Source organism: Schistocerca nitens, chromosome 7, assembly GCF_023898315.1.
Source record: "Schistocerca nitens isolate TAMUIC-IGC-003100 chromosome 7, iqSchNite1.1, whole genome shotgun sequence".
NCBI classification, from domain to species: domain Eukaryota; kingdom Metazoa; phylum Arthropoda; class Insecta; order Orthoptera; family Acrididae; genus Schistocerca; species Schistocerca nitens.
In genome coordinates, this window is record NC_064620.1 from 202951691 (window position 1) to 203095869 (window position 144179).

At 41.5% G+C, this 144179-nt stretch overlaps 1 non-coding gene across 1 annotated transcript; it reads right to left on the bottom strand.

Moving 5' to 3' along the window:
- Positions 1–25517: 25517 nt before the first annotated feature.
- Trnat-ugu (transfer RNA threonine (anticodon UGU)) lies at positions 25518–25592 on the bottom strand. Its single transcript has one exon. It is a non-coding gene; the product is annotated as a tRNA-Thr (tRNA).
- Positions 25593–144179: the final 118587 nt, after the last annotated feature.

Sequence of the window (144179 nt, forward strand, 5' to 3'; positions counted from 1 at the left end):
TCATGAACCAAGGGTTAGCTATGATTAAATTATGCTCTGCGCAAAATTATACCAGGCTGCTTCCTCTTTCATGCCTTACCCCCATTCCATATTCACCTATTACGTTTCCTTCTCTTCCTTTTCCTACTATTGAATTCCAGTCACCCATGACGATAAAATTTTCGTCTCCCTTCACTATCTTTTCTTTTATCTCATCATACATTTCATCAATCTCTTCGTCATCTGCGGAGCTAGTTGGCATACAAACTTGTGCCGGCCGGAGTGGCCGAGCGGTTCTAGGCGCTTCAGTCTGGAACCGCGCGACCGCTACGGTCGCAGGTTCGAATCCTGCCTCGGGCATGGATGTGTGTGATGTCCTTTGGTTAGTTAGATTTAAGTAGTTCTAAGTTCCAGGGGACTGATGACCTCAGATGTTAAGTCCCATAGTGCTCAGAGCCATTTGAACCATACAAACTTGTACTACTGTGGTAGGCATGGGCTTCATATCTATCTTGGCCACAATAATGGGTTTACTATGCTGTTTGTAGTAGTTTACCAACATTCCTATTTTTTTATTCATTATTAAATCTACTCCTGCATTACCCCTATTTGATTTTGTATTTATAACCCTGTATTCACCTGACCAGAAGTCTTGTTCCTCCTGCCACCGAACTTCACTAATTCCCACTACATCTAACTTTAACCTATCCATTTCCCTTTTTAAATTTTCTAACTTACCTGCCCGATTAAGGGATCTGATATTCCACGCTCCGACCCGTAGAATGCCAGTTTTCTTTCTCCTGATAACAACGTCCTCCAAAGTAGTCCCCGTCCGGAGATCCGAATGGGGGTCTATTTTACCTCCGGAATATTTTACCCAAGAGGACGCCATCATCATTTACCCATACAGTAAAGCTGCATGCCCTCGGGAAAAATTACGGCTGTAGTTTCCCCTTGCTTTCAGCCGTTTGCAGAACCAGCACAGCAAGGCCGTTTTGGTTGGTGTTACAAGGCCGGATCAGTCAATCGTCCAGACTGTTGGCCGTGCAAATACTGAAAAGTATGCTGCCGCTCTTTTGGAACCACACGTTTGTCTGGCCTCTCAACAGATACCCCTCTGTTGTGGTTGCACCTACGGTACGGCTATCTGTATCGCTGAGGCACGCAAGCCTCCCCACCAACGTCAAGGTCCATGGTTCAAGATGTATGAGACAGGTGAAATACCCACAGACTTCAAGAAGAATATAGTCATTCAAAATCCAAAGAAAGCAGGTGCTCACAGGTGTGAAAATTACCGAACCATCAGTTTAATAAGTCATGGTTGCAAAATACTAACACGAATCCTTTACAGAAGGGAAAAACTGGTAGAAGTCCACTCAGGGGATATCGGTTTGTATTCAGGAGGAATGTAGGAACACGTGTGGCAGTACTGACTCTACAACTTCTCATAGAAGAGAGGTTAAGGAAAGATAAACTTACGTTTATAGCATTTGTAGACTTAGAGAAAGCTTTTAACGAGGTTGATTAGAATACTCTCTTTCAAATTCTACAGGTGGCAGGGGGGTAAAATACAGGGAGCGAAAGACTACTTATAATTTGTACAGATGGCAGTTATAAGAGCCGAGGGACAAGAAAGGGAAGCAGTGGTTGAAAGGGAGTGAGACAGGATTGTAGCCTATCCCCGATGTTATTCAATCTGTATACTTAGCAAGCAGTAAAGGACACAAAAGAAAAATTTGGAGTAGCAATTAAAGTCCAGGGAGAAGAAATAAAAACTTTGAGGTTTGACGATGACATTGTAATTCTGTCGGAGGACTTGGAAGAGAGCTGAACGGAATGGACATTATCTTGAAAGGGGGATGTAAAATGAATATCAACAAAAGCAAAACGAGGATAATGGAATGTAGTCGAATTAAATCAGGTGATGCTGAGTGAATTATATTAGCAAATGAGGCGCTTAAAGTAGTAGATGAGTTTTGCTGTTTGGGAAGCAAAATAATTGAAGATGATCATAGTAGGGGGGCGATGGCAGTGACAAGAAAACCGTCTCTGAAGAAGAGAAATTTACTAACATCGAGTATAGATTTAAGTGTAAGGAAGTCGTTTCTGAAAGTATTTCTATGGAGTGTAGCCATGTATGCAAGTGTAACATGGACGATAAATAGTTTAGACAAGAAGAAAATAGAAGCATTTGAGACGTGATGCTACATAAGAACGCTGAAGATTAGATGGCAGAAGCAGAATTTGAGGCACAACTTGAGTAGAAGAAGTGATCGGTTGCTAGGACACGTTCTGAGGCGTCAAGGGATCACCAATTTAGTACAGCGTGGAGGGTAAAAATCGTAGAGGGAGACCAGGAGAAGAATACAGTAGGCAGATTCAGAAGGCTATAGGGTGCAGAGATGAGGAGGCTTGAACAGGATAGAGAAGCATGGAGAGCTGCATCAAACAAGTCTTTGGACTGATGACCACAACAACAACAAGCTGCTAAACGTCGTGTACATGCATAATTTTCGGGCGTGTTGTTTTTAAGTATTAAGAGACATTAAGTTGATTCACAGTTATTCATGTTTTATAGGCTCTCTTTGAGACTCTTTGTTTAAACTGTAAATAAATAAACACAACGTAGCCAGTCACTAAACTGCAATTCCTCAATTACGATGCATTTCTGAGTCTTTCCTCCATCAAGGGCCACAGAAGATGGGTGAAAACCTCAAGAACGTGTTGTATTTGAGGAATTAAAGTTTAGTGCCTGGACCGTGTGAAGTTATTTATCTAACGCGGCATTTATGAAGCAGCACTTGGTAATGGAGCCGAGACATAAGAAAAATCAAGGGACTTTCATATGATTCGTCGATCAAGAAAAGGAGTACGACAGCGCAAAATGATGCAAGATGTTCGAAATTCTCAGAAAAATAGGTACAAGTTTTACGGAAAGATGGATATATAGTACACTCCTGGAAATTGAAATAAGAACACCGTGAACTCATTGTCCCAGGAAGGGAAAACTTTATTGACACATTCCTGGGGTCAGATACATCACATGATCACACTGATAGAACCACAGGCACATAGACACAGGCAACAGAGCATGCACAATGTCGGCACTAGTACAGTGTATATCCACCTTTCGCAGCAATGCAGGCTGCTATTCTCCCATGGAGACGATCGTAGAGATGCTGGATGTAGTCCTGTGGAACGGCTTGCCATGCCATTTCCACCTGGCGCCTCAGTTGGACCAGCGTTCGTGCTGGACGTGCAGACCGCGTGAGACGACGCTTCATCCAGTCCCAAACATGCTCAATGGGGGACAGATCCGGAGATCTTGCTGGCCAGGGTAGTTGACTTACACCTTCTAGAGCACGTTGGGTGGCACGGGATACATGCGGACGTGCATTGTCCTGTTGGAACAGCAAGTTCCCTTGCCGGTCTAGGAATGGTAGAACGATGGGTTCGATGACGGTTTGGATGTACCGTGCACTATTCAGTGTCCCCTCGACGATCACCAGTGGTGTACGGCCAGTGTAGGAGATCGCTCCCCACACCATGATGCCGGGTGTTGGCCCTGTGTGCCTCGGACGTATGCAGTCCTAATTGTGGCGCTCACCTGCACGGCGCCAAACACGCATACGACCATCATTGGCACCAAGGCAGAAGCGACTCTCATCGCTGAAGACGACACGTCTCCATTCGTCCCTCCATTCACGCCTGTCGCGACACCACTGGAGGCGGGCTGCACGATGTTGGGGCGTGAGCGGAAGACGGCCTAACGGTGTGCGGGACCGTAGCCCAGCTTCATGGAGACGGTTGCGAATGGTCCTCGCCGATACCCCAGGAGCAACAGTGTCCCTAATTTGCTGGGAAGTGGCGGTGCGGTCCCCTACGGCACTGCGTAGGATCCTACGGTCTTGGCGTGCATCCGTGCGTCGCTGCGGTCCGGTCCCAGGTCGACGGGCACGTGCACCTTCCGCCGACCACTGGCGACAACATCGATGTACTGTGGAGACCTCACGCCCCACGTGTTGAGCAATTCGGCGGTACGTCCACCCGGCCTCCCGCATGCCCACTATACGCCCTCGCTCAAAGTCCGTCAACTGCACATACGGTTCACGTCCACGCTGTCGCGGCATGCTACCAGTGTTAAAGACTGCGATGGAGCTCCGTATGCCACGGCAAACTGGCTGACACTGACGGCGGCGGTGCACAAATGCTGCGCAGCTAGCGCCATTCGACGGCCAACACCGCGGTTCCTGGTGTGTCCGCTGTGCCGTGCGTGTGATCATTGCTTGTACAGCCCTCTCGCAGTGTCCGGAGCAAGTATGGTGGGTCTGACACACCGGTGTCGATGTGTTCTTTTTTCCATTTCCAGGAGTGTATATACAAGAACCAAGAGGGAACCAAACGAATGGAAGACCAGAAGAGAAATGCTTAGTTTAGAAATGACATAAGTTGGGCATGTTGTACTTCTTCCCTATTGCTAAATTTGCATATCGAAAAAGCACCGACAGAAATATAAAAAATATGTGACTTTCAGGCAGATGAAAAAAAAAATAAGTATTCTGTTTATTATTTCAAAAATAATGGCCATAACCGTTAATTCATTCATCCCAGGGTGCGACAAGACGGGTAACGCCTTCATGAAAAAATGTCTGTGGTTTCCTGAGGAACCATGACCGTGCCCAGGCGAACACCTCTCCGTCCGAAGCAAATCGACGGTCTCGAATGTTCTTCAGAGATCGAAAAACATGGAAATGGCGTGGGGAGAGATCGGGACTGTACGGATGATGTGGGAGGGCTTGATAGTGAAACTCCTACTGCGGTGGTGGTGGTTAGTGTTTAACGTCCCGTCAACAACGAGGTCATTAGAGACGGAGCTCATGCTCGGGTTAGGGAAGGATTGGGAAGGATATCGGCCGTGCCCTTTCAAAGGAACCATCCCGGCATTTGCCTGAAGCGATTTAGGGAAATCACGGAAAACCTAAATCAGGATGGCTGGAGACGGGATTGAACCGTCGTCCTCCCGAATGCGAGTCCAGTGTGCTAACCACTGCGCCACCTCGCTCGGTACTCCTACTGCCATTACCCCATTGGAGCGTTACCAGTGACGTCGTGTTACCATGTCGCTACTATAAAACCTCGAAAAGGATTATCTCGCAAAGCTAGACGAGATTTTAAAAATCCCTGCTCCATTTCTTCAACCGTATCATTGGTAGTCCTATACAATTAACTTTTTTCACTTGTCCCCAGTGGTCTGAGGTCAGGTGATCTTGGACCCAAAGTATAGACGTCTTGAACCATATTAGCGCGATAGATCTTACTCAACAGCAGCAAAATGCAGCGGAGCCCCAGCAGTGCATGTACCAAATTCTCCAATCATAGGTCATGGGCGAAATTTGAACCCAGTTAGTTGGTTACTTAATCGAAAAGTTTGTTTTTCAATTACATTTGTGCTAAGTATTTCATACTAAAGTCCTGGACCTGGAAAATTTTGATAATATGGCATGGGATTAACTTGCAAATATAACGAGAGAAAAGAGAGTGGACTTATAAACTTATTATAATTAAAAACCATCAGTGAAAGTAAGAGGAGAAATCAGTGAATAGAACTAAAAAAATGGAGTAACACAACGCTGCTGTCTGTCCCCTAGCCTTTTCGACCTATACTTAGGAAGTGTGAATAACTACTGCCCACTGGAAAATAATAGGGCTAGAAATTGGAGGAAGAACAATATGGTGTTTGGGGTTCGCAGACGATATGGTTCTTCTACCGACAGCCGAAAAGAATTACAGTACCTAAAGCGTACCATTTGTAGTGTTTCATTTGGAGAGAGCTTTTTTTGGGCAACTCTCGCATCTGCTGGTCAGTTACCTGCTGACGACAGATAGTAATTCCAGTAGTAATTCCTTGCTACACGCTATTATTGTTAGAGGAGAATTTGTAATAGAAGACGCTTAAAAAGCCTTTATAACAAACTTCTCATCTGACTTCTGATGAGACTTTATAGCTGACTTTGGACGAATCTGTATATTTCAACAATCAGGGTACTGAACTTGATATTTGTCACTAATGATCACTACGAAAGCACTGATATTGCAAAATATATGCTCAGTGGCGAATAAATGTAGATCAAAAGTAATTCCTTGATTTTGCGTACCTGATGGCATGAAATTCTGGTACTTAATTTAATGATAGCTCACGTTTAATGAAATATTGATCTGTATAGGCTTAAATGGTTCAGTAATAGATTTTAAAATGAACTACGCACTTCCAGAAAAATTAGTAGTCTCTCTTGTACCTTCAAACCTGCGCTTTGGAGAGAAAGTCTCATTTATTCGCTACGTCATTTTAAAGCAATATTTATTTAAAACATTTCCACCAGAATCGTATGAGATATCTCGCTTGATAAAAGCGTAGTCCATTGTATTATACATTGAAGCTAAAGGAAAGATTTATGGAATGAAAATGAAACGAAAGTAATGGCACCAGAACGAAATAAAAAGTTTTAAATACCTCGGATGGAGCAGCACAGAAATTAAAACCAGAACAGCAATGGCGAAAGAGGCATTTTATAGAAAAAGGAGACTTTTCTGCAGCATTATGGACAAAGATTTGAGGAAAAGACTAATAAAATATTTTGCATGGTGGACACGGAGGGAGAAAGGCAGAGCAAGACTGGAGGCTTCTGAAATGTGGACATTGCGGGGGTGGAAAAAAAATTTCTAAACGTAGAGTGAAAAATTGAGAACTACTGAGAAGAGAGTGAAGGATACAGTACCGCCTGACATTGAAAATAGGCACAACATACTTCATTATTTTTGTCAAAACAACACATTTTTTTGTAAAATAACTCAATTTCAGTTAATACAGCAAAGCCGGATACCAGTGTGGGAAAGAATGATAATTTATTTATTTAATTGATCACATGTGCACTCCCACAAAATAAATCCCTACATCCAGTTTGGTGAGATCTGTGAAATGAATGAATGTATGGTCGTCCGCTAACCGCAGATAGTGAATGTGAATATATGATCATCTTTGAGAAGATCCTTTGGCCACCTTTGGTGGGACCAAAGAGACGAAATTTACCTGAGCTTTGAGCGCCTGAAATGTGGCTGACCAATACGGTAGCAAGGTGCTGCCCCACTTCGGCAGAGGTGCGAGAGGACCTGAAGAACGGCCACGTTTCAGCACTCTGCCGCTGGATCTTGTGCTGTTAAGACCTGTCTTAGGTGTGCTCCGTAAAGACAAAAGAGTGGAGACATGGTATGCATGTGGAATGTTTAAGAGTAGTTTGAAATAATAATTTCTCTATTTCAGGAACTTTTATGGGGAGAATTAAATGTCAGGCAGGTAATATTAATGGGATCGTAGTAATCTTTGGAAGTGACCAACGGTCACAATGAAACTACATGTAGCAATAAGTTGAAATACTTCCGTGTGCTTAAGTTAAGCTGAATTACTAGTGTGTGTACTATAAGAAGAAATATTTACGAAATAGCGTGTGCAGGACTTGAAATTAGAGGCGAGTACTTCCACGTGGTGAGTACTGTGTGAGTCTCAATCTGTGTATGAGACAAAGGATAAAGAGAAGTACTCATCCATGGTATCAGTTGGGGACTCGTGTGTGTGATGAATATGTTCTTAATATTACTTTGCGAGATATGTTTCCGTGTGACGCTTTATTCAAACTATAACACTCTGAGAGAGAAACAAGATGAGTCAGCCGTCTATCCAGCAACGCCACTTGGCTTGCATTGCACAGGAAGACGTGCATATATCTCCAGAGTTCATAGTAGGAAAGCAGAATTACGAAGTGGGGCTCTGTCATGTGAAACTGGGATAAATATTAATTGAAGTGGGAAAGCTGAAAGAGATAATGTTGTGACTATTCCCTGTGTTGTATTTCATGTTGTAGTGTGGTGTATGTCATGTAATTTAAGTATGGGTGGTTTGCATGGGAGAGTAGCAAGGTAGTTTCAGAGGTAGTGGGTTATGCGTGTTCCTTTTGTACTGCTCGGTCTGGAGGAAAGTTTCGTGATGATGATTGTGAGAGTCGAAGTGTGAGAAATAATAAAAGATCCACCATCCTATCCAGAAAGTGCACTGTAGCGTTAAATAATTACGAGACCATAAGATAGAGATTCACCAATGTAAAGCCATGCCCACTGGGCGGAATTTCTCATGTGTTATTGTTGTAGGTTATAGAATTTGTGTGTTTAGGTTATACAATTTTTCGGAATAAATAAGATAGTGAAAAGAAAAAGATTGGTGGCCTTTTCCTTCGAATTGTACGTTGTCATGATATCCAGAATTTATAATGTGTGCGCCACTCATATTCAGTGCGATGGTCACGTGTTGATAAAAGCCGTTAAATAAAAAAAAAAAAAAAGAAAATGTGGTATTGCCAGTGCGTAGTGAACAGTCAGAGCTCTGTAAATTACTGGTAGTCAGATGTGCGTTTCCGTTGCGTATTATTCATACAGGAGGATAATTTGTAACTTAATTGTGAGTACGAGAGTTCATGTTACTCGATAAATAAGAATGAATCCACTCGCTTGGCAGACCACTCATCTTGCAGGCCTGACTGCTTGATGCCACAGTATGAGCAAGGCATGTGGGTGCCTCTCAAGAGGTACAATGAGACAGCAAAGGCAATTCCTGGAAGTAACAAAAAGCAGGAGATGAAAATGGATTAGTCTATATTAAGAAAGAAGGAGACGCTTATAAAAATAGTCTTACAGGTTTATGTGGAAGGAAAGAGCAGGCGAGGGAGGAAGTGATTTTAGATCCTCTCAGATGGGATGGACGGCAGCGCATACAGCAACACTAAGAAGGAAGCAATGGCTCTCAGGAAATGGAGACGCAAAGGATCTGCTAATATTACAGGAAACGCTCGATGTTGATGATGATGATGGCTGTAGTCAATGGCGGCCTGCAATCATAAATTCGCAATTGTTAGGCAAGCGGCTCGATTGTGTACTCATATTTATTAGAAAGATTTTACTTGTATTACGAAGTTTTTTCACCCATATCCGTTTTCCCTATTAATTATGATATACTGTCTACAAGTATCGAAAAAGAAATGATAAGTAAGTCAAGACTGGATCGTGCTGTTATTTGTACACGTTAGTACTGCTTTAATGGTATGCTAAACAAACTTACTGATAGTGGAAGTAACTTTGGTTGTAGTAGAACTGTGTGAGAGCTACGACTTTGTAAAGAAAAGTCTGTCACACAGAGTTACCAAACGTTCGCATTTATGTAGACATGTCCATATTTCCCACGTTTAATGTAACCTCCACATTCACTTTTACGATTTCTGCTACCGTAGTTTTCACATTTTTCACCTTGAGGAATTAAGGTATTTTATTTTGTATCCATCTCGTATCGCCAGCAAATTAAACACTTTTTATTTTGGTTATTGAATTACATAATTTATGTGGTTACAATCGATCTGTTATGTCAGTGAATGTTTCGATATTTTTAGCTAAGAGACAGCTCTGATACTTACGTTCCTTGATTGTGGTAGTTGACCTTCCCTCCGGTTATTGTTTGACAGTTAATTTCTGTGCGATACAAGTATTGTTAGCGAACTAGCGTACTCACTAAGCTGCGTCTTCGTTAAACGACATATTGATCGACCAAAAAATAATCTTATTAGTATGTTGAATCTACAGTTTCATTATTTTCAAGATATAGCCTACGGGACAGTAACATTGCTTGGTTTTATAAGTTAAGATTCCTCTATAGCTGAACAATGCGTTTTGGTTATTGTTTGTTTCGCATTTGTTTAAGATGATATAATTTCTCCTCATGCCGAAGAAGAAATGCACATTAACGGACAAACTCTGCGAAAACTATTCAAACTCTCGTCCCGGAAAAGTACAATGGGAATACGAATGTGTGGTTTGTTGCCCACGGAACTATGTTTCAATATCTAATCATGGTGCCAGCCAGCACAATGAGTTACGCTGTTCTTCTTCGTGTTAACCAATAACTCTTGTGTTGAAAGGTTGTTCTCCTCTTGTCCAGTGGACAAAAGAGAAACAGACTGGCAGTTGAATCTGTAAAAGGGATTGCAATGGCAAAATTCAGTTAGACATTTGAACTGCAACAACTTTTGAAAATATTTGTTTTAACAAATGGAACCTTTAAACAAGATTGTCTTGTGAAAGATATTAATGGGATATGAGTTTTAAAGTAATGTAGGTCTGTGTGAGCATGCAATATTTTTGTTTTGTTTTGTTCTGTTTGTTTCTTATGTAATATGACCATTTGACAACATAAAACTAAACTGCGGTAGTACTGAAAGGATTGGTCCAGATCTCGACAGGAACATAACAGTCACTCTTTTACAGCAGTCGTTCTTTCTTATTTAAAACCAAAAAACATCCCGGCCCAGTACCGATTACCTGGGTTACGCTCCACATAAGAGGTACGGCAATCATAGTTTTATATTTAGAACAAAAAGACGTTGTAACCCCGCCTTATATTATATTAAGTCAGCAATGATTACCTTATTTAACTCTCTTATCGAGATCCGAAAGCGTGCTAATAACATGTTGATCAATCCCTTTGATAGTGTCCCTAGTTTGGTGTTTCATGAGGTTCGTTTGAGCAGTTACCAGACAGCGCCAGACAACAGCCTGTACTGCACATGCGCAGCTACGATGACGTAGGCAGCCCGTGGTTGATGCTTGCTCTGCTCATACGCTTTTCGTCGCAATTCTGGTGCAATTTCGTGCGTGGTGGGGCGTCACGTGACCATGTGCAGCCCTGCGGCATGTTGTTGAGAGGACATGCAGAGTTGTACTTAGAGCAATTGTTTTATCATATCCCACCCAGATAAAGGATGCAAATAAGGAAGCAGTTCTTGGCAAAATATCTTTTCAAAATTAGACTCCACAGCCCGAAATACCATAACGTTTTGCTATGGCGTGAATTTGACAGATTTTTTTTTCTAAATCCGTACTCTGCAATGTTGTTATGTAGCATTTCCAACAGGTTTATATCTACGCAGCACTGCAAAAAGCTAGTAGGATGTATAATTTTAATATTGTGTTTATACTGGTTGCTGGTGAGGAGGAAAGTTAGTTATTAGTATTTTATTAATGATCTCATTCATAAGCAGCCATGTCACAGTCATCACAGTCGCTCAAGAAAGTTATAATTAAGCTTTACTTGTTTAATCAGAATCGGACGATGACTCTCCTTGTCCACAGTCTCGATGATTCGAAGCGATCTGCAATCCTGTGTAAATAAAATGTCTTGGTTTTCTTGCGTTGCGTAGTCAGACGGGGAACCTCAGATCAAGCGGAAAGTTTGCTTTGATAGAGTTTAATTATCCGATGAAATAATGGAGCTCTTGGATCTAATAATTGCAGGTTCGTTTCCAATTCATCGGAAGTTCCCTTCTGATTACCAACGAAACGACACCTCTGTGCAAATTTCCAATTAGAGAATACATATATAATGAACTTCCTTACACGCCTTTGATGTAAATGCTCAGTATATATTTTCTTGAGTAGCATACAATATATTTTCAATCTGTTTCTTCCAGTAATCTCGATAGCAAAACTACAATTCTCCAATGCGGCTATTCGGCACGTAGAAGATCCTAGAAGTCCCCTCAACACACCAGAGAGAATATTTCAAAGAGTAATTATGCGCTCATGGAATAGTAATAGTACTGTACTATTTTGCGCATAGATTCTGCGAATATGTAGATGGTCAAGTAGGAAACGTAATTCACTCATAGAATTGTACAGGGATAATTAGTAGAATATGAAGAGATATTACAGATGGAATACAAATTTCTTGCAAAAAAAGAAACAGTTTCTTGTGTAGCTTACACCGGAATAAAATACAATAAATTTCATGACTATTTAAAAATGTGTAAAAAATTAACAAGGTTGTCTGTGAGGCAAAGAAACTGTACAACTGACAGTTTATATTCTACTCTAGGATTAAATATGAAGCCATGTGCGGAGTTAAAACGATAAAACACGGTATGCTGCCAGTCTACAATTTACCATAGAATGGTATTCTATAAATTTAAGACGTAAACTCAAATTAAGAAATAACTTCAGGCCTAGAGGAAGTACTACACAAGTGCCTTGTGATCGGAAAACACTTTCACAGAAGGCAGATTTGTAAAACTCTGTTACAGCTGTCATTATATTTGAAACAAAATATTTAGTTCAAAACTACTAACCGAATTTGCCTACTTAGTCAGCTTCAAGTAAATGTTTACGTATGTTCGTACGTATATAGCATTAAGAGATCTTACAGTGTCATAAAAGGAACATGACATCGGAGACTACTCCAGCCAGCATCGGAATTTCATAAACCATACTAAAATGCTTCATTCCGCTCTAACTGCACATTTCTATGTCCAGATGCACTCTGAAGTACCTGACATTCAGCTTTTCATGTGGTTTTCGTGATATCAATTTTCTCGGAGGTCCAGTACTGTATTCTTATGTTTGGTTCTTTATTATCGTATAATGTCATTCGTCCCAGAAATTGAAAATTTGCACTTGAAATCGAACGAAGTTGAAAGTAGCCAATAGTGCGAATGAAACACTTCGTTTCAAATAGACTAACTGCCTCAGCGGAAAAAAATTAATAGAAGCAAATTTCTCTACAAAATAGACAGAAATAGCATCATTAAGACATTAATGGTTGATTGCTAATAACGTGGAAATAATATAAAATCAGAAAATTGAAACTAATAACTTATTTTGGTCTTTCATGGTTATGAGAATGTATGTTAATTCACTTGATGGCTCCCGGCCACAGAAATCTGTTTTGATTTCTTTTGACGTGCGATCTGTAAACGAAGAGACCAGCAATATTACGAAGTAGAGTTGTGGCGATTCGTGAATGAGTCGTTCATTTGAACGACTCTAAATAAAGAATCGTAAGAATCGAATCTTGATACGGACGAATCGTCGTTCAAAAGAATCGTAAGAACGATTGCGTGTTTCCGAGTCGTGACGGAAAGTTGCAACGATTCATCGATTCTTAGTACGCTATGCTTCGAAGGAACCTTCCGAATCATGCCGAGTCGTGCCGAATGATTACGACCGCCAGATGGCAGTCAAGTGGAGGATGCGTGTGAACAAAGGAGCTCGGAAGGAGCAAACGAAGTTTGTGGGCCGTACTATTACTCGTGAAAACCAAGCTATGTAGTCCACGTGCGCGGATTCGTATCGTCCTACGTTTTTCTGTGCTCTTTCCAATTCCACAGCATCTTATATTTCACAATAAAGCAACTGTCAGCCCTCACTCACACACTGCAAATGTAGCTTAACTTTTGTTTCGTCGAAATACAAAGCATAGGTATTTTGCTTTTAATTTGTCTGAGAACTTGCTTCTGCCACTACTATTTATGTGAGAAGACGACATACATCTAAAGTGTAGGATACAATCGCATACAGCGACATTACTTCACTGCTAATTCTGCTAGTTCCACCAGTGCCGCCACTAAATTGTCGAACTAGACCAATATTACAGAGCCTATATAGAGAGAATGTAGGCTCTCTAACCATTACCTTTCTTAGCGGATCGCCGTGTAATACCGTCTTGAAACAAAAGCTTGTTAATTAATAATTTCAAGTCCGAGTTTTCGAAAGTTATCGTGTTCAGATTCATATTAAATTTTAGTGAAGTAATGTCGCTGTATACGATTGAATCCTATTGTTTAGAAGTATGTCGCCTTCTCACACAAATAGTAGTGACACCGGCAAGTTCTCAGACAAATTAAAAGCATAATACCTATGCTTTGTTTTTAGAAGAAATGAAAGTTAAGCTAAATTTGCTGTGTGGGTTGGCTGTCAGCTGCGTTATGAATTACAAGGGTGATGTGGACTTCGAAAAACATCTTAGCACAGAAAAACTTAGGATGATATGAGCCAAACCACGTCTGCCTCACTGCTAGATTATGTTACTATAAAACAGACGTCTGTAGTTAGATACGTTCGAGCCACACAACCAAACTGGCATACCACGTAATTTTGCACCACCTTCCACACAAATCGACTCCTCTTTCCTGGCACACTGAAATAAAACAATAGATGCAATCAAATCAAACGTGACCTTTCAACAATTAAGGCATTACACGTATAAATCGAGAATCACACTTGTGACGTCATATACATGTTTACTCACAAATAAACTATTTCTGACATATCTTATCATGACAGTTCGATTCTAACCCCATTGACAATTTTAGACATGTCCTGCCATCTGTGAGTAAGATGTAGAACGTTTCGCATTCCGTAAGAATCGTGCCATCGCAGACTAGAATGAATCGTGAAAGAATCGTGAACGAATCGTAGGAATCGATTCGCAATGTGAGATTGAATCGTAGGAATCGAATCGAGAACAAGAATCGTGTTGCCCAACTCTATTACGAAGACACGAAACATATACACGGGTCACGTGGGGAAGGATCCCCCTCCATTATAACTCAGCTTGCTCTGCGCATGCGCGAATCTGGCGTGCCGGAAAAATTTTTCCGGGTAGCATCTGGCTACTTGCTGCTACTGCTCATACAGCAAACAGCCACGCTTCAAGTAGCCGGAAGCGGGAGGAAGGCACTGCTCATACGCGAATTCAGCTCTGCGCATGCGCACGAGCCCGCTGGGCTGCTCATACGAACCTATAATATAGTATACTGTCACAGAAATTCCTCGACTTCTGTGTACTTCTATAGTTTTAGAAACGGTTGGGTTTCCCAACGCTGCGCGCCCACGAAAATGTCTGGCGCCGAAGGGTCCATCGGGAAGTACCTGAGGGCAGTTAGCCTAAGTGGAACGGGAGGAAGGAGGCGGGGCAGAAAGCATTCCACACAACAGCGCCCGCCCCCAAACCCCGGCAGTTTCCCGATCCTCAAACACAATAGGATCTGCGGGGAAACCCGTGGCTCTCTCCCGCTGTCCCCCGTACATGTGTCTGCCTATGTCCTTGCCCTTTGTGCCAGAGACGACTGTGTAACGGACATCTGGTCAAGGACAGAGTCCTCCGAGCGCCCAAATTCTGCTGTGCAAAATGTCTCACTAGCTTCTTACTCGCGGTTTCGCCCGCGTACCCGTATGCCGCGTCGCATATGTCGCAAACATGTAAGACTGAGTGTTATTTTACATCATACGATTCCAGAGAGGATGTTAAATTTACATTCGGTATTCAGTCGTGTGACTTGGGCTTAGGTACCGAAACAAGTTGACAAAATTATTGGCTCTCTGCAGTGCTCATGCTCCTCATCTTGTTCACACAATGAACAGCACGTATGAGAGACCAAATGCACCTCATACTTTTAAAGTATACCAAGCCAACAAAATACAGGAAATAATTACTAATAGGTCGTTTTAGAACATTTTTACGTATCACCCATTCTCGTCTCCATCCCCATGCTTAGCGGTAGTAGCGGTATCTTACTCTCACAATGCTTTCATACAAACCAAACAGGATGAGTCACATAGCAAACTTGAAGTAGTTACGTCCTGAAATCAGTTTTCGACCAATTATCTATAATTAGTGACAGAAAACTGATAGTGCATCACAACAACAAGGGCAAACAAAATGAAAAGTGGGAATAAAAAAGTTCTAAACATAAAAACATGCTTATGTTTCGTAATTATTTACGTGCGACCTCCAGCCTGTGACCAAATGAGAGGAAATGCAGATGCCAAATAAAAACGCGAAGAACTAACCCACTTATAATGCCTTAAAGTGACAAAAAGCGAAACGCGTTTGGGAGAAATAAAATACAGTGCAACGAGAAAAGGTTGTTTTTATTTGCAGAACAATCATTTTTTCATTACTAGAAATCAAATTATTGCTAGTTTCTTGAGCTACATATCGTTTGCCTCCGTATATAGAAGTGGCAAATATGTATCGTTTATTCCTTGCAAAAAGTAAGAGCTGGTGTGTGAACAGTTCTCGGTCATATTATGCTTTTGATTTGCCTGATGTATTGAATCTCCGATGGTTGCTGCGGAAGTCGAATATCTGTCCTCGTTTCTTAGCTCTTTCCTACACTGTTTGAAGTCACATTTCACTTTGCAGTATCTTATTAACGTGAGGTTTATACGTATCACATTGTACTCACGTATAATATGTCAACGTATATGAGAGCCTCATAGAAGGTTAATATCTGAGAGTCGCAGGAATCATCACAACATAAACACAAGGTGGCCGCCATATGAACACTAATGGTAACCGATCAGCAGATGTTTTGGCACTCAAAAGTGTTTTATATCGGTAGAAGTTCTTCATTTAGTAATGCAATAATACGTAAAGTATAGTGCAGTTTGCCTACTGTTTTGACTTATGTGCTAATATACACATTGCTTAAGATAAAGGACATTAAGGACAACTTAGTATCATTTCTAACGAACTAGTCAACATATAACTACATACGGAGATGGGTAGGTGTTCTGTTGATGTTTTGGGAAGAATAAAGAGATTCCAAACACCTACCAACGTTTCCTAGGTGTACTAAATTAACGGTTTACAATATGTTTTCTAGTTAATAATCTTAGTAATGTAAGTAATATTTAATTATTTTCTATGTCTGGCTGTGTGCAGATGAGTAGCAACGGCTCGAAACGCGTCGCAGATAAATTAATATCATAACATTAAATCCGTAGGTATAGTGAGTTGTTGGGGGTTTTCCATTTAACCATTACCCCCAATATGACAAATGGCTAATTTCTTTTGTAGACCAACTGCCATTTCCCACTATCTCACTAATAAATGTGAACCTTGTATCTGCTGTTTCAACAGAGAGTATGTAGTGGACTGACAAGGCAGCCAGTCCACAGAGACGGGTAGCCGAAAGGGCACACGTACACACACGCCGACTGGCGCGAAGTCTGGAACAGGATACGTGATGAATGTGATAAAGAAAAGAACGTAGCTACTAGAACACTTAACTTTTATATCGTCCTTTGGTATACAGCATTCTTGATGATACAAGTGAGACTATCTTGAGATACATGCAATGGTACAAATGGCGCCTTGCTAGGTCGTAGCCATTAACTTAGCTGAAGGCTATTCTAACTGTCTCTCGGCAAATGAGAGAAAGGCTTCGTCAGTGTAGTCGCTAGCAACAAGTGATGGGGAGCTCGTGAATGAGTCGTTTAAATGAACGCTTCACTCCAGTGAAATGTGAACTAACCACTCAATTTTAATGAACTGGCACTTCAAACTCTCCACAGATAGTACACTCCACACTTTTTTTCTAGTTCGTTCACTCACTCTCTTCCCCTCTCCCTCTCCCACTACATTGGCGCTACGTCACTCATTCTCCCTTCACTTCAATCCTCCCTGTACTGCCTGTCGACGTATCACACGGTGAAATACACTTAGAACAACAGTTGCACTTTGCTTTCACATAACCTAAATCGGCGAAGAAACCCCAAATTTCACTACTTTTACGCGATCGCGTGTTGCTAGCCATTGTATAAGCGTGAACAGACACAAAAACTGCTTTCGAATAAAATAAAGAGGGATTTTACCTGAAATCGTACCAATGACTACAGGTGACAGTTTACGTTTTGAATTTAGAGGGTTATTATTCTCAATAAAAATAAAATCCCGGAAAACTTCTGAATAATTACTTAACGTAGGTATATAGACTTTGTGACAGTGGTAAACATACTCATTCTATTTTGGATTAAATTTTAAAAGGAACATAAACTTGGACTGCATTTCGTTTGTAGCCCAAGTTTTCAGTCCATAAATACAACAAATAAGGTTTCACTTGGCAGATGAAGACTTTTTGGCGCTTCATGAGAAAATGTCGAGCAAAATTAAACGTAATACCTTCTTTATATGTGACAGGCTTCTCTGTTTATCTTTCCTTTGTCCCCTTCGACCATCCTGTATTTAACTCAGACGCTGTAAGACGCAAAACGTTGCGTGCACGTTACCGCGTAGTTCGGCCATCTATTGGTAAAAATATGAAGTATTGCGAAGCTTTATTGTACGAGCGAGGCGAAGCGAGCAACTTCGCCAGGCTTCCGTACTTCATGAATGAACTACTTCATTTGAACGCTTCACGGCAAAGAGTGAAATGAATGAAGTACTTCACGGGAATGAACGAGTTCGACCCATCTCTACTAGCAACCAAGGAACATACTAGCAACGTCGTCATACAACTGGGGCGAGTGCTAATACGTCTCTCGAGACCTGCCTTGTGGTGGCGCTCGGTCTGCGATCCTGACAGTGGCGACACGCGGGTCCGACATGTACTAATGGACCGCGGCCGATTTAAGCTACCACCTAGCAAGTGTGGTGTCTGGCGGTGACACCACAGAGTACGTGATCCTTCTGCTTCATACTGTCTCATATTGCTACTCCCAGACACCAGTGTGACATGACTGACTAAAGTTGGGATGCATCAGTCCTGTATTACAGGTTTATAGATATTTAAGTTTCGCAAAGTGCACAGGTTTACCATTCTCTATCCTAAGAGGTAGTTGACAGCTGTTGCTAGAGGTTAATATAATTTTGAGGTTTGACTGAAGATAGCTGCAGTTTAGTCGTATAAACTTCCTCACAGATAACAGCGATTTTGGTTCAAAATGACTCTGAGCACTATGGGACTTAGGTTATGAGTCCCCTAGAACTACTTAAACCTAACTAACCTAAGGACATCACACACATCCATGCCCGAGGCAGGATTCGAGCCTGCGACCGTAGCGGTCGCGCGATTCCAGACTGAAGCGCCTAGAACCACTCGGCCACAACAGCCGGCAGCGATTTTGTAAATTTTAGGAATTTGAGGTAAGATCGTATGAGACCAAACTGCTGAGGTCGTCGGTCCCTAAGCTTACACACTATTTAGTCTAACTTAAACTATCTTACGCCAAGGACAACACACATACCAGTGTGCGATTTGTGCTTTTACCAGTGGGGGGGGGGGGGGGGGGATGTCTTACGGGGTTAGTATAATTATATATGTTACTAGTTTGGACCGTGGCGGGACCCATGGTTAAACAGTTATGCCGAAACTCACTATTCACGCGTATGCACTGTCAGACAAGCCATCTCTTCTTATATCTTTAAAAGTACATTATAGGTAAAGCTTATTTACAAAATCATCTACATACAGGTATACGAGGGGTATTCGAAAAGTAAAGGCACATTTGTGAAAAGCTGTACTTATTCTGATGATAGAAAACTGAAACATGCGTTATTTTTCTACGTAACCTCCCTGGACTTCAATGCAGTTTTCCCGACGTTTTACGAGTTTTTTTATTTCATCAGAAAATACGTTTATCGGTTGCATCTGTAACCAATTTTGCACCACAGCAATGACGTCTTCATCACTTTCAAATCTTCTTCCCTGTAGTGCTTCCGTCAACGGTCCAAATATGTGAAAATCGCTTGGAGCCAGTTCTGGACTGTATGATGGATGTTCCAGCACCTCGAATCTCAACTCCTTTATTGCGTCGGCTGTTCGTTGGGCAGAATGTGGGCGAGCGTTATCTTGCTGCAGGATGACACCTCTTCATAGTTTTCCACGTCGTTTGGATCTGATTGCAGGTTTTAGTTTCGTACGCAACACATCACATCCACCATACAATACAGACCTAGCTCTAAAGCCTCGTTTACGCTGAGGCGACGTCTTGTCATTTAGTTCTAAATGTTTTGAAATGCTTAACTACTACATAACACTTTTTCAAAATTAATAAGAAAACATATTAATAGTATTAATAGTAAACTTTCAGTGTTCGGTTCCATAAATTTAAATTATATGTAAAGTTTTAGTCCAGTCCGTGGGAAATAAACATCCCAGGTTGGGATGCATAAACTAAAACCAGAGGAGGGGATGGTCTGATGCAGAGGGGGGGGGGGGGGGGGAAATCGCCCCCATCCCCCCCTGCAAATCGCACGCTGACACATACACACACCCATGGCCGAGGGACGACTCGAACCTCTGACGGAGGAAGCCGCGCGGACCGTGCAAGGCGTCCAAGACGGCTCGGCTACCCCTCGCGGCAACAGCGATTTAACAGAGGCTGTAAGCGATACTCTCCACTAGGACACTAATGTCTGATATGAGCAGTAATGAAGCTACTTTGTCAATACATGACATGTTAACCCTCCGTCGCTCAAGCGGATGCCACTCGTCATCCACATGACTTTCCCGCTCAATTTTGTCTGACAGGGCAGGATTGAGATCACGCGATTTTCAGAACCTTTCCGTTAACTCTCCAGCAGTTAGCTCCAATCATTTTGGGCTTTCAGTTACGAAAGCTACATTGTTTATGAAACATTATTATAGTCTGGAGGAAACCAGTCATCCGCGCGAGCTCTGCTGCCACAATCTGAAACAAAGTAAGTCAGTACTACTTTACTTTCCTAGATTCAAACGATGTTTCATGTGCGTAAATTTGGACTTATTGGAACTGACTGCAGTTACCTTCCGAGTTACCTAATATTCTCTTTATTTTTAGATTGTGGAAGAAATGTCAAAAGCAAAAAAAACCTCGGACAGTGTTTAGTAGAGATCCTAATGTATGGTTGGAATGGTTCAATGAGCTGAGTGATGAAGATGCTCGCAGTGATAGTGCTGACTCAGAGACAGAGGATTCTGTTCATGAAAGAGGTCACGATTCAGGAACAGAACAAGAAGTGTCAGAGAATGATGAATATGTGTCACAGGAAGAACTAACTCAAGAGGATGCATTTTTTTTTAGGGAAAGATGGAATAACTAAACGGAGGAAAAATAAGTATCCTACCCTTGTTAGAAGTAGATCTTGTAATAATATTGGCCAGGCGGTTCTAGATGTTTCATTCTGAATCCGCGCGACCGCTACGGTCGCAGGTTCTAATCCTGCCTCGGGCATGGATGTGTGTGATGTCCTTAGGTTAGTTTGGTTTAAGTAGTTCTAAGTTCTAGGGGACTGATGACCTCAGCTGTTAAGTCCCATAGTGCTCAGAGACAAATGAACCATTTTTTGAAATATTATTACGCATTTGCCTGGACCAAAAAATCAAGCTCATATAAAAAAGACAGAAATAGAAATTCTGAATTTGTTCTAGGATGAAAACATAATAAGCATAACGCAACATGCACTAATATATCCATCAGTGAAGTTCATGGTAACTTCTCTAGGTAAAGGGATGCTAAAGAAACAGATGCGATAGATATTACAGCTTTCATTCGTCTGTTATATCTCTGTGGATCTTTGAGATGCTCTAGGAAGACTATATCGGAATTGTGGGATAACTCTGAGGGAAACGGACTTGAATCATGTTATTTATGCATAAGTGAAAACCGATTCAGGTTTCTGTTAAGATGTCTTAGGTTTGATAACATCCGTGATAGAGGTGTTCGCAGAGAGACTGACAAGTTGGCTCCTATCAGAGAGGTACTTGAACTATTCACGAACAATTGCCAAAAATATTTTTCACCTAGTGAATATCTTACTGTTGACGAACAGCTTTTGACATTTAGAGGAAACGGCCCATTCCATTCAGGCAATATATCCCTAGCAAACCAGCAAAGTATGGGTTAAAAGTGTTTGCATTGGTTGATGCAACCAATGAATTCATAACCGTACGTCGGTAAGCAACCAGAGGGATCATGCAATGTCAGTAATTCAGCTGAAGATCTTGTTATTCGAATGGTCGAGCTGTTTCGAACGTTAGAATATATTATACTGTGTACGAATGGTAAATGTATTATTTTAGATTTAATAAAAAATCGTAAAATCAGTCATAAAGACCGTTCAAAGGATACAAATAGACCGCTTGCTTTGTGGATGACACGTGTCATCCGCGCGAGTGACCATGTCCCGAATTTTCGCGCAAGTAACGGAGGGTTAAGGAAGCTCTGGTTGTATGGGAATAGCCGAGCGGTTCTAGGCGCTTCAGTCTGGAACCGCGCGACCGCTACGGTCGCAGGTTCGAATCCTACCTCGGGCATGGATGTGTGTGATGTCCTTAGGTTAGTTAGGTTTAACTAGTTCTAAGTTCTAGGGGACTGATAACCTCAGAAGTTAAGTCCCATAGTGCTCAGAGCCATTTGAACCATTTTTCATGGCCATGTCGTATTTCGTGCTAAATGGAAACTTCTAGAAGCAGACGCTTGCTAAGGGACCTTTCTGTTCGATAACGGTAATGGGAAGGAACGATAAACTTTCTGTATGTGTCAGTAATGATTTGCAGCTGTTTCAGGCTGTAACGCCTGTGCCTCTTTTCCCTGGTTACCTCTGAAATTGTGTCTATTACTCTGAATTGGCTTCCAGTTCAGGACAATGGGCTCTCTTCCACCTGTCACGAAATTTTCAATCCACTCACAAACTTAGCAAGACCCACAGGGGATAGACAAAAGTAAGCAAATACTGCGCGAAATGCATGCTTGAACAAAAGCACAGATGCTAGTCAAGCCCATGAGCTGCGCTGTTGTATTTGACTATGCATGGCACCTGTACATTGTCCCCAAATACGTTGCAACTGTCAGTTGTGGTCAAAATAGTGCTCCGTGTAGCTGTGAGCACATTTTGTAGGAGCTAACTGAATTCGAACCTGGGCAAATTGTTGGCGCTCATTAGGTTGATGCTCCCGTGATAGAGGTAACCGCAGTGTTTGGTGTTTCAAGAAGTTCCACATCGATTATTTGTACCGTACTCAGAGAAAGCGGAAAAACATCATCCGCCAAGTCACAATACAGACGAAGCTTTGTGTTGAGTGATCGTGACGGACGGTCATTGAAGAGGCTTGTGGCGTAAAACAAGAGGGACGACAGCTGGAAAAGTCACTGCAGAACTGAATGATGCACTCGTAAACCCTGTCAGCACCAAAACAATATGAAGGGAGATCCATAAGCAGGGAATTGCGTGTCGAACTATTCATCAGTGATGCGAATGCCCGTTATAGAAAAACGTGGTGCCGAAGTCATAAAAACCGGACTATGGAACAATGGATGAAAGCCATTTGGTCGAATGAGTCTTGCTTCACACTGTTTCCGCCTTTTGGCCTAGTTGATGTTCCAGGGGTGGAACATGGCCGGGGTTCGGTGATATTTTGGGCAGCCATCGGCCCCATTATGTGACTATTTTGACTAATCTGGTCCATCTCATGGAACAATGTTTGTTCACCAATGTCTGTGTCCCAAGACGAAAGGCCCCTAGTCACATAATGTTCAAATGTGTGTGAAATCTTATGGGACTTAACTGCTAAGTTCATCAGTCCCTAAGCATACACACTACTTAACCTAAATTATCCTAAGGTCAAACACACACACCCATGCCCTAGCGAGGACTCGAACCTCCGCCGGGACCAGCTGCACAGTCCAGACTGCAGCGTCTAAGACCGCTCGGCTAATCCCGCGCGACTAGTCACATAGATCACATCGTCCAGGACTGATTTTTTGAGCACAAGGATGAAGTATCGCATCTTTCCTGGCCACCACACCCGCCAAGTTTCAATATTATTGAGTCTTTTGGTCTGCTTGGAAGAGAAGGGTGTGTGATCGATATCCGTTACCTGGCCTTAGCACTAATTTGCAGGAAGGATGGTATAACACTGCCTTGAAAACCATACAGGGCGCGTATATATCCATTTCGAGATGAGTGGAGGCTGTTTTGAATGCCAACGGTTTTCTTAGACCGTATTAGGCATGGTAATGTGTTGTGTTTTTGATATTTACAAATGTCTGCCCAACCTCTGTATAAGTATATTGTCTTAGCAGAAATCATTGTAAAACGTAACCCAAAATTCTACTGAAGTCACGAAACAACGAAGGGGCTTCATTATCTCTAGTCGTAGCTCGCAGTTAATTTTGTGTGAAGAACACAAGGTGGATTTTGCAGAATCGGAATTTTCAAAATTCTTGCTGGATTCTACAGATAATGTCATTTTATTTCAGGTGTTTGTACTCAAAATACGTTCCGCTACAAAGGGACGGCATCAGAATTGCCAAGAGCTGAGATATTGTTTCCAAAGACAGTCAAACTCATACACTGCCATAAACCTAGGTTATCTGTCAGTAAATTTCGACGAGTAAACGTCTGATTACTTACCAAATGTGTTAATATTGTGCCCCAGTAAGAAGTGACACAACTCAAAAATGTAATAGCTGAGAAAACTCGACTTAAAGAATTTATTCTATGAAACGTATTCTAAAATATTGCAAGCTTCCTTTAACCTTCAAATAAGTAAGTACTGTTGGCAGCAAATTCCATTACATTCTTCATGCTCGTTGGGGCACTTCTCAATAATTTTCAGTGACATAAACTAAAGATCTCGTTTTTTGACTTGTGTGACTTTTCTTGTCAAGGTGCGATATGTGAAATATGCAGGGACCCCATTACCCTTCGAACTTCGCACTTGACCGGATCGTTTACTGCAACACACATTTTACAATCGCACAAATAAACATTCGTTACTAATCGCTGTTAGCATCATTTTGACGCCAGCGTTATGAAGGTACCAGAGAACCACCCGCCCCCGATTCCGTAACTTCAAAGAATCAAACAACCATGTATAAATCAGCATCAAACGTTTGATTATTTTACAAATTTGTTAACGTGTCAAATATTTGACGTCAAGCACGAAGTGAGAGGAGATTTAGGAAAGGTTTCGTACTGTGTTTAAAAATTTGTCGGAATTCGCTAAGAACTCCCATTGTCAAACGCTGAATGAATACCGTCTGGGTAATCTGCGCTCCGTTTTAAGCAAAACTAAGTTTTTCACGTATCTGAATGTTCATGACGTCATATTTCCTGATATACGTGTCGTACAGTTATATAATTCTACAGGTACGTTCAGTAGTATATTCAGTAGCCTAATTTAGGAAACAAACAAATCAATCTCCTGATATACTTTGCATGTTTCCAGTCACTAATGTGCTATGGAATAATTTTCTGGGATAATTCATCTGCCATCACTTAGGAAGTATTAACTGCACAAAAGCGAGCAGTAAGAATAATACGTGGTGTTCGCCGACTGACGTCATGTAGGTACTTCTTTAAGAAGCTACGCATTTTAACGTCGCCGTTATAATACATATTGAAATGATAATTAAATGGACACCCTAGCTGCAAACAGGCGTTGATGTACTTCATTGGGGACATGTTGAAAATGTGTGCCCCGACCGTGACCTCCTGCTTACATGGCAGACGCTCTTTCCATCTGAGCTACCGCGGGCACAGAGGTTAGTGCGTCTGCAGGGACTTACCCCTAGCACGCTCCCCGTGAGATCCACATTCCCTACATGTCCACACCACTACATTCGTAGCGCGCCTAATAGATGTTTGCCCACCATACTCATTACTCGTGGCAGATTAATCTACCAAGTCCCGTACGAGTTCGGGCATAGCGTGTGCGTTCGCACAAGAAGGTCAATGGCCGGGAAGCCGTATTTTTAACTAAATATGACGGTAGTATCTGTTCCCAAAGAACAGTTACCGTGGATGACCATGCAGCTTTTCTAGAAATGAAATGATAATTAAATGGACATCCTAGCTGCAAACAGGCGTTGATGTACTTCATTGGAGACATGTTGAAAATGTGTGCCCCGACCGGGACTCGAACCCGGGATCTCCTGCTTACATGGCAGACGCTCTTTCCATCTGAGCCACCGCGGGCACAGAGGATAGTGCGTCTGCAGGGACTTATCCCTTGCACGCTCCCCGTGAGATCCACATTCCCTACATGGGATATGTTTCCAGTCACTAATGTGCTATGGAATAATTTTCTGGGATAATTCATCTGCCATCACTTAGGAAGTATTAACTGCACAAAAGCGAGCAGTAAGAATAATACATTCCCTACATGGGATCTCACGGGGAGCGTGCAAGGGATAAGTCCCTGCAGACGCACTATCCTCTGTGCCCGCAGTGGCTCAGATGGAAAGAGCGTCTGCCATGTAAGCAGGAGATCCCAGGTTCGAGTCCCGGTCTGGGCACACATTTTCAACATGTCCCCAATGAAGTACATCAACGCCTGTTTGCAGCTAGGGTGTCCATTTAATTATCATTTCATTTCTAGCAAAGCTGCATGGTCATCCACGGTAACTGTTCTTTCGGGAACAGATACTACCGTCATATATAGTTAATAATACATATTTCCGCTAGGGAAATTCGTCATAAATAATTCATCTCAATTTTAGAAAACGCTGATGTCCAAGCTACAACTCTAGAGGGAAAAATGATCTTTATTATCCATTATTAAAGCTGTCAGTGGTTCAGAAAGTAGTTCAATATCTAGGGGCAAAAATATTTGATCATTTGCCCAATAACATAAAATGTCTGACAGGTAGCAAAGCAAGTTTTAAATCGCTTGGACTAGTCCTTCTGTTCCATTGACGAATTTCTACTTAAAATGTGGTAGCCCGTAAAAATAAGAAGTAAAAAATACAAATAAACTTGTTTTTAAGGATAGTTGCAAGAATAGGACGAAAATAATACCGTGTTCATTAATGTTAACCCTTATAATCAATACATATCCTGCAAACTTACTCCTTCTTCATCATTTGGGTAAAAGAATGGTTCAAATGATCTATGGAACATGTAACTATGTGACTATAGCAAAGGACTGACGATATCACGTGGGTGGTAAAACAGGACTGATTGATGAAAATTAAAACTGAGTGCTCTGTAGGGTGGGCCAAGTTATGAAAAACCGTTTTACGTTTGAAATGTACAAAATTTTTCATAAAACTTCTAGAAGATAAATGCTTCTAGCAACTTGCAGGAGTTTATATGGATGTTCGCTGGAGCCAGTGAATGTTTCGTTAATGCCCTAAAACGACATAAACAGAGGCCATGCAACGCACCTCCCAGTGAGCAGACAGAGCAGAGAGATGCTATCGAACCGACCATCGCTGCAGTTAATTTCCGTAATAGATTCAGTGTTCCCGGCGGTCTGGTGGCATGTTAACAGAATGAGGACAGTAAGCGATGCAGCTGCACCACGGGAGAGGAATCCACAGGCACCGCCGCCTTTAAGATAAACTGCGCTGCTAACTCTTGCTACAATTACAAACTTTGATCAGGGACAATTTGTAGGTGTTAACTGCCTCATGAATATGAAATTGAGATAACTGTGTCGAGCTTACTGTTGTATTCAGTGATGCTACTTGTTGGCACTCAGGAAATTACTCCACTCAAGACAACCAGCCTGCAACTACAGACTCAGTCGAGCTCTATTGCAATGTTCACCACAACCCTTCAGTAAGGCTGCCCAGTGAAAAATTTCAAATACACTTCTCTGACATAGTTAGCGACAGAAGTGCAGTGAAGTAGATAGATTCCCTACCCTGAACGACGCATGTGGGGTGGCAGCTAATTAAAGCGAAGTGAACATAAAACTGTATTTTAATCTCCACTTTGTTTCGTTACACAGAATAAGCTGTTGTTTCGGAAATGAAAATGCGAATGGGTATGATCGAAATATCTTTAATGTCGATGGCTCGTTAATCCCCAGTTGCTAAAACTCACACAAATAAAACTATTGATCGTAGGCATCACACAAACGCATTCCACAGTTCGCAACGTTACAGAAAATAATGGTGAAAACGTGATGAAGAAGTGTGTGTCACAGTTTTTGTGCTTGCTAACAAGTGTTTTTAGCATTGGAGCACGAAAACAGCTCTTTAGAAAAATAAGCACACATGTGATTCAACAACAACATATGCTGCCAGTAATCAAACGTGAAATAAGTACTGAACATATGGGTGCCAGGGCTAGAACTGTTTATATGAGTGAGTACAATGGCAGAATAAGTAAATAAGAAATAATGCATATAACTGAAAATTTGTCTGTAATTCCGATCACTGAAGATACTTCAATAAACTGAAGCTACACGCTTGTGGCAAAACATAAATTGTATTTATTCATTAGTACACAGTCATAATTTCGAAACTATTAATGTAATGTAATGATAGACATTACAAATGTACGGGTTTGTGTCAGAATTGAAGACGTGTTGTGGTGGTACGTAGTGATCTTTTCTTTTTGGTCAGTCAGTCAGGGCGACAGGGTCTAGCAGAACTAGATAGAATGTACAGATAAGGTAGCAGCTCCTGTGAACAACAACTGGAGGGACTCTGCTATGTACAATACGGGCCCGAATAGTGAAACTGAAAGCTCTCGTAGCGGAGGTGTGAAGTAGTATTGACCGCGTAGCAGGCTCTCCCGCAGCATCAAACATTCCTAACCGTCGTAGCTGAAACCTACATCACAGATTAATAAAACAAGTAGTCGATAGAATTTGATTTATGTCTCACCAGCGATCCTTTATTTGACTCATTCCTCTTCCATTCACTTAACATGTATTTGAACTGAATTTTTATATCTCATTAACAACGTTCTCCATGATTCTTCTGTACTGGACAGATATAAAGCCAAAAACTCAGATTACATGTGTAGATGTGTCACAACACACTCTACCAAAGAATAAGTCACTGAGCGCATATTACATTTACGATATAATTCACGTCATATAGTCGTTGGTCGATCAGTAGCATACTACCAATATACGTAACTATTACCACAGTCGCGACACTCACTCTCATTTTTGTTACCCACAGCGACCGCAGTACCACAACCTGCCAGCAAGCGACACTTATGAAAATGACACCGGATGAGTGCAAATACTATTGTTTGTGTTGATTTGTAACTTAATTTTTACGGCAGGGAGTGTGTAGTGCCACAAAAATCGACAATAACTAAAAAATGACACCACATTTATCATTATTTAGTTTCCTAAACACCCTGAGAGGCACGGAGCGGTACATTATTGGGCAGTTCTTTTTTGCAATACTCTTGTAATGTACAGACATTTACTGAACAATGTCGTTTTCCTTCAATAACAAAAAAAATGTTAGTAAATACCAGAAGACGCGACCTTTGTGGAAACACGTCGTAGATCTACCCAACAAGACAGAGTTTTGTTCGCTACACTTTCAGCCAGATCAGCGAATATCGAACGTAGTAAAACGGTGTGGAATGTAGTACCTACATTATTTAACGCATGAAATAGGCCACTACAACTCTAGCTTAAGGGAAAACCACATAGACGTGATAATAAGTCGTCAAAAGCACAACACTCTTTTCCAACACAGAAGAAACAAACCAATTCCACATGACTTTTGTTAAATCTGAGACACAAACAGCAAGAATACTCAACACATTCGTTTTTAAACAAAATTACGTTTACTAAAATATTCGTGCATTAGAAAGTCGAGTGAAGTGTAAGAATGGGTGATGCCATAAAATTTTTTTAAGTGTGAAGGAAAGTGGCTATGATCATAACAACAGACAGCAGAAACCTATGCTTCTCATGCATGAAATATGTGTTTATATTCTCTCACTTTCAGTTGAACAAGCTGCAAATATATACATATTCGAAAGTATTTCTTCGTGAAAAAGTTGTAGCTTACGTCATTGAATCAATGTGGTTCATATGTTTATATATGTACGAGGGCTATTCAATAAAGAATGATCATACATTTTTTTTGACAACATACCTTTACTCATCCTCAGAATTATGAAGGTCCTTCTCAAAGTAGTCTCCCATGAATGCGATGCACTTGTCTCAGAGTTTCTGCCAGTCTTCAAAGACATGCTGGAAATCATTTTTAAGAGGTCCTTCAAAATCGGCTCCGCAGCCTTCACCACTGCTTCTGATGATTGATAACGCCTCCCACGAAGGCGTTCCTTCATGCTAGGGAATAGAAAAAGTCACATATGACTAAATCCGGACTATAGTCAGGGTGAGGGATGCACTTCACGTTAATTTTTGCAAGATATTCAACAGCAACATTGGTAATAAGCGGCCGCGCATTATCATGGTGCAGTATCCAGCCTGCTTCTCTGAAATGTGGTCTTTTGCGCCCTATATGGACTTGCAATGTTTTCAGGACATCCCTGTAGCATTGTCCAGTTACTGACGTATGTGAAGGTACAACATGCTGATAAACCACTCCATGAATATCAAAGAACGAAATGACCATAACTTTCCCAGGAGAAGCAACCGCTTTTGCTTTTTTGGAGGTTGGTGATGAAGCAGATTTCCACACTGAGCTTTGCTGTTTGCTCTCAGGATCGAAATGATGTAGACAAGTTTCATGAGTAGTGATTACATTTGAAAGAAACTCCGGGTTTTCCTCTAACATCAACTTTAACTGCATGCAGACCTGTACGGGAATGTCCTTTTGTTTGGGAATCAACAGTCTTGAAAGCCATCGAGCACAAGCACGTGTCATATAATTTTCCTGTCACCAACGTGTGGATGGCACCCAGTGAAATGTTCAGTATTTCACAAAGTAATGTAGTTCGTCGATCCTCTCTGACAATGACAGCAGCAGTGTTGATGTTTTCTTTCGTAAGATCAGTAGCTGGAGCAACAGGTCCACCCTCCTTTGAAATTGATTGTCCCCCCTCTCCCCCCCCCCCTTTAAGCATTTTAAACCACCTTCGAGTTGTGCTGTAGGGAAGAACAGACTCTCCATAGGCCTCTTGTAACATTGTATAGGCCTCAGCTGAAGATTTGTTAAGATGGAAGAATTTCAAGGCCACATATTGTTTCCAGCGTGTTACCTCCTTTGCAGCGGTAGGCGATTCTGAACATGTCTGACCTTGCCTGCCTCTCACAGGCGGGAATCTGGAGTCCCAACAATGAAACTACTACGCGTGTTTGTTGGAATTCAGCTAACAGAATAATTCATGTTTTTTAGCTATTTACTAAAGCATGGAATGGAAAAATATAACAATTATTTCGTTAATTCTGTAGAAAATAATAATGAATTAACGTTATCCTTGCGACACATGTGACTGTCTGCCTCCTTACCGCTTGGAGCGCTAGTGTCGCTCCAGCACCAGAGCGTGTCGTGTATGTATTAGACTGTGACTACTACTTCTAATGGTTTGACACGGGCACATTAAACTGTCAGATTAATCAAGGAAAGGTGATAACTACACTTCAGAATGATACTGACATATGACGCTATTTTTCAACGTAGTCGCAAAATCTTTGTAAACAATGGTCGGAACCATTCTACCAATCGTTCAATTCTTCTACGATAGAAATCCTCACCTTGATCAAGGACACATTTGAGAACCGATGTGTGATCGTCCTCATCGTTGGAAAATCTGCGATTGCTCCGAATCAGGTCGTCGACTGCCTGGAGGTTATCATTTGTGGTCGACGTCAATGGCCTTCACTCCCGATTAGCATCAGCCACTTCTGTGACGGCCATGACCAACTTGTTGGCACCATTTCACTACTGCAAAGACGCGGCACTGCATTTGGTTTATATACCATCAGAATTTCACGGTGAATCTGCGTGCAATTAAGACATTTTGCCTACAAGGAACGTACTGTTACACGTACTTCAACCTTGTGGAATGATTCCACTTGCGGCGCCATTTCACTAGCATACTTTGATGCCCTGTTATCCGTAACTCAGCAAAACTATCTCCGCAGGAAACCTGGAACAAGTACCCTCTTCTGACAATGCGTCACTCTGCACCATGGTCTCAGCGAGGGACGACATACATGACTTTCTTTTTGAAGACCCCTCGGAGTAAATGGCCACATTGCTTATAATCAGACTTGTTTTTGTCTAGCTAGTCTACACTATAGCACAGTGAACAGGGCAGAATAAGTGAAGGTCAAAATTTTGCACCTTACATAAGAGTTTTATTCATCGTAACGGGAAGGTGAATACGACACCTAACTTACTTTGGCGGTAATGATCAGATTTGCCTACAAGTATGTAATGCAAAAGGAATGACACTCAATCGACGGTATTAAGACACCACTCCTATATAATGCACGTCAATGAGCAGAAAGTGAAACAAGCAGTGAGAAGAAACGTTTTGTGTGGAAGCCCGCGTGGGCAGACGCAGAGACCGCACCACGGGAGGCACTACGGAAAGCTCTCGGGGCGGGGGGCTCCCGTGGCGGGAGTCAGCGATCGGACAGGTGACGTATACTGCAGAGCGAATAACGGGCCACCAGAAGTAGGACAGAACGAAGCTTTAGAAAACTGCATTTCGGAATTCCAAATGGGTACGAACAAAACCAGTGACGCAGTTAACCACGTGAACAGAAAATGGTACACATGTGAGTGGGCATGAAACGTCCGATTGGTGGAAACGAACTAGGAGAGAATAAAGTGCCGAGATTTCGATGCAGTTCAATGGTAGGGCCCTTGCGATTGGTAGAGAGAGTTTCCACAAAATAAGAGGAACGCTCCTATTGGTCGAAAAAGCCGTGACGTGGAGAACGAAAGAACCCAGGTGTGGAGAGAGTTCAGGTAAGAGAAAGACAAGAGCGAAATTTTCGTGGACTCATCTCTGGACTGGTGTCAAGTGCAGAACAGAGAGCATAATGCTCTGTACGACACAGAAGAGATACCTGCGTGGGCACTGCGTTCACTGGGACTGACATTCAGCTAGATAGTAGCTGTAGGATCGTTGAGCTCCAGCTGTGGAGAAACGAACCAGCCAGTTAGTTAATTGTCCTTGTGAGGACTGAGAGGGCATTTTAATATGCACATTGTTCCAGCCATGCACGTGCATATTGCCATATTCCGAGACTAGGGATGAGTGCATATTTTCTCGCATCACGAGAAACATCAGCAAAGGCTTAGTTAGATTTTATAGGAATTTCAGTGGGTGAGAGCAGCCATGCAGACGACAGCTCATCGCAGCTAAGGTAAATACTGTGCGCAGATGTGTAAACTTGTTGATTCACCAGCTTGCCTCCACTGTACACTCGAGCGATCTGGGTAATCTTTCGCTCAACTTGTCACAAAGCTAACCATCCTCCATAGACTTGGTTGTCATCCTAAATAGTACCAAACTTTGAACCAGAATCGGATGATTTATCGTAGTACTGGCCAACTTCATGGCGTAGACATAAGAATAACTTTGTAAGGAAACTTCTAGTTAAAATTTACCATTGTTGCGTTTAGGATTAATTCACTTTCTGAGGACGAGATGCGTTCGTTTGACAACTGTCATAACATTGTCACATTGTAAACTGTGGAAATGCCTGTATTTCTGTGATAAGTTTACAACATTAAACCAAAGTTATTTACAGCTTACACAGTTGTTGTTGATGAGACACAAACCTTGCAAGTGAGATTTCTGCTACCTTACAAACAACACCATTGCCTCTGTATATCGACGTGAATATTTTTCTAAGGCAGAGTTCTCTTTCTAGTGCCTCGTGGTGGGAGAAAGTTGTTGTTGTTGTTGTTGTGGTCTTCAGTCCAGAGACTGGTTTGATGCAGCTCTCCATGCTACTCTATTCTGTGCAAGCTTCTTCATCTCCCAGTATTTACTGCAACCTGCATCCTTCTGAATCTGTTCAGTGTATTTATCTCTTGGTCTCTCTCTACAATTTTTACCCTCCACGCTGTCCTCCAATGCTAAATTTGTGATCCCTTGATGCCTCAGAACATGTCCTACCAAACGGTCCCTTCTTCTAGTCAAGTTGTGCCACAAACTCCTCTTCTCCCCAATTCTGTTCAACACTTCCTCATTAGTTATGTGATCTACCCATCCAGTCTTCAGCATTCTTCTGTAGCACCACATTTCGAAAGCTTCTATTCTCTTCTTGTCCAAACTATTTATCGTCCATGTTTCACTTCCATACATAGCTACACTCCATACAAATACTTTCAAAAACGACTTCCTGACACTTAAATCTATACTCAATGTTAACAAATTTCTCTTCTTCAGAAACACTTTCCTTGCCATTGCCAATCGACATTTTATATCTTCTCTACTTCGACCATCATCAGTTATTTTGCTCCCCAAATAGCAAAACTCCTTTACTACTGTAAGTGTCTCATTTCCTAATCTAATACCCTCAGCATCACCCGACTTAATTCGACTGCATTCCATTATCCTCGTTTTGTTTTTATTGATGTTCATCTTATATCCTCCTTTCAAGACACTCTCCATTCCGTTCAACTGCTGTTCCAAGTCCTTTTGCTGTCTCTGACAGAATTACAATGTCATCGGCGAACTTCAAAGTTTTTATTTCTTCTCCATTATTTTAATACCTACTCCGAATTTTTCTTTTGTTTTCTTTTCTGCTTGCTCAATATACAGATTGAATAACATCGGGGAGAGGCTACAACCCTGTCTCACTCCCTTCTCAACCACTGCTTCCCTTTCATGTCCCTCGACTCTTATAACTGCCATCTGGTTTCTGTACAAATTGTAAATAGCCTTTCGCTTCCTGTATTTTATCCCTGCCACCTTTAGAATTTGAAAGAGAGTATTCCAGTCAACATTGTCAAAAGCTTTCTCTAAGTCTACAAGTGCTAGAAACGTAGGTTTGCCTTTCCTTAATCTTTCTTCTAAGATAAGTCGTAAGGCCAGTATTGCCTCACGTGTTTCAATATTTCTACGGAATCCAAACTGATCTTCCCCGAGGTCGGCTTCTACCAGTTTTTCCATTCGTCTGTAAAGAATTCGTGTTACTATTTTGCAGCTGTGACTTATTAAACTGATAGTAGAAAAGGCTATTCCCAATTTCTTTTCATTTTCTCTAAAAGCTACTATCTTTATGCTAACTGAAGATGCACTGCGAGGTTTCGAAAGAGCGGAGAGATTTTCTTTTTCCTCATGGTAGTAATAGTGACAGCGCGTCAAGGCTGTGAGACAAACGGAAAATTCCATCGAACGTTTTACAGCAGCGTATTTTATTCGGCATTATAGACAGAAGTATTCGTAATCATCTTCCATAAACTCTACACGTTTATTTTCAAATGGTTCAAATGGCTCTGAGCACTATGGGACTCAACTGCTGAGGTCATTAGTCCCCTAGAACTTACAACTAGTTAAACCTAACTAACCTAAGGACATCACAAACATCCATGCCCGAGGCAGGATTCGAACCTGCGACCGTAGCGGTCTTGCGGTTCCAGACTGCAGCGCATTTAACCGCACGGCCACTTCGGCCGGCGTTTATTTTCATTTAGGGCCTTCAGTAACACGTATACATGTCGATAATGCTTGATTCATAATGTCACTGAGACCCAGAACAAGGATAGGGATTGCCTTAAGGAAAAAACACTTGGAAGGGTGGTCCAACTTGATGCGTCACTTATAATTCCCAAACAAATATTTTTATGTAATAACACGTCTATCATAAGCCAAGTAACAGCTAGCAAGATTCTTGCCTAATTCACAAAAATAGTTAACGTTTTTAAATTAATATCACAATGTATAAGGTCATTTGCATACTCAAAGAACATGTCAACTGTGCAATACAATGATGGCCCGATTACAAAAAGTTAATCGATTACATAAACCTGAGGCGGCGCTCTGTCCGCGCGACTAGCATCACAATTGTGGGCTAATCCCACAAGAGGACTTGAATGTAAGTTCAATAAACGTTGAATAAAAGACATTAAAATGCATGCGTAAGGCAAATAACGCCACCTTGACGTCATAAGAATATGTTATTCTACTCCCGTATATAACCAAACGCTACCCACCTGTAAAAACCGAAGCAAACAGCCACAAGACTGTTACACAATCAAGTTAAGTACTTAAATAAATTACCCGGCCCCTAAAACTATTAAAATGATAATGAAAAGTCCTTATTGTTTTTGAAATCAAGAAACTCAGTTTGCCCAAAGGCTCTCATCACAAACCCACAAGGACCTTACAATAATACAAACATTGAGTAAATTACTAAAGCCAAGTTCTAATCCGGCGACACCCCCGCTGCGGCACGATTCCAAAAGACTGACAATAATCTACTCAACTTGTGGCTGAAACGGGAGATTGGTAGAAGCGCGTGTGACCTACCAAAACTTACGCCCCGTGCGATGGTGGGAAAGCCGCCGAAGCAGAAGGAACTCGCGTCCCTGTCCCGGACCAACAGGACACCAACGTGTCAACTGCTGCCGATACAAAACTGTCAACAATTCCAAGCAACAAACAGCAAAAAAAGTTTGACAGAAATTACCATACTTAAATGGGCAATTGAAGATTATTTTCAAGGAATCCAACTATTAAAACTTCAGCATAGGAGCGGCCCACTGATAAACATTGCAAGTTAACCTTCCTAGCAATAACAAGAAACAATGTCCAAAGTCATTTAAAAGAATAATTACATAATAATTCAGACAAGTCAAGGTATGCCTTCACTGTGGCCACTTAGGGACAATCTACACTATAATTGGGATATGAACTAAATGGCAGATGAGCGGTTAAACAGTAATGCTATAAGCCGAAGGGCCCCTCAACACGGCCTTAGAGAGTGTGCAAATGTAAACAAGCACAAACGACGAATACGTGCGTACCTTTAGGCTGAGCGCACACAACTTAAGTTACAGGTCAAATGCAATAAATCGCCCCACGAAGGGCCATAAGGTTTACAACAACAGAAATTACAATCAGTAGTATCAAATACTCAATGATAAGCAAACAATGATTTCAAGTATCAGATTAACGTCGCAAAATACTAGCTTGGCGCCTACAGAAACCTCCAGATTGACACACACAGCCCCAAAAGCGGTCACTGAAAGGCATAAGGAAACTGGATTCCTGGTCACCTAGCACTGGGGCAGAATTAACACTCTTTAAGTACAGTACTTACTTGACAGTCTTCATACATAATTTCAAATAAATGCCAAGGAGGCCAATAGCTTCAGGACTCCAGATGGGTACCAGATAATACGGGCCTCCTGCTCGTAGCTGCTAATGAGTTGTTCAACACATCTCGGCGTATTTAGCACACAACACCCGCCAAGCTCCATGTCCCACACACCATTCCCTTCCACACAGCACCAGATGGAACACATAACCAAGCAAAGTTGATACGACGAGGGTCGGAGTCGACGGTAAGCTCACACAAGTGGTGCCAGTAGGATCGCGCTTCCGCCTTCACAGTCATCTATCCGCTTTCCACTGTGTCGGCTTCACGGTTTTCTCTCTTGGAATCCAGCAAAGAGCCCTCTTCGTTCCTTTAACGTCCATTCATTCTAACTACACATCCTGATGTCCTGGCGTCAAGAGTACAGGCTTGTAATTATCCACACATGGCTGACAACCATTTTTTAATGCAGTAATGACCTGAGCCTTGGAACCTATCAGTACTTCTGCGACCTGACATAAATTACTGCTAGAAAGGAAGGAACTTCTTTCGCATAATCTATGTAGAATCGTACTGGTATTTTGTTAGATCCAGTCTCTTCCCATCTTGATTTTAGCAGATTTTGTAATCAGGGATCAAGTATCTCCATATCTGTCAGTTTCGTCAGTCACAGCAACGTATTTCACTTCAGTTTGTGCCCTGATGAATTTGTATGTTCCCAACTGACATGTCAAGAACTTACTTGTTTGGATAAACAGTGGGCACACGAAGCTGGTAGATTTTCTTTTGGTCATCAGTCTACTGACTGGTTTGATGCGGCCCGCCACGAATTCCTTTCCTGTGCTAACCTCTTCATCTCAGAGTAGTACTTGCAACCTACGTCCTCAATTATTTGCTTGACGTATTCCAATCTCTGTCTTCCTCTACAGTTTTTGCCCTCTACAGCTCCCTCTAGTACCATGGAAGTCATTCCCTCATGTCTTAGCAGATGTCCTATCATCCTGTCCCTTCTCCTTATCAGTGTTTTCCACATATTCCTTTCCTCTCCGATTCTGCGTAGAACCTCCTCATTCCTTACCTTATCAGTCCACCTGATTTTCAACATTCGTCTATAGCACCACATCTCAAATGCTTCGATTCTCTTCTGTTCCGGTTTTCCCACAGTCCATGTTTCACTACCATACAATGCTGTACTCCAGACGTACATCCTCAGAAATTTCTTCCTCAAATTAAGGCCGGTATTTGATATTAGTAGACTTCTCTTGGCCAGAAATGCCTTTTTTGCCATAGCGAGTCTGCTTTTGATGTCCTCCTTGCTCCGTCCGTCATTGGTTATTTTACTGCCTAGGTAGCAGAATTCCTTAACTTCATTGACTTCGTGACCATCAATCCTGATGTTAAGTTTCTCGCTGTTCTCATTTCCGCCGGCCGCGGTGGTCTAGCGGTTCTAGGCGCGCAGTCCGGAACCGCGCGACTGCTACGGTCGCAGGTTCGAATCCTGCCTCGGGCATGGATGTGTGTGATGTCCTTAGGTTAGTTAGGTTTAAGTAGTTTTAAGTTCTAGGGGACTGATGACCACAGATGTTAAGTCCCATAGTGCTCAGAGCCATTTGAACCATTTTTTTTGTTCTCATTTCTACTACTTCTCATTACCTTCGTCTTTCTCCGATTTACTCTCAAACTATACTGTGTACCCATTAGACTGTTCATTCCGTTCAGCAGATCATTTAATTCTTCTTCACTTTCACTCAGGATAGCAATGTCATCAGCGAATCGTATCATTGATATCCTTTCACCTTGTATTTTAATTCCACTCCTGAACCTTCCTTTTATTTCCATCATTGCTTCCTCGATGTACAGATTGAAGAGTAGGGGCGAAAGGCTACAGCCTTGTCTTACACCCTTCTTAATACGAGCACTTCGTTCTTGATCGTCCACTCTTATTATTCCCTCTTGGTTGTTGTACATATTGTATATGACCCGTCTCTCCCTATAGCTTACCCCTACTTTTTTTCAGAATCTCGAACAGCTTGCACCATTTCATATTGTCGAACGCTTTTTCCAGGTCGACAAATCCTATGAAAGTGTCTTGATTTTTCTTTAGCCTTGCTTCCATTATTAGCCGTAACGTCAGAATTGCCTCTCTCGTCCCTTTACTTTTCCTAAAGCCAAACTGATCGTCACCTAGCGCATTCTCAATTTTCTTTTCCATTCTTCTGTATATTATTCTTGTAAGCAGCTGGTAGAACCGCAACTAAATCACACAAAGCGGACTTTTATTCGCACAGTCGAGTCCAGTCCAGTTTCCTGGCTAACTACCCTAAACCGTATTTCACCACCTCACCTGAGAAGAAAGAATATCCTTATGAAGGAATATAAGAAAAACATCAAACACCAGCAACTTCCAATTCATGAGGACATACCTGCTATCCGAATCGCCAGACTCCAGACATCCACCACTCAGAACAGCTAGCACCCAGGCGGATTATAACTTGAGTCTCCACGAAGCTTTGATGCAAGCATGATATAACAACATGCCACCAGAGCTGCATAACATTCTCCAAGCCAACTACAAACCTCGGAAACTTGATCTGTCCCGGAGAATATGGAGTACATCCAGCAGGACCCGGACTAACCATGTGAGATGCGGTGACCTGATAGCAGGCAGGGAAGGACTGCGGAATGCACCCGTGGCTTGTTGAAGAGTGTCTTCAAAATTTGTACCCAGAAAACCGCTCGGACTTCTTAGACACTACAGTGGATGTGATCAGTTATATAAATAAGGTGTCAATAAATTTGCAAATTCTCTGGATATTTTATTTATATTTCTCATTTAATGTGTAATTGCCACAAGATTAATAATAATAATAATAATATATAGTCGCCCTGCATCATACTTGCACCGAAACGGAGAACGACACACTGAAGTTCGAAATATGTTATTGCGTAAGATTGTACTCTGTTGCCTTCTCTCATTCTTTCCGTACCAAAATAATATATACGGAGATTCATAATGGCAGAATACATTGTTGAAATGGACGCTGCAAGGAAACGTTTACTTATGGAGCAACAGATACCAGAAGCCGGCACGAAATAAAATTACTTAACAGTATTGTCTAAAAATAGCGAGAATCTGTAAAGACTGTGTAACACGCGCGATGTTGTAACTGAGTCGATTCAGTTCAGTCACCGTCTGTGATCTACGACATACCAGCAACAACAAAAAATGAAACATAAGCCTCTGGAAACAGCAAATGTAGGTTTCGGTTGTTTCGAGTGAAGGCGTCAAGCGAACTGGCGCAGAAGTAGGACCCTAAAACAGTATTATGCAGGACGAAGCTTCAAGTCCGTTTCATGCCATCGATATATAGAATTCCCATGGTTTCCCTAAATCGCCTAAGGCAAATTCCGGTATGTTTCCTTTGCAAAGGGCACGACAAACTCCTTTCCCTGTCCTTTCATAATCCGAACTTCTGCTCGGTATCCTATAATCTCGTTGTCCATGGTATGTGGAACTGTGCACGCCTAAGCAATTATGAAGTTTAAAATTTCTTATCCTTTTTCATGTATGATGTCAACTGGTTGACTGAAGTTTTCGCCAGGATGTAACGAAACTTAGTGTAGTTCTTGTTAGAGGTCCCATTCGATACATTCTCATGAGACTGAGACATTAATAATTATTTATGAAACGGTGACTTCTCGTTCCACGAAGTTCATTCTGATTCTAGACCCTTGCAAAAGACTTCAGCAAAGCCACTGTGTAGTGTTACGTATCGATACTACCCTACAGGCGTTAGGCGTTCAACAGTTGCTGACGGAATAAAAAGTTTCCTTCTCAATACGACACCGGTGCGGGTATCTGGTGGACGCAATGGTGCGCATCTACTCAGCTACACCTCCAACAGCTCTGTACTTCGAGCGTCCGCTGCCGACGCATTATGGGCCGCTCGACAGTAGCCGTTCGGCCGCACTTGCGCTTGGAGCAACACTGCTACATGGAGCTATGCACTAGCTGCCTAGTCGCGGCTCCATCACTATCGTCGATGCTGTTGTAATAGCTGGAATCTATTTCTTGTTGCATCATCTTCATTTGGTCTTCATACTTTTGGAGAAATACAAGTTAAGTAAGTCCTCTGTTTGTTGTGCTGAATTGCTCGTTAATCATTTCTGCTCCTTTCCAGCTTTTCTACGACAACAGTTACCACACCACTCATACCTGACGTCTCGCCAACAACAGTTCGTGTCCAGTAGCATAAAGCCACAATGGAGGGAGGTAGTACCACGTGTTCCTCAGAGTTTAAATTTCCTTCCGCAGAACTGTCTACAGGTGTGTCATAAAACATATATCTTGCACACCTGCTAATTCTTTTTATATCTTCCACTAACATTATCGTTATTACTGTCATTGTGTTTCAGTGATGTGTCGTCAGTTTCTCCCTACTACAGATACCACATGTATGGTGGTGACCTCCAGTTGTACCTAAGCGCAAATCCAATAAACCTGAAGGTGCAGGGTATAAGGTTAAAGTTCAGTCCACCAAAACCCTAGCGGTACTGGTTCGTCATTCTAGGCCCATTAGCCCGAATTTTGTGGAATCCCTACCCTTTAACACTAAATCGGACAAATGTCAACTTCTCTTGTTCAGCAAAGAGTGTAGGAGTAATAGCAGACGAAACACTAAAAATCTGAATTGGACTGAGCGCTTAACCGCAATGTGCTAGAAGGCATCAGCATCTCTCCATACTCTACAAAAATATAAAAAGCCCTTCTCCCTTGACGTGAAAAAGAAACTCGCACAAACACTTCTACTTCCAGTTATTGATTACAGCGATGTTATCGGGCAAAACAATTCTCAGCAAAACTCGTAGCGCTTGGAACTGGTAATGTATGCCCGTGTTTGTTATATCTGATGTGCGATTGTTTGTTCATATTTCACCATCCTTCACAGCTGTCCTGGTTGAGTGTAGACAACTGCAGAGATTTCCATACCCTCTGTCGTCTCTACTGTGTTGTCAACGTACACTGTCCCCCATATCTCTCCTCGGCCATAACACTCTCGTCTGAAGAACACGGCAAAAACATCAATTCCCATCAGAGCAAAATCCCTTCTGTCCTACTCCATGTTCGGCCACTTTATCAAAGACCTCCCGTATTATATTAGAGAAATGGATAACATCTCCAACTTCAGAAGACAGTTAATGACATATCTAGTAAAGCAACAATAATAATTACCATTGTCCCTCTAGACATTAGTTGCCCCAATACATCCTTCTTTCCAACGACATCTTCATTTCCTAGTATTCTTAGCTGGTGCAGCCTCCTTAAATTTCCTTTCCGAGAACGCTCTATGTCATAAAACATATATTTTGGGCATTTGTAAATTCTTTTTATTTCTGTCACTAACATTATCGCTATTACTGTCAGTATTATTATTATTATTATTAGTGGTAGTAGCAGCAGAAGTACAATGCTGCCAGTATTAACTTTGTTAGTTCATATTCGCCATTATTTACTCACATGGCCACTACAGACATTCATATAATTTTGGTACTATTTGTCATATTAAAATTGTTATTTCTTAGGTTACTATGATGTAAAGAACTACTGAATGTGTGAAACCCTGTTCTGATGTAAGAGCCTGATGGCCCCAATCAAGTCAAGTTAAATAAATAAGTAAATTACATAAATAAGGAACCCATTGGTAAGTTTTTTGAAAGACATCAGGGTCTACTTCGACCATTAAAAGTGTTGATATATAAAGTGCACTCTTGCAACTTCAGCCTTTAGCCATTATCAAGTAGAACAATGCGAAAATTTCGTGCTTCCTTTTGAAAACAGCCAAAAGTTGAAATTTCAATGCTGGAAGGCTGCAGTGCAGTATTTTTAAAGAAACTATACTAGTATGACTATGAGCTCCACAACAGAAAAGATAATTTTCGTTTAATATATCCCTGTCTGGTTGGTCTGCTACAACTTTACCAGTTGTTGTCACCGGCAACTTAGCGAAGACATCTGTTTGCTTCAGTCATAATAATGTATTAGAAAAGTTTTTATGGAATACGCAGTTCAGCGCTTGCTTGGTTTAGTAATTTTTTTAGAAATAGAATGCAAAAAGTACCCTAGACCATTCGAGTGCTTCAGAGAGTGATGAAACGTCTTCAGGATAGAGAGAAATTACACTGAGAGTCCACTACTGTTCCTGTTTTACGTTAATGATCTGCCAAGTTATTTTAAATCAGGAGGCAGAATTAGCCCTGTTTGCACGTGGTGCAAGCATTGTTGTGAGGCCGAGCAAATATGCATCAACGGAGAATATAGTGAATGATTTGTGAAAGTTACTGATCGGTTTTAGCACAATATCCTAGCATTAACTTTTGAAAAAAATGCAGGTCATTCAGTTTTTTACAGTCAAAAGTGTCTCATGCCTATTGACCTAGTATAAAAATAATGCATTATAAATATGGTAGCTCTTGAATGTGCACAGTGATCAAAACTCAAACTGGAAAACCATATGACAGACCTATTGAAACTTGATATATTAACCCTTTTAATGGTCGAAGTAGACCCTGATGTCTTTCAAAAAACTTACCAAGGGGTTCCTTATTTATGTAATTTACTTATTTATTTAACTTGAATTGATGCTTTTCACTTGATGCTTTTGCCATAAGAATAGCTGCAAACTTCGGAAATGTAGAATCTCAGTTAACTCACATACTCTTCGCATTTCTTTTACTGATTTCTTATGGGATAATATTTTGTGGTGGCTCCTTACCTAAATAAGACGTATTCATTGCACGAAAGAAAGTAATTAGAATTGTATGTGGGGTCCACTCACATTCATATTCCAGGCATCTCTTTAAACAGATGGGATTATTAACCACAGCCTCAGGATATTTATTCACTTATGTAATTTGCTATCATCAACCCATCCGCTTTTGAGAATAACAGAAATATTCACAAGTACAGCACTATAACGAAAGGTAATTGCATTATCCTTTAATGTGACTAACACTGCCACAGAAAGTGGTGAAACCTGGAGCAATAAAACGCTTTGATAGTCTATCCATGGAAATAAAATGCCTGACAAACAGCAGAATTCTTTTCATATATAGATTAAAGACGTTTCTCTTTAACAACTCCTTTTTAGCATAGAGCAGTTCTTGAATTAAAATAATTAGTAATTTATACAGAAAATATTCTGTATCCGTACAAATATTTTCATTTTTTATTTATCTTAAATATAGAGTGAACCAGAACTCCACCGACCAACTTTCAAAGTTTTAAAAAAATCATCATTTTTTCCTTTAGTCTCAGTTTTTAATTATGTGATATGTTTTGAACACTTTGGATCATCTTCGAATCTAAGTCCTTCTGGTAGAAACACTAATCTGTTATTAATGTAACAAACTTCACTTCTGTTAATAAATGAATAGCGCAATATTGTGTGTCTTCTACAGGATTAATTTATTTAGTTAGCTGATTTTCGGCTTACAAGGCCAACATCATACTTCAGCTGACTATTGTCGTCAAAGAAGTTATAGTATTTGTAAGCAATATTGGAAAGGAGTGAGGCACAAGCACACAGTAAACGTCATCTTTGACAATGCGGTGGTTATTCAATTAAAAAGGTAAAGAGTTGAACAATAAACAAATATAAAGGAAGAAAACCAAGAAAAACTAACACTAATCTCGAGAAACAGTGCCTTTTTAACAATTTACATTAAATGAACAATCCCAATAAAATAAATTAGTGAAAAGACTGCTGCAGAATAGCTTGAAGAGATATTACAAAGGGAGAATGATACAGAAATAGAGTAAAAATATATAATTCACAAGTGTAATAACAGATTGTGATGAGTACATAGGGAATCACAGCAAGATAAAAAGAAATAAATACAAGAAAATCAAGGAATATAAAGGAATGGGCATTGTGGGGAGTAATGACGAAGTGATAGGGCTAAATGAGGTTTAGAAGAGGGGAAATATTGAGCTGTGTTTGGTTATTTAATATTACATCAGGTCTGTGGGCCAGATGTTTGTTGATTTGCAGGGTTTCCACACGCTGAGCTTTAGTCATTGTTTGCTAGTAACACTTTGCCGTCCGCACGTCTCGTACAAATTTATTCGCTTGGCGCCGGCAGCGCTAATTCGGATTACTTGGCTTGTCGCCGGCCGCTTGTCACCTTTTCCCGTTGACTTTTGAGCGCTTTAATTTTTCCGGAAATCCTCTATTTCGCTGTATCGTTCCACAAGCTCGAATATTCTTTTCAAGTAACTTCTCTGCAAGTTCTACACTGTTATAATAATTATCCATGTAGAGGTGATGCCACTTTCCATAAGATGGTGTCAATAGTTCCATCACTGTTTTTGCTAAAGGTTGTCCAGCGCCGGAATGTATCTTGAATGAGGAAATGTATGCCGTACTCGAATCACACAGCATCCGAATGAGTATGCCATATTTCGTAATTTTCGAGCGATTGTAAACTTTAAAATTTAACAGCCCACACCACATTATCATTCCTTCATCAACTGAGATGTTTTGACTTAGATTAAACGTTTCTTTAAACTTTTTGGAAAAATAATCAATTACGAATTGCACTTTGAAAAGCTGGTCGGCATTATCCGGTTTATTGTTGTTGCCGGAAAAATGTAAATATGATAAAATTTGTCGGAATCGGTTGCGGGACATCGTTTTGCGAAATATCGGTGTGTCTATCAACGGATTCGTTGATCAGTAATAATCGATCCTTGCTCTTTTTTTTTTTACAGTTCCCATAAGGACAGCAAGCCCAAACCATTTTCTAGGTTCTGGTCCAGTAACGTCAAAAAATTTGGAACTTTTTATCCAGTTTCCTTCTGTTGCAATTTTGACGGTAATACTTGTTGGTTTCGTTGGTAATACACTCAAAAAGATCGTTCCCAATATGTAATTCTACGATACCCACGACGCTCTGTGTATCTTTGGGAAATTTTTGTGGACCCGGAGATCCTTCAAATTTATTATTGGTCCTCAGTAAATCATAGTCTGTCTCCTTTGTCTGATTCATCCAAAACAGTTGGCAACCGTAGCGTTCGCCGAATGCATCTTGGACGTATTTCACTATCTTCCGACGATTCTGATTCACTTTCATTTTTTTGATATTCAATGTCTTCTTCCCAATAGGCCAAGTCGTCAAGAACGTCAGACAAGACGTCCGCGCATTCATCATAAATAATCGTATCGTCTCTTCCGTCTGCCATGATGAAGTGCACAAGTATTTATAAAAATAAAAAACTTGTTGACGTGTGTAACTTATTGTTACCTGAACATAACACCAACAGAATGAAAAAGACACTAAAGTGCTGTCGCCGGCCACTGCGCGATACTACACTGTTGGCACCGTAAATGCAACACCAAGAAAGACAAGAGGTAGCACAACAAAATTTATTTTGTAGATAACATGTTGACCAAGTATCAAATGATTACGTTTACAGACGTCTGTGACATGTGGTCCTGCCAGAATCAGTAGCCAGAGTAGCCGCCATTGTTGGAGATCACCGCTGCCACACGTCTCGGCATTGAGTCAAAGAGACGTTGGATGTGTTACTGGGGTACAGCAGCCCAAGCAGCTTCCACACGTTGCCAAAGATCATCTGGTGTGGCAGCTGGGGATGTAATCTGGGTCACTCGTTGAGCAACCATGGACCACATGTTTTCCATCGGCGAAAGATCCGGAGAGCGAGCCGGCCAGGGAAGCAATTCAATCTGGTTATTGACGAAGAACCTTTGGACAATGCGTGCCACGTGTGGTCGCGCATTATCCTGTTGAAATATGGCTGTGGCCGAGCCCTGAAGGTAAGGAAGGACAACTGGCTCCAGCACCTCGGATATGTAGCGCCGGCTATTTGAAGTACCGGCAATGCTTACTAGAGGCGTGCGAGAGTAATATCCAATACCGCCCCATACCATAATACCCGGTGCAAGACCAGTGTGGCGGTGCATAATGCAGCTGTCCAGCATCCTCTCTCCACAGTGTCTCCACACTCGAATCCTGTCTCCAAACTCGAATCCGACCATCGTGGTGCTGCAGACAGAAGCGTCCTCGTCAGTAAAGACAACGTCATTCCATTCTGCCGTCCACATCCGTCTGTCATCACACCATTGGCGACGGAGACGTCTGTGGTTCTGCGTCAATGGTAGACGAAGCAATGGACGTCTTGCGGACAGACCACTCTGCTGTAAACGGCGTCGAATGGTACGCGCAGACACTGGATGATGCGTTACAGACGCAATGTGCTCTGCTATGGTTCGGGATGTCACTGAGCGATCCGTCACTGCCATGCGCACAATTTGCCTATCAGCACGTGCAGTGGTGCACCGAGGTGAATGCGATCGACCACGTCGGTCTGTCGTACCCTCCTGCATCCAACGGTCACATATCTACATTACAGTTGTTTGGTTTCGTCCAACACGACTAGCGATTTCTCTGTATGATAATCCACAATCTCGGTAAGCCACTATCCTTCCTCTGTCGAACTCGGATACTTGATCAAAAGATGTTCGCTGTTGTCTACGAGGCATAACTAATCGTCTTGTGAAACAACCACAAGGTAAACACACGTGCCGAACGTACATTCGTCGAAATCGCCAAGCCTTAAATAGCGCTATGAGGTGGCGCCACAGGCGCGCGTGATGTGCGTCTGCGCTGAAATTCTAATCAGTTGCATATCTCATCGCTGCAAACTCATGGTGTAAATTTCACTCGATTCGGATGCTTCCTTCAGGGTGTTGCATTTACGGTGGCCAGCAGTGTATGCTCACACCAGTGTGGAGTCGCCAGCCAGTGAGCGATACTATGCACACGACACCACTGTGGTTTCGCCGGACGGCAAAGTGTTAAGTGGAGACCATGTACTACGGCTGGTAGCTGTATGGTCCTCGTTCAGTACACGCTAACCATCTGAAGTCACAATTCTGCAACCTCCAGCTGCGTTCAAGTCAACCCGCTTAGTTATTGTGTCTGTTACGGCGTAAAGTCAAGTGCCGGCACGCCATCGGGAGTGACAGAGCAGAGAGGGCTGTGAGAAGAGATCAGCCTACTGGACACTGACTGGACCCTCTCCAGGACGACAATGTGACAGCAGCGGTCTCTATGTGAAGTTAATTATTGAAGTTAAGTGTTGTATTTATTCATTATGTAATAAAACTCATTAATACGATTTGTTTTAATGTTGTCTAGCGATCCGAAAAGGCAGGTTTCGTAGGCAGGATTCAACGACGTCTGTGCCTGATTGACCACACCAACTTTTCACAGTTAGGACAAGTAATTTTGTACATCACACTGTTGGATAGTAAGTGGATCTTGTCTTCGCTTTTGAAAATACACTGGCTGTGGTGTTCACATATTACGGAATTCTATAGCTGCAAGATTTCAGTGCTTTTGCTAGACTGTGATAGTTGTCCTAGGTATGATTTTGTGTTAGATGACGATCAGTTTGGCTTTAAGAATGGTAAAGGCACCAGAGAGGCAATTCTGACATTGGGGTGAATAATAGAAGCAAGGCTAAAGAAAAATCAAGACACCTTCACAGGATGTGTTGACCTGGAAAAAGTGTGGAAGATGTTCAAAATTCTGAGAAAAGTGGGGTAAGCTATAGCGAGAGTCGGGTAATGTATAATACATACAAGAGCCAAGAGGGAATAATAAGAGTGGAAGACCAAGAACGAAGTACTCGGATTAAAAAGGGTGTAAGACAGGGACGTCGTCTTTCGGCCCTACTGTTCAATCTGTACATCGAAGAAGCAATGAATTATAAAAGAAAGTTTTAGGACAGGAATAAAATTCAGGGTGAAAGGATATAAATGATACGATTCGCTGATGAATATTGCTATCCTGAGTTAAATTGAAGAAGAATTAATGATCTGCTGAATGGAATGAATAGTCTAATGAGAACAGGATATGGAGTAAGAGTAAATCGAAGAATGAGGAAAGTAATGAGAAGTAGCAGGAATGAGAACAGCTAGAAACTTAACATCAGGATTGATGGTCACGAAGTAAATGATGTTAAGGAATTCTGCTACCTAGGCAGCAAAATAACCAATTATGGTCAGAGCAAGGAGAACATCAAAAGCAGATTAGCACTGGCACAAAGGGCATTCCTGGCGTATCAAACATAGGTCTCAATTTAGGGAAGAAATTTCTGAAAAAATGGTTCAAATGGCCGTGAGCACTATGGGACTTAACATCTGAGGTCATCAGTCCCCTATAACTTAGAACTACTTAAACCTAACTAACCTAAGGACATCACACACATCCATGCCCGAGGCAGGATTCGAACCTACGACCGTAGCGGTCGCGCGGTTCCAGACTGAAGCGCCTAGAACCGCTCGGCCGCAACGGCCGGTTGAAATTTCTGAGAATGTACGTTTGGAGCACAGCATTGTATGGTAGTGAAGCATGGAGTACGGAGAACCCAGAAGAGAAGAAAATCGAAGTAATTGAGATGTGGTGTTAAAGGCGAATGTTGAAAATTAGGTGGTCTGATAAGGTAAGAAATGATGTTTTGCGCAGAATCGGAGAGGAAAGGAATAAGTGCAAAACACTGACAACGAGAACTAGAGACAGATGTAGAGTCCAAAACCTGCAGAGGAAAACGGAGACTGGAATACATCAAGCAATACTCTGAGAAGAGGAGGTTGGCACAGGAGAGGAATTCGTTGCGTTCCGCATTAAACCAGTCAGAAGACTGATGACTCAAAAAAAAAAGATATTGTACATTATTTCCTGCAAAGAGTGGAAGAGCAGCAGAGGGTGCGTAGAGGAGGAGTAATTTTCACTTCCTGTTTGCTGTTCTAGATGTGGTACAGGACTCTAGTCATTCAGAATGAGAATTTTCACTCTGCAGCGGAGTGTGCGCTGATATGAAACTTCCTGGCAGATTAAAACTGTGTGACCGACCGAGACTCGAACTCGGGACCTTTGCCTTTCACGGGCAAGTGCCCTACCATCTGAGCTACCGAAGCACGACTCACGCCCGGTCCTCACAGCTTTACTTCTGCCAGTATCTCGTCTCCCACCTTCCAAACTTTACAGAAGCTCTCCTGCGAACCTTGCAGAACTAGCACTCCTGAAAGAACGGATATTGCGGAGACATGGCTTAGCCACAGCCAGGGGGATGTTTCCATTTCTCATTCTGGACCAACAGTGCCTTGATGGGCTTATGGATAGTATTCCACGACGAATACAGGCATGCATCAATGCAAGAATGCAAGAGGATGTGCTGCTGGGTATTAGAGGTACCGGTGTGTACAGCAATCTGGACCACCAACACTGAAGGTCTCGCTGTATGGTAGTACAACATGCAATGTGTGGTTTTCATGAGCAACACAAAGGCCGGAAATGATGTTTATGTTGATCTCTATTCCAATTTCCTGTACAAGTTCTGGAACTCTCGTAACCGAGGTGATGCAAAACTTTCTTTGATGTGTGTATATTAAAAATACTTTTACTCTTTGGATCTCAAAACCTTTTAGAGTAAAACAGCTACAAGTGTGAAAACATTTTATTTATTCTGCTATAGTTTGAAGATTTTTTTTTTGTTGCAACACACGTGATCTACATAGTACAGTACACGTTCACTTTAAAACAAGGGTATGTGAGTAATTGAAGCGAAATTAATACAAAATTAAAAACCAAAACGAAAATATATTGGTGTGCTTCCTATAATCCCCTCACAGTCAGTGTGTACAGCATGGCGTAATCGTTTCCTTCCGTGGTATGTCTTGAAGAACGTCCTTTCTGGACAACACTCGTGGTGCTGTAGCATTGAGTGGTGCATTTTTCAGTCTTCCTCGTCCACTTCTTTGACCACTCCCTCTTCTTCCGCCCATAGCATCTGCTGTCTGGCAATGGCACATATTGTTACAGAACGCATGATGAAGTGGAGGAATGTGGTTCTTCATTTCCTGAAGATTTTCTCCATTTCTCAAATTATATTTCAAACTCATATTGATGTTAAGTATACAGAAGAAATATTGATGGGGGGACCAGTATTGGGCCTCATAAAGCCCGGTTCTAAAAATTCAGGATCATAATTTAGTGAATACTTGAACCGTATTGCTAGAGGATTTTCTTTGCTGATTCAGATCCATCTGGTATTCCTCCGCTGTATTTTGATTCCTTCTGTGGTTTTGCTATGGCATCCATGGCTTCAACTGAAAGCAAGTTTCCTGTTTTCGTTTGCGCCACGGAAAAAGTTCTGCTAACATGCTTCACAGCTTCCATCTTGTCTTGAGGAAAAAATACTTGTTTGAAATGTTTCTTTGCATTTTCAGAGAGACCAAAATGTTTATTGCATTCCGTATATGTATGACCACGTTCAAGGACTTCATGATCCATTGCGTAAACATGCTGATTCTGACTCAAGTTGTACAAGCAGTATTTCAAAATATGACCTATTTAAACATGCATTAAATATTACCATAAGTCCTCAAAAAAGCAGACACTTAATGCTATAGTAGTACTTTAAAAAATACATACGTGAACCTTTAAATTAAAGACAGCATAAATTCTCCTTGTGTCCGCCATTTCATTTGTTCTAGTTGTACTCGAAGTGCAGTCCAGGCATTGGCTTAGAGCTTAAACTTTATGATCAAAGAGAGCGACGCCTTACAGAATATTCGTTGTAGTCCTTTTGCTCTTAAGGCATCCATAATTTAGCTAACCAAATATGAAATTCGATCATTTCTTGTGTAATGCCACTTGTATCACTTGTCCTCTCAGTCCCTCAATCATCTGAACGATATTTTCACTGAGATGTGTAGGACGTAATTACAAATTCAGTTACTGTTGTCACAGAACAGTCTAATGCGTACTAAGGTACAAATAAGGAAAAAAAGTGCACTGTGCTGACGCTAATTTATTGCTTATAATATGTAATATATAATTTGCGTATAATCATTTATTTCGTAAACCTATTTATGAGTGACAATCAAGTCAGTACAATATTATCGCCATCATCAAGAATAAAGCACTTCTGGTTCCGACCTCTTAGACATTGTTCCAACGGCCCTGGGTGTACTTTCCTCTATCTATTCTCTTGTATTTCAGCAACTGTGATAAAATCTGGACACGCAATGTATATTACATTTTCTACTGGAAGAATAGAAACTATGCGCACCGCAGCTAACCTGTCTTACTATCAGTATTGGCTGTTTCTGCAGGTGTAGTCCGCTAGCTTCACCGTTAGTGCCCGAACATACTCCGAGTCAGCAATCTATTTATGAGACAGGTGGAGCACAAATACGCTTGAGGAAATTTCGTATTTGACAAGATCTCAGACTTCATAGCGCACACAAGAAAAGCAAAACGCGAAATGTGCTAACGAAGTCTAAGGAGATCCTATAAATTCGCTGTTTTTTAACCAAAATAATGTGCAAATTGGCAAAAGATTAACTAACCCATCATCTTTCTACAGTAAGAAGATAAATTCGTGAGATATGCCACGAGCAAGTTCGAGAACCGAGCCCTCAACTACTCGTATTTACACAAACGTGTTAGTGAACGATAGGCGAATGGAAATAGGACCTGGATAATGTCGACTGGCCGTTTTCATCAGTGCAGATTAGATTCAGAAGCAATATCCTTACAAATCAACAACTACAATAGCGGCTAGACACACGACTACCATGGCAGACACATAGAACTCTAAAGAAAAATCCTCAAGAATCCACCATGTGCAGGCCTCTTCATGTCTTCCATCTACTGCAACCTACATCCACTTTGACGTATTCGAGTCTTGGTCTCCCGAAATAATTCACACCAACCACAAACTTCCCTCCACTGGCAATTCATTAAAGCTCCTAGATAAGCCATATCATTATTTCTTTTTGTCAGGTTGTACAAAAAATTTTTGTACTCTCCAGTTCCATTCAGCACTTCCTCAATAGTTATTCGATCTTCCCCACCTAAACTTTAGCGTTATAATCTAGCAAAACATGAAAAGTTTTTATTTTGCTTTCATCGGAACTGTCTATCGTCAAAGTTTCACTTCCGTACAACCTTAAGGACTGGCTCTAGGCAAATATCTTCGGAAAAACAAATTTATATCCCATGTTAACAAATTTTTGCACTTCAGAAAGGATTTTCTTTTTATGAACAGTCTGCATTACATATCGTTCCTACATTAGCTATCGTCATTTATTTTCCCGTCGGAATAATAAAATCCATCTACTACTTTTAGTGTTTCATTCCAAACCTAATTCCCTCAGCATCGCCTCGCTTAATTCGAATGCATTTCGTTACTCGCGTTTTATTTTTACTGTCATTCATCTTATAAACTATTATGAAAACACTATCCATTTCGATCTTCTGATATTCTAGGTCATTCACCGTCTACGACAGCATTACAAGGTGTTCATAAACCTCAATTTTTTTTCTCTCTCTTTGAAATTTAACTCCCTTCCCATATTTTTGGTCTACTACCTGTCGAATCTCTGGAACAGTTATGAAGCGAATGACACGAAGTGGTTCCTTCATCTTCGGAATCAAATCAAAGTCACAAGGACTTCCTAGTCCCATCGAACGAACAGAGCAGCCACAGCTAGCGCTGTATGCGCCCGCGCATTGTCGTGCAAAATGGTGGGTGACTTGCGCAGGAAGTGTCGCCGCTTCTTTCGCAAAGTTGGTCGCAGATGATGCTCCAAAAACGAACAGTAGTACTGTGCACTGACGGTCTGCCGTGGAGGAACGTAATGCGTTAGGATACCACCATCACAGTCGTACACCAGAATCACCATAACTTTAGACCACTCCATTCGCACCATCAACAGAAAAGGCTCTGCTAACGGTATACTACGCCATCCATAACTTTGAAGGACAGTAACAGGTGCAAACATGTAGCTCTTTTGCCGGCCGGAGTGGCCGTGCGGTTCTAGGCGCAACAATCTGGAACCGAGCGACCGCTACGGTCGCAGGTTCGAATCCTGCCTCGGGCATGGATGTGTGTGATGTCCTTAGGTTAGTTAGGTTTAATTAGTTCTAAGTTCTAGGCGACTAATGACCTCAGAAGTTAAGTCGCATAGTGCTCAGAGCCAATTGTAGCTCTTTTGTATCGGTTGTGCATAAATAGTTGCCACTATTTAAGTTCCAACCATCGTACGTACTTAAGTTGTGTAAGAACGTTATCAAATCATCCTTTGCGATGGAAAATTGCTACACAAAATATTGTTAACGACATCGTACTGCATAGCAAGTCATGGGATGTTCGCCAGTCCAACTTCAGTTTCGTCTTCACATGTGAATAGTGATGCCAATCAAGTGACATTGTATCTCGCGTCCAGTCCTCAGTATAGACAAGGTGCAAACAAAACTGTTTACAACGTACCACACTGGTGTAGGAGAAATCGATAAGAGCGATTTGATACTGGACACTTGTGATATATCAAACCGGGAGATCATCTCAAATTGGCGTACAAAGGCCATCTAGGATACTGTGCAAGCAGGCCGCCCGATTTCGAATATCCTCTCCCCCTATTCCGCTTAGTCAGTCTCAGCTGTTTGAAGCTCATTTCTTTCCCTCCATAAAGTTATCCCTGAATATTAAACTCACCTTATTCTTGCATTAACAACTGTGAAATTGACGTATGTATAAATTTTATCTCAAAATTTGGTGAATTTCAAGAACACAAACTTGACTATAAAATCGTTTTCTTCCTGTTGCCTTCTTAGTATGAGACTAAAAACAAGTAAGCACAGGCTGTATTTTATGTTCAAAGTTGATTTTAACGAGAAAAATAAATCAGCTGTCAACATTTTAGGGCGACTAAGCCGGTGGCATTAGACGGCGAGACGATATTCAAAATCTCGCGCACCGCGCATGTGCTGTAGCTTATATGGCTATTGTAGAGCAATTTGAGGCGGACTTCCCCTACACCACTGTGGTACATTGTATACAGTTATCTTTTGCGCCTGTTGTATGTTCAGCGTTGTGTAATGCGAACCCTATCTTCAAACGAAATTGCTACTGGGTTGTCAAACATCACCTAGCTCAAACGCCACGGTTTCTTGATTCTTGTCCTATGCGAAATGAAACTGTCACCGCTAACAGTTTAGGAGCAGGCCACATAGCTACTAACAAAGAGGAAAACCCGTCAAACTTAACATCATCTCCAAATTGCGATTACTATACAACTGAAGATGCCATCCTGGAGTGAAGATTTCTTGTTCAGGAGGGCACATCATGCTATATTGGACGGGGAACTTCAAGCGTACCCCAGTGAAGTTCGATGGCCTGGTAGACGAGATTGTAATCTCAAATCTGTCGCAGATGATGCACTTACCTATACTGAAATGCTACCTGAGTGAAAGCTGCATAAATATTGTCAGATCTTGATCTCGATAAGGTTTCAAAGCGGTGTAGGGACTGGAAACTTTAAACGTTAAGAACTATGAAATCTGCACGCCACAGAATGCCAAAAACGTAGTACCCAATTATTGCACCATCAGTGATTATGATGTTTGGTTTGGGGGAGGGGGGGGCGCTCAACTTCGCAGTCGTCAGCGCTCGTACAAATTCCCAGTTTTTACATAGTCCATTTTTTTCGCAGTCCTGTCTGGCCACTGTTACGAATGATGATGATGAAATAATGAGGACAACACAAACACCCAGTCCCCTGACAGATAAAAAAATCTCCTACCCGGCCGGGAATCGAACTGGGTACCCCGTGATCCAGAGGCAGCAACGATAGCCACTTTTTTTTTTGAGAAAGATGTTCAATTAATTGGTCATAACATTCTACAATAGTACATAATTTTCAACTGACATTTAAAAGTAATAACACAAACTAAAATTAATTACAGGTTTCTTGACATTTTAGAAGAAACTCAAGTCCAGATCAGAAAGTGACGTACGTCATTTCACCGTACGTGTTTTTCAAAGATCAGATTGTCTCTCGTTTCTCCACGTTCTGAATCGCATAATCGAAAATTGGAGTTCACATGACGGTTCTTCTGAGGAAGTTGGCGTATGTATCATAGTAATTGTTGATGTGTAGTAGCTTGTTATGTTGGTCGGAGACGTACTTCCAAAAATCTCCTTCGCTCCTTTTTTTACTGGGCAATAGGTAAAATACCGCATGTCCCTTCATCCAGTTGACGCGAGCTGCAGATGCACCATTAATGAGTCACATGTGGACTCGGCAAAGTCAGACAAACACCTGGATGAAAAAATTTGCGGGAACATGAAATGGAGTGATCACATAGGCTCAATCGTAGGTAAAGGAGATGGCAAACAACTCAGACTAGAATATTGCTACATCGATATATCAAGTGAGACCAACAGAGGATACTGAATGTACACAAAGAAAAGCAACACGAATCGTCAGTGTTTTGCTTAACTCTCGTTAAAGCGTCACGGAAATGTTGAGAAAAAAAGCTGTATTGGCAGATGTTTGAAGATACCTCTTTTTTTTCTGTCTTGTACGATGCGGTCCGCCACGAATTCCTCTTCATCTCAGAGTAGCATTCCCGCCCTACGTCCTCTGTTATTTGTCACAGGTATTCCAATATCAGTTTTCCCCTATAGTTTTTACTCTCCACAGTTCCGTCTAGAACCATGAAAGTTATTCCCTAATATCTTAACGCATGTTATCCTATTCGTTCTTCGTATCAATGTTTTCCATAAGTTTCATTCTTCACTGATACTGTGGAAAACCTCCCCATTCCTTATCTTACCAGTCCACCTAATTTTCAGGACCGCGAATACATGATCAGACGAATTACGCTGACATAGAGACATTTAAGCAATCTTTCTTCCTTCTCTCCATTCGCGAATGGAAGAGGAAGAAAACGTTATACGTGATAAAACGGAAAGTACTATCTGATATGCAGTTCACAATGATATTTCAGCGCACGGATCTAAATGAAGACGTAGAGTCAGTTGCATTTTAAAAGGTGTGGGTTGGTGTAGTATGGTTCAGTTTAGTTGTCGGTACTTGGAATTTTCGCGAGGTAATTAAAGCACTGCAAAAGCTGTGATCACTAGTGTTATTTTTGTGTCTTTTTAACCTTGACTCACCGGTTGAATCACGTCGGGTGGCCCTTCCCAAAAACTATTTCGATAACATGACAGCGCAGAAAGCTGATCCGAATCCGCAGATTTAGCTAGTGCTTACACGACAGTACCGCGCTTAGCGGGGTCCGGCATGTCTTAAAAAGCTGGAGCTTGACTACATCAACACATTTAGGAAGCTACTGTAGAATGCAAGGCGGATGGAACTTCCTATTTGTATTGTCGAGTTTCTGTCCTGTTCTATTCGCATAATGAGCGAGGGAATAATTTCTATATGCCCCTGTACATTAAAAAATCGCTCTTCTTACTCTCATGCTCGTTCCTCTAGATACACGACGAAGACACGAATACACGTTCTCTACACGTACCTAACAAGGTTTCGTGACAGCTACATCGTCTGTCTCCCAACTATTACCAGTTAAGTCCCCCGAGTATCGATCGCTCTTTCACTTCGTTGTTGGCTAGACCGACAGTTGACAATCCTAGCAGCTCATCTCTGAATTAATTCTGTGTCTCTTCTAGAGGTTAAACGATAAGAACACCAAGATCTGGAACAATAGAATTGGTCGCACTAGCATCTTGTGTGTGATCTTCCATCCAGATTGTGGTTCAGTATATATTGGACAGAGTATAAACTTCATAATAAGATATTCTGAACATATGAGAACATTCAAAAGCGACGCACGCCGTTCCTATTTGCAGATAACCGCATAAAAACCAACCACCCCCCTAGTAACATAGAAACAGATCTCCAGATCTTAAAGAACTGTAGTCACCTGTGTCACTTATTAACAACAGAAGAAAATTACCGCACCCGAAAAGTTTTCACGCAGGGCAGAAAAGTCATGTAATAAAACAGTACTTTGCAACAAAACATAACTCAGCACTCTAAGCGAAGCATGAAACAACTTACAATATCACACACATACACATAGAGACACACACACACACACACACACACACACACAAATAAACATTTCGCGGCCACCAAACGAAAACAAGACAGTAAACCGACCGAATGTCAAGAGCGTATCTGAAACGTAAATAGTGTAGTGAAAAGTGTGTCTAAGCCATAGCGAGATAATAGAATTCAGAATACACCAATGAGAAGGAGAAAACGTAGTTAAAACGTTGTTAAAAATACGCAACAAAATCTACAAACAACAAACCATACCAAATAGCTTTCCAAACCAAATCGTCACACATTTTTACTGATATCCACAGGTCACTTCAAATACAAAAACGACAAAAACAAATTTAGAGCGCAAATAAAAGCCAAGTATAGCTCAGGACAAGTGAAATACAGCAATGGTAAGAATCAAAAGCGACATAAGCCACAATTTTCCCGGAATACATAGTTTAAAGATTATATTCTAAACAGAAATTCAATTCAGTCGTTGTCACTGTGTTGCAGATTACTTGGTGTATTAATTTAGACATGCGGATGGATGATTTCTGTTGGCAGCCACAGGGCACACACATTATTTTTTTTTTAAGTTAAACACGCATGCAATTTAAACAACAACAAAATCTGCTGTCAACATATTCCTAAATATGTATCGCAAGTATGTGTTTCAGGAACAATAAAAGATGAAAACCCACTGAGGGTGCCAGAACTGTGGTGAAACATGTTTGGTAGTAAGGCAAACAAATGTCCTTGTCAGAAGAGGACTCTCTTTAATTGATTATCCTATAAAGATTCAATGGATTCTCCTGGAACGCTACGAACAAAGCTAAATATTTTGTTCGTCTTCGGTAATACTGTTCGTCCGTTTTCATACTGCTGCTTAACATTACCTCTAAAATTCGGTATGACTTGCACAAGATTTTCACCACTAATTTTGCAAGCAGATGCTTTCGGTTTCTTCTTTCTTCTTTATAGACATTGCCTTACACTTATCCACACATAATAGGAGCTGCCATTCGTTACAACAAATGAAAGTGTTGTCTAGGTCTTTCTGCAATTCCTTTTCATCGTCCAACGGCGATCGTTACCTGTACACAACTGCACTATGATCACGTCTTGTTTAGCAGTCGACGACGTGCAACGGTTTAGAACGCCTTTCAGAAATCTAGGAAAAGGGCATATAACTGTTTACTTGCATCTATTATGTCCAAAATGTCGTTTGTAAATAAAGAAAGTTGTGTTTCCCACGTGTCGATTTTACTAATCCGTGCTGGTTCTTTGAAAGAACTTTTCTTTCCCCCTGGAGAGTCGTAATGAGTGAGTTTAGAATATTTAGGACGAAGATCAGCGGCAATGTTTTGTTATTCGTGGACTGCTGCAAGGACGTAGTTTCGGGTCGTGCTGTTTATATTCTGAGAAGAGAAAAGGCGGATTGTTACAAGGAAACTTAGCAAAACGTGTCAGCACCTTCCATGCATTGCGAAATGTACTGTCCGTGAACATTGCCCACTGATTCGTAACCACGCGCTGAATCCTCTGCAGTCTTTCCCCGCGACGTGCAAAGCGCATCGGCAGCGTGCAGTCCGCAGATTTCCCCGCCGTTTGTCGGTTTCGGTTGTAGGGCAGGCCTATTGAGCTTCAGACAATGTAGCAGCGACGCCCACCCTCCCCCACCCCAGGAGGGGTCCGACCTTTATGATCAGCCCTACCCGTGCGCTGGCGCGCGTGCTGTTGTGTTGTGTCGCTGCGAACATCTGCCGCTCGTGGGGTCCACGCGGCACCACATGTCTCCGAGGGCAGCCGCTGCTGCGCTAGTGTCGCCGACTAACGACTCCACGCTTTCGCTATTCTCACTGAAATGCTGCCGTCCTTGTGTGTTGCCAGCGTAAGAATATCCTTTGATCGCGTTCAGGTCATACAACACGCTATAATTTGTCCGTACAATTGTTTGCGCAGTTCACGAGCGTGCAGACAAAACTGTGCGTGTGGACAGGAAGTCGTCCCAGATAGAGCGCACGCCACGTAACGTAGGCTGACTTAAGTTTTTGTCGGGATTACTTTAGCAGTAAATATTTTTTACCTAATCATGTTAAGTCTCGCGACGTGGCTATTACTCGCTAGCGTCCCCACGAACTTTTTGCGGAATTCCTAGGAAATTACATTCGCCACCCGTGCGAGCACGCAGAGACGATGCAAGATTCAACAAACCTTGCCAGTTTAGAGACCTTGTCTGCGTGGCCGTCCTCTCGTTTGGAAATAAAACCGCCTTTTCTTGCTGCAACTTTATTTTACGCAGTCGCGTTTCGCCTTTTTCTTACTCTAAGGCATCATCAGTGGGATGGTTTACTGTGATCTGTGTTTCCTCTCATCTGGTCTGGAAGTCGCACTACCATTTTAATAGCAACACACAAGCACACATTGTGCTTCAAACAAAATACACTAGACTCTCGCTAATCCGGCCATTCCTGGCACTTATGGGTGCCGGTAAGTACCGGATTATTGAGTGTCTGAAATTTGTTTTGTTCTTTTATTATGTTTTTTATTTATTCTGAAAACATAGGTACTTTATTACGCCGAAGGATACAATTTTAAAACATAGAGGATGTACTTTATTAAATCCAAAATGCATTAATTTTCAAAGAAAACTTAGTCCTTGAGTATATACTGCACATAATCATACAGTTGTATCACTCACTATGACACCTGCCCCTAATTTTTAACTGTCGCAATGATGATACGCGACGGTGGCACGCTTTATCACGCAACCGCTTGACAAACATTACATCGGTATTGCATTTATCTGGCTGTTGCATAATGTACTCCAGGAAGACCTCGACAGCTTCAGCATCAGCAGTGAGAGAAATCTTCATGCCCTCTCCTCCTGTGTCCTCTTCTTCATCACTTTCATCATTACTTTCTTGCACGCTTTTTGATTATTTCTTCATCTGTTAAAGTTTGATCCGTTTCAGAGTTTCCCTCATTCAGCCACTTAGTAACATATTCATCATCAATTTCCTATTCTCCTGGATGGTTGTGGAACATGTTAGTGTACGAAGTAATTGATAATTCCGAATTGACTGGCTCATTGCTGTCACTCACTACTGGATCCAACTCGGCATTAATAGATGGCCACAATTTTCTCCAGCTCTTCATTATGGTAGCGTCCAGTTCTTCATTCTCACTCTTTCGCGTAACCTTCCGTTTTCCCAACTCACTATCCATTTGTGTTGAGTACTGTCGAATAACATCTTTCTTTTTGATGTCATAAATAGTTGCTCGTCCAACACTGAACATTCTGCTTGAGGTCTAGCGTAGCGTGTTTCCTTTTAGAAGACATGATTCCGAACTGTAAAGAAAGCTACAATTTCAAATTCATTATATAAAGCATTGTTTAACTAAGCATTGTTGCGCACGATAATTTATGTTTTTGGATGTGCGCCGGATTACTGAGACGCCAGGCTACTGAGAACCGGATTAGCGAGTCTAGTGTAATGAAGTACAACATTTACGTTGTTAAAAGCACAATGTTCGGAGAAATAGCTATATCGAATGGCAAAAGAATAATAGTACACCACAAACAAGAAGGAGAAACATGGTGAACAGCGTGAAAAAGTTCTGAATACAAAATTGTGCTTGTGTATCGGTAATAAAATGGTAACTCGACCTCCAGACCAGATGAGAGGAAACGCAGATCACAGAAAACTATCCCACTGATGATGCCTTAGAGCAAGAAAACGGCGAAAAGCGTCTGGAAAAAATAAATGTAGCTGCAGCGAGAAAAGGCGGGCCGGCCGAAGTGGCCGTGCGGTTAAAGGCGCTGCAGTCTGGAACCGCAAGACCGCTACGGTAGCAGGTTCGAATCCTGCCTCGGGCATGGATGTTTGTGATGTCCTTAGGTTAGTTAGGTTTAACTAGTTCTAAGTTCTAGGGGACTAATGACCTCAGCAGTTGAGTCCCATCGTGCTCAGAGCCATTTGAACCATTTTTTTTTAGAAAAGGCGGTTTTATTTACAAAACGAGCATTGCCAATTTAGATTTAAGTGATTCGATAAATTTGAAAACGTGTCATGCCCCAAGAACTAAATCTGATAATGCGTACACAAAAATTATTCTATCTCAAAATAGAGATAGTTATCTACTTAGTATTATCGAGGTCGATTACTTTAATACAGTGTGATAGCATATGTAAAGTACATCTTTTTCTGCTATTAGTAGGAATATGGATGCCACCTTCTTGATTCAACGACCTGAAATCACGTACTCAAACAATAAAATAAATGGTATTCAAAGAGCAACGAAATACATCTAAAAATATTGGTAAAAATTATTTATTAATAGTCCCAAAATGTGAGGTTGAAACAAAAAACTAAACATCTGAAATAGGAAAAAAGTCAGAATGATTGAGAACATCGTGTTGGATACCAACAAAACTTGGATACCAACAAAATTTCTACATTAATACTACCCGAGGTGGAGGAACGGGACTATACTTCAAAAAGCGTTAACGTTATCTATTATACTTTTAAAGCTTCACATTTGTTCACGTTAATGGATTTATTGCATTACTTTCACGATTTCCTTTTTTTTGGGGGGGGGGGGGGGAGGGGGGGGGAGGTGTTAAGCAAAATGTAGGCACGACCAATATACGATTAGATCAAAGTGGGAAACCTCTCAAAACCACCCTCGAATGGGTGGTTTCGCCAGTTTACAAGTCGAACATTGCAGCATCGACAGTTCCGATTGCTACACTGATTCGTGCTAGAAGGGTAGCAATGCCTTGGGCTGGTGTTGTCGGTTTATACATGCGATCCTCGATCCTCGACGTAGCCCTACAAAAATACACTACTGGCCATTACAATTGCTACACCAAGAAGAAATGCAGATGATAAACGGGTATTCATTGGACAAATATATTATACTAGAACTGACATGTGATTACATTTTCACGTCGTTTGGGTACATACATCCTGAGAAATCAGTACCCAGAACAACCACCTCTGGCCGTAATAACGGCCATGATCCGCCTAGGCATTGAGTCAAACAGAGCTTGGATGGCGTGTACAGGTACAGCTGCCCATGCAGCTTCAACACGATACCACAGTTCATCAAGAGTAATGACTTGTGTATTGTGACGAGCCAGTTGCTCGGCCACCATTGACCAGAAGTTTTCAATTGGTGAGAGATCTGGAGAATGTGCCGGAGAGGGCAGCAGTTGAACATTTTCTGTATCCAGAAAGGCCCCACAGGACCTGCAACATGCGGTCGTGGATTATCCTGCTGAAATGTAGGGTTTCGCAGACATCGAATGAAGGGTAGAACCACAGGTCGTAACACATCTGAAATGTAACGTCCACTGTTCAAAGTGCCGTCAATGCGAACAAGAGGTGACCAAGACGTGTAACCAATGCCACCCCATACCATCACGCCGGGTGATACGCCATTATGGCGTTGACGAATACACGCTTCCAATGTGCGTTCACCGCGATGTCGCCAAACACGGATGCGACCATCATGATGCTGTAAACAGAACCTGGATTCATCCGAATAGATGACGTTTTGCCATTCGTGCACCCAGGTTCGTCGTTGAGTACACCATCGCAGGTCCTCGTGTCTGTGATGCAGCGTCAAGGGTAACCGCAGCCGTGGTCTCCGAGCTGCTGCAAACGTCGTCGAACTGTTCGTGCAGATAGTTGCTGTCTTGCAAACGTCCCCATCTGTTGACTCGGGGATCGAGACGTGGCTGCACGATCCGTTACAGCCGTGCGGATAAGATGCCTGTCATCTCGACTGCTAGTGATACGAGGCCGTTGGGATCCAGCACGGCGTTCCGTATTACCCTCCTGAACCCACCGATTCCATATTCTGCTAAGAGTCATTGGATCTCGACCAACGCGAGAAGCAATGTCGCGATACGATAAACCTCAATCGCGATAGGCTACAATCCGACCTTTATCAAAGTCGGAAACGTGATGGTACGCATTTCTCCTCCTTGCACGCGGTATGACAACGTTTCACCAGGCAACGCCGGTCAACAGCTGTCTGTGTATGAGAAATCGGTTGGAAACTTTCCTCGTGTCAGCACGTTGTAGGTGTCGTCACCGGCGCCAACCTTGTGTGAATGCTCTGAAAAACTAATCATTTGCGTATCACAGCATCTTCTTCCTGTCGGTTAAATTTCGCGTCTGTAGCACGTCATCTTCGTGATGTAGCAGCTTTAATGGCCAGTCGAGTACACTGGGAGAGCGTGGGGTGATCTGATGGGACCATTATGACCCACGCACCTCTCGGGAAATGTGTCAGCATATCCTGCACGTTCAAACTCCTACGTGGGAATGCTCTAACAAGCTGGAATATGACTGATGACTGCAACTCTTCGATATTTGACAGTAGGAACTGTCCAGGTAAACATTTCCCCTTATGGATTTCTCTGCGAAGAAACATGGAGCTATCATTCTATCATGCATTAGGTCACACCATAGGCTTCAGCCTGTCAAGGATGTATTCACGTGTATTGTTTGGATTTTCTCAGTCCCAAACTTTGACGTTGTTGCGATGCATATTTCCGGAAACGTGGAACATCATGAGAAAACAGGCACTCCTACAAGTAATCATTATCATCATCTATGGCGGCCCGCATGGAACACGTGAATGCCTACCGCAGACGACGATCGTTCGGCTGCAGTGATTCAATCACTTGTACCTTGTACGCAAAAAGGCGTAACAGCTTATGTAGCACTTTATGAACGGTTGATCTTGCTTCCTGCAATTCGCGCGTGATGTACAACGAATTGACTTCTGGGGGCTGCTAAACATTTTACAACGAACCACGATTCACTACCTCTAATACACTGTGTGATCAAAAGTATCCGGACACCCCCAAAAACATGCGTTTTTCATATTAGGTGCATTGTGCTGCCACCTACTGCCAGGTACTCCGTATCAGCGACCTCAATAGTCATTAGACATCGTGAGGGAGCAAAATGGGGCGCTCCGCGGAACTCGCGGACTTCGAACGTGTTCAGGTGATTGTATGGCACTTGTGTCATACGTCTGTACGCCAGATTTCCACACTCGTAAACATCCGTAGGTCCATTGTTTCCGATGTATCGTGAAGTGGAAACGTGAAGGGACACGTACAGCACAAAAGCGTAGAGGCCGACCTCGTCTGTTGACTGACAGAGACCACCGACAGTTGAAAAGGGTCGTAATGTGTAATAGGCAGACATCTATCCAGACCATCACAGAGGAATTCCAGACTGCATCAGAATCCACTGCAAGTACTTTGTTTTAAATCCTCAAGCAGAAATTCGAAATTTCAGATAAGTTACATCGAGATTCTTCGCAGAAAGCCATTGCTGCTGACTTCAGTGTTGGACGAGCAACTATTTATGACATCAAAAAGAAATGGCTCTAAGCACTATGGGACTTAACATTTGAGGTCATCAGTCCCCTAGACTTAGAACTACTTAAACCTAACTAACCTAAGGACATCACACACTTCCATGCCCAAGGCAGGATTCGAACCTGCGACCGTAGCAGCAGCGTGGTGCCAGACTGAAGCGCCTAGAACCGCTCCGTAGGTGGGAAGTGAGAAAACTTGGATTTCATGGTCGAGCAGCTGCTCATAAGCCACACATCACGCCTGTAAATGTCAAACGATGCCTCGCTTGGTGTAAGGAGCGTAAACATTGGACGATTGAACAGTTTAAAAACGTTGTGTGGCGTGACGAATCACCGTACACAATGTGGCGATCCGATGGCAGGGTGTGCGTATGGCGAATGTCTGGCGTAGGTCATCTGCCAGCATGTGTAATGCCAACAGCAAAATTCGGAGGCGATGGTGCTATGGTGTAGTGACGTTTTTCATAGAGAGGGCTTGCAACCCTTGTTGTTTTGCGTGGCACTATCACAGCACAGGACTACAATGTTGTTTTAAGCACCTTCTTGCTTCACACTGTTGAACAGCAATTCAGGGATGGCGATTGCATCTTTCAACACGATCGAGCACCTGTTTATAATGCACGGCCTCTGGCGGAGTGGTTACACAACAATAACGTCCCTGCACAGGATCCTGACCTGAATCCTAAAGAACACCTTTGGGATGTTTTTGAATGCCCACTTTGTGTTAGGCATCACCGACCGACCGACATCAATACCTCTCCTCAGTGCAGCGTACCGTGAAGAATGGGCTGCCATTCCCCAAGAAATCTTTCAACACCTGATTGAACGTATACCTGCGAGCATGGAAGCCGTCATCAAGGTTAAGAGTGGGCCAACACCCTATTGAATTCCAGCATTGCCGACGGAGGGCGCCACGAACTTGTAAGTTATTTTCTGCCAGGTTTCCGGATACTTTTGATCATATAGTGTAGTTTCCATGTCATGATTTTTTTTAAATTATAGCGAGACTTTATCGACAGCTTTACTTTTTTGCTTCCTCTGCAGTGTCCGCGTATCCGAAATGGTACCAAGTTAGATAGATTGAAAAAAAAAAAAAAAAAAGAAACGGAAATACTAAAAACACAACACATTACGAAGCCTAATACGGTGTAGGAACCCGTTGGCACTTAAAACAGCTTCCAGTCTTATGGGAATGGATAAATAGAAGTCCCGTATCGTTTTAAAGGGAATATTATTCTACCTGCAAAATAGCGGCAAGTTTAGGTCTCTGCATAGTAGACCACAAGGGCTCAGAGATAATAAGATCTGGTGACCATGCTGGCCAGGAGAGATACGAAAATTTAATATTCAATGCTAACAAAACCAGTCCTGAACGATGCGAGCTGTGTGGACATGGGCTCCGTCATCTTGGCACGCTGTAACACCATTGTGTGTGTGTGAAATCTTATGGGACTTAACTGCTAAGGTCATCAGTCCCTAAGCTTACACACTATTTAACCAAAATTATCCTAAGGACAAACACACACACCCATGCCCGAGGGAGGACTCGAACCTCCGCCGGGACCAGCCGCACATCCAATGACTGCAGTGCCTGAGACTGCTCGGCTAATCCCGCGCGGCTGTACCTCCATTGTGGTTGCTAGTTTCATATTGCCACCTACATCTCATGACTGTGCGTCACAAATGGCTCTAAAAATAACACACAGCTTACAACTTACGACTTTAATAACTTTAAAACTGTACTATATATTAAAGAATAGTTCTCAACATGTTATAAGATAAAATTTTTTTACCTTCCATGTCAGGCAATTCTGACTCAGACTTGAGCCCGAATGCCTGATCAAATGTGGATGCCACAGGAGAAAGCTCGGTGTGTGGCCTGGCGCATACAGACGACGTCCGATATCCAAGTGCAACGATAAATTCGAACACGGTATGGAAGGCAACCACCGTCCCAACCAACTGTTCGGGCTTGGCATACGTCATTCACAGAAACAGATAGTGTTCTCCATAAAAAGGAGGCGAGTCGTCCATTTGTTTCAGACGCCAAAGTGGATAAGGCAAGGCAGGCGTTCGCAAGGAGTCCGACAAAATCGGTGCGTACAGCAGCCAGAGAGTTGTACATGAGAGATCCACCTAGCCAAAGTCTTGCATAAAAGCTTACGGCTATATCCCTACAAGGTGAAGCTGTTTCAGACATTAAAGCCCTCGGACAAACCTCAGAGCGAACAGTTTAAAGTGGATATGCTAGGTAAGATAGACGCAAAACATGACATTTTAGAAAGATTTGTTCGTCTGAAGAGGCAACGTTTCATTTATCCAGCAAACTGAATTGTCAAAAGGCTCATATATGGAGTTCAGAGCATTATCGTCTTAAGCATGAAATGGACAGAGACAGACACTAGTTCAATGTTGGTGGAGGGTGATGCACAACTGCATCACTGGTCCATTCTTTTTCATCGAGTCTGCCGTCAACGAGTCTGTTTTCTGTGCCACAATTTGAACACCTGCAACCTGATGTCGTATTCCCGCAGGATTGGCACCACCCACTGGTCCATAAATTTCCGTCAATTTCTCGACGAAAATTTCCCATCTAGGTGGATTGGACGAGATGGTCCAGTTCGACGGCCTCCAGGATCCCCTGACCTCACACCACTAGACTTTTACCTGTGGGGTATTGTAAAAGATCTGGCGTACCAAACAAGGTTAGAGACCTACAGGACTTGATGGCAGTGCAGTTGAACATGTCACTGTGAATACCTTGAATAGTATGTGGAGAGAAATGGAGTTGCGACTAGACATTATCCGTGCCACTAAGGGTGCACACATACATGTGTATGAATGACAAAGTAAAACTTTACGATTTATGTTATCACATACTGAAAACCATTTGTTAATATCTAGTATAGTTTTGAAAGTATTAAAGTCTTAATTTCTAAAGAAAAATTTATGGACACCCTTTACTTCTAAGGCGGTGGTCTGTAATTCGTATCGGCCTCATAACTGTTACTTATGATGTGTTACGGTGAGTGTGGATGTCTTCCTGGAGCTGTTGAAGAAGGGTATTCGAAGGAATAAGGTCAACTCAGAACGATGAAAGCGCAAAAAGTCTTAAATAACGAAAAACGAATACTTGCGGTGAAGCGTATACATTAATTTTCTGATCAATGGTGGAAACTGAAACCGCATACCAAGTGCTTTAATGAATAAAGTGAAAAGCTATTTATAATATAGATTTAATGTCTGAGGAAATAGGAACTCGCTTGTGTAGTGTGTTTAAGACTAAATAAGGTGCGGGAAGTATGGAAGCGTTGGGATGTCTGAAACATTGCTATTATTGGAGTAAATAATTTGGTGTACGGAAACAGACAATCATTTACACTGTGAGGTGCTTGGAAAGGTCTTCCAGATATTAGCCTGTTTCAAACATTCGGGGATTTTCCTTCTTCGACAAAAATACAATTTGACTGTTGACAGACTTACAGAACGCACACTAGCTGCAGCAAGAGAGACCGTCTGGTCTGGGAAAATAGCCCTGATAAACGTTGAAGAAACTATTGTTACTTGTAATGTGTTCTGGCCACATTAGGCCATACATCACAACATAATGTAACAGCCATGCAATGTCAACAGTGATAGGAGGAAAATGTGGAAAAATTCGTAATACAGAGGTAATGTCTTTGAGTTGCAAATCTTCCAATTTCTGGAAAACTGAAGAAACAATATACAGTGTGAGTCACCTAACGTTACCGCTGGATATATTTCGTAAACCACATCAAATACTGACGAACCGATTCCACAGACCGAACGTGAGGAGAGGGGCTAGTGAAATTGTTTAATACAAACCATACAAAAATGCACGGAAGTATGTTTTTTAACACAAACCTACGTTTTTTTAAATGGAACCACGTTAGTTTTGTTAGCACATCTGAACATATAAACAAATACGTAATCAGTGCCGTTTGTTGCATTGTAAAATGTTAATTACATCCGGAGATATTGTAACCTAAAGTTGACGCTTGAAACCTCCGACGTTTAGTTGCGTGTTGTAACAAACACGGGCCACTGTCGGCGAGCATCTGCAGGGACATGTTTACGATGACGACCGTGTTTACGAGTGTGGCTGTAGTGCACTGTTGTGGTTTGGTCTAGCTGTCGCAGTGTCCTCATGTAGCGCTTGCTGCTATTGTTATTCTGCATTCGTCTCCGCACGCAGACCAACTGTAGAACACCGTGTTACCAGACGTCTGTGATAGTGTAGTGTTGTAGGAACTGTGACCATGGTGTATTCGAACTCTGAAAAGGCGGAGATGATAAATCATCGAGTGCAATTCTGTCAAATGGCATTAACAGAGAATGCGTTGCAGTTCTACCTGTTTACCGATGAAGCGGGTTTCACAAACCACGGGGCAGTGAATCTACGGAACATGCATTACTGGTCCGTGGACAATCCTCGCTGGCTCAGACAGGTAGAGCGACAGTAACCGTGGACTGTAAATGTATGGTGCGGAATCATTGGCGACCACCTCATTGGTCCTCACTTCATTGCAGGGGCCCAAACAGCTGCAATATACATCGCGCTTCTACAGAATGATCTGCCAACGTTGCTAGAAAATGTCCCACTAGAAACGCGTCGACGTATGTGGTATCAGCATGATGGTGCACCTGCACATTCCGCAATTAACACTAGGCTGACCCTTGACAGGATGTTCGACGGGCGTTTCATAGGACGTGCAGGACGCATAAATTGACCAGCCCGTTGTCCTGATCTTACACCTCTGTACTTCTTTCTGTGGGGGTACGTTAAAGGAGAATGTGTACCGTGATGTGCCTACAACCCCAGAGGATATGAAACATAGTATTGTGGCAGCCTGCGGCGACATTACACCAGATGTACTGCGGCGTGTACGACATTCATTACGCCAGAGATTGCAATTGGGTGCAGCAAGTGATGGCCACCACATTGACCATCTATTGGCCTGACATGTCGGGACACACTCTATTCCACTCCGTAATTGAAAACGGAAACCACGTGTGTACGTGTACCTAACCCCTCATGGTAATGTACATGTGCGCCAGTGAAAAAGACCAATAAAAAGGTGTTAGCATGTGGACGTAATGTGCTGTTCCAGTCTCTTCTGTACCTAAGGTCCACCACCGTTCCATTTGCATCACTACGTAATTCGGTGCTCTCCGATACACACGATCGAACAGCGGAGGAGTGGTACTCAAGCGTCAACTTTAGGTTACAATATCTCCGGATGTAATTAACATCTTACAATGCAACAAACGGCACTGATTACGTATTTGTTTATATGTTCAGATGTGCTAACAAAACTAACGGGCCTCCATTCAAAAAAAGGTAGGTTTGTGTTAAAAAACATACTTCCGTGCATTTTTTTATGGTTTGTATTAACCAATTACACTAGCCCCTCTCCTCACGTTCGGTCTGTGGAATCGATTCTTCAGTATTTGATGTGGTTCAAGAAATATATCCAGCGGTAATGTTAGGTGACTCACCCTGTATACGGTGCAGGTGGTGTCCCATAGCTCGCAAATAATTAAAGAAAGTCATCTTTATGTACCATCAAGAAGTACTGTTATTTGGCACCAATTTTGATAGCAGTGATCGCTATCAGGCAACATCAATCTACACTGTTGGCGAATAAAGGTTTATTTAACAGCACTTCTTAGTGATATTTGGATATGACGTTCTTAACACAACAAGAACACTGGAGAACATGCTGAACTGGTGCAGCAATCTGTAGATACACATACAATTGATCATGCAGGTATATCGGGCAGAATGGAGGAAGAAGGAACGACTTCCATTTCTATGCGGTCTGATTCCAAATTCAGTACAGTTATGTGGGATGCATCCACACTCTTCACGTACAGTAATAATTAAATGTGGTAAATTTCTCTTTTATGTATTTATCATTCCATACTATGCACAGATGTTTAATATTTCAAATTCAGTGGAGATGGAGATGGTGGTGAAAACTGACAAATCAGTCGCTGCCTTACTTCCATGTGGTCGAGATGTTTCTGTGATGAAATACGAGCGTGTTGGTTCCCCACAGAATAGCGGGGGGACATGATTATAGAAGTTGAAGGCAGACTTTGTAACGTCCCCTTTCAATAATTTTACACGACTGTGCTTAACCTGACACACAATATTTTTAGCGCAACGCAATCTGACATTAAATAATCTCTACAAGAGAATGGCCCTGACTAACATTAACCTGTACTTTTCACAAATCACTTACCTCACAAAAATCTTGGTTACTCCCACTACTGCAATACAGCTAGCGCCACTACTGCCAACTAAATAAAATATTCAAACTATGGAAGGCACTAACTACTGATAGGGATAGTTAGCAAATGAAAGATATTCATAGAGAACAAACAATGTATTTACCTTGATATCATCATATATATATATAGAGCAGTTCATGACAAATTTCAAAACTCCGCCATCTCTCTCCCCACATCCACCACTGCTGGCGGCTCACCTCCAACTGCGCAACGCTACGCGCTGTTCACAGCCAGCTGCCTAACACTACAATGGTTGAGTATTACAACAATGCAAAGCAGCCACAGACTGCACACAGCACAGCCAGTGATTTTTTTTATACAGAGGTGGCATTACCAATAAAAAAACCTAAACAGCCTACTTACATAGCCCCCATGCTCCCCACAAAAAAATTTTACAAATTTTTTTGGGCACTGGCCAATACATATTTGTTAAAATTTTTCATAATCGTAATTACAATAACAAAGAAATCAAATGCACACACTTATTGATACAATGTTGGTCAAAAGCAAAAATTTTCTCACAGTCCATAAAGACAGTCCTGATCATTCATCACATTGCAGTGTTTTTCTCAAAGTCTGAGCAGTAAAAGAAAATGCACACGGAAGTAGTGGATTTCCATGCAGTCTTGAAGAAGTATCGTTGTCCTTCCAACGGAAAGACAGTGCTGACTCTCGACATGCAGACAGGTCATGGGCCACAACAGAGCAAACCCACAGCGGAGTCAGTCGAAGTTTTGAAGAGTATTGGTGGGTAGGTCATCACAGAGCAGACCCACTGTAGTCCTGGTAGAGATTACGGTATTGGTGGGCCACCAAAGATGCAGACCCACTGTAGTACTTGTGGAAATAATGGTATTGATGGATCATCAGAGATGTAGACCCACTGTAGTCCTTGTAGAAATAATGGTATTGATGGATCATCAAAGATGTAGACCCACTGTAGTCCTTGTAGAGATGGCCAGCAGCCATCTGTTGCAAATGTGCAGGTGCACAATCACCATCGAAGAGTCTTGCGGACAATATAGCAAGTCCATAAACCACCACTTGTGCACTCACAAACTTTTTTTTTATTGTCCTTAGAACCAGCAATGCTGTTATCCAGTCCCTTGCTGAATTATTAACACACATGCAAACACTAACAGTCCCTACTTCTCACATATTGTCCATATACTATGACCAACAGATACGTGTGCAGTGAAATGTAACTTACAAGTTAATAATATGATGAACTGGTGTCAATTACAATTTTATAACAGAAGAATACAATTACAAAGGTACAAAATACATCATTAAAGAACATAACAATACAGATAACATTTGTAGTACTAGGGGCTTTACAAAAGAATAGAAATAAACATATACATCAGTGTCACAGGAATTATGACATAAGTAAATACATAAAGATCAGAATAAATTTTGAAACATCAACTTCACACATGAGCATTAAAACAAAACAGAATAAATAATGTCTAAACATCTTTACAAAGAAAATAACATATTATTAATGCAAATTATATTTGAGGATAACAGTATTCCTCATCATAGTGAATGTAGCTTAGTATTAGAAGAGAAAAAAATTCTATGAAACAGTACACAGAGACAGGAAGAAAACAAATACACATGGGTACACAAACACATAGTGGGATAACACAAGGAAAGGACAGGGTTTCTTTTACTGCAGTATTTTGCAAACAAAACTTTCTTTACTTCTCGGAGATCTCCCTTCGTTCCTCATTATTTCCAAAAAGTCCTATCAATACCTGCTTTCTCTACTCTGTTCATATTTCTTTCAAAATAATTACGGATCATTGTACAATACTCATTTTGGCCCAAAACGTTTTCATATACCTTCAATGCATTTCTTTCCATTCATCACAACTAGTTTCTTATATAGTCTACCCCCTCTTAAGCTAACTTAAATCTACTGAGCTCAGATGCTAAACTAAGGGACGAGGCAATGCAGCAGCACAAAACAATTAACACAAACAGCAATGACAAAAAAATGGAAATTTGCAAAGCAAGCTACAGTAAATCTAAATTACGAAGCAATTCACATTACAACTAATATGAGGCAATGCGCAGCAAACAAGAAAAATAAATCTGGCTTAGCAGAGTAACACAAATTAAAATTCAGTAGCACTATGCCTGGCAAACAGCATAACTTATACCTAAACATGACAAAGTTCAAGCAGAAAAAGTATTACACTAAAAATGGCCATGTCTAATATCTATGTCACATCTTAACACTAGAGTGATGCATCACAAATTATTCTACAAAAGAAATTAACAAGTGCTTGAAAAAAAAACTATAATTGCAGTTCCTGTGAAGGTAAATGTCTTTCTGTGCTCCCTCATTTTTTTTTGAAAAAATTATTATTTACTCGATCTGTAGACAGAAAATATTTATATTAGTACATCTATAAAATTTTATTTTAACCAATGCTGCAGTGCAGCTAGAAACTAGATATCAAATGAAATAAGCAATTACGCAAACCAAAGCATAAAAATATCATTCAATAGTCATGTGACATTTCATAAGTTAGTAGACATTCTCTCAACTCTCGTAGAAAGACGCTTGTCATAATCAGGTGTGCAGATGTAAAAATATTTCTCGTCATTTCATTAGGCATTTCTGTAAATATCATAAATTAAGAGCTCCACAGTGTCAACATATGTTTTCAAGTTCGACCGTGTCGTTTTTGCAATGCTCTCTACAAAGGAACGTCAATAGCGAGGATAATGGCCTCCCTTTTTTTTTTCTACCTGTGCCGCTGTAAAGGGCTCGCAATAATGGCTTTTTCTCCAGGCGTCTGACACACCTGGCCCCTCACAACGAATTACTTCACGGTCACTTACCTTTCTTAACGAAATATTTACGACAGCAGTTTTCGCTACAGCGACAGTCTCATATAAAAATTTCATAGGTCAAGAATTTGCGTTACAAATCTGTAGAAACAAAATCGTATGAATATAACAGTGTCCAAAAAATTTTCGCCAGCATTGTGATACATTCACGCATTTACACACATTTCATAACTCTTAAAGTACGATTCTCGGTTTACAACATCCTTTTTCACCAGTCAGAGTCCCTACCTTCTATTCATTATTCATATACATATAAACACGTAATCACATTCCTTATATAGCATCATCTTATTGATCATAAACATACCGCAACAGCATAATACACATTGTCGTCGTAAAAATAACATCATAACACCTCAGTCAAATCTCAAAATCGTCGTAGCTTCCTCCAATAATTTCAAAACCTAAAAAAATTCTCTGCTCATGTCAAAAGTGTCATCTGACTCAAACGTACTTTAAAATCATGATCCCATACCAAATACATCATTCAAAGCTCTCATAGTACCACAATGGCTCCGAAAAAATATGAACAGTTCACAAAGTACTGACAAAATGCAATTTCATAAGTGTGAAGTTATTCAACTGTGTAATTACGTAAACATCTGTCACTAATGTAGTAAAAAAATGTTTGTTTTTTTGTTAAATAATCAGATAGCTGTGTAATTTATGTGTTAGAGAAATATGGTACCGATGTGTAAAGTTGTATAAACAAATACCACAGTAGCTAGGGCTCCTTGTGCTTGCCAAACACATGGTACACAAAGTAGGCGTGTACCCCCCTGAGGATTAATGTAATTATACCCTCAGGTGTTACAGATTACAGCAATGGAATGAAATATATCACGGAAAACTTTCTTTGCAATTTAAAAATCTTTAAAAATAAATGTTTTAAGTACAAAATTAATCACTCAAATACGTGTCCTGTAGCGCTAAACTGTGCGTCATGTTGTAAGATAGTCTCTGTGGAAGTCTCGTAGTTATCGTCCTCCGAAAGCTAAGTTCTGCAGAAGTTAATGTACTTACCTCATGATAAACAAAAGTGAAATGCTTTGCGTATAGATATCTTAGTTATTACGCTTATTGTTGTGATGAAGAAAGTACTGTGCTGTGACGTATTGTTGTGCCACGGAAAAGGCTGTCTCATTGTAGCTATACCACAAAAGTTCAATACTAAAACATGTTTTACTTTCCAGAAGAATTCAGAAAAATTGTGCAGATATAAAACAGATACACTGCAAAAGCAACATTGTAAATTGCCACTCATTAGTAGCGTCGTGATAAAATCGTGTAGCTGTCACATAAACTAACCACTGTGTCATCTGGTATCTCACAGAAAGTACTTTAAATCCAGAATGTATTTTCAAGTAAACCAAAATGTTGCATTAAAATCTCAAGTTAAAAAAGCACATTATCTCTCAATAAACGGTTTTACGTGTGAAATGTGGTGTAAACCTTTGCTCTTCCTAGTACGCAGAGTTTCAACTTCAAAGCAATTATCATGTTGTATACATCGGTAAAGAATGCTAAAATTTTTCTCAAGGCTAGCGTCTTATGTTATTTTTCTCGGAGCCAGCGGGCGCACGCGGCTGCCTGCTGTGCGAGTCATTGTCTGTCTCTTTGTTGGCGCGCGCCGTTATTGGGATTAGGAGACCTAACTTCTACAAATTCACTCTGACGAGAAGGCCCTGCCCTGTTTAAATCCCGCCAGTTCTGATGCAATTCAGGTCTGTCATTACGAATATATCGTCTGTCGTCATGTCGGTAGGTTCCGTAGTTTCTTCCTTGTCCGTCACGTGGTGGAGAATTTCTCCCTGAATCGTAACTGTGCGCCGAACTGTTGCGTCTAAAGTTATTCTGTCTCTCGTAATAATAATTGTTTTGGTTCCCATATTGTCTGTTTCTCTGATTGTCTCTGTGATAGTCATTACCGCGGAGAGGTGATCTTTCCCTGTAATTATTACTACTCTGCCAACAGTTGTTATACGGGTGGTGTCTGTTTTGGTCACGATTTACGTTATAAGAATAGCCTTGTCGTGTATTATTTCTGTCATCGCGGAATTGTGACTGATGTGACCTGTAATTGTTGTGTTCCTGTTTCCGCGTTCCGCGATTGTCAGTGTCAATTTCCAATTCTTGTAACAGACCCTGAAAAGCTTCAATGTCGTCTTTGCAACGTCCTGCCAAAATAATATGTCGTAAATGTTCAGGTAATTTGATTAAGCAAATGCGGATGAGTTCTGAGGGGCTGTATGGGTTTGACAGGTACTGATTTTTGTGTAACATGTCTTCAAAATATTTCACAAGACTGGAGAATTCAGATTGTTCGAAATGTTTCATCATTATGATGCCATGTTTTACTCGGTCTTGTGTGGCTTGAGACCAATATGCTGAGAGGAAGGCATGGTAAAATTCTCCTTCACTGTGGCAATCGTGAATGACCGATCGCATTCTTACAGCTGGTTCATTCTCTAAGTAGCCACACATAAATTCTAATCTGTGTTCTAACGACCAGTTGGGAGGAAAACAATGAGAGAATTGATGGAGCCATGCTTGTGGATGAATGTCGTTGGCAGAATTCTTAAATGTTTTAAATTTACGTGTAGTAATGAACAGCTTATAGTCAAAATCATCATGTCGGCGAGTCGCATAGCGGTCATTGTTACGTCGTGTCGGCGGTTCCATCTCAAAATTCGGTGTGCCTTGCCAATTTCTTTCATAATTTCCGAAGTGTCTTGTGTTATTATTTTGTGGTTGTTCCGTATTTCTATGTCCCTCTTCCCGTATTGGGGCGCGAGTGTCCTCTGAAATACGTAATTCTTGTATTACCTGTGTCAGCTGAACTTGTACTTTGCGGATTTCTCTTTTGTACTGTGTATTAATTTGATTTTGATTTTGTTTGAATTTTCTAATTTCTTCATACTCTTCAGTGTCAGTGAAGGCTACAGGTGTTGTGTCATTCAGATCATCATCTACCTTTGTAGATAAGTTAGTGAACTGATCTGAAAGTTCGGCTACTTTCTCCGATAGTGTACTTATTTCCTCAGTGTGTTTTTCTGAACCAAGTTTCAGAGTATCTACTGTGTCCTTTAAGTTTTCCTGAGTTTTTGCAAGTTGCGTAACCGAATCGGTAGATGCAACTGAGTCAATTTTAGCTTGCAAGGTGTCGTGATTTTCATGAACAATGGTTTGCAGTTCTTTTATGGCTGCTTCGTGATTCTGTAATGCATTTTCATGCCGCGAAAAAATGGGTTGAACATGCTCACAAATTTTTGTTTTTACGTCATTACAGACTTTTTGACATTTCGATTCAATGTTATGTAACTCACTAGTTAAATCTTCACGTGTTTGTTCAAGTGTGGTGTCTAATTTTTGAAGCTTTTGCTGTGTTTGTCTCTGATTTTGTTCCATTGTGTCTAACTGTTGCTGTGTTAGTCTCTGGTGTTGTTCCATTGTGTCTAACTGTTGCTGTGTTTGTCTCTGGTGTTGTTCCATTGTGTCTAACTTTTGAAGATTTTGTTCCATTGTGTTTAACTTTTCAAGCTTTTGTCCCATTTGTTGCATTAATTGTAATAACAATGCACTGGTGTCTGAAACATGTTCCTCAGTGCTTTTCGGCAGTGAATTTGCACCGGCAACATTCACATTTTGATAAGCGGAAAATGTGTCTTGACTCATTTGAGAAAACGGTGAGGACGCAAAACCTGAATCTACAGTATTTGCAAAATTGTGTCCTGTCATTTCGGATTCCTGAGGCGAGCTGTTGCCGACCGATCGATCGATAACGCTTCCCTCTTCACTAATTGTTTCACTGTCCACGCCATTGTTTGCCGCCCGCTCCATTTCCCTATGCACAATTACCAAATTACTACTTTGAACATCAGTTAATTCATTACTCGGTGGCGCCAACACACTGCTTTCGTTTTCACTGTCATTTCTCAGTTTACTTTGGAGCCTAGTATTACGTTTTTCACACGCCATTATTGTCACAGTATTTCACACGACAACACAGAAAAACACAATTTGAAGAGCAAAAATAGGAGAACACATTAACATAGCACTGAAAATAATATCTAGTTAATTGCAGCTGCGAAATACTTGGTGCAAATCTACATGCGTGCCACACCTGTTTTACTGTACAACAATGAAAGACTGCAACTACAAAGGAGATTCTCTCTTCAATTACGCGCTAGCAATAAACAAAATCTACACTAATTACACAAACTACAAGAAAAAATCAGAAGATTCCAGTGAGGTATCCTAGGCTAAGGGTCGACATATGTAACGTCCCCTTTCAATAATTTTACACGACTGTGCTTAACCTGACACACAATATTTTTAGCGCAACGCAATCTGACTTTAAATAATCTCTACAAGAGAATGGCCCTGACTAACATTAACCTGTACTTTTCACAAATCACTTACCTCACAAAAATCTTGGTTACTCCCACTACTGCAATACAGCTAGCGCCACTACTGCCAACTAAATAAAATATTCAAACTATGGAAGGCACTAACTACTGATAGGGATAGTTAGCAAATGAAAGATATTAATAGAGAACAAACAATGTATTTACCTTGACTCCCCACATCCACCACTGCTGGCGGCTCACCTCCAACTGCGCAACGCTACGCGCTGTTCACAGCCAGCTGCCTAACACTACAATGGTTGAGTATTACAACAATGCAAAGCAGCCACAGACTGCACACAGCACAGCCAGTGATTTTTTTTATACAGAGGTGGCATTACCAATAAAAAAACCTAAACAGCCTACTTACAACTTGAAAGCTCAAAAGTTATCTGATGGAAATGAGAGCGAGATCAGTAAGTTATAATTAGATGTTATGTAGATGAAATCACGATTAACGATTCGTATGACATATGCTGTGTAGGCAGTGTGCTATCGCAAATTTTCTTCATATAACAATCCAGTCAGTATTCTAAAGCAGCTGACAGACGTTTTCCAAAGATTGATGGGAAAGCACACAGGGGAACTTCGAAACGTAAACCTTGCTGTGGCAGAAACTGGAGCAATAAAACACCGTTTTGCTGCCTTTGTGATCGATAGTTGTAACAGGAGTAGATACACTCAAACTGCTAACGAGTCGCTCCTTTGAAAAAAAACTGTAAGCAAAGACGTAGAACTCCAAATAGGTGATAAATAATGCGTATAGATGTTTTGGAAAGAAGACACCAAAAGACCCGCCGATATCGGAAAAAGAAACATGCACTTAGCTCGTGGGGTAGTGCTGCTCTCTGCCTGCTCAAGTAGTTTTCTGTGTATACTCACCAAGTCGGCGGTTTCGGGGCTGCTTTGTGTGTGGTACGGTCTACCTGCGCTCAAAAGGAACCCGTATTAGGGAAAACGCCTTTGTCTGTATAGCAGGTAGTCGCCAAGTAGCCACAGGGCTGACACATACAAGGCAGCACTGAAACAGTACTTTTACCAAGGTGACCAGACCATGTGGCTGCTTTATCCACACCGTAAGTATGGCTGGTTGGTACGGAAAGGAAAAACGAAATGTGACACAGCTAGTTGAAAATAATTTATTTTTAAGTCATAATTCTTTAGCTACAGTCCGTCTTCAGTCTCTTGCTACATTGTGCGAAGCCGTTCATGTGTCAACACCCTCAACACGTGTCCTAATCCTTGATAGACAACCCCTCCCCCCTTCCCTCTCTAGTGTCAACAAAGATAAAAAGTCAGTCGTCAACCGCACAAGAAAAATTTTATTTGGTTCTCTTTTCTCTGTCATCTTCAGAATCGAAATAGGCTTAATCCATTGGTAATAATAATCGGAAGGTAGCGTCCTTTGCTAGAGAACCAGTAAAACAGAGTGACGTCGCTAAAAATATATCATATGTGCGATGAGTAGCAAACGAAAGGACACTACCGTCCGATTATTATTTTGACTATTTCACGTCTGAAGATAAGTTTAAACTGTCGAAACCGGTAAAGTGAACAACATAAAGGTTTACCCGTGCGTCTGAAGACTCACTTCTTATAATTTGTTGAAATGTTCTGCAACTGCTGAACTAAGTTATTTTTAGTATCTCGTCTATACTTGGCATGTGGAGTAATTTCAGCAAACACTTTAACATCTTAATTTATTCTCTTGGAATGTTTGTATCACTATGATTTGATTATCAGAATTTAGCAAGCTCATAGCAGATAGAGTGCAAGGCAAGGGCAGTATATCACTTAGCAGGCAATAAATGAAACTAACGTGAATTTAGGAAAAGGGATAAATATTCAGGGAGAATAAATTCAAATTTTGAGGTATGTGACTGTAATTCTCTCAGAGACGGCAGAAGGCTTGAATGAGCAGTAAATGGAATGGAGTGTGTCTTGTAAGAGATTTGACGACGGAAGTAAAACAAGGGTAATAGGATGTGGTCAAATTGAATCAGTCTTTGCTTAGACAGTTATATTACGAAAATAGATACTGAATGTAAGACATGGTTTTATTCTTTATGTAGCTAAATAACAGACGACTGCCTAAGTGGAGAAGATATAAAATACAGACTGCCAGTAGCGAGAAAAACGTTTCTGCGGAAGAGAAATTTGTCAAGATCGAACACGAATATAAACGGCAGGACGTCTTTGCTGGGGGAATTTGTCTGAAATATAGCCTTGTATGGAAATGAAACATGGACGATAAACAATACAGCCAAGAAGACAGCAGAAGCTTTAGAACTGCTGAAGATTTGATGGGTAGATCGGATAATGAAGACGTACAGAATCGAACCGAGAGAAAAAGAAATGTATGACACAACTTGACCAAAACAAGAAATTGGTTGAACGAACATACTCTTGCCGGCCGGTGTGGTCGAACGGTTCTAGGCGCTCAGTCCAGAACCGCGCTGCTGCTACGGTCGCAGGTTCAAATCCTGCCTCGTGCATGGATGTGTGTGATGTCCTTAGGTTAGTTAGGTTTAAGCAGTTCTAAATTCTATGGGACTAATGACCACAGCAGTTGAGTCCCATAGTGCTCAGAGCCATTTTTGAACCATCTGAACGATTTGAACATACTCTTGAGAAATCAAGGAATAGTGATTTTCCAATTGAAAGGAACTAATTAGAGTCAAATAAAGGATGGCGTAGTAGTTATGCAGAGAAGAAAAAATTTGCACAGGATAAATTAGCTGCACCAAACCACTCCTCCGAATGAAGACCATAACAACACAACATAAACAACGTACATTTCATTGCACCCACTGAAGCAGTGTCTACTGATCAGAAGTGCGTATGATGTTTTCATAAACACTTAACAGCATTTGTACTGAAAGAAAAGGTACTAGGGAAACATCTGTTATTGCCCAGTATGCTTCAAACAACGTTTACCTAACACGTAGCAATATGAGTTTTAAGACAAAGTATTTTAAGACTTGTCAGGAACGTCTGTATAGGACTAACTATTGTGTCCCTTCATAATTCCAGTTTTCAACATTTCACCCTCTGCAGAATGTTGTGATGTTTTGCAACACATCACCATCCTAAGCAATGCGACATTTACTGCTGCATAAAGCTTCGCTCTAGACTTTAGCGTGCAGTAATCTTCAGTTATACGCGGCCCTGTTATTCTTAGATGTCTTCTGATGTCATTTACGTACCTTCCCTTAAGTCGTCATCTCGGTCTCTTACCTTTCAGAAGTCCCTGGTGCATCTACCTTTCATTCGCATACCTGCATGTCCCGCCAATCTCCACTTCATTTTTATTGCGGTCATAATTAAGTCTTCTACTCCAGTCTACTCTCACAGCAATTATTCTCGCTGAGCAAGCCTCAGTTGTTCAATAGATTTCTCATTAAAAGTCCCTGTCCTCCTGCAATAAGACAAAACTGTTAATACACACTGATCGCATGCTTAATTATTGATACACAACGGGAACTTAGTTTTGAAAACCGTATAGTTTCACAAGAGAACGTCAAGTCATTTTTATTCTTCTACTTTTTTTTTTTTTTTTTAGTTTCCATTCAGTTGTTGCCTTCTGTTACAGTAAATAAAGTAAATTATCAACGGATTCTATAACTTCAGCTTTTATAGTATTGATTATATATTATCTTAATCTTATAACAAATGAGTCTCAAACATTTAAACTTGCCCTATGAGATACTTTCATTTTCTATTGAAGTTGTAAGCATCCCATGTTCACAGTTAACTTGTACAGCTTTTACTGTAGTATCTGTTACACATTATTTTAATCTTGTAATAACTGATTCAAATACGTACATTCAAACTTGTTCTATTAATTACTTTCGCCGGCCGCTGGTGGCCGAGCGGTTCTGGCGCTACAGTCTGGAACCGCGCGACCGCTACGGTCGCAGGTTCGAATCCTGCCTCGGGCATGGATGTGTGTGATGTCCTTAGGTTAGTTAGGTTTAAGTAGTTCTGAGTTCTAGGGGACTTATGACCTCAGCAGTTGAGTCCCGAGTGCTCAGAGCCATTTGAACCATTTTTTTATTAATTACTTTCATTCGTTGTAAAAGTGTGAGCATCCCACGTTCACGATAACAATTATTCATACGATAATCTATATGTGGAAACAAAAAAATCGTGTAATATTTCAGGACACTCACCGAAAATGCTTTGCAAATAAGGCGAAACTCATCTTTGTACTAAAGCTAAAAAAAAAAACAATGTGCAGCACGCAAAAGGTGTTTTCCTTTTAAAATACTGATTATTTACTGTTTTCTAATTATTGTTCTATTTATTATTTTTCTAGTTATTGCTGTACGCCTGTTAACGTTGCGTAGTCCGAATATTCCAGAACATCAGCGGAACAGTAAAGTCAGTAACCACGGCTACTAGTAAGAAATATTTTTATGTTAACTATGCTGAAAGCGCAGATTATGCGCTAGCACAAGTCGAAGAGTGCGGTTGGTGCCTACATGGAGTACAATTAGAACCGCTCACGCATTTACAATACAAATTTTGATGATTTCCATCGTTTATCACTTAGCGAAACTACGCAGTTATAGTGTGTGACACAGTATGCTAATTTATGTTTTTTCTGTCAAAAATGAATTTTATTGAAAAAGAAAGGTAGGATACGTAGTACTGGCGGAATTAAAGCTGTGAGGACGGGGCGTGAGTCGTGCTTGGGTAGCTCAGTTGGTAGAGCACTTGCCCGCGAAAGGCAAAGATCCCGAGTTCGAGTATCGGTCCGGCACACAGTTTTGATCTGCCAGGAAGTTTCATAACAGCGCACACTCCGCTGTAGAGTGAAAATTTCATTCTATGAATTTTATTGAAGTTTGTAGTTTAATAAATCGACATTTATAAGCTAAAATAGCCTTCTCCATTCAAGCTGTAAACTGTAATAGCTGTCATCTAGATCGTTAAGCTGCAATTCATAATGATTAGCACGGTAACAGATGTTTTTCTACTAGGGCTATTTACAGGCTGACCCTGAGCTGTGGTGCATCCGTTGTAAAGTGATACTCTGAGCAAATACGAGTAGAAAACATACCGTCTTCGTCGTAGCTACCCTCGGCAATCGACGCTTCAAGTGGCTGTAAGTGGTCTGCGTGAGGTGAAATACCAATTCTTTGAATAAAGGTTGCTCCAGTCAACCTGCGAACAGTTGTCGAGTATTATACACCTGTTCTGAGACGAGCAGATCGTACCACCGCTGAGAACATCTGGGAGGATTCAGAAAAAGACGCTCTTGCACTGAACAGATACTCAGTCTGAGGTCAGTGCTACAACAAGTGAGAATACTCTACCAGAACTCAGCGCCACAACAAGTGAAAATGGCTGGTAAGAAGTACGTCGTCGTCTTTGCTGATTTTAATGAGACGTATTACTCTATTGACAGACCTACACTCGCGAAGATTCTGCGGGAACCAGGACTGGACCAGAAGGCCCATAATCCTATCCAGTAGGCTTTAAATGACACCAGATTATTAGTAAAACTCAGGAACATTTTAAGTTTCGAACTCAAGACAGAAGTAAGACAGGGAAATGATCTCTACCCTCTTCTCGTTAACTGTGCACTGCGAAAGATAATAAGAGAGTGACGAAAGAAGTTAGATAGACAAGGACTTACAAATGGTATCTCATCGCCCCGTTTTACATGGTGCTCCAAAAACCGGATTTCGTAAACCAATTTCCAATTTCCCAATCACGCTTCTGGGTGATCACGTAAACACTTAAAAATCGATTCTGGAAATCTACTTCTAGATGCCGGTTTTGCAATTCCGCAATATATTTTCGCTCCCATCTAAACGCAAATGGTTTTGAAACGTGCTTCGATTGTCAAGTTACGTCTTGCGTTCGGAGTATTCGCTTAATATGGACTTACTGTGCAGTGAAGGAGAAGTAGAAATATTAGGCTGTCTACGTGTAATATTCAAGTGATGAGAAATAACGATTATGTTGACTGAATCAGAAATTGGATGAGTTGTTTTCTAGATGCCATTTTTAACTGGACTAGCATATCCGCTTCACACCTTAACATGAGAATACGACAGCGAAAAACGCAAGATGTGTCGCGTGTAAACGTAGTGAATGTTGCCTGTCTGGCTTTTGCCGACGATCTGGCACTTCTGCCTAATTCAATGGAAACTTTTGTGAATCAGTTCAGTATTCTCAGGCAACAAGAATCAAATATAGGGCTAAACGCGGTGCTTCTCCTCGCTCACAGCACTGAATTTTGGAGAAAACAAGAAAATCAACAGAGTTAACTACCTGGAAGAATGATTGGGGCTCAGTCTTTCTGAAAGAGTAGCATTACCAACTCAAGTAAACAAGCTGGAAATGGTATATCAATGGACGAAGAACATCTCTAAGAAGAAGTGTTCCCCATAACACAAAAATAAAACACTACCAGAAAGTTGTCCGCTATGAAACCCGATATGCCTCAGAATGCCTAGTATTCAACAAGAAGGACTCACAGACAAACCTGAAATCCAGGAGAGAAAATGAAGAAGATAATGGACCAGTTATGCTCTACAACTACTGTGAAAAATCACCGGAATAGAAGCCTCGCATCATGTGGACATTTCTACAGAATGGATACCGACAAGCTCGCATGCTGGAAAAAACGGAAGACCAAGTCACCATGGTTGATGGAAATGATCTGGGAGGTATAAAAGAGACCTAAAAGCCCGGACATCTCTCGGGAGAATACTTAAGTAAGTGAGAATAAAAGACAAACCACCAAGAAAATGACAGGTGCCATCAGGACAAAGGAATGGAAGGAACAACGTAACCAGAGGATGCGCAGTTACTGGGCGGACATGAAAACCCACTTCAAACACATGAGCTGAACGTCGTGGTAGTTAGTTGGCCTATACGAAACAAGAAGATACAATATTCTGTATATGAGCGATGCAGAATAATTAGATTTATTCTCCGTAAAGCGAAGAAGAGTAGCAGGAAAATTGGAGAGTCGCATTTGAGTAAAAATCACGTGGAAGGAAGATCGTATCTTTAATACGCGTTCCAGTGGATCGCACACGCTATTGTCGTTTCGGAAATATAGATACGCACAGAAACCACTAATACAATTCCGTGATTTGCTCGAAACAGCCGGAGAGAATAGATACACTACAGAAAATGCGTCAATTACAGAACAGGAAATGTAGTTCCAATGATACATGTTCAAAGGAAGAACTCCCAATAAGCGATGAGTGTATTTTTCTTCTAATGTGATTTCCTTATCCGCATTTAGATTACCTTAAACTGAGTACAATGCTCGTTGCATACGCAAGTAACAGGGGTATATTTGTGGATATGAAATACGGAAGCAACAATAATTATCTACAATAATTACGTCTACAGTTCACAAGCCACGAGTTGATCTATGACGGACGGTATTTTGTGTACCATTGTCACCCACTATCCCCCCCTCCCCCGCCTCTTTTCTGTTCCAATCGCGAATGGTGCGCGGGCAGAATGATAATAGTTGATAAGCCTCCGTGTGGACTCGAATCTCTCTTTCTTATTTTATCTTCATCGTCTGTTTACTAGAATTATGCATAGGCAGCAATATATTGGTTGACTCTGCTAGAAATGTACACTCTAGGTATTTTAAGAGTAACTCACACGATGATACACAACACCTCTCTTGTTGCAATTAGAGTTTCGTGAGCTTTCGCACTTACTAAACGAACCTGTAACGAAAGGCGCTGCTCTTCTTTGGATCTTCTCTGTTCTCTGTATCAACCGTACTGCAAGTGGTTCAGGTCCCTGACTTACCACTAATATTCAGGTATGAATCAACAAGTTTTGTAAACTACTTTCTTCGTGGGTGACAACATTTCATAAGGATTTTTGCGTCATTGTGTAACCATCGATGAGTTTTATGTGATTATTCCACATTAAATCGCTTCGAACGTGCTACCAATTATTTAATGGCCGTTATAGTTTCCACAATAATACATAACATATTTACAGAACAATAAGTAATGTGTTTAGATTTAGAGTTATTTTCAGAGATTTTCAGTAACGCGGTCCTCTACGAGGAGGAATAAGTGAAAAAAATGTAAAAGTCGTTTTATTTACGGAACAATAATGTGCTTGCCAGTGAAAAATAAGTTTACAATGTTTACTTCTATTGATAATATTACTGCATTTATGATGTGCAGAAATAATATGATAAACAACACTTCCACTACGCGATATTATTAACAACATATACATCACTTGGTTTGGCAGAGAAACTCATCGACGAAATGGGCGGAATTACCCGCCAGGAAGTCGTTCAGGCTCCTCGTAAAATGTATTTTATTGGCAGGTAAACTTTTTATAGGTGCTGGCATTTCAACGGCAATATGTTTTCATCAACAAGGGACTCATTTCAGGACCAAAGAAACAGATTTTAAAATTCCTAGTGCTGATTTTTTGAACTGGCAATTTGTTTAAAAATGGATATATTATTTACAGCAAAATTCACTGATGAATAAATGTACACTAGTTAGTAGCAAAAATTTTGTAACAGATTTTTTTCAGGATGTTAATGAATTCATACAAATAATTTACAGCATGTCGTTTTCGGAATTGATCTTGGCTTAATGTGTTATCCCTAGAAATGATACAATGTGATATTATGAAATTAAAGTAGGCAAAACCAAACTATTTTTATTTATTTCACTCCGTCGTGGTATGCTGCAGAGCCTCTGTGAAGGTCGGAAAAAAGAAGCGAGGAACTGTGTAAATGGACCGCCAAAAGTCGTCGTAGATATCTTTTGCTAATTGCTGATAAACGCACTATTTCACTCCCATTTACGGAGCTTGTTAGCACTTGATGTTAGGTTGGCGCCATTACAATGTATTGTATTGTAGTAATCGCTGCTGCTTGCTGGATCGCTGCTGTGTCTCGTTGCTGATGCTGGCTCTAAATCTGGTTGTCTAGGGTAAACACATGAGGTCCCGTGTTTTTCATGTGCTTTTGATGACAAAGAACGAGCGAAACCAACACATATGTAAATATCAAATATTTATTACTTTAGTGGCCATATTAATTCCACTGTCCACCAAAGACCATAACACAACACAAAGTAGTACTTCCTTTACATGTTCTTTGACTTGTTTTGCCAAACAATAACACAGAAACACACTTCACCAAAGTGACATTCCGACTGCCCCGACTGCCTCCGACTGTTCTTTCGACCCTTCTAGCTGCTTGTATTTATAACATTGTCAAAGAACTACTAAAAAGAGATACAGTTTATGAGTCACATGTACATCTGTTATCATAATTTGTGCAGAAAAGTTATTAATTTGCATCGAGTGACATAATTTAACATGTTATTAAAATGACAGACAGATTTGTTGACTTGACAGAATAATTCTTTGTTACAAAAAGGTCGTTTTTTTAGAAGTTTGTCAATTGACTTCTCTAATTTGCATAAATAAGTAAGTAACATGAATTATGAAGAATTACATAGGTTTTCGTCTAAAATAGGATTGATTACGTGAATACTGAGTGAAAACGCTCCTAGTGAACAAATAGGTTTCACTGGGCGATTTTTATTTAAGGAGATCCAAAATACGTAAGTTGGCCACTATTTCTCGTACTTCATATTAATTATTTAAGATGAACTTAGTGTTTTTACATGATGACATTTGCTGTATCAGTGATCAAGTGATATTAACTTTTGTGTGGGTCAGTTATTCAGTATAATTTAATGGGTTGACTGTTTATGGAGACATGTTGTGCAATCAATGTTAACATACACAATAACTTTTCTATAATCATAAATACTCGTTAAACTGGTTGAATTTGGAAGGGATCGCATACTTCGGTAAAGTAAAGCCTTTAATATGTTCCGTTACAATACCCCCCTCGGGTAATATCATTTACAGAATGTTAATGATATTAGCCGACTAGGACAAATGTGTCAATTACTATGCATAATGTGTATGTATACAACAACCGTTACACCGTTTCAAAATGACTTTTTCCTGAAAATATTTTAGTTGTGTTGTTTCAAATGCACTTTGTGTTATGTCAATCAGTATGACAGCATAATAAAAATATTTAGTAATACATGAAAGTAAAAAAAAATGTTAATCTTTGCTTCCAGTGAGCCACATGGAAAATGATCAAAAAACAGACACAAATATATCACATGCGATTTTAAGACATATAAAAAATATATATGTAAATTATTTCAAAGTCAGCTCTCATTGAGTCACAGAATAATCAAGATAATAGAAGGAACATAAATATATTACATAGATGGACAGGTCATATGTCCATAAGAAAATATTCCACCTGTCTGCTCTTTTTGAGCCACATAAAGAAAATGAAAACCCAGAACATAATTATAAGTATGGACATGATATATAAATACACACACTAGTGAAGTCACATGTATGGATATAATATGCATTTAAAAAAAGAAACGAAATATTTAAAAAACTTGTCTCCCATTGAGACACATAGTCAAGATAGTACAAGAACATATTAATACCAAAATTGCACACTTAATTTGGTCACAACATAACACAAACATCAAACTTGGTAAACAACTGATTGGCTGTAGAAAATTGTACACAAATCTTATGCCTAAGAAAAGAATAGTAACAAAATGATGGGTCTTGCACAACAATTTTTACATTGTCTTTTATATTTGGTGCAAGTATGTCCCATATTCAACAATACAACAAGAAAGTAATAAATGTTTGTCACCTTCTTGCCCATTGCAAGTAAAGAGGATATCACAATATTTAATATTCAATAGTGACAATAAAAATATAAAAACATTCTCTCAGAGATCCAGGGTCTGTAGCATGAGTGGTAGTTGCTACTTGACACATCCAGTAAAAATCTTTGCTGATCACATGCTTTATGGAAAATGGGTAAGTAACTGTATTTAAACAGGGAAATGTGCTTAATCATGTTTATATGGTTTCAATTCAGTGATGTTTCTTAATCCAAATAACCTTCTTGATCTGGGGAAGATAAGTCTATACGCATTAGGATGTGGGCTTTCTTTTATTTCAAATGGGCAAATGTCAATGTTTACTTTAACATATAATGCATCATTTTCAATTTCTTTAGTTCCTAAGTCTAATGTCTCTTTCCTACACTTAGACACATCCCTCTCTGTTTGCAAAGCATTGACATTTAAACATAAACCTTTGTTTTCATCTGTTCCTTTTAACACTGTGTTGTCACTTAACAACCTACTGTTTTCACCCCCTTTTTTATAAAGTCCACTACGGATTTTTGTCCACCATATAGGATACAAGGTTGCACTTACCTTTGCTAATTCTTTCCAAAAGGCATCTTTGTTTATACAGTTCCCATAGTTGTTCCACAAAACTTCTAAAAACTTTTCCCCTTTTTCTTGAAAACACCCATTTACATTCAATCCCTTTATATTTTCTTTAATATTATTCTTATTAGTACCATTCTCATAGTTTAATGTTTCATAGTTCCCAATAGGCAATAGCTTGTCCTCAGATACACATTCCCTAGTCTGCATTTCACTTAAATTAACCTCATTATTACCCATGTTCGTCACATCACTTACCTTTATCTCATCATCACTTTTCAATTCTACAAATACTTTTATTTCTTCCTCTACACTCTCATCAATAACATCACTTGATTTAGGATCATTATTTAAATGTCCCTCTATTACTTCTTCCTCCTCCTCCACAACAACCTCATCTTCAGTTTCCCCCCTATGTATCTGAATCTCAGCAATTGAGTCTTTGGCTCCATTAAACACTTCGTCATCCCCCTTCATATCAAATAAACCCCCCAAAATAGATTCTACTTGTGGTGTGTCTGACTTGTTATTAACACCAGTATCTTTTTCAGCCCAACTATGGAACTCTGCAATACCTTCAACTTCTGCACTTTCACCAACTACCTGTGCTTGAACACAGTTTTTATTAACTGTATCACTTTTACTCATAGTATCCCAAAACCTTTTATTAAATTCTAATTTATTCATTCTAACAACTTCAGTATTTTCATGGTATTTACTCTTTACATTGTATCCTCTCCTTTTCCAGTTTCGGTTATGTGTTGTCCTGTCATAATATTGTCTAGCCCCTAAACTACGGACATCTAGTGGGACTGTCCACCGTTTCCCGGCTGGTTTCCTCGGTCTGTCCGTTTGTAGCTGTCGTTTTGTTCACTAGTTTCAACAAACCCCCTTCTATCTTGTTCTCTTCCCCAATACCTATTTCTATCATTCCTGTTATCTCTCCTCCATCCTCCCTCCTGTGTATTGTTTCTGAAATTATTTTCATATCTCCTATCTCCCCTATTTGGAGCATTATTTCCAGAATTTTCAAAGTCTCTCCTCCCATAATAATCTCTATTTACATTCCTGTTCCACCCCCCATACTGGTTGTTGCCAGAGCCAAAACTTTGGTTATTTTCTCTTTCCAAGGCCCTATCTAATCTATCTACAAATTTCAGGAACTCTTCCATTGAATCGTCTGGTCCATGGACCAATTCCCACTGCAGTCTCTCTGGTAATCTTCTTTTTAAAACATCAATTTGTGTCATAATATCAAAAGAGTTATTTAAGTGAGCAAGTTTTTTCAATTGATCTCTGCAAAATTTTTGCATTCCCCCTACTTTCCCTCTATACACTGGTCCATTTAGAAATTCTGACTTTAATCTGGCTTGTATGGACTGTGACCAAAATTTACAAATAAATTTGGCTTCAAACTCTTCAAACGTATTCCAAGAATCATTATTCTCATTTGCCCAGGATAGGGCCTCCCCTTCTAGAAACCGTTTTACTAATTTAATTTTTATGTTATCAGACATTCCTACAACAAACATATCCTTACATTGGTGAATAAAGTCAATAGGGTGGAGATTTTCACCAGGAAAGCATTTCACTTGGATGTGCCCATACATTGTATTTTGATTGTAAAACGTTTGTTTGGACATCACTGCATCTTCCAATTGTGAATATTTAGTGTGCATATTTTCTACTTTTGTATCTACATTAGTGGTGTACAGGTTGTATTCCTGTTTAAGGTTTTCTGATGTTTTGACTATTCTCTGATCTAATCTTTTAGTTTCAGTATCTACTCTGTTGTAGATGACAGCAATGCTGTCTGTGTTCGCTTGTATGTTTTCATTTAAACTTTCAACTTTAACTTGAAATTCTTTTCTGAAGTGTATCAACTGTTCGCTAGTGTTCTTGCTGAGGGTAGTTTTAATTTCCTCACACTTCTCATTGAGATGAGTACTTAAGAGATCAAAATCCAAGCTTAACTTATCCAGTCTATCTGTGTTTTCTTCATGTTTCAAACTTACTTGTTCACTTAATTGTTTAGAATCCAAACTTAACTTATTCAGTCTATCTGTGTTTTCTTCAAGTTTCAAACTTACTTGTTCACTTAATTGTTGAAAATCCAAACTTACTTTTTCACTTGATTGTTTAAGTTGCGAGCTTATTTGAGTTGCAAACCCTGCTAGCCACTCTGTTAAGTTTAATTGTTCACCATCCCCTGGTTCAATTTTTACATTTCCTACGCTCTCATCCCTCTCAGATAGAGACATTTTCACTAATAATTATTTTAAATGACAACAACAAAATACCTTGCTTTATGCTATGATGTCGTGATCGGTGTTCTTGTTGGCTTTCTTCACTTCTATTCAGTTTTATCGAAGCTGTAGTCTTGATTGATGAAATCCATTGACATAATCCAGACGTTAATCTTCTGAGCGGTGTGATGATAGTTCTTCGTAGTCGCACAAACACACTTTATTTATTTATTTTTGACATATTTTCACTGTTGCCACACTGCACAAATAAACTTTTTTTTTTTTTTTTTTGGAATGCTAAGCACTTACGAAATTTATTGCTGCACTATTATCATCGATGCACTTAAAGATCCCGGACGAGCCCCCACTTTTGTAAATGGACCGCCACAAGTCGTCGTAGATATCTTTTGCTAATTGCTGATAAACGCACTATTTCACTCCCATTTACGGAGCTTGTTAGCACTTGATGTTAGGTTGGCGCCATTACAAAATATTGTATTGTAGTAATCGCTGCTGCTTGCTGGATCGCTGCTGCTTGCTGGATCGCTGCTGTGTCTCGTTGCTGATGCTGGCTCTAAATTTGGTTGTCTAGGGTAAACACATGAGGTCCCGTGTTTTTCATGTGCTTTTGATGACAAAGAACGAGCGAAACCAACACATATGTAAATATCAAATATTTATTACTTTAGTGGCCATATTAATTCCACTGTCCACCAAAGACCATAACACAACACAAAGTAGTACTTCCTTTACATGTTCTTTGACTTGTTTTGCCAAACAATAACACAGAAACACACTTCACCAAAGTGACATTCCGACTGCCCCGACTGCCTCCGACTGTTCTTTCGACCCTTCTAGCTGCTTGTATTTATAACATTGTCAAAGAACTACTAAAAAGAGATACAGTTTATGAGTCACATGTACATCTGTTATCATAATTTGTGCAGAAAAGTTATTAATTTGCATCGAGTGACATAATTTAACATGTTATTAAAATGACAGACAGATTTGTTGACTTGACAGAATAATTCTTTGTTACAAAAAGGTCGTTTTTTTAGAAGTTTGTCAATTGACTTCTCTAATTTGCATAAATAAGTAAGTAACATGAATTATGAAGAATTACATAGGTTTTCGTCTAAAATAGGATTGATTACGTGAATACTGAGTGAAAACGCTCCTAGTGAACAAATAGGTTTCACTGGGCGATTTTTATTTAAGGAGATCCAAAATACGTAAGTTGGCCACTATTTCTCGTACTTCATATTAATTATTTAAGATGAACTTAGTGTTTTTACATGATGACATTTGCTGTATCAGTGATCAAGTGATATTAACTTTTGTGTGGGTCAGTTATTCAGTATAATTTAATGGGTTGACTGTTTATGGAGACATGTTGTGCAATCAATGTTAACATACACAATAACTTTTCTATAATCATAAATACTCGTTAAACTGGTTGAATTTGGAAGGGATCGCATACTTCGGTAAAGTAAAGCCTTTAATATGTTCCGTTACAACTGGCAGATACGAATCTCAAGGTGGGACGCGTTGGGCCGTTGGTTGGAAAGCTCGGTAGGCAAAGGTGCGTTTAGATGGGCCATATTTTACGGCACTATTTGGCGACAATAGCGTGACTTCGAAATGTAAGTAGGGTACACAAATATCGCAATATGAGACAAAGTGTTGACAAGCTGTTACCGATGAGCTCTGAATCACGCTTGATTAAGCATACAAAAAATTCCAAACTCTTCGGACACATGCCAAATGCGAACCAGAAAAGTTGAATAGCAAGAGTGGAATCGTTCTTTATCCATATGGTTTGCATCTGATGTCATGAGTTTTCGTATTATGCCGAGCAGTACCTGAATTAGAATTGATACCGCAAACAGTGCTGTTTCTGGCAAACGAAAATAAAATAAAAATTATTTTCTTATTCCAAACTTCCCTTAATGAAATATTTCAGTCCTTCTACCAAAGCACTACATAATTCACTATGATTGCTATTGGATTAAGCGTAGTTTTCGAAGATGGATGTGAGAATATGTGAAGCTAAAGGGAAGGAAACAACTTGAGGAACCTAAACAGCTTCTGGTTGCTGTAACCCCTTACCGTCAAGAATGTTGAAGTGATGTCTGCAAGCTTTCGTGGCCGCTGTCACTGATGACAAATTCTTCTGAGTCCTTAGGTCCCGTCACATTCCTCTTCAAACTTCTTCAGTGATTTACGTTTCAATCCCTTGCCTGTGATCTTCTTCAGTAGTCCACTGCTATACTTGGATGGCTGGCCACGTCAAAAAACAGTGTCCCATCTACTTATAAAAGGCTATTTTCACGTGGAGTTACTGGACAAAAATCTTCTTCACTGGGTAAATACTGGAAACATATACTGAAATGGAGGGGAAATGCAAAACATTATTGTTGTTGTGCCGCCTCAATTGTTTCCTCGTAGTTATTTCTGTTCCTCGCTCGACGTGACTGGGTGTTTACTTCCTTGATGGGTAGCCACGAAGACGGAAGACTGTAACAATCATCTCCAAGGCCATTGTAATCATTCTTCGATTTTTCTACTGCTTACGGACTTCCCACCTACAAATATCACTTTCTCTGTCTAGCAGGCGTATGTTCTTAAAATTTATATCCTGGTCGTATCCTTCTTGGTGCTCCACTACCGCTTGTTTTATATTTTGTTTTAATCGTGTATGGCATAAGTGCTCTTTAAGATGTCTGTTTGTGTTGATAACTTTCCTGTAAACTCTTGAGGCTTAGATTATTTATATTAGATATATACACTACTGGCCATTAAAATAGCTACACCAAGAAGAAATGCAGATGATAAACGGGTATTCATTGGACAAATATATTATACTAGATCTGACATGTGATTACATTTTCACGTAATTTGGGTGCATTATTCCTGAGAAATCAGTACCCAGAACAACCACCTCTGGCCTTAATAACGACCGTGATAAGCCTGGACTTGAGTAAAACAGAGCTTGGATGGCGTGTACAGATTCAGCTGCCCATGCAGCTTCAACACGGTACCACAGTTCACCAAGAGTAGTGACTGGCGTATTGTGATGAGCCAGTTGCTCGGCCACCATTGACCAGACGTTTTCAATTGGTGAGAGATCTGGAGAATGTGCTGGTCAGGGCAGCTGTCGAATATTTTCTGTATCCAGAAAGGCCCGTACAGGACCTGCAACATGCGGTCGTGCATTATCCTGCTGAAATGAAGGGTTTTTCAGGGATCGAATGAAGGGTAGAGCCACGGGTCGTAACACATCTGAAATGAAACGCCCGCTGTTCAAAGTGCCGTCAATGGGCACAAGAGGTGACCGACACGTGTAACCAATGGCACCCCATACCATCACGCCGGGTGATACGCCAGTATGGCGATGACGAATACACGCTTCCAATGTGCGTTCACCGCGATGTCGCCAAGCACGGACGCGACCATCATGATGCTGTAAACAGAACCTGGATTCATCCGAATAGATGACGTTTTGCCATTCGTGCACCCAGGTTCGTCGTTGAGTACACCATCGCAGGCGCTCCTGTCTGTGATGCAGCGTCAGGGGTAACCGCAGCCATGGTCTCCCTGTTGATAGTCCATGCTGCTGCAAAGGTCGTCGAACTGTTCGTGCAGATGGTTGTTGTCTTGCAAACGTCCCCATCTGTTGACTCAGGGATCGAGACGTGTCTGCACGATCCGTTACAGCCATGCGGATAAGATTCCTGTCATCTCGACAGCTAGTGATACGAGGCCGTTGGGATCCAGCACGGCTTTCCGTATTACCCTCCTGAACCCACCGATTCCATATTCTGCTAACAGGCATTGGATCTCGACCAACGCGAGCAGTAAAGTCGCGATACGATAAACCGCAATCGCGATAGGCTACAATGCGACTTTTATCAAAGTCGGAAACGTGATGGTACGCATTTCTCCTCCTTACACGAGGCATCACAACAACATTTCACCAGGCAACGCCGGTCATCTGCTGTTTGTGTACGAGAAATCGGTTGGAAACTTTCCTCGTGTCAGCATGTTGTAGGTGTCGCCACCGGCGCCAACCTTGTGTGAATGCTCTGAAAAACTGATCACTTGTATATCACAACATCTTCTTCCCGTCGGTTAAATTTCGCGTCTGTAGCACGTAATCTTCGTGGTGTAGCAATTTTAATGGCCAGTAGTGTATAGTAGACCAGCGTTGCGACTGGATGGAAGAGCTCCTCGTAAAGAGAACGCAGCTTGCTGTTCCTAACAGTGATAAATATAAGACGTAAAAGTAGCTTCGGACGTACCTCAATGGAATATTACAGAGTCATGAAATATTAGTCGCGCACAATATAATTGCACCTTAGAGTGAGGGAGCTTCAGTCGACTTAGCGTGTGAGCCAGGCTGAAAGCGGGCTTGACAATACTTGCACAGCTAACCTGACAGACAGAAAACATACGTCTTCTTTAGTTATCACTTCACTTGTTTACTGTTAACGTCACAGCGTCTTTCCGGTAAAGGCCAAATGCAAAAATAACTTGGTCGGGTAGTACCTCAAAGAAAATGTTCCATTCACATATAGCACATTTCTCAAGTTGGTTTCACATTTCTACATTTCCAGAAGGCTTTTGTCCTCGTTCCTCGCAAGCGGCTTCTATCAAATTGCGTGTCTATGGAGTATCGCGCCATTCAGAAGTGATACAGTTCGTGGTAAATGACAAAAAATTTATACAGTGAGACACTAGTGATATCTGGCGTTCCCCTAGAAAGCCCTCTGCTGTTGCTAATCTGTATAATAAACGGTTTGGGAGACAATGTGAACAGCTCACTTAGATTGTTTGCAGGTAATGACGTCGTTTACCGTCTCGTAAGATCATCACAAGATCAATGCCAATTACAAAATTATTTACACACGATATCTGTATGGTGCGAAAAACAGTAAATAGTGTAAAGTACTCCGCATGAGTACTAAAAAGAGTCCATTAAATTTCGGTTACGCGATAAATAATACAAATTTATAAAGGTTGTCGATTCAACCAAATACTTGGGAATTACAGTTACGAACAACTTAAACTGGAACAGTCACACAGAAAATGTTGTGGGGCAGGCGGACCGAAGACTGAGTTTTATTGGCAGAACACTTCGAAGATGCGACAAATCTACAGCAATTGCCTACACTGCGCTTGTCCGTCCTCTGTTAGAGTATTGCTGCGCGGTATGGGGTCCTTGCCAGACAAGACACGCGGAGGACATCGAAAAGTTAGCCGTAGTGACAATAAAACAAAGACGTTTTCCTTTGTAGGGAGATCTTTTCACAAAATTTGCCACCATTTTTCTCCTCCGAATGCGAAAATATTTTATCGATTCCTTTCTACATAGGGTAAAACAAAAGGTTGAAATAAAATAAGATAAATCAGAGCTCTCACGTAAATATTTAGGTGTGGATTTTTCTCACGTGCTATAAGTACAGTATACAAATTAAAAGTGTTTGCTTTGGTTGGTGTGGAAACAGCTTACACTTTGAATTTAGAACCGTACGTCGATAAGCAACCAGAGGGATCATATAATGTCAGTAATTCATCTGAGGACATTGTTCTTCGAATGGTCGAACCAGTACAAGGTACAAGCAGAAATATTGCTAGGGACAACTGGTTTACCTGTCTTTACTGAAGAAACTTCAGGTGAAGAAACTGACATACGTCGGAACAGTAGGAAAAAACAAAAGAGAAGTGCCGAAAGAATTTCTACCAAAAAGAGAAAAGGTGCCAAAATCATTTGTCTTTGGATTTCAACAGGACTGTACATTGGTCTCGTACTGCCCAAAGAATAATAGAACAGTGTTGGTGTTGCCAAGGATGCATTTCGATGACGCAATAGATCGTTCAACAGGGGAACAAAATAAACCTGAAATGATTACTTTCTATAACATGTCAAAAGTGGGGACAGATCAGCTTTGTCAGAAGAACAATGTGTCACGAAATACAACAAGGTGGCCTATGGTACTGTTTTACAATATTCTGAACACTGCAGCACAAATGCTTTATGCATTTATAAATACCACGGCATAGCTTCAAATCAGGTGGTAAAAAGGGTTGATTTTACAGAAAAAAATCAGCTGGGAAGTAATAAAACCTGAAACAGAGTGACGTTCCCTTATTGAAAGCCTTCCATGTGAAATTCGGAGGAGGGCTAAATTAATGTTAGGCAGTCAAGAAATTGTGGAACAACAAGAAAAATCTACTGGATCACGTGAAAGATGCTATATGAGTGGAAGAGCAGGAAATAAAACAACTCGTAGATGGTTCACTACATGCAACAACTGGACATGTGTAGATCATCTGAAAGACATGTGTGTAAACTGTAATGTTTTCTTTATTTCAATTTTGTTTGCACTTTGTCACTAAATAACTGTTTGTATATGCTTATTAGTTACGTCGTTGTTTTGAAATAAATATTTTCATAAAATTATAAGGAAGGTCAGCATTGGCCGTAATTTTGATGATCCATTAACAGTAAAATCAATTTTCGATCACATAATGATCATCTTCAGTCCTTTAGCGTACAAATTAAAGGTCGTAGGCACTGGTGTCTAGTTATTAACAGTAACAGAAGCTACACTGTCAGTTATTGTGATCGTTTCATAGCTTCTGATACTGCTAATAACTAGACACCAGTGCCTATGAGCTTTAATTTGTACGCTAAAGCACTGACGATGATCATTATGTGATCGAAAATCTATTTTGCTCCTAATAAATCATCAAAATTACGGCCAGTGCTGACCTTCCTTATAATTTTATTTATCATATGCTCGTTGTGCACACAGCACTCTATGGGGTCGCCAATCAGTAAACATTTTCATGTTCTTTTGATAGTTAGTTGCATTGCTGCACACGCCTACATGGAAAACAGACGTAAACTTGTTATTTTGAAATGTAACCTTATTAGATTATTGCACAAACTGTTTCAAACGTTAGAATACATTATGCTATGTATGAATATTAAATGTATTATATTTAGATTTAATAAAAAAACATAAAGTCAGTCATAAAAACCGTTCAAAGTATACAAATAGACCGCTTGCTTTGTGGATGACACGTGTCATCCGCGCGAGTGACCATGTCAGGAATTTTCGCGCGAGTAACGGAGGGTTAACGAAAATGATATCGACCTTTTTCTGTGCGCTGGGAGCAGCTGCTTCGCGAGTCTACAAGGTTATTTTGTATGGCATCGTCTTTTCATAGCTCGGCGGCTATTATTTTCGCCTTCGGGCGTTTCCGTTTCTTAGCTGAAAGCTGTCAAAAGCGTTGCCAGGCGTCAGGGATATTATAGCAAACTGCAGGAAGACATGCAGAGGACCGACAATTGGCGCATATATTGCAAGTTAATCCTCAATATATTCAAATACATCGTCTTGTGCATGAATAGATTACATGATTGCGAACTATCACTGGAAGCACACACATCCATTGTTCAGAGCATGCTTACGGAGCGACTCGATGTGGATCGACCAGATGAAACTAATCGCATGAGAGGCAATCCCAGACTGAAAGTCGTTGGAGGAATCCTGAGGAAGAGAAGTCCACCCACGAAGGATGTAGCACGCAAAAATCTCATTCGGCCGATTACTCCTGACTGTGGAACAATTTGAAGCTAAGACTGACAGAGAAAATACAGGGCGAGTCAAAAGTCCTTGGACACCTTCATAAGTTGGAAGATTAAAGGGAAAAGTGAAATTTGATGATGGGAACATAGGTTTCATGTGGGGCCACAACTTTTGAAGTGAATGTCATTCATGATCGCCATCTTGAAATCCGCCATTTTGGATTTAAGTCATTTTCTTTTAATGGGAAGGGGGGTGTTTGACACATCAAATAACACTCGCTTGATCTCTGGAATTGAGTGGTGTAATTTGTTTCTTGTACAGTTTATAGGTTATTAATGTTCAAAGTTGGGAAATTACTTTCATATTGACTGCTACAATACATGTTCTACGTGTTGTCCACCCCGTGCAATGCACTACTGTAGTCGCTGCATGCACTCTGACTGCACACGGAGGAGAGTGTCTCCTGCAATTTGGTCACAGGCGTGTTGTATGCGTTCCTCCAGGTGTCTCAAATCACGGATGCTCTCAGCATACACTATCTGCTTAAGATGTCCCCATAGCACGGGATGGACAACACGTAGAACATGTGTTGTTGCAGTCGGTATGAAGGTAATTTCCCAACTTTGAACATTAATAACCTCTAAACTGTACAAGATAGACAAAAACAAATTACACCACTCAATTCCAGAGCGCAAGCGAGTGTTATTTGATGTGTCATACACCCCACTTCCCATTTCTTAAAAATTACTTGAATCCAAAATGGCGGATTCAAGATGGCGCCCATGAATGACATTCACTCCAAAAGTTGCGGCCCCACGTCAAACCAATGTTCCCATCATCACATTTCAATTTTCCCTTTAATCTTCCAACTTATGAAGGTGTCCAAGGACTGTTGACTCGCTCTGTATAGACTTTTCAAAGAAGAGGAGCGTCTTTCGTCGCAGGTTAGTTAAAGAAACGTGAACGCGTCTCGGGGAAAGTCACCCAGTCCCAAAGGCAGACGCTACGGCAGAGGGGCTGCACATCTCGCTGTGTGGTTTACTGCCAAAATTCCGAGAGCATAAGTTCCTCCTCTTATATTCAAATCGGGAAGAGACCATGAAGATGAAACCTGGAAGATTAGAACTCATGGGGAAGATTACCAAAATTCGTTATACTCTCGCACAATTCGCATAAGGTGACAGTGATACAGAAAGTATTCTCCGCTACGCATCGAAAGTTACTTTGTACTAGGACGACACAAAAGTTTTGCAGAAAATCAAGCAAGCACTAGATTTTTTTTAAAAAAAATGTATAGTGTTGTTGTCTATCAAAATATTGTCCAATTAACTTCAATACATTTTTTTGTATTCGACGAAACCAGTCAATAAAACCAGTCAATACAATGACGCCACACTTCCTGACGCACTTCAGATACTAGATTCTTATAATACTCCACCGCTTCATCTGAGGAAGAAAAAGTGATTCCATGCATTTTTTCTTTAATTGCGGGGTGCTAGGCCGGCGCTGTATGTTGGAGGGTCCATGGTGCTGATCTTTAGGGCATCTAGATAATCAATTTTGCTGATGTGATGATGCATTGTCGTGATGGTTATTTTTTCACAAATTTTTTCAAAAAATTTTAGTAAACAGAAATTTGCGTACCAATTGGCTGTAGCGGGTATAGAAACAAAGGGCCTCTGTGGCCAATAGGTTCTATGTGCTTCAGTCCGGAACCGCGCTGCTGCTACGGCCGCAGGTTCGAATCCTGCCCCGTGCATGGATGTGTGTGATGTCCTTAGATTAGTTAGGTTTAAGTAGTAGTTTTGCTATTTAGGGAGTAAAATAACCGATGATGGTCGAAGTAGAGAGGATATAAAATGTAGACTGGCAATGGCAAGGAACGCATTTCTCAAGAAGAGAAATTTGTTAACATCGAGTATAGATTTAGGTGTCAGGAAGTCGTTTCTGAAAGTATTTGTATGGAGTGTAGCCATGTATGGAAGTGAGACGTGGACGATAACTAGTTTGGACAAGAAGAGAATAGAAGCTTTCGAAATGTGGTGCTACAGAAGAATGCTGAAGATAAGGTGGGTAGATCACGTAACTAATGAGGAGGTATTGAATAGGATTGGGGAGAAGAGAAGTTTGTGGCACAACTTGACTAGAAGAAGGGATCGATTGGTGGGACATGTTTTGAGGCATCAAGGGATCACAAATTTAGCATTGGAGGGCAGCGTGGAGGGTAAAAATCGTAGAGGGAGACCAAGAGATGAATACACTAAGCAGATTCAGAAGGATGTAGGTTGCAGTAGGTACTGGGAGATGAAGAAGCTTGCACAGGATAGAGTAGCATGGAGATCTGCATCAAACCAGTCTCAGGACTGAAGACCACAACAACAACAACAAGTAGTTCTAAGTCTAGGGGACTGATGACCTCAAATGTTAATTCCCATAGTGCTTAGAGCCATTTGAAGAATTTTGAACACGTTTCAGAAAAAAGTAGCAACTATCTTCTTATCAGCACTGCGAATTCGTCGGACTTTTGTAGGCTTAGGTTCTGTTCGGAAGACCCATTGAGACGACCGACGTCTCCTTTCAGGATCGTAATGAATCTTCACCAGTAACTACAGGGTTACAATTATTGAACTATATGGAAAAAACATAAATTAGTTACAAACTACAGCGTGCATATATTTTATACAACATGTAAACATCACTACAGATATTCGGATTCAGGTTATGAAATGTTCGTTATACATGCCATCATTGGCGATGATGTGACGCAGACGAATAGTGGAATTCTGCATCACCCGCTGAAGTGTCGGAACATCGATGCTGTCGATGACCTTCTGAATAGCTGTTTTCAGCTGAGCAGTGGTTTTGGTGTTATTGCTGTACACCTTGTCTTTAATATAGCATGTGTTCAGATCCGGAGAATATGGCGGCCAATCGACGCCCATGCCAGTGGCCTCTGAGTACCCTAGAGCCATAATTCAGTCCCCAAAGTGCTCCTCCAGGACATCAAACACTCTCCTGCTTCGATGGGGTCGAGCTCCGTCTTGCATGAATCACATCATGTCGAAATCAGGCTCACTTTGGATAATGGGATTGAAATCATCTTCCAAAACCTTCACGTATCGTTCGGTAGTCACCGTGCCATCAAGGAACGTCGCACCGATTATTCCGTGACTGGACATCGCAAACCACACAGTCACCCGTTGAGGATGAAGAGATTTGTCGATGGCGAAATGCGGATTCTCAGTCCCCCAAATATGCCAATTTTGCTTATTGCATGTGCTTATCACCTGCAAGTGGCCGACAACAGCGGGCGGGAGTGGCCAAGCGGTTCTAGGCGCTTCAGTCTGGAACCGCGCGACCGCTACGGTCGCAGGTTCGAATCCTGTCTCGGGCATGGATGTGTGTGATGTCCTTAGGTTAGTTAGGTTTAAGTAGTTCTCAGTTCTAGGGGACTGATGACCTCAGATGTTAAATCCCATAGTGCTCAGAGCCATTTGAACCATTTGATTTGGCCGACAACAACAACACATGCGTATAGTAATTCCCATCATGCTCTACGGCCAACTGTACAATTTGAACATCCTAACGCAAACCATTCAGAAGTTATGACGATTTTATTTCACACAGTTCAATATTTGTCACCTTGTATATTCCAAACCAAATCTGTAGTGGCACTTAGGAATTTGTACAGATTTTTCTGCACCAGTCATAGCGTTCTTGTTTTTGATCAAGAGTCGACACCAAACTTTTCTCACCTCTGATTGTTGATGTAAAATGTATTGTATTTGACTCATAACAGTACTCAATATCGCCCTACAAAGTTCGGAAGATCTCCGTCGATCTTCTTTAATCACTGCTCGAACAACATTAATATTTTAATTAGTAGCAGCAGTTCTTGGACGTCCATCGCTAAATTCATCACTAAGAAAAACGCCAATCTTCTCTGAATTCACTGTAGCAATCATAAATTATTGCTTCACGTGGGGCTTCTTTGTCAAAAGCATTTCTAAGCCGTAATGAATTTCTAAGCCGATCTTCACATTGTTTAGGCGTTAAAAAGATTTTAAATCGTAAAAAAATGGTTGCCCGGTGATATTCTCTTGTCAAATAAATTTTTCGGGCATGTTATTGTTGTTGTGGTCTTCAGTCCAGAGACTGGTTTGATGCAGCTCTCCATGCTACTCTATCCTGCGCAAGCTTCTTCATCTCCCAGTACTTACTGCAACCTACAACCTTCTGAATCTGTTTAGTGTATTCATCTCTTGGTCTGCCTCTACGATTTTTACTCTCCACGCTGCCCTTCAATACTAAATTGGTGATCCCTTGATGCCTCAGAACACGTCCTACCAACCGATCTGGTCAAGGTGTGCCACAAATTTCTCTTCACCCTAACTCTATTCCAATACCTACTCATTAGTTATGTTATCTACCCATCCAATCTTCAGCATTCTTCTGTAGCACCACATTTCGAAAGCTTCTGTTCTCTTCTTGTCCAAACTATTTATCGTCCACGTTTCACTTCCATACATGGCCACACTCCATACAAATACTTTCACAAACGTCTTCCTGACACTTAAATCTATACTCTTCTTCAGAAATGCTTTCCTTGCCATTGCCAGTCTACATTTTATATCCGCTCTACTTCGACCATCATCAGTTATTTTGCTCTCCAAATAGCAAAACTCATTTACTACTTTAAGTGTCTCATTTCCTAATCCAATTCACGCAGCATCATCCGATTTAATTCGACTACAGTCCACTATCCTCGTTTTGCTTTTGTTGATGTTCATCTTATATCCTTTCAAGACACTGTCCATTCCGTTCAGCTGCTCTTCAAAGCCCTTTGCTGTCTCTGACAGAATTACAATGTCATGGGCGAACCTCAAAGTTTTTATTTCTTCTCCATGGATTTTAATTCCCACTCCGAATTTTGCTTTGGTTTCGTTTACTGCTTGCTCAATTACAGATTGAATAACATCGGGGATAGGCTACAACCCTGTCTCACTCCCTTCCCAACCACTGCTTCCCTTTCATACCCCTCAACTCTTATAACTGCCATCTGGTTTCTGTACAAATTGTAAATAGCTCCCTGTATTTTATCCCTTCCACTTTCAGAATCTGAAAGAGAGTATTTCAGTCAACATTATCAAAAGCTTTCTCTAAGCATACAAAATATTTAAAAGCTGCTAATTAGCAAACTATTAGGCCCATTCAAACAAACTACGCAGCAGTCAGCTCGCAATACTGGACGCCTCAGAAGTCTTTCCCTCGTTAAGGCATAAGGTATGACACATAGACAAATATTTTTTATCTTGAAATGTATGTGACATATTCAAGTTTTTGTGTCCAAAAATATTTATTACTACTTTGTTTGTTACAGGGTTCAGTGGCATAACAACAGCAGAATCGGACATCATCAGCCAACAAAATGTAGTCAGACCTGGAGAAATTCCAATGTGTCCCCTGGTATCGCGAGACACAGCGACCAACAACAGTCCAGAGAAACTTCCAGACGGTTTATCATAGACAGTCATCAGACGTTGAAACTATCACGATATGGTATGCGAAGTTTAAGGAACTAGGGAGCGTCTGTGGTCTCCCTGGAACAGGCTGGCCAGGACCAAGTGCGCAGAAAATTGACAGTGAGGGACGCCTTTGTGAGAACTCCCAAGATGTCAGTCGCAGAGCTTCGCGTGAGTTGCAGATTCCGACGACTTCCGAGCACCACATCCTACATAAACAACTACTTTTCCGTGCGTACAACATGCAGAGCATGTAGTCCCTCTAGTTAACGGATTACAGTGCTCGTTATGACTTTGCTGTTGCCATGCTGGCTGAGATCGAGGAAGATGATGACTATCTGAAACGTGTCCTTTTCTCAGATGAGGCGACATCTCATTTGAACGGTGGTGTCAACCGACACGATATTAGGATCCGAGAATCACCGCGCTATGCTTGAGACCGTCAGACAGCCCTAAGCTAAACGTGTGGTGCGGTCTTACGCACAATAAAATCATAGAAGTTTTTTTCTTCAGTGAAATGACAATCACAGCCAATGCCTATCTTGATAATGTTGCAGTTATTTGTTGAGGCACAGATTCAGGACATTCCAACGAGATGGTGCTCCACTTCACTGGAGCTTAGACGCCCGTGCATGTTTCGATACAACATTTCCGGCGAGGTGGATTAGCCGTAGTGATCCCGTCAACTGACCTTCGCGATCACCGGACACAATACGACTGGATTTCTTCCTCTGGATCTATGTCAAGGGCCAGATTTACGGAACATCACTTAACGACGTCTCAGCATCGTGGCGCAGAATTACTGATGTCATAACATCCATCCCCCACGAAATGTTAACCAACACATGGGTGGCACTGAAAGATCGTCGTCCGCAGCTCGTGGTCGTGCGGTAGCGTTCTCGCTTCCCGTGCCCGGGTTCCCGGGTTCGATTCCCGGCGGGGTCAGGGATTTTCTCTGCCTCGTGATGACTGCGTGTTGTGTGATGTCCTTAGGTTAGTTAGGTTTAAGTAGTTCTAAGTTCTAGGCGACTGATGACCATAGATGTTAAGTCCCATAGTGCTCAGAGCCATTTGAAAGATCGCCTGGATAACTTTCGGATGGCGGAAGGAGCACGCGTCGAAATTTATTAATTGTGTGTGTACACAAAAGCTTGGATATGTTACGTGTACTTCAAGATTCATGTCTTTGTATCATATTTTCTGCCTTATGCATGTTCATAATCAGGGAAAGACTTCTGGGACGGCGCCGGCCGCGGTGGTCTAGCGGTTCTAGGCGCTCAGTCCGGCACCGCGCGACTGCTACGGTCGCAGGTTCGAATCCTGCCTCGGGTATGGATGTGTGTGGTGTCCTTAGGTTAGTTAGGTTTAAGTAGTTCTAAGTTCTAGGGGACTGATGATCACAGATGTTAAGTCCCATAGTGCTCAGAGCCATTGGAACCATTTGAACTTCTGGGACGCCCTGTATATTAGGGAGCAGCTACCAAGTTCCATTCGTTTTTAGACCCGTAGCACTTTAAAACCTTCACGAGTGTTCCGCATAGACTGTTGACGTAGATGCGTGTATACACTTCGTCATTCGCTTCCAGTAAGAATTTAAATTAAGAGGCTATCGCAGTGTAGTGCAGTGAGGGTAGCGTGCAGTCTCTCCACTGCTGTTTCGTAATCAGTTGACGAGACGGTGGGAGCAACTGCGTTGACGTATACCCGCAGAATGCAGCGAGCAATTAGCGACGTAACGGTGCGGCAGAAGCGCTGCATCGTGGCGCTAACGCATAACGGCTCACATCACACTCTGTTTCGTCCTTCGCCTACGTCTCTGTCCAGCTCCTAGCAGCGTGCACTTGACGAAGAAATATTCCTTTCACATCCGAGGACGTCACTTTCCACACACGATAATCTACAGAATAGCAAGTTGCAATAAGACATTTACGACTACGGAAGGATGCAGAAATTTACTCAGAAACTAGCAGGAATAGCATAAAGTGGCACTTTGAAATAGTATTTCCATTTCTCATTTTTACTACAATTTGTAATAAAGTAGGAACAACCTTTTTCCCAGGCTCAGAGATTTAAATCGTGTCTTGGTTATAGATTTGTTCTTTCTTATCTAGGGCGAATCCAAAATACAGCGATCAAATTTCATAGGTTCTTCAGGGGCATTTTCTGAGTATTTTAGTATAAGGGATCCTAAGTATCCGACAGCTCGCTACAGAGTATTATTTGATTCGGTAACTCCAATTATCATTGAAATTTTATTGCACTGAAAATGTTTGCACGACAGTTCAAATGTCGACACTACGAGCTGAGTGTCTTGTTCGGATGCTTGGTGTATTCGGTCATTATACTAGCTGTTGACAACAGTTACTGCCATTCTGCTCGCCGTCCTTATCCTTGTATTCTGCACAGCTGCATCTACGTGACTATGGCTACATTGCAGTTCACATTTAAGTGCTTGATAGAGGGTTCCTACAAAAAATAAGGAAGTAAGATTAGGGTCTAAAATCCCAAGGTATCGAGATCATTAAAGACAGAGCACAGTTCGGACTGTTTCAAGGGTGGGGAAGGAATCAACCGGGTATTTGTTTGGAGCGCTTTATGGAAATCACGGAAAACCTAAATCTCGACAGCCCGTCACGGATTTGAGACGTCGAAAATGATCCCCGCGTGCTAGCCTTTGTGGCACGAATGCCGGACATTTGCCACGCCGGACATTTGCCACACTCGCCCCTTCGCCAGGTAGCTTGAGTAGCGATCCCTCAGGTAAGGGACGCCCTTCCTCGTACTTCTTCTGTCCGCTTTCAAACCGCCTTCTCCACATCTTACTCGATGCAACCAGTACGTAAGGAACCTTCTTCTTCGACATCTTGGCGAAGTACAGAGCTTCTTTTCCGAAATCGAAATATTTATAACTGTTGGGAAACGAAAGCAATACCGACGATTATGTCAGTATGTAATTGGTTCTGCCAAGTATAAATATAGATCCCTCTGTCTGTACGGTAGCTTCCTTCCACGCTTACTGATTGCGATAGAAACAGTCCATCGCCATGGGAGCCACAAGAAAGGAACGATGTAAAGAGAATGCGAATGTACGCTAATCATTTCTTTTTGATCACTGCATTTGTGCCTACTGCGTGCCCAAAAGACAATAACGAAAGAAGAAATGGGTATGTGAATGTTTGAAAAGAAGAACGACATACTCAATATTAATTTACTCTCTAAAATCCGATATCCCTTGCGGCGGAACATTAGTTAATAAAGTGTAGCGGGATAATGTTCAAAACATGACAGAAAATACGTTCACTAAATAGAGATAAGATCATCTATGATTTACATGTCATCTAGAGTCGACGTACAATTTTAAAATGTTAGAAATAAGGAAATGAAGTAATACAAAATGCTATGCTTGTAAAGTACGTTGTTGTTCTACATTGTTTAGCTCTGGTATTTACAGGGTCACAGAGAAAGCATCCTAGGCTTTGGAGGGAAAAGCTGTAATTGTAATGATCTGCACTACAACAGGAACAAGAAGCACAACTTAAGGAAAAATAATGTAATGTGTGTTCCAGCTCACAAGCGACATTGAAGCAGATAGTTCCTACGACTTAGTATGGGCAGAGGTTATGTTCGACAACCGGAATAAATTAATAACTGGCTCCTTTTACCGACCCCCGGTCGCAGGCGATACAGTTGCTGAACAGTTCAAATAGAACTTGAGTCTCATCACAAATAGGTACCCTACTCATACAATTATAGTTGGCAGTGACTTCAATCTACCTTCCGTATGTTGACAAAAATCATTTTCAGACCCTATTGTAGATAGAAAACGACTTCCGTAATTGTTCTAAATGCTTTTTTAAAAATTATTTTGAACAATTAATTCACGAGGCCATTCAAATTGTAAATGATTACGGAAACACACTTGACCTCTTAGCTACAAACAATCCTGAGGATTATTATACAGGAATTATTATACACGGATTAGTGAACACACAGTTGTAGCGAGGCTCAATTCCGTAACAAATAAATTCACCAAAACTAAACGCGAAATATATATATTTCTAAAACCAGCTAAAAATTCGGTTGACGTCTATCTAAGAGAGTATCCAGTCCTTCCAAACTATGTAAGTGAAGACCATATGTGGCTTAACTTCCAAGAAATAGTATCAACAGCACTCGAGAGATTCATACCTAATAAATTAATAAGAGACGGAACTGATCCCCCATGGTACACAAAGCGCGGCAGAAAGCTGCTGCAGGAGCACCGAAAAAGGCACGTATAATTTAGACGAACGCAAAATCTCCAATATTGGGACGAAGTTTTACTGAGGCTCGAAATTTGGTGCGGATTTCAATACGAGATACATTTAATAGTTTCCACAACGATACTCTCTCTAGAGAGGGGAGGGTGAGGAGGAGGAGGAGGAGGAGGAGGAGGAGGGTGAGACAAGGGACCCAACCCTTCGGAGAACGTAAAATCGTGGCAAATGTCCAGCGTGGATGTCCGCACACTTTGCGACACCACGCTAGGTGTGGATTTATACAACCACATTCAGACAAAATCTCGACCAATCCGTTCTTGAACAGTGTGTGCGAAAAGTGAGCACACAAAGAGAGCTCTGACTTTTCTTATTTTATTACGATGGTCAATTCTCCTACGTAGATGGGAGTCTACAACATATTTTCGCATTCGGAGGAGAAAGCTAGTTATTTAAATTTCGTGAAAAGATCTCGCATCAGCGTAAACGTCTTTGTTTTATCATATCCGTAAGACTCTCTCCCCTATTTCGCGGTAATACAAAACGAACTGTAACCTTTTCGATATCATCCGTCAATCCTATGGAATAAGGATGCCACACTGTGCAGCAATACTCAAAAAAAGAGCGACCAGGAGTCATATAGGCAGTCTCTTTAGTAGATTCTTTTGCAACTTCCCAGTGTTTCGCCAGTCCAACACAGTCTTTTGTTTGCATTCATACAACGTTTTCTATGTAATGGCTCAAGTTTAAGTTACTCGTAATTGTGATACCTAGGTATTATGTTGACTCGAAGACATTTAAATTTATGTTACTTATCGTGGAATCTAAATGTTAAAGATTTTTAGTACTCATGCGGAGGACCACACATCTTTTACTGTCCACGGTAAACCGCTGCATTTCACACCACGCAGTCATCTCGTTTAAACCATTTTGTAGCTGGAATTGATCTTCTGACGAGGTTACGAGACGGTAAACGGCACCTTCATCTGCAAAACATCTAAGAGGGCAGCTGACAACGTCCCCTAAGTCGTTTACATAGATGAAGAACAGCAGAAGGCCTGTAAAACTTTCTTGGGGAACCGCAGTGCTGTTCGGTTTTGTCTAAGGTTTGTTTTTCCGTCTGTGTACGTTAACAGAGATACACAGCAGTTTGGATAACAATTACAGTATCTACCATAAAATATCCAAGGGTAACTATCTAGAGCGAACAGTGGAACAACTACATAAAACAAACAATAAGAAAAGCAGATGCCAGACAGATTCATAGGAAGAAACTTCAGGAAATGTATCTCACGACGGAGGAGGTGGCTTATAAGGTGCTTGTTCCACCGATTCATGAGTATTTGTCGTCAGTCTGGAATCCTTACCAGGTAGGACTGATAGAAGATATAGAGAAGATACAACGAAGAGAGTCAAAGGATCGTTTAGTCGGCACGAGAGCGTTACAAAAACGATCAAAAAGCTCCGTTGTCAGACGTTACAAAAGAGCACCTTTCAGTTAGAGTCGGACAACATATTACTTCTTCCCACACACAATTCGCATAACGACGACAAAAATTAGCGAAATTAGAGCCAATACAATCATTCTTCCCACGCACCATTCGCGAATGGAACAGGTACGGGGAGTTAGCAGTATCCTCCGCCACACACCATTACGTGGCTTGCAGGGTGTGATGTAGATCAACGATGTAGAGAGTTTCACTAACGAAGAGTTACCTCATATGAATCTCGTGTACGGGTTCACTGAATACTCAATGATGCTAATCTGAGCTGCTTCTGCGGCGACTGCAACCAGTTCACGGTACAGTGTTTTTTCGACTGAGAATTGTCGAATTACTCCCCCCTCCGGAAGGGAACTGCCAAAGGGAAAGAGGCCATGAGAAAAAGATTAATCAACGAAAGGATAACGTTCTACAAGTCGGAGCGTGGAATGTCAGAAGCTAGAACATGGTAGGGAAACTAGAATATCTGAAAATGGAAATGCAAAGGCTCAATCTAGATATAGTAGGGGTCAGTGAATTTAAGTGCAAAGAAGACAAGGATTTCTGGTCAGATGAGTATAGGGTAATATCAACAGCAGCAGAGAATGGTATAACAGGAGTAAGAATCGTTATGAATAGGAAGGCAGGGCGGTAAATGTGTTACTGTGAACAGTTCAGTTATTGGGTTTTTCTTATCAGAATCGACAGCAAATCAACACCAACAACTATTTACTATCAAAAACAGTCTTGATCACAATTTATTTATTACGGTGACCTGTTTCGACCACTACTGTGGTCATCTTCAGACCTACAAGTCGTATACAAAGGAAGAAATTTATGCTTTGAGTAACAACTTAAATAATTTACATCCGGAACTTGTATTTACAGTAGAACACGAAAGTAACAATAGTATTAATTTCCTGGACCTCACAATTTCAAACAGGAATGGAAAGCATAATATTTCTATTTGTAGAAAACCCACATCAACCGACGTAATAATAAATGCTACATCATGCCATCCATTAAAATACACAATGGCATTTTTAAAAACAATGATACACAGGATATTGAAATTACCTGTTCAGCCTCATGCAGTCCAGAAGGAAATTGATACCTTAAAACAGATAGCAGTTGCTAACAATCATAATTCCCATCAGGTTGATCTGTTATATCAAATATTACAACAAACAAATGATGCTGCTATACATTCCAAGAAGCAGTTTACTAAAATGACATACATAGGACCTATTTCAGACAAAACAAATAAATTATTTAAGAATACAAGTGTGACAATAGCATTCAAAACCAATAACCCACTACAGATGAAACTGGAACACACAATTGGGGAATAAAATATATACCAAAAGTCAGGCGTTTACATAATACTATGTAACGACTGTGAGAAACAGTATATTGGCCAAACTGGTCGTAACTTTCTAACACGTTTTAAGGAACATACTACTGGTACCGCACGTACCAAATCAATATTTGCTCAACATCTTGATGGATACAATCATTCTGAGGGTTGCATTTCTAACAATTTGAAAATATTACATACTGTGCCAAAAGGATTACTGCTAAATACTTTAGAAGAAATTGAAATCACTTCACTTCACAAAAGTAAGCCGTTATCTGTTTTAAATGAGCAACTTGAATTCAAAGGCAAATATTTCTTTGAGCTTTTTGACGATCTGCTTTAGAATGTTCACTCGTCTGTCCTTCGTTTTTAAAATTATTAAGACCTTTAGGAAATATTTTATCTTTACTTGCGCTGATATGAAACTTCCTGGCAGATTAAAACTGTGTGCCAGACCGGACTCGAACGCGAGACCTTCGCCTTTCGCGGGCAAGTGCTCTACCAACTGAGCTGCCCAAGCACGACTCACGCCCCGTCCTCACAGCCCTACTTCTGCCAGTAGAGCAGATTTCTTATCGAAGTTTATATTTATTAATGGGGTCATTCCATTTACTGTGTGGAACTGTATATACTGTGTTTTGTTCAAAAAATGGCTCTGAGCACTATGGGACTTAACTACTGTGGTCATCAGTCCCCTAGAACTTAGAACTACTTAAACCTAACTAACCTAAGGACATCACACACATCCATGCCCGAGGCAGGATTCGAACCTGCGACCGTAGCAGTCGCGTGGTTCCGGACTGCGCGCCTAGAACCGCTAGACCACCGCGGCCGGCACTGTGTTTTGTCAAAGTTTAATGAGAGCCCATTTGCAGAGAACCACTTAATGATTTTCTGGAAAACATCTTTTACAATTTCACCAGTTAATTCTTGTCTGTCGGGTGTGATAGTTATACTTGTATCATCGGCAAAAAGGACCAGTTTTGCATCTTCGTGAATATAGAATGGCAAGTCATTAGTATATATTAAGAACAGCAGAGAACCCAAGACCGAACCTTGCGGCACCCCATTCTTGATTGTTCCCCAATTTGAGAAATCACCAGTTTTTTGCATATTATGTGAACTGTTTATTTCAACTTTCTGCACTCTTCCAGTTAGGTATGATTTAAACCATTTGAGCACTGTCCCATTCATACCACAGTACTTGAGCTTATCTAGGAGTATTCCATGATTTACACAATCAAAAGTCTTTGATGGATCACAAAAAATCCCAACGGGTGACTTCCGGTTACTCAGAGCATTTAATATTTCATTAGTGAAAGTATATATAGCATTTTCCGTTGAAAAACTCTTCTGGAAACCAAACTGACATTTTGTTAAAACTTTATTTTTACAAATGTGTGAAGCTACTCCACAATACATTACTTCCTCCCAGATACGTCTCGCGAAACGACAACAAAGAAACATTCGAGAAATTACAGCTGATTTTTCGTCTGAAGCACGAATGAGCTTGATACTAATTTATGTGACAGCAAACTACTTGTCATGTCAACGAGGTAATTCTTCGACTAGACGGATGTATGCAAATGGCTGCCGCTCTTCATCCCGAGATTTTTTCATCATCGAACCATCGTCTGTTTGATATGATTGCAGCGCCGTCCTGTGCATTAGTTACGTATAATAGTGTAAGTGTGGCTCAACACGCCTCCCTGACAGTTTAATCATTGTAAATAAAGAAGTCTCCGTCTTAATTCCGTCGTGGATAATCACTGCAGCGGGACAGGTTCATTATGTCGAGTGCTCCATCAATCAAAGCTACTTTCTACCCTAAATTGTTTCAGGCTTCGCTTCCACAAATATTTCAGTAACACCTAAGTCTCTTTAGGGTTGTCCTTCTTTTTAAATCACTGTACAAAACTCAGGCAGTAATAGCAAGGAACAAAAAGTCCGCTTGATCCAAAGGAGTTGCAAGAAACGGGGAAGAAAGGTAATAGATTTGCGACAGGGTAACTTCCATATCGAAAATCGAGGTTGTCACAGATTTCCGAGACAGTGTTTGACAGAGTAGGAAAACAACAACAAGCGAAGTTAATCAATACTACCAAAGTGCACAGATCACCGAATCAGGAAGAACAAGAAGATACTAGTCTTAATTTCTATGCAGAAAGTGACAAAACTACATGAGACAGTTTTTAGTACAGAGCAGAGAATTGTGCCTGTCTGACAGCCTGTGCAAAATTCTTACAAGAATCACACCTTCCGTTTGTCAGACCACTAAACAAAACTTTCATATATTTCGTAGAAATTTACATCAATGCATCCTCGAACAATATCAGCTGCATCATTTTCTTCCTAGACATTTCGAACAGGAGGGAAACACAAACTCCGAAATTCAGAAAATCTCAAGAAAGCGCCCTCTAAGACTTATATCCGAGCCCTGCAACCGATTACCATAAACTCCGCATCTTTTAACTGTTCAACACCCAAATTCCGCAGTGTGGCCGAAACTGCCCTTACTGCCAGTACACGAACTCCACAACAATGTTGGAGCACACCTGCGATGGTCTCTTGGCACCTCCCCACAATAAATCACGTTACCAGAGCGTTGCGATGTTAAGAGTACTATTACCTTTGTATTACAAATTTATAAGAAAGGTAAAAATTGTCTTCAGTACCCTAACTGACAGAAGAAAGAATATAAAAGCAAGCTCCAGTTATGCAGAAGATATTTTAAGTTAATGATAAAGGTTAAGCACTGTTCGAAACTCATTCCACTAAATATAATCGGTTCATCTCAACAGTTTGTCATTGCACTGTGAATGAAAACTCTCGCATATGTTTTTCTTTCTGCAAAGCATAGAGGAATCATCTGCCTAATAAAATGTACTAGCTCTTATACCTGAAGGGCAACGGAATTCGAGTAGGGGGGCTGGTGGACCCTTTCATAAGTCTTTTCTGAACTGCAGAGTTCGTGCCCACCCCACTGAAGGTGCCCTTCAGGTAGAAGAGCACGCACATATCTTTGGGTAGATGTCTCCTCTGCCCTTTGGAATGCGTGCGAGAGTTTTCGCTCTCGTCTTAACTCGATGCTCGAATCGGCTCATCCTAACATTTACACATTTATAACTCGAAAAGAGCACAAACGGAGTCTTACGTTCGGCTGAATAGTGTCTGCTCTAGGTAACATATCAAAAAATGAAAAAAAAACAAAGAAACAGAAGTATTCATCAAGAGCCAAATTGTACAATGGCAAAATGCTGAAATGTACAGATTGCCCTTACTGAAGAGTGTTCTGTACAAAGCTTAAATGTGATCGTTACCTTACAAACTTCTTTCAAGTCAAAGTACTTGTAGATAAAGTTCGTTATTAGAATGAGATTTTCACTCTGCAGCGGAGTGTGCGCTGATATGAAACTTCCTGGCAGATTAAAACTGTGTGCCGGACCGAGACTCGAACTCGGGACCTTTGCCTTTCGCGGGCAAGTGCTCTACCTTTCTTTCAGGAGTGCTAGTTCTGCTAGGTTCGCAGGATAGCTTCTGTAAAGTTTGGAAGGTAGGAGACGAGGTACTGGCAGAAGTAAAGTTGTGAGGACGGGGCGAGAGTCGTGCTTCGGTAGCTCAGGCCGGCCGTGGTGGTCAAGCGGTTAAAGGCGCTACAGTCTGGAACCGCGCGGCCGCTACGGTCGCAGGTTCGAATCCTGCCTTGGGCATGGATGTGTGTGATGTCCTTAGGTTAGTTAGGTTTAAGTAGTTCTAAGTTCTAGGGGACTGATGACCTTAGAAGTTAAGTCCCATAGTGCTCAGAGCCATTTGTAGCTCTTTTGTATCGCCCGCGAAAGGCAAAGGTCCCGAGTTCGAGTCGCGGTCCGACACACAGTTTTAATCTGCCAAGAAGTTTCAAAGTTCGTTATTGTATACTTTCTCTTTTTTCGTCATCTTTTTATCAGGATAAGATAATATTTGTCTGTCTTTCAAATTTTGTAATAAAAATTCAGTCGTAGGCCCCTACTTTTTAGCTTAAAACTGCTACACTATTACAAATATTGCTACACTGTTGTGAACAGTGCCCTAGAGAAAATCACAGACCAGCTTCTAGCTCCGGCGTTCGGGTTTTCGGTGGTTAGGGCAGTTCTTTTTTTTTAAGTTCAAGACTTCAAGTGTTGAGCAGGTCCAAGTTGCGGAGTTCGTGTTAGGGATGGGCATCTGATTGTACATAGAAAAAAAAACTTTTATTTCTGTCATTTCCATGTCACTGAACTGAAGCATACATGTGTAGAAACGAGAGAATAATCGTCTCCCAAACCAAGAGAAATGACAGCGAGCGCCCTCACAGTTCGGAAGATAGGCGCTAAATGTAAGTAAATAAAGCATCAGAGACAGAAGCACAAATAGCAACCGTGTTCATTTATGCCGGTAACGCCACACAGAGGAATCGGTCACGCACCAGAGTCCAGTCCCCACAGACTCTTTTTTTTTTTTTTTTTTTTTTTCCGAAGCCGCCAGCCCCCTTTCACTGACAACTCCTCCCCCAGCTCTTGCCTTCGATGTAAGGCTTCACGCCACCTCCTATGAGGATTCCTATGTGGTCACGTAGGTAGTAATCCAGCTCCAACTGAGAGCAAGTACCGACTGCAGTGCAAGTCACACATCGCTGCTCACTGACATCTGGAATTTATAGCAGTTTGGGGGCAAAAAATTTCGCGAAAACGATAAAGCGAAAAACAACACGACATTAGGAAATACTATAAATCTGAGGACGATGGGTACCTACTATTCGTAACTGACAGTTATTGAATGTACGTAGAAAGAAACTTTTGTTTCTGAGGTTTTCACTTCAAATTTTCTCAAGGTTCAGGTTCATATATAATCGTAAAATAATAGGTCATTTCTCATAAAACGAACTTCGGTGTGAGGACGAAAACATCACCTAAGCTGCTAAAAGTAACCTGGAATTTGGCAAACTACAATACCGAATTCTGCAAAAAATACCATCGAATTTGGCAAAAATCTCTGGATTTGACAAGAAAATAACATCAGGTTCGGCAAAAAAATTACGGCGAATTTGGTAAAAAAACACAGAACCGAATTTAACGAAAAAACGAATTTGGCAAAAACGCTGAATTTGGTAAACAATTACACGGAATTTGACAACTAATGCCACCTAATTTGGCAGAAAATGACACCGAACTTGGTAAAAAAAAGCACCGAATTTGAGGAAAAAATAACGCTGAATTTATGTATAAGAATAACACCAAACCTGGCAAAGAAAGAGACTGAATATGGTGAAAATACACCAAATTCTGCAAAAGAAACACCCAATTTGACAAACAATATTGGACATGGCAAAAAATACCAGTTCGGCAAAAACATCTACTTTGGTAAAACATCTAATTCGACAAAAAAACACCATATTTGGCAATAATAAGTCATTTGGCAAAACCACCAAACTTGGGGAAAACACCGAATTTGGCAAAAATTACCAACTTTGAAAAAATATGACACCAAATGTGACAAAATAATAAAGAATTTGGCAAAAAAATAACAGAAAATTTGGCGAAAATAGCAAGTAATTTCGCACAAAGTAAAACAAAATATGGCGAAAAGTAGCATCGACCTTCGCAAAAAGTAACATCTACTTTGGGAAAAATAGCGCCGGATTTGGTAAAAAATAACACTGAAGTTGGCCACAAAATATAAAGCCTTTTTCCTGTCTCTTATTACAGTGAACGAAACTTACATTTCTCGTTAATATTTTGGTCGTTGCAGACGAAGGCATTTCGTGACTATACTGAAATAGGAGGATCAACTTGGATTCGGGAGAAGTGTACGAACATGCGAGGCAATACTGGGCATATTACAAAATACGCTACGTAAAGGCAAACCTATGTTTATGGTTTTTTGTAGATTTGGAGAAAGTTTCTGCAATGTATTCTGGAATAAATGGTTCAAATGGCTCTAAGCACTATGGGACTTAACATCTGAGGTCATCAGTCCCCTATACTTAGAACTACTTAAACCTAACTAACCTAAGGACATCACACACAGCCATGCCCGAGGCAGGATTCGAACCTGCGACCGTAGCAGCAGCGTGGTTCCGGACTGAAGAGCCTAGAACCGCTTTTTTTTTGCTCTATCTTTTTTTGAACTGTTTGTATATATTCTAATTTTGTAGTTAACTGATTAATAACATGAGGAATAAAATAAAACGAAAAAGAGTGTTAGCAGGAGTGGCAATCAAAACGGAGCCAACAGTTCCCCAGCTGGTCACCTTGACCACTTTTTTATTTTTTTTATTTTTATTTTTTACACAACCGCTCGGCCACAGTGGACGGCTAAATCAGGTGATTCTGGGGGAATTAGTTTAGGAAACAAGCCATTAAATGTAGCAGATGAGTTTTGCAAAACAAGTGGTGACTGGCGAAGTAGAGAGGATACGGCAAGAACACTGTATCTGAAGAAGAGAAAGCTGTTAACATCGAATATTATATGACAGAGAGAGGCACTGAAGAAAATTAATAAAAAAGTAAATGCGTAACAAACGAAATATGTCGTGGAAAACTTACCTCAGTTCCTATCTCGAGAATAAATTTCAGCGGCAATACCTGTCTTGGAGATAGTACAATTAAACATCACTAGAAAGAGGGACGAGCGAAAACTCGAAAAATTTGACAGAAACACGATTGCAAACTTTTATTTATTGATTAGCTGCCGTTTTTACATATGACTTATGACCTGTAAGATATTTTAGTCCGTGTTTCGCGCTTATTTCTATTATTAAAATTAAGCTATGTTAATAACCTTATCCAGAAAATGCTTCCCGGCCACTGTGTCACCTATACGTCCAGTGATTCAGTAACGGATACACAGCAACCTGTGCATTAGCCCACAGAATTTTTAAATGCTCTTGACCTCCCATGACTATAGCCACACAAACTTGTAAAAAAAAAGATCTCCTATCATATTATTTCGATGTAGAATGGGATAGGAATGATGATGGAATTAGGATCACATTTGAGGAAGTGGAGGAAATGGTCAACAGACTGCAGTGCAATAAAAGGGTGGATGAAATTAAGTTGGAACTCATCAAGTTCAGTGGAATGTCAGGTCCTAAATCGCTACACAGGATAATTGAAATGGCGTGGGAGTCGGGACAGGTTCCATCAGACTGGACTAAAGCAGTAATCACACCAATCTTTAAACATGGAAGCAGAAAAGATTGTAACAACTACAGAGGTACCTCTTTAATCAGCGTTGTGGGTAAAATCTTCTCAGGTATGGTTGAAAGGAAAGTGCGAGTATTAGTTGAGGACAAATTGGATGAAAATCAGTGTGGGTTTAGGCCTCTTAAAGGTTGTCAGGACCAGATCTTTAGCTTACGGCAAATAATGGAGAAGTGTTACGAGTGGAACAGGGAATTGTATCTATGCTTTATGTATCTAGAAAAGGCATATGACCGGGTTCCTAGGAGGAAGTTATTGTCTGTTCTACGAGATTATGGAATAGGAGGCAAACTTTTGCAAGCAATTAAAGGTCTTTACATAGACAGTCAGGCAGCAGTTAGAGTTGACGATAAATTGAGTTCATGGTTCAGATTAGTTTCAGGGGTAAGACAAGGCTGCAATCTGTCTCCACTGTTGTTCATATTATTTATGGATCATATGTTGAAAACAATAGAATAGCTGGGTGAGATTAAGATATGTGAACACAAAATAAGCAGTCTCGCATATGCAGATGACTTAGCTGTGATGGCAGATTCGATTGAAAGTTTGCAAAGTAATATTTCAGAGCTCTGTCAGAAATGTAAGGACTATGGTATGAAGATTAGCATCTCCAAAACGAAAGTAATGTCACTGGGAAAGAGATATAAACGGATTGAGTGCCAAATAGGAGGAACAAAGTTAGAACAGGTGGACGGTTTCAAGTACTTAGGATGCATATTCTCACAGGATGGCAACATAGTGAAAGAACTGGAAGCGAGGTGTAGCAAAGCTAATGCAGTGAGCGCTCAGCTACGATCTACTCTCTTCTGCAAGAAGGAAGTCAGTACCGAGACTAAGTTATCTGTGCACCGTTCAATCTATCGACCAACTTTGTTGTATGGGAGCGAAAGGTGGGTGGTTTCACGTTACCTTGTCAATAAGGTTGAGGTTACGGATATGAAAGTAGCTAGGATGATTGCAGGTACTAGTAGATGGGAACAATGGCACGAGGGTGTCCACAATGAGGAAATCAAAGAAAAACTGGGAATGAACTCTATAGATGTAGCAGTCAGGGCGAACATGCTTAGATGGTGGGGTCATGTTACACGCATGGGAGAAGCAAGGTTACCCAAGAGACTCATGGGTTCAGCAGTAGAGGGTAGGAGGAGTCGGGGTAGACCATGAGAAGGTTCCTGGATTCGGTTAAGAACGATTTTGAAGTAATAGGCTTAACATCAGAAGAGGCACCAATGTTAGCACTGAATAGGGGATCATGGAGGAATTTTATAAGGGGGTCTAAGCTCCAGACTGAACGCTGAAAGGCATAATCAGTCTTAAATGATGATGATGATGAAGATGATGATGATGATCATATTATTACGCAACATGCACCGGCCTTCGTTGTCATCGGACCAAGGATGGTCGTAAAGATCCTATTGCTGAACGCAATAGAGCCCCCATCATCACAGGGTACGCCGCAGGTGTAGAAGTATCCCTTTATCACATTCTATTGATACCCTTGCATTTAAACATGGAGCTAGTTAAAGATAGAATCATACACAGATACTGTAAGCGTAGGATCCCACGGCTGTTGTCATTGTCAGTAAACTTCTTCTTGGCTGTTGATCGTATTGTAAATACATAAAATTGTTCTTGCAACAGCGGCCGAAACGTCGGACAATTTTATATATTGACTGTGCGGTCAAGAACCCTGAAGAATTTCATTGACATACACAGATACTGTACATACGTCGTAGGATAGTAGTAGATGTGAACTTTATATGGATGATGTCGCAAAAAAAATCCGACAAAGTGAATTCATTTACTTTCTCGCAAAATAACGCAAAACCAGCGCTCACTTATGCACGTTTTCAATGATTCCGACCATATTCCTGAGCTCGAAGACAGTTCATAAAACACATAGAAATAAGAGTGGGGAAGTGACGATGGCACAGTCATTCACCCTTCTCAAGACTCTCTTCTCTGCTGTTTGTAGGAGTATTTTTCTGTCGTGTTCGACGAGGTACTGCATCAGCTGAAATTAGAGAAGGAATGAGCGGGAGGAAATCCTTCGTTGGCCGTTGAAGACCAGTGAGAGTGGCATCAGGATGGATAAACGGCTGTTTGAAAGCCACATATTCCGAACACGAATCCAGAAACGGCGCTCTGTATTCTCGGTTTCCTAAGAAGGCAGCTGCACATCATTAGTACTCTTTACCGTGTGGTTCCGGGTTTCATCGGGAACTCTCGAAAGTAATGAAGGCTCTCGTAGCGTTTCCGATTAGCCTGAGGCAGGCGGCCGGTGGCTGCCGACTATTTGGTAGGGTCTGTCCTGGAGGACAGCTGCTGGGCCAATGGGTGCGCCTTGCACCTGCCTTCCGCTGGCCTCCGACTGCTGAACAGTTGCGGACCTAAACCGCCACGTTTCATACCACTACAGCACGCTAACGTTTTGTCTTAGTTCTACACAGCTGGATCCACAAACATAAAGCCCTGAAAGATGCTCTACAAGAACCAAACATTTTTCTCCGCACATTTATTTATTTATTTTGTAATTTATTTCACCTGGCGAGATTACGGTCTTCACGTCCTCTCTTACATTTAACCACACATCCTTAGATGTGTAGAACAATATACAGGACGTTTTACAATTCATGTTACACACTTCTAGTATTTACTTCCTGCCTGCACTATGCTTCAATCCCACTATCGTGGAACAAGGCTAAGATTATTTTGATACACACAAAAGGAAGTATTCACAATATTAAAAACTACCGTCCTATCAGCTTGCTCTCAATTTTGTACAAAATTTTCACAAAGATCTTGTTAAACCGAATTACTTCCACCCTAGACTCAGCCCAGCCTATAGAACAAGCAGGATTCCGAAGCAATTTTAGCACTATTGACCACATTCTAACCGTTAGTGAACTGATAAGCAGGGCGAATGAATACCAACTGCCTCTCTGCATTGCCTTTGTTGACTTTGAAAAGGCATTTGACTCCGTTAGCCATGTAGCTGTCCTCCAAGCTTTGAATGACCAAGGAGTGGGAGCAGCATACATTGAAGTGTTCAGAAAAATCTACGAGAACTCTTCAGCTTATGTTAACATCGGCGAATCAACTCAAGAATTCCGCATCATGAGGTGTGTCAAGCAAGGCGATCCCATCTCCCCAAAACTGTTCTCTGCTGTATTGGAAATGGCTATGTCAAAGCTGAGCTGGGAAGGTAAGTGAATTAGAATTAATGGAAGAAGACTTACCAACTTGAGATTTACTGATGATATTGCCTTACTGGCCAAAAACTTCGCAGAGCTAAATGGTTCAAATGGCTCTGAGCACTATGCGACTCAACTTCTGAGGTCATCAGTCGCCTAGAACTTAGAACTAATTAAACCTAACGAACCTAAGGACATCACACACATCCATGCCCGAGGCAGGATTCGAACCTGCGACCGTAGCGGTCACGCGGTTCCAGACGGAAGCGCCTTTAACCGCACGGCCACACCGGCCGGCTTTCGCAGAGCTCCAAAACTTAGTTACAGATCTTGCATCGGAATGTCAGCTGGTTGGCTTGAACATGAACCTTTCCAAAACAAAAGTAATGTCCAACAAATGGGTCCCAGCTGGAGATGTGAAAGTCAAGGACAGTCTAGTAGAAGAGGTCAGTGAATATGTCTACCTGGGCCAGATTATAAATATGAAGGAAGACATAAGGCCAGAAATCTATTGACGCATCAAGCTTGGCTGGCAAGCATTTGGGAAGAATTCAACACTATTCAGATCAAAAATGCCAGTAAATCTGAAGAAAGCAGTATTTGATCAATGCATTCTTCCTGTGATGACGTATGGCCGCGAGACATGGACAATGAACTCATTTACAAAAGGGAAACTTAGGACAGCACAGAAAGCCATGGAGAGATCAATGCTGGGCTATACAAGAAAGGATAGGAAAAGGGCAGATGACATCCGGTCTGTGACGAAGGTTAACGACATTTTAGAGACGGTAGGTTCCTTGAAATGGCAGTGGGCTGGCAACGTCGCAAGAGGAAAAGACAACAGATGGACGAAGCTAGTGCTGGAGTGGAGTCCGAGAGAGCACCGGGGCCTAGAGGAAGACCACCAGACAGATGGGACAAAGACATCAAGAAGATCGCTGGTAACACCTGGCAGAGAACTGCCCAAGACCGTCCCACTTGGAGAAGACAGCTGAAAGCCTACCTAAATCCACGACTCGAAGAGGCCGCATCATTTAATGATTGAATTGGCTGATGATGACTTTGATGATGATGATGACTTCTAGAAGGCACTTAGTAGATCAAGTTTTACATAGGAATCCATGTCCGGAAACGTCATCCAACGACGCTACAGAGTGCCAAAGTAATAGGCGCTGGCGCCTGTAAATGTATGTACACACAGGTTGATGTCAAGTAAACATTGGCTCTAAAATGCATGCCTGAGGAGCTATAAACACTTGTTCATCTTCACTATTTAGAAACATATCTCCTTTACTGGACAACTCTTAAGGTACTTCTTTTAGAGCCCCTGTTTACTGAACTTTTCCTCTTGTTTTGGTCCACACTAGCACCTCTGAAAGCTGCCTACCTACAGCCTTTGCAACAGAAGTACCAGTAAATGTATTCCACTGCAGACGTATAAGGTTTATCGCTTGTAACTTCGTTCTTTTTCGCACCAGGGAACCTTACCTCAAACTGATACACTTATCCTTCTCCATCATCAAAAAATGGTTCAAATGGCCCTGAGCACTTTGGGTCTTAACTTCTGAGGTCATCAGCCCCCAAGAAATTAGAACTACTTAAACCTAACTAACCTAAGGGCATCACACATATCCATGCCCGAGGCAGGATTCGAACCTGCGACCGTAGCGGTCGCGCGGTTCCAGACTGTAGCGTCTAGAACCGCTAGGCCACCCCGGCCAGCCTTCTCCACCATCCTTGAAAGTTTGTAACACCTGTACATACATACACTACTGGCCATTAAAACTGCTAACCCAAGAATAAATGCAGATGATAAACGAGTATTCATTGGACAAATATATTATACTAGAACTGATATGTGATTACATTTTCACGCAATTTGGGTGCATAGATCCTGAGAAATCAGTACCCAGAACAACCACCTCTGGCCGTAGTAACGGCCTTGATACGCCTGGGCGTTGAGTCAAACAGAGCTTGGATGGCGTGTACAGATACAGCTGCCCATACAGCTTCAATACGATACCACAGTTCATAGAGTGTAGTGACTGGCGTATTGTGACGAGCCAGTTGCTCAGCCACCATTGACCAGACGTTTTCAGTTGGTGAGATATCTGGAGAATGTGCTGGCCAGGGCAGCAGTCAAACATTTTCTGTATCCAGAAAGGATCGTACGGGACCAGCAACATTCGGTAGTGCATTATCCTGCTGAAATGTAGGGTTTCACAGGGATCGAATGAAGGATAGAGCCACGGGTCGTAACACCCTTAAATGTATCATCCACTGTTCAAAGTGCCATCAATGCAAACAAGAGGTGACGGAGACGTGTAACCAATGGCACCCCATGCCATCACGCCGGGTGATACTCCAGTATGGCGATGACGAATACCCGCTTCCACTGTGCGTTCACCGCAATGTCGCCAAACACGGATGCGACCACCATGATGCTGTAAACAGAACCTGGATTCATCCAAAAAAATGACGTTTTGCTATTCGTGCACCCAGGTTCGTCGTCGAGTACACCATCACAGGAGCTCCTGTCTGTGATGCAGCGTCAAGGGTAACCGCAGCCATGATCTCCGAGCTGATAGTCCATGCTGCTGCAAATGTCGTCGAACTGTTCGTGCAGATGGTTGTTGTCTTGCAAACGTCCCCATCTGTTGACTCAGGGATCGAGACGTGGCTGCACAACCCGTGACAGCCATGCGGATAAGATGACTGTCATCTCGACTGCTAGTGATACGAGGCCGTTGGGACCCAGATAGGCTACAATGCGACCTTTATCAAAGTCGGAAACGTAATGGTACGCATTTCTCCTCCTTACATGAGGCACCACAACCTCTAGAAGTGTGTAACATGAACTGTGAAATACTCTGTATAATCTACATATATTATAAAAATAGATATATGCTCTGTGTGTGTTTGTAAAAATCTCTGTGAGATGAAGAGCCACCTACCTATTAAAGGAGTGGGGACGAGAATGAAAAAGAAGCGTAGTTGGCGACGCGTGAATACCCAGATTTTACTCATACAGTATTTGAGAATGAGAGCACTTAGCGATTTGCAACAAACTTTCGACATAATTTCAAACCTTTCTGAAATTTTTTTCTCCCTGACAACTCTTACAAAATAATGGAAGGAAAATTGTTTATCGCTTACCACTTTCCTGCTTTTCACCTAGTAAAAGTTCACGGGGCGTGACGTTACATGCCGGCCGCGGTGGTCTAGCGGTTATAGGCGCTCAGTCCGGAACCGCGCGACTGCTACGGTCGCAGGTTCGAATCCTGCCTCGGGCATGGATGTGTGTGATGTCCTTAGGTTAGTTAGGTTTAAGTAGTTCTAAGTTCTAGGGGACTGATGACCACAGATGTTAAGTCCCATAGTGCTCAGAGCCATTTGAACCATTTTTGACGTTACAATTTACTACTTCTTTGCCACGATCTGTATTCGCGACACATTTTACAGACAGTATGCACATATACCGCCGAATGAAGCTGCAAAACTATATCATTGTGCGAGACGCAGTTCAGAACGAGGCCTACGAGAAAGACAGGCCGCGGCGCGTACGTCACGAAGATAGTCCTGCGCCCGCTCGCTCGCTCAAATCAGCAAACTACGTTTCTACGCCCGTTAACTCGTAACTAGGTGCGTCCGTACAAACTAAAATTGAATCTTCTACTGGAATCCGCTATTATGGGATCTTGCTGTTATTAGTCCCATACTGATGTGAAGTCCATGGGGCTTCTTACAATTTGTTATGGCTGTACTGGCGTAAAATAAAATAAAATCGTGCTAAAATGATTATCAGTTGCATAAGGCACCACTTCCAGCATGTAATGAGTACTGTTAAGCAGAAGAGACTAAGTGCTATAAACAAGCAGTTATGCCATTTATATCGAGTACTCATCTTAAATTAAATTTTGCTGTAGTACTGTTAATCAGTAAGACTTCATAACAGCAGATTCCAGTGGAAGATCCAAATTCTCGTTAGTACTTACACGCCCAGCTGCGAGTTAACAGGTTTAGAAACGCATTTTGTCTGCTGAACTGAGCGAGCGAGTAAGTTCAGGACTACCTTCGTGACGTACGTGCCGCGGCCTGTCTTTCTCGTGGGCCTCGGTTCAGGAGATATGACGTCATAAATAGTGCGATGGATGAAAAACTGTCGCATCGTGCATAACGCTTCAATTTACTTCTTCGTTGCCACTAATTTCATTCGCAACACATTTTGCAGGCAGTGTCCACATACGCCGCTGGATGTATCTACAAAATTATATCATTGTACTACACATAGATCAGGAGATACGACATCACAAATATTAAGCGTAAGAGCAGACGCTGCGAGGTACGGGCGTGAACGCATCTGGACAACGCCGAGTTTCTCCGCTAGTACGCTAGAATGATGACGAAACGACAGCAGTCAAACAGAAATCCTTATGGAAAGCGCTGAAGAAGTTGATCTTCAAGTATTCTTCCAAAAAAACAAATACATCTGCTTAAAACATTCAAAAACTATTCACAAAAACATGAATGGATCAAGTGAGTCTTCCTCTTGCGGAATATCTTCGGCTGACAACGCCTCTCCGGCCCCAGCAGCTATCATGTTCTGTCTTGAATTTCCCCAGTGTTCATATTCGTTGCTTCCCTTGCCTCCTCCACATCATTTTGCCACCTTTCTAGTATCTACTGTTGTATCCTATCAGGTATCCAGTCTTCATTCATCCTATTCACTTGTTCAAACTTCATCAGCTGCTTTTGTTGGATGTCGTCACAGATATCTCTATCCGTTTTTATCCTTTCGCGGCGTCATTTTTATCCCATACATCTTGAGCTTATGTTAAGTAATCCATCTCAGTGATAAGCAGTTTATATATTTATTTTTTATTTTTATTTCTAATGTCCCATGCTTCTACTCCCCACAAAACTGCTCACCACTATAGTCTTGTACATTTTTCTATTCGTTGTTCTTTTTATCTAGTTTGTTCCACAGGACAGAGTTAATTGCCCCTATTATAGTGATTTCTTCATAAATATTTGTCCCCTGCTATTACATCATACCCCGTGGTATTTTGCCCTTTCCGCCCCTACAATTATATACTTTTCCAGTTCCGACGGCCAAGTATTCAATCTTCTTCATGTTCATCTCCAGGTCAGTTTCATTGTATTCCTTTTGAAGCTTTTTTATCATTAGGCTCAGACCATCTACTGCTAGCACAATCTGGTCATCTGCAAAATAAAGGCTAAATATCTTGTTGTCCTCTACTCTCACTCCCACAACTTCGCATTTTTATTTGTCAATCTGCAGTACTGCTCCTAGCTTCAGCTTAAATCCCGCATCCCTGCCACATTTTATTCACCTCGAATTCTTCTGTCCAGCAATTCCCAATCCTTTCTCTCGACGTGTTATCTTCACGTAATTTCATAACAGCCTTTAGCAGTCTCTTGTCCGCCTCTCTCTTTCAACTTTTCCCACAGTTTTTTAGGGGGTACGTTCTTAAATGCTTTTTCTAGGTCAATCAACGCAACATGCGTCTTCAATGCAACCTTTGTGCACCGGTAGCTGAGTGGTCAGCGCGACAGAATGTCAATCCTTAGGGCCCGGGTTCGATTCCCGGCTGGCTCGGAGATTTTCTCCGCTCAGGGACTGGATGTTGTGTTGTCCTAATCATCATAATCTCATCCTCATCGACGAGCAAGTCGCCGAAGTGGTGTCACATCGAAAGACTTGCACCAGGCGAGCGGTCTACCCGACGGGAGGCCCTCGTCACACACCATTCACAAATTAGTCACATTCTTAAGACTTTATCCAACGCTGACTTTCCTGCTCGGAATCCTGCTTGCTCTTCTTGCTGCTTGTGATTTGTTTCTTTCTCCATAGGATCTTTAAGTACTTTCGAGTAGTCATCCAATGAAATGGATCATCGACAATCGTCTATAATCATTTAAGTCTTTACGTGATCCTTTCTTACGTACCGGTGTTACCTAGCGTTTTGTTCATCCCCATGGAACACCTTCTGCATTTAATACTGTTTCAGATAGCTTCCTTAGCATCTCCAATGATTTCAGTGGTCCAAACTTCACCAGTCTGAATATACTGATACATATCCTGATGGCTTCTTCATCTCAGAGCTCCCCACAGCCTGTTGAAGACAATAGTTCTCCTTTTGCATCCTCGCCTCACATTTTTGCGATAATTCAGGCCGATTTTCCTGGAATAAATCCTTAAACTACTTTGTCCATTGGTTGTGACTAACATTTTAATGGTGTAACTTGGCACTAGTTGACACTCCCATCGATTTTGTTCTCCTTGGCTTATCCTCTCTACATATTCACATCTTTCCTCCGACGCCCTGTTCTTCCTTTTTAACACTTCTCTTTTTACATCTTTGTTTTGGATCCTATATCTATCTCCACTTCGGTTGAAATTCAATACAGGAACATCAGATAATCTTCTTTTTTCCTCTCAATCATATCTGCTATTTCTGCATTCCACCAAACTGTTTCATCTTCATATCATGTTCTGCAACGGCTTCTTTTGCAGTTTCATTTGTGGCTTTCTTTATGTGTTCATATTCCTCTTCTACTATTCTCTCGACACTTTCCAGTTTTTTACAGTTGCTGTTGGTGTAAGTATTTAGTGCTGACTTCTCTTGGAGTATCCCAGTTATACCTTACGATCTCAGGCTGGTCAGCACCTTGCGTCTCTTCTGTTCGCCACTAGCGGATATAAATTTCACCACTTCCACAATCTACCCCTCTTTCATCTCTGAGATCTTCAGTTTTTAAATTAGCCTTTCGCATCAAGGTTAGCTACTCAACAACTGATGTCAGCCCTCTTGTATGGTCCTTACAATGTAGGTTTATATGTATCCATGTGAGCAAATGCTGTATTTTCAGGAAAGGAGTGAGACAGGGTTGTAGCCTCTCCCCGATGTTATTCAATCTGTATATTGAGCAAGCACTAAAGGAAACAAAAGAAAATTTCGGAGTAGGTATTACAATTCATGGAGAAGAAGTAAAAACTTTGAGGTTCGCCGATGACATTGTAATTCTGTCAGAGACAGCAAAGGACTTGGAAGAGCAGTTGAACGGAATGGACAGTGTCTTGAAAGGAGGATATAAGATGAACATCAACAAAAGCAAAACGAGGATAATGGAATGTACTCAAATTAAATCGGGTGATGCTGAGGGGATTAGATTAGGAAATGAGACACTTAAAGTAGTAAAGGAGTTTTGCTATTTAGGGAGTAAAATAACTGATGATGGTCGAAGTAGAGAGGATATAAAATGCAGACTGGCAATGGCAAGGAAAGCGTTTCTGAAGAAGAGAAATTTGTTAACATCGAGTATAGATTTAAGTGTCAGGAAGTCGTTTCTGAAAGTATTTGTATGGAGTGTAGCCATGTATGGAAGTGAAACGTGGACGATAACCAGTTTGGACAAGAAGAGAATAGAAGCTTTCGAAATGTGGTGCTACAGAAGAATGCTGAAGATAAGGTGGGTAGATCACGTAACTAATGAGGAGGTATTGAATAGGATTGGGGAGAAGAGAAGTTTGTGGCACAACTTGACTAGAAGAAGGGATCGGTTGGTAGGACATGTTTTGAGGCATCAAGGGATCACAAATTTAGCATTGGAGGGCAGCGTGGAGGGTAAAAATCGCAGAGGGAGACCAAGAGATGAATACACTAAGCAGATTCAGAAGGATGTAGGTTGCAGTAGGTACTGGGAGATGAAGAAGCTTGCACAGGATAGAGTAGCATGGAGAGCTGCATCAAACCAGTCTCAGGACTGAAGACCACAACAACAACAACAACAATTCATATCGCCCCAGTAAATCTACCACACTTCCCCATTCTCATTCCTAACACCCCACCCATACATCCTAATAGCCTTACTGTTCCTCTCTTTCCCTAATTTGCTTTTAAAATCTCCTGCCACTATGAATACATCGCTATTTGGAACTGTTTTTAAAAGTCTGCCAGCATCTATACAAAATATTTTCCCTTTAGGATGCATCTTCAGTAGGGGCATACACTCCCACTATCACTGTGTTTATGGTTCACTTTAAGATCAAACTTCATCAACCTTTCATTTACTTCTTCCCAAAAGGTTATTTATTTTTATCACTGTTTATTTAGAATGATGAATACTCCTGCTCTCGCCTTACTGCTTTTGGCCACTCCACTAAAATAATGGACGAACTCTAGCAGATATTCGCAACCAATACCTTTCTTTTTTGTTTTGAAAAGGACAACTACATTAAGGGTGTGCTGTCTCACACCCATTAAAACGTCTTGTTTATTCTGGATGCCATGTACATTCCAAGTACCAAAATGCAAAGTCTATTTCCGTTTCCGTTGTCGAATTCTCTTGAAACATTCCGACAGTCTCGTGGTATTACTAGATATTTTAGCTGGCTGTCTTTTTTCTATGAATAGGAGGCTGGCCCATCGCACAACAGCCAGCCTGGAGGACCAGTATTTGTCATCTTCCCCTATGAGGATTGCCTTCACGATGCCTCAGAGTTCTTCGTTTCCCAAAACAAATAAAATGGAAAAGGAATAACTAATGATAGCAAGAAACACTGAGTTTTTTAGTTCACCCATCGGCTCTTGCGGATAAGGAAAGGAAACGGAATGACAAGTCATTGCAGGACACATTTCGACTGGCTCCTCACCCAAGGTCCATTCCTTAAGGATAAGCTAAGCTACCACCTACACAGCCCCTAGCCTAACGAGAGTACGCAAACCTCCTCGCCTGCAAGAAGAGTGCTTTGTTAAACGAGTATTAGGCGATATCCTTAAAGCTGCGGGTGAAGAGAATATGGCACACAAAATTCTCGTGCAAAAACTTAGGGGAAGTTACAATGAAATTTAAGACATCTGCAATATGAAATACACACATCAAAAAAAGTTTTGCTCCACCCCAGTTGCCAGAACTCCTGAAGATAGACATTGACTGTGGATATTGTATCACAGATACAGTCCCTTCGACTCTTCAGAGATGTCACTAAACACGTCCAAAGATGTAAACAACCATGCGTGAGCAGCGCATATGAGACGGAGGAGGTCCGACAGCCGATCAGTTCCAGTCAGTCCACCAGGAAGGAGGTACACGGCTCGTGTTGTCTGTAGTTCACTCATGCCTAGACTGTCAATACCGAGTTTTATAGCGTCCGCATTGTTACTTTGTGCCAGGAAGGGCTCTCAGCAAGGGAAGTGTCCAGACGTCTCAGAAGAACCAAAGCGATGTTGTTCGGACATGGAGGAGATACAGAGAGACAGGAACTGTCGATGCCACTTCGCTCAGGTCACCAAAGGGCTTCTACTGCAGTGGATGACCGATACTTGCGGATTATGGCTCAGTGGAACCCTGACAGCAACGCCACCACGTCGAATAATGCTTTTCGTGCAGCCTCAGGACGTCGTGTTACAACTCAAACTGTGCGCAATAGGCCGCACGATGCGCAACTTCACTCCCGATGTCCGTGGTGAGGTCCATCTTTGTAACCACGACACCATGCATCGTGGTACAGATGGGTACAGCATCATACCGAATGGGTCGCTCAGGATTGCCAACACGTTCTCTTCACCGATAAGGGTCGCATATGCCTTCTATCAGACAATCGTCGGAGACGTGTTTGGAGGCAACCCGGTAAAGCTGAACGCCTTGGACACACTGTCCAGCGAGTGCAGTAAGATGGAGGTTCCCTGCTGTTTTGGGGTGGCATTACGTGGGGTCGACGTACGTCGCTGGTGGTCATACAAGGCGCCGTAATGGCTGTATGATACGTGAATGCCATCCTCCGACCGATAGTGCAACCATATCGGCAGCATACTGGCGCGACATTCGTCTTCATGGACGACAGTTCGAGCCCCCATCGTGCACATCTTGTGAATGACTTCCTTCAGGATAACGACATCGCTCGACTAGAGTGGCCAGTATGTTCTCCAGACATGAACCCTATCGAACTTGCCTGGGATAGATTGAAAAGGGCTGTTTGTAGAAGACGTGACCCACCAACCACTCCGAGGAATCTACGTCGAATCGCCGATGAGGGGTGGGACAATCTGGACCAACAGTACCTAGATGAACTTGTGGATAGTATGCCACGACGAATATGGGCATGCATCATTCCAAGAGGATGTGCTACTGGGTGTTAAATGTACCAGTGTGACAACAATATGGACCACCACCTCTGAAGGTCTCGCTGTATGGTGGTACAACATGCAATGTGTGGTTTTCATGAGCAATAAAAAGGACAGCAATGATTTTAATTTATCTATATTCCCATTTTCTGTACAGGTTCCGGAAGTCTCGGAATCGAGGAGATGCAAAACGTTTTGGAAGTGTGTATATACATATCACACCACTAGGCGCCGTAACACAGTTATCAAGCCTGAAGACTTTTACGATAGCGAAATGCTTTAGGGATGCCATTCACATACAACACGATCGCCTCTTGTTCCACAGCTGGTTCAAAATGGCTCTGAGCACTATGGGACTTAACATCTGTGGTCATCAGTCCCCTAGAACTAAGAAGTACTTAAACGTAACTAACCTAAGGAAATGACACACATCCATGCCCGAGGCAGGATTCGAACCTGCGACCGTAGTGTTCACGCGGTTCCAGACTGAAGCGCCTAGAACCGCTCGGCCACACCAGCCGGCCCACATCTGGTAAGTTGGAGAGCGGGAATAAGGCCAGCAGCTGTATTCTATCATTGATGTTTCCGTGACGTTATCTTTCAACACGATGATGCAGGGTCGAATGTGGTATATACTGTCACGATCTATCACGGTTCAGAAGTCGTTCGAGTATTGCCCTGGCCATGCCCATTGAAAACATCTTGCCATTAGTTGCCGACATTTTGGCAAGCCAAAACCCATTATCCATGTACTCTGGTATGGAGATGAAGCAGTGTGAAATGACGTACCCATATCTTTGATCCACACTCTGTTAGATCCTATGGCCAGCTGAACGAGAGCCATTTCTGATGCCAGAAGTATTAAATTTGGCACCTTGTTCATCCTCAGATCACCTACACATTTCTTCTTCACTGGTGTGCAATTCTTGTAACTTTCGCAAGACGTGTCACTGCTATGTAACACACCACGATGAAACTTGAACCACACATAGGAAGAACTGCTGCAGTAAAGTACAAAAGGTAACTGAAGCAATTCACAATGAGACATGCAAGAAGTGACACTTTTATTCAAATACAGTATTTACACTAAAGTCACCGCATTCATCTGTACATTAGAATAGGCAGGATATGGTTCTTGATCGGTTGTGTGATCACCACAGACGTCAGTGAATGTCGTGCCGCATGCTCCCATACTGGCCACAAGTTCTGTGTGGAGTTCTTGTGGCAGGGCGTTCCGTTCCTCCACCAGCGCGACTGGAAATTGCTGGATGTTCGTTGGTGCATACGGACGAGCTTCAACACTTCTCCCCAATGCATTCTACACGTGCTCGAAGGAAGTTACGTCGAGCGAATGGCAGGCCAGTCCATTCGCCGAATATAATCTCGTTCCAAGAGGTTCTCCACTTGCGCTGTTCTCTATGGTGCGCATTGTCATCCATAAAAATGAAGTCCGGGCCGAACGCATCCCTGAGAAAACTCTCATGGGGAAGGAGTTTCTTGTTATTGTGGTCTTCAGTCCTGAGACTGGTCTGATGCAGCTCTCCATGCTACTCTATTCTGTGCAAGCTTCTTCATCTCCCAGTACTTACTGCAACCTACATCCTTCTGAATCTGCTTAGTGTATTCATCTCTTGGTCTTCCTCTACGATTTTTACCCTCCACGCTGCCCTCCAATGCTAAATTTGTGATCCCTTCATGCCTCAGACCATGCCCTACCAACCGGTCCCTTCTTCTTGTCAAGTTGTGCCACCAACTTCTCTTCTCCCCAATCCTATTCAACACCTCCTCATTAGTAACGTGATCTACCCATCTAATCTTCAGCATTCTTCTGTAGCACCACATTTCGAAAGCTTCTATTCTCTCCTTGTCCAAACTATTTATCGTCCATGTTTCAATTTCAAACATGGCTACATTCCATACAAATACTTTCAGAAACGACTTCCTGACACTTAAATCTCTACTCGATGTTAACAAATTCCTCTTCTTCAGAAACGATTTCCTTGCCATTGCCAGTCTACATTTTATATCCTCTCTACTTCGACCATCATCAGTTATTTTTCTCCCCAAATAGCAAAACTCCTTTACTACTTTAAGTGTCTCATTTCCTAATCTGATTCCCTCAGCGTCACCCGACTTAATTCGACTACATTCCATTATCCTCGTTTTGCTTTTATTGATGTTCATCTTATATCCTCCTTTCATTACACTGTCCATTCCATTCAACTGCTCTTCTAAGTCCTTTGCTGTCTCTGACAGAATTACAATGTCATCGGCGAACCTCAAAGTTTTTATTTCTTCTCCATGGATTTTAATACCTACTCCGAACTTTTCTTTTGTTTCATTTAGTGCTTGCTCAATAGACAGAATGAATAGCACCGGGGAGAGGCTACAACACTGTCTCACTCCCTTCCCAACCACTGCTTCCCTTTCATGTCCCTCGACTCTTATAACTGCCATCTGATTTCTGTACAAATTGTAAATAGCCTTTCGCTCCCTGTATTTTTCCCCTGCCACCTTCATAATTTGAAAGAGAGTATTCCAATCAACATTGTCAAAAGCTTTCTCTAAGTCTACAAATGCTATAAACGTAGGTTTGCCTTTCCTTAATCTTTCTTCTAAGATAAGGCGTAAGGTCAGTATTGCCTCACGTGTTCCAACATTTCTACGGAATCCAAACTGATCTTCCCCGAGATCGACTTCTACCAGTTTTTCCATTCGTCTCTAAAGAATTCGCGTTAGTATTTTGCAGCTGTGACTTACTACACTGATAGTTCGGTAATTTTCACATGTGTCAACACTTTCTTTCTTTGGGATTGGAATCATTATATTCTTCTTGAAGTCTGAGGGTATTTCGCCTGTCTCATACATCTTGCTCACCAGATGGTAGAGTTTTGTCATGACTGGCTCTCCCAAGGCCGTCAGTAGTTCTAATGGAATGTTGTCTACTCCCGGGGCCTTGTTTCGACTCAGGTCTTTCAGTGCTCTGTCAAACTCTTCACGCAGTATCGTATCTCCCATTTCATCTTCATCTACATCCTCTTCCATTTCCATAATACTGTCTTCAAGTACATCACCCTTGTATAGACACTCTATACAGGAGTACAGCGTCATAATAACACTGACTGGTGAGTGTACCATGTCCAAAGATTTTGAGTTCAGTACTCCTATGAAATGTCATGCCTCTCCACACCATAATACTTGGACCACCAAAACGATAAACAATACTGCTCGTAGCAAGAAGTGGGAACACGTAATGCACCCAGGAACATTGTCAACCATGGTTGTTTGTGTGGTCCAGGTGTTATGGTGAGGGGAGGCACCATGTTGCGTGGACGTACTGCATTGTCGTCCGTGGTGATCTCACACCGTCTTTTGTAATGTCCAGGGGACCATTATTAATTGCGGTGACTTCAGTGAAATTATTGTCTTTGAACAGAAGTGTGATTTTTGTTCTTCTCAAGGAGTATTTTAGTTACCTTCTCTTGTATACTGTAGCAGTTCTTTCTATGTGGGTTCAAATTTCATTGAGTTATGTTAACTGGCAGTATCACAGCAAGCGTAAGTTCCTTGTGTTCTTAAGTACTGCACACCAGTGTATCTACATCTACATCTACATCCATACTCCGCAAGCCACGTGACGGTGTGTGGCGGAGTGTACTTTGAGTACCTCTATCGGTTCTCCCATCTATTCCAGTCTCGTATTGTTCGTGCAAAGAAAGATTGCCTGTTTGTGTGGGCTCTAATCTCTCTGATTTTATCCTCATGGTCTCTTCGCGAGGAGGGAGCAATATACTGCTTGACTTATCGGTGAAGGTATGTTCTCGAAACTTCAACAAAAGCCCGTACCGAGCTACTGAGCGTCTTTCTTGCAGAGTCTTCCACTGGAGTCTATCTATCATCTCCGTAACGCTTTCGCGATTACTAAATGTTCCTGTCACAAAGCGCGCTGCTCTCCGTTGGATCTTCTCTATCTCTTCTATCAACCCTATCTGGTACGGATCCCACACTGGTGAGCAGTATTCAAGCAGTGGGCGAACAAGTGTACTGTAACCTACTTCCTTTGTTTTCGGATTGCATTTCCTTAGGATTCTTCCAATGAATCTCAGTCTGGCATTTGCTTTACCGACGATCAACTTTATATGATCATTCCATTTTAAATCACTCCTACTGCCTGCTCCCAGATAATTTATGGAATTAACTGCATCCAGTTGCTGACCTGCTATATTGTAGCTAAATGATAAAGGATCTTTCTTTCTATGTATTCGCAGCACATTACACTTGTCTACATTGAGATTCAACTGCCATTCCCTGCACCATGCGTCAATTCGTTGCAGATCCTCCTGCATTTCAGTACAATTTTCCATTGTTACACACTCTCGATATACTACAGCATCATCCGCAAAAAGCCTCAGTGAACTTCCGATGTGATCCACACAATAAGAAAAATTTCGTTATCTGCTGTACTTCCTCGTATTGTAATTTTAATGACCGGCAGCGACAAGCTGTCGCGCAAACCTGTCCGGTCTCCTGCGCGCTGGCCAGTCACAGACAGCTCTGATTCCTGCAGTGTTGGAACGTGCGGACACACTCGTTCGAGGTGACTGACTGCTCACCTCGCTGGTCAGCTGGACGTTTCTGTCGGTAGTGCTGACACAGTCGTCCACCAATCGGGGTACTCAAAGTTGTGTGGCCGCTGGGTTCCTCACCGCCTAACAGAAGATCGTAAAGAGCACCGAAGGACCGTCTATGCGAAATAGCTTGCGCTTTACGAGGCTGATCGTGACAATTTCTTGTCGAACATCGTCTCAGGTGATGAAACATGGGTTCATCACCTCGAATCTCAAACAAAACGGCAGTACATGGAGCAGTGCCGCGCCACCTCTCCTCCGAAGAAGTTCAAAGCCGCACTCTGAGCTGGTAGTCATGGAGACGGCCTTCTGGGACTCTGAAGGGGTTATCCTGTCTGATGTCCTCCCTCATGGTGCAACGCCCACAAATGTGTTGTGCTACCCTTAGGAAACTGAGAAAACTTCAGCCTGTTCAAAATGTTCAAATGTGTTTGAATTTCTAAGGGACCAAATAGCTGAGGTCATCGGTTCCTAGTCTTAAAAATGGTTCAAATGGCTCTGAGCACTATGGGACTTAACAGCCGAGGTCATCAGTCTCCTAGAACTACTTAAACCTAACTAACCTAAGGACATTACACACATCCATGCCCGAGGCAGGATTCGAACCTGCGACCGTAACGGTCGCGCGGTTCCAGACTGAAGCGCCTAGAACCGCTCGGCCACCTCGGCCGGCTGCCTAGTCTTACACACTGCTTAAACTAACTTAAACTAATGCTAAGAACAACACACACACTCACGCCCGAGGGAGGACTCGAACCTCCGGTGGGAGGGGCGCGCAGTCCGTGACATGGCGCCCATGACCGCTCGGCCACTCCGCACGGCTCAGCCTGTTCGTCGCCACAAAAATGCGAACGAACTTCTCCTTCTCCATGACAACATGTGGCCCCACACAAGTCTGCTAACCCTAGAGGTGCCCACAAATATTCATTGGGCTGTCTTTTCGCCGCCCTAAAAGCCTGATCTCGCACCCTCCGACTTCCGTCGTCTGTTTGGAGCAATGAAGGATGCACTCCACGGGAGGCAGTAAGTGGATAATGGAGAGGTTATTGATGCAGCGAGACGTTGGCTCCGACGTCGACCAGTATAGTGGTACCATGTGTGCATACGGGCCCTGCCAATAAGGTGGCGTAAGGCCGTACACTGACCACAGATTATGGTGAAAAATACGGCTTTTTAGTCAAAAGAGTAGGGATACTATGGCTATTAAATTCCTGAGTAAAACCAATCTGCTTTCAGAAAAAAGTGTTGCATTACTTACTGAAACCCCTCGTACATAGGAGAAACATACCGATAGACCGTACAGACCTATAGCAACAGCAATGAATGCAGAAAGAACGGTGTCGATATGGGTTCAGGGAAACAGCGTGGCGAGAAGAGTGGATACGAGAAGCTCTGACGAATAGACGGAGGACCACAGCTGAAATCAGGGTAAGGGGTACAGGCAGAGCGTCACCACGAACCGCCGGGTGTAGATTACTAGAAGCTAGATTGTAATCCTGAACTGCCATTCGTGTTTACCACTGACATAATACCACAGGCAGCAGAGACATTCATGGTGCAGAGCCAGAATAACCCGGAACATTGAGTGGCATTCTGTGGTGTTTAGCAATGAGTCTCGCTTTGGTTTCTGCCGTTAAAATCGACACCAACGCATCCGTGGACGACCTGGTGAAAGGTGACGAGAAACACCGGTTCTCTTGTAGATCTGTAATTCCTGTAATCGTGGTGTGGGAAGCTGCTGTATATGACAGTAGGACTGATTTGGTAGCTGATGAAGGCAGGCTGAATGCCTGACAGCATGTAGCCAAAACCATGAAATCCTAAACACCTTGCATGTTTTTTTTCTTTTTTTTTTTTAAGTTAGCAGTGTTCTAACGGGTTTGATCCGACGGGCCACGAATTCCTCTCCTGTGCCAACCTACTCATCTGAGAGTGAATTTGCAACCAACGTCCTCAATTTTTTGTTCTGATGTATTCCAGGCTCTGTTTTCCTCCACAGTTTTTACCCTCTACAGCTCCCTCTAGTACCGTGGAAATTATTCCCTGGTGTCTTAACAATGTCCTACCACACTATCCCTTTTTTCTGAAAGTGTTTTTCACATTCCTTATCTTGACAGAATGTTTTCAAGATTCAACTGTAGAACCACATCTCAAATGCTTCCATTCTCTTCTGTTCCGGTTTCTCCATAGTCCTTAGTTCACTACCATAAATGCTGTGCTCCAAACGTACAATCTCGGAAATTTGTACCTCAAATTAAGTATTATGTTTGATACTAGTAGACTTTCTTGACCGGGAATGCCCGTTTTTCCAGCGCTAGCCTGCTTTGGATGTCCTCCTTGCTCCTTCTGTCCTGGTTTGTTTTTCGTGGGTTATTTTGCTGCCTAGGTAGAAGAATTCGTTGACTTCACCTACTTCGTGATCATCAATTGCGATGTTAAGTTTCTCGTTGTCCTTATTTCTGCTGCTTCTCAGTATTTTCGTCTTCTTCGATTTACTCTCAATCCATATTCTGAGTTCATTAGGCTGTTCATTCCAGTCAGCACATCCCACAACTCTTCTTCATTTTCACTGAGGATAGCAATGTTATCAGTCACTTTTATCATCGATATCATTTCACACTGAATTTTAGTTCCACTCTTGAACAGAAGTGACATCTGGAGTTCCGCAGGGTAGGGCTGTCAATTCGTTAAATACCTAGGAATTACAATTACGAGCAACTTAAATTGGAAAGACCATATAGATAATATTGTGGGGAAGGCGAAACAAAGGCTGCGCTTTGTTGGCAGAACACTTAGAAGATGCGACAAACCCACTTTAGAGACAGCCTACATTACACTTGTCCGTCCTCTGCTGGAATATTGATGAGCAGTATGGGATCCTTACCAGGTAGGATTGACGGAGGACATCGAAAAAGTGTAAAGAAGAGGAGCTCGTTCCGTGTTATCGCGCAATAGGGGTGAGAGTGTCACTGATATGATACGCGAGTTGGGGTGGCAGTCACTGAAACAAAGGCGGTTTTCTTTGCGGCGCGATCTATTTGCGAAATTTCAATTACCAACTTTCTTATCCGAATGCGAAAATAGTTTGCTGACACCCACCTACGTAGGGAGAGACGATCATCATAATAAAATAAGAGAAATCAGGGCTCGAACGGAAAGATTTAGGTGTTTCCTTTTTTCCCACGCTCCATTCGAGAGTGGAATGGTAGAGAAGTAGGATTGAAATGGTTCGATGAACCCTCTGCCAGGCACTTAAGTGTGAATTGCAGAGTAACCATGTAGATGTAGATTTAGATGTAGAACCTCTCCGTCACTGTTTCTTCGATGTGAACTGTAGAGGCGAAGTTCTACATCCCTGTCTTACACCCTTCTTAATCGGGGCACTTCGTTCGGGGTCTTCCACTCTTATTGTTCCCTCTTGGCTCTTGATAATATTGTATTTTACCCATCTTTCCCTATTTTACAGCTTACTCCAACAGCAAAGTCAGAACTGCCTCTCTGGCTCCTTTACCTTTTCTGAAGCCAACCAGATCGTCATCTATCAACATCCTCGATTTTCTTTTACATTCTTCTGTACACAGTTCTTGTCAGCAATTGCTGGCTCTTCACGCACAGAGTACTAAATAACGTATTGCAGTATGAAGATGCAAAGATCCAAACTGCGCTTCACACCGCAAATACCTTGAGGAATGTGTAGGTTTTTAATCGGCCTGCTAAGTCGTCTGATTTATTACCCATATACCATGTCCGGAATGCGATAGGAAGAAGTATACTTTCATCACAGCCTCCGGCTAGCTTGCACAGACTGACATGATGCAGTGGGTTTTTCTGGCATGGCAATAAATTCCTCAAGTTGGCAACGAGAGGCTGCCTGCTTCCATGCCACAACGAATTCTAGTCCCTGCAAGTCACACCTCATATTGACGTTGACAATGGACATCGGTAAAGAGTGGGATGAAAGTTTGATGATTTAATACCCGTCATGTGATGAACATCTCTAAGCAATTTAATAAGTATTGGACGGGTCCGTGGTGTAACATTTCTCAGTTCAGTAGTATACTGTTCCAGTGTTTGTATTGCTTATCAAGTATGCATGGCAGCAAACTTCGAAGTAATACTGATACAAACTCAGGGAACTTACACGTGAATCTTTAGCAGAAACGTAAATCTGTTCTTACGAAAATCTAATCTAGGTAGAGAATCGAAAGTCGAGGAATACTGTGCAAAATATTCTGCTGCCTCTGTCATATATTTCGACAGAGAGCACTGAAATAAGTGATAGTGGAACGTACGCAAAGACAGGTAGCAACAGATTATGGATAGACCCAATACTAATCACTGTGCACCCACGAGACGTTACGCTATTGCACAGACATTTCTTTAGCCTAAGGCCCAGACATCCTAGGTTCCCCACCAATACGAGACACGCCTATTTCCACTTTATAATCTGGAACTGGACTCATCTATGTAAGGAATTTCTTTAGTTCCCCGTACGCGTTGCTTTTGCTGGACAAATCCTCCGTCCTCCTAAGAATTCGAGCAGTATACACACACCACATTCGTTAAGCCTTCGGCGTACAGTGTTCGCTGACGTCACCTATCCGGCGGCTGCAGCGGTCCTCCGAGAACATAACGGCAAATACTAGTCACTGAAGAGTGTCGTGAAACTCGTTCGTCACTAGCCCAACTCTCCGGATGCCCCAGTCTGGGAACAACGGGAAGAACTAGCGGTTAACGACGTGGCCACAACATCCACCTCGAATCTTCAATGGACTGAAACTTCGACCCAAATCAGTCAACTTAGGGATCTCACATGTCTTCTTTCACAGCATCAGCTGTACTTTCACTATAAAACACACACACACTGTCTGCTGTGTTAGATAAATGTTTGAGGTGCCACTAGTTCGTATGTGGTAGTGCTTTGTAAAACCGCTGTAGTAAATGCACAAATTTATGTCCTTACCCCACAAGCTAGTTCACATTGTGTGACAGTGTACATACAACAGTACAGTTGTATCATTGGCCCCCAGATTCCTGTTCCAGTAGCGGACAGTACTCGAGAAAGAAAACCGTCTACACCAATTCCTCAATTATTTGTGTTGTTTATTTCTCTACCTTTACTATTTTCCCCTCTACCTTTACTATATTCCCCTCTACCGCTCCTTCCAGCGCCAAATCAATTACATTTGATTGCGTTAGCAGACGACCCACTACCCTGTCCCTTCTTTAGATAAGGACTGTAACTGAACGGAGCAAATACATAACGAGACAGCTAGTTTAATCCTACGTGTTGCGCTGGAAATGGGCTTGCGGATGCAGGCCCGTCGCGTCACAATAGCCTTCTGTAAAAAGATGAAAGGCTGTGCCACGGCGAAATTTCCACCGTCGGTCTGCCGCCAGGACTCTCGTGGGAATTGAAGACAACAAATTTAAATGGCATATGCCCTCTTTATGTAAAGTGTACATAAAATATTCAAGACACATAGACAAATAAAAACTTCCCTGAAAATTTTACATATTTTATTTCGCTAACACGGCACACAGGTTCCAGAAGGTAATAGTGGACTCGAGTATAGCTGTCACTACGTTACTACACATTCATACAGACTGCGTATGGAACAGAAAATTCTAATATAAAAGAGAAAGAGTTATCCTTCCGGCAGCATAATTCTATTACGTTTTCACGCTGCTGAGAATTTATGCACAAAATGTCTCATCTTAAAGGAATTTTTGTGCTAATTTCAAAACTGCCCTTAGATTTAGCGAGTACGTAATATTTTTGAAGCCATGAAAGATTTAACATTCCGTTTACACTATTTCGGTAATATGAATTCAGCTGATGTGTTTGCCCTACAGTTGTGTGTCAAATCATGATCAGTACTGAACTACACTCATGTTCAGAAAAAAACAGAACATCTTAAACGACTAGAGATAGGACGTTCATATTCACAGGACATGTACATTAGTACTTTCTGCAGAAATGATTAGCATTTGATCTACGTCGGCCCGCGGGTTCGATATCGTGGCGCAGCAGCAGCTACCGGAAAAATGTGCCTGAGGCTCTCGTTGTCGCTATAAATCGAAGGTAATGGATCAGTGTGACTTGATCAGAGATGCAGGCTGCCACAGACGTATGCCCGAACCGTACCGTCAAATCAGTGAGTCTGAAAGAGGGAGCGTTACTGGCGTGAGAGAATGTGAAAGAACACAGAAAATGTTGCGGGGAGGCTAACCAAAGGCTGCGTTTTATTGGCAGGACACTTAGAAATTGTAACAGACCTACTAAGGAGACTGCCTACACTACGCTTGTCCATCCTCTTTTAGAATACTGCTGCGCGGTGTGGGATCCTTACCAGGTAGGACCGACGGAGTACATCGAAAAAGTTCAAAGAAAGGCAGCACGTTTTGTATTATCGCGAAATATGGGAGAGAGTGTCACAGAAATGATACAGGATTTGGACTGGAAATCATTAAAAGAAAGGCGTTTTTCGTTGCGACTGCATCTTCTCACGAAATTCCAATCACCAACTTTCTCCTCCGAATGCGAAAATATTTTGTTGACACCGACCTACATAGGGCGGAACGATCACCACGATAAAATAAGGGAAATCAGAGCTCGTACGGAAAGATATAGGTGTTCATTCTTTCCGCACGCTATACGAGACTGGAATAATAGAGAATTG